Source organism: Salmo salar, chromosome 09, assembly GCF_965601325.2.
Source record: "Salmo salar chromosome 09, fSalSal1, whole genome shotgun sequence".
Taxonomy (NCBI): domain Eukaryota; kingdom Metazoa; phylum Chordata; class Actinopteri; order Salmoniformes; family Salmonidae; genus Salmo; species Salmo salar.
The window spans coordinates 119,353,913-119,498,091 of NC_138299.1; the positions used below are offsets into that span (position 1 = coordinate 119,353,913).

Below are 144,179 nucleotides of genomic sequence, written 5' to 3' on the forward strand. Positions count from 1 at the left end.
AGTGGCAGGGGAGGCTACAGGAATAGTGCTAGAGTTGTAGTGTGGGGGGGTTCTGGGGGGGGGGGTTGCATACGGAGGCTGCCAAGCTGCAAATTTAGCCCAAGCTCACTCGCTCACTCATAATGTGATGATCTCAGTCGTCACAGTTAGGTATTTAAAGATGTGTTTGTGTGTCGGCATGGGACACAGAGTGCATGATTTACCAGACGAGGTGATTGAGACGAAAGCTGTATTTACATTTACAATACGCCTCCTCTCTGTCTATTGTTTCTCATCGCACTGCTGCTATTTATTCGTCAGCCTGTCACCTATATCCTTGGCAGTTTACTATAAATTGTGCTGTAATAGTGACAGGTGTGCCTCAGTCACTGACTACTAATTGAAACAACAATTCATTGTGAAATGTCAAGCAGATATAACATGATCTAACTGTCAAGCATGCGGTCATAGTTGCTTTCACTTGAGTAAAATTTGTGTAAATATTTTGACAGCTAGATTTGAATAAGTAGCTATAGATTCATGTATGAATCTTCTTAGTCAGGATTAGCCACTTTCTTTTGCATCACAAGCCAAATCAATATTAAAACCATACTAAAGTCATATAACTCACTTCACTGGTATATGCAACCCAGTTACAAAGGCATAGTTCACCCAAATTACATTGGTTTCCTTACCCTGTAAGCAGTCTATGGACAAGGTAAGACAGTAATCCATGCTTTGCTTTTTTCAGCCGGCCACTGTCTCCAGGGAGCATTTAGGCCACAAAATATCTCCCTTAAACCTTTGTGGCCCAAAACCAATGCAAGTCAATGTCCTAAATATTAGCATATGAACATCTGTAAGAATCAAAGATAGAGTAGGTGAGAGGGGGAGGAGGAGAGGGGTGCAGTTGTAGGAGTGGGTGACAGGGGTGAGTCGTAAAGGAGGTTAGGTGAATGTTGAGGAGCAGAAGGTAGTGTGTGGGTGAGGAGCACAGGGGAGTGTAGGTGAGAGCGGTGAGGAGGAGAGGGTTACACTATTAGCAAAAAGGGTTCCAAAAGGGTTATTTGGCTTTCCCCATAGGAGAACCCTTTTCAGTTCCAGGTAGAACTATTTTGGGTTCCATGCAGATCCCTCTGTGGAAAGGGTTCTACCTGGAACCAAAAAGGGTTCTTCAAAGGGATCTCCTATGAGGACAGCCGAAGAACCCTTTTAGGTCATTTTTATAAAAGTGTAGGCGCAGAGTTTTAAGAGTGGATAAGAGGGGTGAGTCATAAAGGAGGTTTGGTGAGGAGTATAATGCAAAACCAGTGTGTGGGTAAGGAGCAGAGGGGAGTGTGTGAGTGAGGAGCAGAGGGGAGTGTGTAGGTAAGAGGGGTGAGGAGCAGAGAGGAGTGTGTGGGTAAGAGGGGTGAGGAGGAGAGGGGAGTGTGTGGGTAATAGGGGTGAGGAGGAGAGGGGAGTGTGTGGGTAATAGGGGTGAGGAGCAGAAGGGTGTGATGGGTGAGGAGCAGAAGGAAGTGTGGGTGAGGGGTGAGGAGCAGAGAGGAGTGTGTGGGTAAGAGGGGTGAGGAGTAGAGGGGAGTGTGTGGGTAATATGGGTGAGGAGCAGAGGGGAGTGTGTGTGTGAGGAGCAGAAGGGAGTGTGGGTGAGGGGTGAGGAGCAGAGGGGAGTGTGTGGGTGAGACGGGTGAGGAGCAGAGGGGAGTGTGTGAGGGGTGAGGTGCAGAGGGGAGTGTGTAGGTAAGAGGGGTGAGGAGCAGAGAGGAGTGTGTGGGTAAGAGGGGTGAGGAGGAGAGGGGAGTGTGTGGGTAATAGGGGTGAGGAGCAGAAGGGAGTGTGATGGGTGAGGAGCAGAAGGAAGTGTGGGTGAGGGGTAGAGGGGAGTGTGTGGGTAAGAGGGGTGAGGAGTAGAGGGGAGTGTGTGGGTAATATGGGTGAGGAGCAGAGGGGAGTGTGTGGGTAATAGGGGTGAGGAGTAGAGGGGAGTGTGTGGGTAATATGGGTGAGGAGCAGAGGGGAGTGTGTGTGTGAGGAGCAGAAGGGAGTGTGGGTGAGGAGCAGAGGGGAGTGTGTGGGTGAGACGGGTGAGGAGCAGAGGGGAGTGTGTGAGGGGTGAGGTGCAGAGGGGAGTGTGTAGGTGAGATGGGTGAGGAGCAGAGAGGAGTTCAGGAGGGGTGGGGAGCAGAGGGGAGTGTGTGGGTTGGGATGGGTAATGACACGGAGATGGGGCGAGGGGGATGATGATGGGAGCACATGCAGAACTCTGTCTTCACATATGTCGTGTGACATCATTCCTACCCCTTGCCTCTCTATCTCTTTCTCTTCCATCCAATCTTATTTGATCTCTCTTTCCAATGTATCTCTACATTTGTATTTTATTTTTTCTTCCCCTCTCTCTCCCACTCACTCCCTATCTCCTTCCCTGTAACATGCCTTAAAAAATAGGGCATCCCTTATATAAGAATAGGAGGTAGGGGAATATAGAGGGCAAGAGATAGGTTGAAAAATAGATGGACAAAGAGACACGGTGAGAGAGGAAAGTGAGTGGGGGGAATAATCATGACATTCGACCCTCTCCTCCTCCCTCTGCCTCCCTGTCTAGCAGTTGGCCTGTTGAAAGTAGTCTAGGTTTGACGTGCTGTCTGAGTCACGGAGAGCTGCGGAATACTAAAACCCACTGATTGCATTTAACTTTGGGTACCCAACTCCCATGCAGTGCATGATACAATAGAACAAGCCATGCTAATTTCTGTTGCTCACTGCTGACGGCTAAGGATTCACTCAAACCAAAAAAAAGCAATTGAAAAAGGAACAATTACGCAGTCGACAATCAGAGACACAGGAATGTATTGGCAGGCATCCCATCTATATTTTTGGTGCGTGGTCATACAAAAAAGGGGGGGGGGAGGTTAGAAATTATGCCAACAATTAAATTGAACCTACAATCTATTGTTTTTGTGCATCTCTGAGCGATGTTCTATCAATTCCCGGGGTGATTCTATGCAAAACACGCCGAATAGTGGAGACACACATGAAAACAGGTAATCGATAGAACATTGCTCAGAGAGAAGCACAAAAACAACATAACATTCAAAATAGGTGAATCTTTGCTTTAACACCAGTCTCACTCCAGCCCTGAGTTCATTGTTATCTACCACAAGTAAGTAAGAGTTATTGACCCTGTCTGTCAGTCAGTCAGTCTGTCTGTCTGAACACACTGACCAGAGAGACGCAGGAGGAGCAGTGGAGGGATAGGCCTGGTTAATCCAGTTTTAGAGTCCTAGCCCTTGCAAACCCTGTTTTACACTCCCTGGTCTTTGGTCCAAGTATAACACAACCCAGACAGCTGTAGAATGAGCTGGAGGGGGAGAGAGCGAGCAGGAGGGAGAAGAGCGAGCAGGAGGGAGAAGAGCGGGATGACCTCATTCTGCTCCTAGCCGTTCCAGATGTTTCCAGACACGACTGAATCTTTCACGAGATCACGCAACACAGCGGAGGGGGACAGGGGTTCCCTGTCTCCCTTCCCAAATAAACAGTGTAGAGACATGATACATACTTAACTGTAGTTATGGAAGTGGGGGGTAGAGAGTAGAGACATTACTCTTTCCTGAGCTGAGCAATTTCTTTGCTCAGTACATACCTCAGATAGTTGTAACATTTTAATAATAGGTCTACACTAAACAGTGGGAGTGTTCAACATAGCGGTAATATATTGTTGTTTGGCATATGTATTAAAGCAACTGTAACCAGAAATAGGGGGAAGTTAAGAGGTTTTAACAAACAGAAAAAGGAGAAGTCCACAATTGCAAAGGTTTGAACGTCATTGTGAGCTCAGAGGTTTCGCTCAAGCGGCCAATGTTATTAATTTCAGATCTGCTATAATTCAGTTAATATAACAAATACAAGTCACGTTTGCTTAGACTGAGGCAATGGCCCATCTATGCTGCCAAGAAAGAATTACTGGATTTGACAGACTAGGAATGGGGAGAAGGAGAGGTTATAGGGGCAGACTTTCTCCCTTATATCAGCAAGAGCAGCTGTCATACAGCCCTAAAACTGTGTAGCCAAGAGCTAACTTCATAGCAAGCAATAGCCCTGTAACCTGCCAGCCTCATAGTCTTCAACTATTCTGCTGAACTTTTGTATTTTGTCTCTCAATCTAAGTGAGTAGCTGCAGATGACAGACAGAAGAGGAAACTGTCGAGAGCGCTTTGGAGACAAAGTCAGCTCTATTTCTGTGGTTAACAGGGGGAGGGGTGGGAGGAATTTTGTGGTGTGTTGGGTAGAAACAAATCCAGGTCAAACTTCTCTCAGTGGTGAAAGCCTGTGAGAAGGTTTAGGCAATGCTGTCGGGGTGAGCAGCCAGAAGGGGTGTAAACAACACCATTCTGAAGTGGGACGGGCCTGGTTGTTGCCTGGTAACAAATATTTGGGGCAGAAAGACTGGGCAAACATGCCTCGCCCCCCAAGGAAACAGGGGCAGGCCTCACTAGCAGAGTGCGAGTTAGCAGCTTCCCGGAAATACCAAGGACAAGAAAAACAAAGCACACTCAGGCACGGGACAGATCTACTCGTTCATTCCAAATTCAGTACATCTGTAATGCAAAATGCATGAACTCTCAGACACTGATGGAAAGTGTAAAATTCCAACAGTTATGCAGGTTTATTTAGGACTTCTAATACCACTGTGGTGTATATGGCTACACATTTGGCATTTAGGCTACCTGATATCAATGAGACCAATATACTGTAATATTATAAAGTTAGGAGAATAATAAAAAGTCAAATGCATGGTGGTTCATACTGCTTATAGCCACAGGTCATAGTCTGATCCAAGATGTGTGTGTGCTTTAGCAAACTCCTTAGACTACTGTTGTTGTGGTGCCATAAAAGAACCATACAAGATCATGGGAACAGGCTAAACAGGTCACAAGTTGCAGCCAAACGCAAACAGGTCACACGCTGCAGCTAAATATGGCTTGGGGACCATTATTGGTTTGTTTGCGTATTGTCTACAACACCAGTCACCACATTTCCAGCACCTAAATGAGAGGGGGAAAGTCATGTGATTTCCTGCTTCTGTAGGGTGGCGCACATATGAGAAACAACCAAGCCAAATGAGGGTCTTTTCCTTATCAAATCTATTTGAGATGTGTATTTGATTAAGAACAACAGTTTCCCTGAGTAGCTTACAATACAATTTCAAAACAACATTTAACCTTAGGCATTTGCTTAAGAAAATCATGAATGATAGTCAAATAAATACTATGACCTTGTGGTATTGCAGTATTCATATGGTGGATAATAATATTACCCAAGAACTGGCAGTCAATGTTGTAGGCTCATTCATTTTGCTCCACATAGACTTCTAGATTTATGTTCTGCACTGCTGTATAAACTTCAAAGCCAACACATCTCACATCTTTCTATCAAGCAGCAGGAGAAATGTCAATAACAGAAGTTTTGCATGAAAATGAGCATTAACGAGCATTAACAACTCTTGGATGCAGATGGCAACTGATTGGCTAACTTCCTAGGCGGAACAATACACTATTTTGCGATAATTAATTCCGACCAAACTATTTAGCCACGAGTCGGCAACCAAGTGGAATCTCCTGAAAAGCAAGTTAGGATACAAGTTAGCTTGCTGTAGCTAGGCTACAGGCTGCGCTGCTGTAGCTAGTATCTCCAAACGCTTAGCAAGACTACAAAGTTAGATATATGCATGCAAAATCACACAACGATTAACTTATATTTGAACGGGGATGGCAGGGCTATATCGTCAACTTGAAAATACGCCGTTAAACGAGAAATTCGTGGACTTCTGGAATACATTTCAGTCAGCCATCTTATTCGTGCCTCAACAACAGCTATAGCCCTGCCCTGTCACTCAAGAACTGGTTACTGCGGAAACCGGTTGCCAAGCAACAAAAACAAAAAAAGACTAAATTTGTAGCCACGTTTCTACGTCAGGCGTGTTGGAACGGTATCTCCAAGGCAACACAACGCTGTACTATGTACACATGCAGCAGACTTCATCGTGGTGAGAAAGGGATAGCAAGCACATGGTCGGTCTGTAAAACCTCTCTAGTCTTGTTTTAGCCGTTATATAACCTAAACAAGACTCGTTAGATTGATTATATAGGTATGCATGCTATTAAACATGCTGAACACGCCTTGGTTTTTCTTGTGTGTGTCTAGCAAGCCTCAGCTCGCACTGCAGATATGTTTACTGACAAGTGAATTGCTGTTTGCCTGATGCAGATGTTAACTGTATTCCTTAATTCAACCACCCTTTCCGTTATTAGACAGCTTAATGGTGGTAGTGGTTGTTGTCGTTTTTACAGTCGGTGCAGTTAGAATGTGAAACTTTAGGTAGGCTATTGATCTCAGTAATACATGTGCCCCATTGATGTTGATGCCCTCCAGCCCTATCTTCTTGATAAATTCCCGGATTATGAACCACCATCCCCTAATATTATACAACACTTGCTGCTCTCCTGTGTAGGTAGGTAAATGTATTGTCAAAACTCAGTGGTATTGTTATGACCTCAGAGCTTCCCATGAACCATCTGTCCGGATTACTCATCGCGATTGATCACCGACAAAATACAGAACGTTCCTTGTCGGTGACGTTGTAGTGCTGACTAATTGTTATTATCCCCACTATTCCCTGTCCTTTTACACACCGATGTATGCTGCCATGACATTTTACGACATTGCAAACCTAATTATTTTTCTTTAATATTTTAAGTCGTCGTCGTCCCCCCCTCACACACACCTCCTCCCACCTGCCATAGTCCCATTGGCGTCTGTACGTTGGGAGAAGTCTACAGAAAGTGAATAACTTTCTGTACAATTCGACAGAGGATGTTTGCAGTGACAGCAGTGTATGGCGACGATTTCCGTCACTGCTGCCCACTGTCCGTGTCGGAACACTCTGCCTCTCAATCTGTTGACATATTTTCTGGTAAAACGTTTGGAGGCTGTTGAATAAAGAATAGCCCTCGTTGTTATTCTGGGAACTTGTGTAAAAAAAAATTTGACAACAGAATCATTGATCAGCGACGCCCTCTGCACATTTTACATCCCACACTCATGAATAACACGTCTATCTTGCCTACTTCATACATGTGTGTAGCTACTCACAGTCCATAGATGTATTACCTGAAGATGCTCCACTCATACAAAAACATGTCGAATGGAAGTCCAAAAACGCTTACTCATTGCTTCATATGCTTATGCTCGATCTTCTCCATTTCAGTAAAAAAAAAACAGCTCATAAAGAAATCTTAATGAAATTAATCAGATTTTGTTTATAAAGCCCTTCTTACATCAGCTGATGTCACAAAGTGCTGTACAGAAACCCAGTCTATAACCCCAAACAGCAAGCAATGCATGTGTAGAAGCACGAAATCTGATGATCCGCCACTTTATGCTATGATAAAGAAAAATAACTGAATGTGTTCAAACGTACCAGCGCAAAAACCTGTCGAAATCCCAGCAGCAGAAGACCCCGTTATAGAACGAGGGATTCCACGGCCTCTCCAAGAAAGGGAACTCCCGAGGGCGTGTCAGTGAGAAAGTTCACTCGAGAGGATTTCCTCTCTTTGCCTGGTGGGTTTCCTTCCTCTTGTGAGCGATGTCAAAGCAAGTAATTGCGTAAGAAATCGACAATGGAATGTGCATATGTTTATAATGGACAACCGGTCTAAATAGGCCTACTTAAATAGTGCCAGTACGAAGTAGCCTGTCCCATAGCCTATTTTTCAATGATGTTGCTCAATAGCCTAGAAGTAATTTCAGTAATTTTCCATTTCATTGTCACTAGGTTATAGCCTACAGTATATACTAGGCTATATATTTGCTAGCATACATGCTAGATCTATATTCTTTTATATATTAATTTATCTATTTAGGCCTGTGCAAAGAATAATAATATGTATAGGAGCCAGACAGTATGTACATTAATACCTGTTTTATTATTTAACATATTCATTAGGCAATGGGCTAAACTAGCCCTCAAAGTTTTACTTGAGCTTAACTCTACAATACTTAGGCTGTTTACTGAGTCTACAAAATAATTATTAGGCTACATGAGCTTACACCTCCAAAACACTAAGAACAAGTGCATTTAGATTTTAATTTAATCTACTTTACAATACATACTTTGGTTAGGTGCACACTACAATTGTCATAACTTGTTGTTTCATTAAATGTATTATCAGAAATTGTTTCTTGATTAGAAATATATCGTGGCTGTGATAGTAACATGTTATATTCTCGTCTGCTGTACGGTTTCTGTGGGAGAGGGAATCCCTATCTAAACGTCATTACCAAGGATACCAAACAAAAACATAACCCCATAAATGGGCACGTACGTCAGCGGAACTCCTAGGCGGGACTTCGTATCCTTTACAATGCTTCTCTCGTACTCCATGGATTCATTCATAAGACAAGACTCGCTTCTGTGGACTGTGACTCTATATCGCTGATCAGTTTACACATAGTGGACTTTTACATGGATCTATCATTGCACATTGTAAAAAGGGGACAAAGGACATATTTTAGCGGATTCTGAATCGGATCGATGAGTTTTTTTAAATCCGAAACGTAAGGACTGTTTCCATAGCAGCGAACTGGATTTCCTTCTTCATGCAACTTTTTTGGAAAGATACCAATAGCATCTTACCGGAGCACAATAAGGAACATATTAACGGTAAAATACTTTCTGAACATAAATGTTAGATAATGCAGCAACAACGGTTCTTATTACGTGATTTCATTACATGTTGGCTACACGTAAAGCAAGGTTTCCAGTTATGCATGTTTACTGTTGACCATATCCTAGATACATGAGACTGCATTTCAATGACATCAAACTGACAGCTGTCTCCACTCTCCCCTCTCCCGTTGCCATTGTGTATGCGCTCGAACAGCAGGTGACATCACACTCACTCCGGGAACTGTAGGTTTCTCTCTCGGCTCCGCCCGGGAAATGTTCCAAGGATTCCCCGGTGACTTTGATTCCGTCTCTCGTGGAAGTTCGTCCCCGTCTATTGAGTCTCAGTACTTTTCCTCCGTGGACTCCTTCGGGAGCCCGCCGGCCAGTGCCTCACAGGTAGGTCCAATAAGTCAAGCAATGATGAGTATCGGGGGAGAAATGGAGCTTATGTGTCTTTTTCCCCCAATTTCCGATGTTGATTACTATAATATTGAGGAAACATTTCATTTGACAGATGTTTATATAATAATGCATGAAGTCTGATTTATGTTGTACATGATGATGTGGCCGTGGGCTGTATTCCAGAAATATGGGTTAAGTTTAGAATTCAATGATGCTTTACAGTTCACTAGTATTTGCAAATGCTGGTGCAGTTATACCTTGCCGCGTTAGAGTTCTACCATGCAGAGTTTGGATTTATCAACCTGAGTATCATCATAATTATAAGCGTGTTGTTACATAGTTTCTATGAAAGGGAAAGGCAAAGGCAAGAAGATTTTCCCTTTTACGTCTGATCAACCATGCGTGAAAAAAATGCGCTGCCATTTGCCTTGAAATCTACAGGCACTTGCATTTTATTGTAGTAAAGGCTGGCCTGCCGGCATGTTCTCTGACTCAGGCTGTGCCACCTTTACTAGCAACGTGTACTGTCTTCGGTGGTAGGTTTACAGCACGCAGCGCAACGGATGACAACGCTTTGGCCCTCCTACGTACGCAGAAAAAGCTCCGCCTTTGCTCGCTTCTCTCCACTCTCCCTGTACTCAGGACTCGCTGTGACGTAAATGCGTTCTATTTTGGAGTGTTACGTCGCGTTGCTAAGGGAACACCGAGGGTGTGACGGGGGAGGACGAAGGAGGAGGGGGCACTTATTCGAGCGAGTTGATTGGTTGAGGCGGCCTCTTGAAAGCTGCATGTCGCCTTGCCTTAAACGCTTTCATATGAATATTAATGCAACTCCGAGCTCACTACGGCATCACTGCTCGCCTCAGTTCTAATTAAAGCAGAGAGTCAGTGATAGATTTTGGCACCTAAATCTATTCTTGCAGTGATGTCTTTATAACATCTGTTGTGCAGGAATTTTGGGAGACTCCAACTCTCACTGACATTCTATCATTCTATAAGAGTGACATTTACTGAAACGATGTACTACTTTTTACAAGTTTGTATGAGCCTTTCTGACGTTATTATAAGGGTTATCAATGTGTTATGTCTCTATATATAGCACATTTTCAACGGACAAATTGTTTTTTATTAAGTTAGGATCATAATGAGATCATATAAGACATTATAAGGGGGACATACATGCTTATGACTAGTCTTACAATGCATTTATACCTGTCAGCTTCTTATCCACTTGGTAAATGTTTGCAACGGTGGCAGTTTATTCAATGTTTGTTTATAGATTACTTGTGAATAGAATGGGTGTGTCAAACTGTACCCTGAAAGTTTGTGTCTTATGGACATCAAGGCTATGCAATCTTCTGCTGTGATATCTACCCTCTTATGTTCAAGGGAATCAACATCGAAATAGTTCACAAAGCAATGTTTAAAGAGCAAGTCACTTGTTGTCATTGCATTGTATAGCAGCATCACATTTCTCTGTCTGTGTTCATGCCTAACCCCTCCATCTCTGTGTGCTCCAGGATTGTGTGTCTGCTGGAGGCGGGGTAGGGGTAAGCAGTGGTTCCGGGGGCAGCAGTGGAGGAGTGGATATGCCAGGCTCCTTTGTGCCCACAGTCACAGCCATCACCAGCAGCCAGGACCTGCAGTGGATGGTGCAGCCAACTCTCATCTCGTCCCAGGCCTCTGGGCAGAGTGGGATGGGGACCTCTACTATGACCCAGTCTGTGTCTCTGGTAGACCCTTATGATCTGCCAGGGCCCAGTTATTCCTCTGGCTCAGGTTTTACTCCCGCAGGCTCTGATACCCCGGGGCCAGGCCCAGCCCCGGGCCCCATCCGTCAGTCCAGGACCCGTAGCCGCCGTGTACGAGACGAGTCTGTGAGTGACGATGGAGATGTTGGTGTGTTTGTAAGTGTGTGTGCCCCGTGTGTCAATCTTTATATGTCGAATGGATAGACAGCAAGAATGAACACGTTCGCCGCATTTTTTATGATACTGTATTTGACGATACATCTATATATCTGTTATTCTCAGCTAGCGAGAGCCCATTCAAGTGCATTAGACAGATTCGCGGCAAAGACAAAGTTTGCATTTGTTTTAATCCCTCCTTATTCTTTTCCTCCAGTTGACTCCAGAGGAGCAGGAGAAGAGGCGTGTTCGACGCGAGAGGAACAAGCTGGCAGCCGCCAAATGCCGAAACCGCCGGCGCGAACTCACTGACAGACTGCAGGGGGTGAGCTTGGCTGTGTTTTTACTGTCAAAATGACTTCCTGTGATAATTATATGCAGTCTGTTATGCTACATAACTAGGCTCATGATAATGACTGTGTATGTGAGTAATCGTAACACATTATGTTATTTAAGGGGCTGGTTATTAAGAGACGGGGGTTATTAGTTGAAGAGAGCGAAGATGATTATAGTGCTTGTGACAGTCTATTGTGCCTACAGTTGGTATAGTCTAATTTACCAGTCCTAGCATGGGCTAAAGTATCTATTTCAAGGGGGAAACATGTAGACCTATCTATATCTAAAAACATAGCCGTGCATCCACCTCCACAGACGTAGAATAAGAACACATGTGTTGTCTAACCCTCTACCCCCTCTCACTCTCTCACTCTCTCCCTCCCTCCCTCCCTCCCTCCCTCCCTCCCTCCCTCCCTCCCTCCCTCCCTCCCTCCCTCCCTCCCTCCCTCCCTCCCTCCCTCCCTCCCTCCCTCCCTCCCTCTACAGGAGACTGACATCCTGGAGGAGGAGAAGTCTGAGCTGGAGGCTGAGATCTCTGAGCTGCAGAAGGAGAAGGAGCGCCTGGAGTTTGTCCTTGTGGCTCACCAGCCCAGCTGCAAGATCCCCTACCAGGAGCAGCAGGCCTCTGGCTCCACACAGCTCCAGCATCAGCCCCTACTGCCCCAACAGGCTCCCGTCTCCATCGTGGGCTTGACTGTGGAGGACACTTTCTACCTGCCTCCCGCCTACACCTCGCAGCCCTCCACTTCACAGCAGCAGCAGCAGCAGCAGCAGCAGCAGCAGCAGCAGCAACAACAACAGCAGCAACAACAGGTTCAACAGCAGCCGGGGATGATGCAGGAGGTAGCGTTTTCTAGTTCTTTCTATGGCTCAAGCGAGCCTGCGCCGGGTGGGCCGTGCCTGGTGGCCGACGGTGGGGGTGGTGGTCACAATGATGGCGCGGCCGCTGGCAGCTACAACCCTTCATACACATCTTCATTTGTGTTCAGCTACCCAGAGGGAGCCTGCGGGGTCAGCGCTAACCAGAGAAACAGCAGCAGCGAGCAGTCCTCTGATTCCCTGAACTCGCCCTCGCTGCTCGCTCTCTGACTGACCGACAGACACACACACCACACGCACGCACACACACCCCCCTGTGTCAATCACTTACATACGGCAGAAACCAGTTGCTCATGATAGACGAAGTCAACAACATGGATAACATACATTATATGATGATCCATACAAACTCACACACATTCAGACCTGAAAAAACATGAAATCAAACCAAGTTTGACCACATAGCATTTGGTGCATATAAGCCACTGTTGTCCTTATGAGAAAACTAAACGTACCTAACCAAGTATTTAAAGTGAATTCAAATTGAGTCTAAAACTCTGGGCTCTGAGTTGTCAGTCGATCTCTGAAAGATCCTCTGACATCATACCCAGCTTAATTCACAATGAATCTTTCAACGTCTTGTGACGTGCACGTGCAGTGCATACAGTAAATAGCAACATGCTCACCTGCGATCCCACAAGCACACTTATCCTCCCCTTTGTTCCCTCTGTCGGTCATCCCTCTCTCACTGCTCCTGCTCTCATCTTTTTCATCCCTCTCTTCATGCTGAATGTATTTGTGCAAGCAGAAATAGGGAAGAAGGACTAAGGTTTGGGTCTTTTTTTGTGAGGCCAGACTGCTGAGCTCTTGCTCTCCCCTCCCGCCTTCCTCATCCTCTCGGTTCCTCTTGCTTCTTCGTCATTAGTTGTGACTTGGGAAGGGAAGGGCGTCACAGCCTCCAGCTATCTGGCTCTTTCTCTTTTTATCCTGCCGTCTACTCTTCGTCCATCTCTCCATCTTTGTTTCTCTCCTCTGTGTGTCTCTCTCTGTCTCTTTGAAGTCTTCGAACCCTGAGAGCACGCCGAGCCCTTCCAGCCCCTGGGACCTAGACTGAGCGCCGGCCCACCTCACACGTCCCACACGGACGCGGACGCACCCCCAACTGAGGAGCCCTGGAGTATTTCGCTCAAAGCAGACAAAAGCAAAAACAAAAACACACACACACACTGAAAATACACCAAATTTGATGGACACAAATGTAAAAGAGTTGTCACTCTTTTCTTTCTTCTCCTGAGCCATTGTTGGATGTTGAAACGATGGAGATGAAATGAGACTTGTGTTGTGACTGTGAGATAAAGATGGCGGGAGAATGAAAGGAGAGGCTTTAGCCGAGGTAGAGGTCTAGAGGGAGAGCTGAAACTTTGGCAGAGAGAGAGGATGAGCCCCCTGTACTCGTAAGCCTGAATTGAATTGAAACAATCCCAAAAAATCCTGCTTTTGCCAATTGTATGGATGGGTTACCTCTTACCTGCAGAGTACCACCGCCATACTTCAAGCATCTGGATTGTCCTCCATTTGTTACTGATACTATTTTGTATAATGTTCTTCACCCTCCTTTATCACCAAGTATTTTCTGTGGTTGTTTTTAAGTCTTACCTTTGACAGAGAAAATATCATGGTGAGAAAAAAAACATTGAGAGAGGAATGTACTTTTGGTAAAGAGCTTTTGTCAGAGATGAGTCTGTTGGTAACCAATATGTTTTAAAAAATATGACTTTTAAGGAATATTCAACCAACCTCTGAACATTGGGATGAGTGGCCTCTGTGCCTCTCCTAGTGGGAGGTGCATTTATTGTGAGTGTATCTCACTCTGAGCCACTTGGCCCGTTTATTTATTTCTTGATTGAGGTTGACACGATGAGAGAGCACAATACGGAGCCGGACACACAGAGGAGACAAGAGGAGGGGGTGTTTTATGAGTATGTGTTCTACATTTGTCTGTGAATTTGTTCCTTTTATTTCCAGTGACATTTTTTTATGTTTTATGTTTGAGTTTTTTGTTGTTGCTTTGTCCTCTGCTCTTACCTGTGTTGTCGCTGCCAGAGGCCCTTGTTCTTTTCCCCTTAATGTTACATTTACTATTGCATTGTAACTATTATTGTGTTGTAATTTTATTTTTTATCTTAGGTTTGGCAACTTCAGAGGCATGATGTGCACTATAAAAACATTTTCTATGTGTCAAAAGTATACTTAAAAGCATATGCATATAGATGCAAAACAATGTGTATATTTAAGTGTATGTACAATTATTGTGAAGTATGAATGTTTGAAAATATAAATGGGATATTTTTGTCAATGAAGAAACAGAGGTGCAGTTGTTGAGGCTGGTTTTAAAATTGATATTTTTCTAAAAGAACAAAGATTTATAAAAAAACTATAATACTTAACCATTCCCTCAATATGACGCACATTATCACTGCCTGTGCTCATATGTTTTACATATAAAGCACATTATTCAGGATAACTATATCTAACATGTGATGCTGCATGTATTGCAGTTTGTCAATATGATGAGATTATTGAGGTGGTGCTATTGCCTTTTGCTTTTACATTTGCCTGTTTGTTTGTTTTTCTCTGAGGTCAGTCCCAATGCCTATGCCGCCAAAGCTTAATGTCACCACTTAGTCCCCTACGGACCCAAAATGAGGAAACTAGTATGAATTGAATGTCAAAATACATATTAAAGTATTAATGATGCAAATAATTTTTTATTGAATGTTTTTGTTGAGAACAGTCTGTTAGTCCAGTGTGCATTCCTGTTCAATAAAGTAGTTATCGTGTGATTCAAACAACAGACATTTTTGGAGAGCTTTTTGAGAGTTGCTCTCATAAAAAAAATAAATCACCTCACAGTAGTTATTGTTGCGTAACTTGAAATATCAATGGAGGTGTGATTGTGAAAAAAAAATGGTCTGGCTTATCATTAGATGGGCTAAAGTCTTAGTTGTGAATTGAAAAGAGGGCCTCTCCATTTTTATTGTGAAGCAAAAAATATAACTTAAGTGCCAGGCTTCAAGTGGTAAGACAAGGAACTGGCCTTATATGCCTTTTTTGAGTGACGAACTTCCATGTCTTTTCATTTCCTTCCGTGAACCTACCATGGCATTGTTGATGATGTGTGAAAGGGGTTTACACTGATAGATGGCACGGTCTGGATAAGTATGGCTTGTGTACAGAATGGTTTTGTGGTGCTACTTATAGTATATCAGATGAACTTATCATAGAACATCCTGTTCTGGCAAATTCACTTACAACTTATCAGTGAGGAGGTCTATGGGTCCTGTTCCATCAAAACCGCTCGAATAGTCTCCAGAGTTGGACAAAAATATACCATGGTTCTTCCACTGAATGAGAGCATGTTTGAATATTCATGCCCCCGATATTCTTCTTATTTCACACCCTAAATAGTGTCGCATTGATATCTTGAATTCCAACCATGCATTCTCTTAGAGAATGTTATGTCATTTTTGTCTTACCCTGGAAACCCAGTTACCGGTTTGGAAGAATTCACACCTATGTCAGCACCAGACAGATCAGGAAATGAGGTCTAGTTCACATAAGTCTAGTTTTCTAATCTGTACCATCCAAGAGAGAGAATGAGAGAGACAGAAAGGTAAAGACAGAGAAATCGAGAGAGGAGAATTGAGGCGGCAGAGGGAGAGGGAGAGAACTTCCATTTTGGAACTTCCTTTTCTAACAATTCAAGTTGAGATGGGTCATGGACATATGTAGCAATGATGAAATAAACTCAGTAACTTTGTTGTATCAGTGAACCTGCCTTCATACAAATACCTCCATGCAAGACTGACTGGAACAGACAAGAGGTCTTTTACCATTTGTGTGGTTGACAAATGCCTTATTTTTCCATGAGTTGCAAACTTGCAATGTTATGTTTTGAAATTGAAACTTTGAAATGCAACACTCATATCCTCTAGGATAGACATGTATCAAATCATATGAAAAGCTTCATTTACACAGTGCCAGAAGTCTTCTGGCACTCTTTCTGCTATGCTATGTGTCCAGTGTGATCATGTATTGTTGTGATTTTCCACCCCTATTGTAAACTGTATCGTGATCTTTCATTCACATAGCCCGGTATCTATGTTTGGGCCAAGAGGTCTTGACCTAATTGAGTGGAGGTTGAGGGGCAGACCTTGATTATAAATATATGAATCTTCAAGAAATATTTCAAAACCCTTCATTTTTTGCATTTTCCTTTGATGCCTTGTGACTGATATTTTTGTTATTTCCTTCAATAGAACCTTTGTCTTTTCCTCGAATGCCTTCTCTAGAAAGTTTATTTCTGACTTTATATATAAAAAGATGTTTGTCTTTTTCTGTGAAGCAATGGTTGCATTGTTGTGATCAGCAGTGACTAATGAAAATGGACATAGAAATTTTACGGGAATTTATACTCAAGACATTTTGAGACTATTTGTAACAGCTGAGGCCCAAAACTAAATAGGTTTTAGGCCTACCTGGTTAGATAAAGGTAAAATAAATAAAACATCTCAAGTGATAGATATAATGATGGTGCTTTGATAACTACACATTTGTCCTTGTTCAATGCATAAAATAAGTATAATAATTGATGAAATGTAATGCTCAATAACCTTCTCTTGCATCTGTTTCTGAGGGGATCAATTTAACCTCTGATTATATTATATAGTATTGTCTATCTTTTTCAAATGGACCAGATGTTATGACAGTACACCTGTTCTCTCTCTCTCTCTCTCTCTCACTCTCACTCTGTCTCTCTCTCACTCTGTCTCTCTCACTCTGTCTCTCTCACTCCGTCTCTCTCTCTCTCTCTCACTCACTTTGTCTCTCTCTCTCACTCTGTCTCTCTCTCTCTCACTCTGTCTCTCTCTCACTCTCTCTCACTCTGTCTCTCTCTCTCTCTCTCACTCTGTCTCTCGCTCACTCTGTCTCTCTCACTCTGTCTCTCTCTCTCTCTCTCTCTCTCTCTCTCTCTCTCTCTCTCTCTCTCTCTCTCTCTCTCTCTCACTCTCTCTCTCTCTCTCTACTTGACGGAGGGGAGCTTTACTCATCGTTGTTCTTGATAGACTGTGAAAGCTGAGTGAGCTTTCCCCTCCGTAACTGTTTATATTACCGTCCAAATCTTTATTTTGGAGAAAATAGCATTCAATAAACAGCAACATAGTATCAAGGTGATTTGTTGTGTGTGTGCTGTGGCCCCATACCTCACCTCTATCATAAAATGTCATGTCACTGAAATGTCTCCAAAGGGTCGGGAAATGGAGTCCCTAGAGAAAGAAAGAACAAGATGGCTGTCAGGAGTAGTGCAGTATTATCATAAGGAGACGTATACTTGGAAAACAGAGGAGGAATGGAGGGAAAAAGAGAGGCAGAGGAGGTCTCAGAGAGAGAGGGAGGAAGTCGGTGAGCTTGAGTCAGATAAAAATTGTGAAAAAAAGGGAGATGGTTTGTTAAAGAAGAATGGTAGAAAGTGTAAACAGAGGGAGCTGAAGACAGGAGGAGAAATGGAAGTGAATGAGGGTAAAGTATAGGAGGTGGTAGGTGTGGTGAAGTTATCGGAGACCGAGGTATATACCGAGGATCAGCAAAAGATGAGTCTGTGACAGTACGAGTGAAGTTTATGGAAAAAGTGGACTTTTGCCTTTTGGCCTATCCATTTGTGGTTTCACGGTGGGTGAAAAAGACTTGGAAAATGTGGAATCGGTGAGGGTAACCAGAAGTGGTCTAGTGATAATTGTTTGTGTTTCCATTAGTCAGAGGGAGAAGGCGCTCGGAGTAAAACAAATGGGGGCAAGAAAAGTGAATTTTTTGCTCTCAAGAAAAGGGCACCAATGAAAGGAGTGATAACTGGGGTAGCAGTGAATATAAAAGTTTACCAGCTGAGGGGAAAGATTCCCGGTGTTTGTGATGCTCGTCGTTTGATGCGACGCAGACAGGGTGGCGAGAGTGGTGAAACAGAAGAGTCATTGTCTGTCCTTTTGAGTTTTGAAGTTGAGTCTTTGCCGGACAAAGTGAAGTTAGGATATACAAGTTATCCTGTACGAGTGTATGTGCCGAATACATTATGATGTTACAGGTGTCAAGCTTATGGGCATGTGGCAGCAGTGTGTAGGAGCGAGGGTCCACGATCTGAGAAGTGTGCAGAAGGGCATGAGATAAAGGAATGTGTAGTATTGGGGAAAGTAGTGGAATGTGTTAATTGTAGGGGTGCACATGAAGCTGGGGATCAGAAATATCCCGTGCGAGAGAGGCAGGTTGAGGTTTCCAAGGTTAGAGTAGAGCAGAGGTTGTCATATGCTGAGGCAGTGAAGAAAGTAGAGGAAGATGGGTTAAAGGGGGAGGAGTGGTGAGAGTAGTAGAGACATACCAGTACAGAGGTATAGGCCAAAAAGTGATATAAGTTTCAGTAAGATTGGATTTTTAGCATTTATAGCAATGGCTATCAACTGTACTGCAGGGATGGAACGGAAGTCGCAGAAAATTGAGGTGGTGGTGGCAGCTGCAGTGTCATAGTCCGTGTATGTAGGTGGCAGGGAAGTCAGGCGCAGGAGAAAACAGAGTGGTTAAACATTGAGTATTTATTTCCAAAACCAATGTAGAAAAATAATTAGGGGAAAACCATAACCCGTCGCACACCGATACAGAACCAACACGTACATAACAAACAAACAATCACCGACAGAGAAATGAGGGGAAGCAGAGGGTTAAATACACAACATATAATTACTGGGATATGAAACAGGTGTGTAAAGAGACCAGACAAAACCAATGGAAAATGAAAAACTGATCAATGGTGGCTAGAAGGCCGGTGACGTCGATCGCCGAACACCACCCGAACAAGGAGAGGCATCAACTTCGGTAGAAGTCGTGACATGCAGATAGGTATTTGGGTGTGCGAGACTTGACATCAAGTCACAGGGAGTTACAGGGTGTGTTAAGTGGTGATGTCTCATCCTTGATGGCATGAGGTAGGAAAAAATACATTTAATTAGTGGAGTAGGGTGGTGTTAATTTTATTTTATATAATTTTAAAATTAATGAGTGTAGTGTTAGATGGTAGAGTATTTATTTATTTATTACATTTCTATTTTTCAAGCAAAGTATATGGGAGTTATACTCCAGTCTAGTAGGTGGCAGTAATGCATCAAATTAGAAGCCAACCACCGTTAAACCTCACAGAAGAAGAAGAAGAAGAAGAAGAAGAAGAAGAAGAAATGCAGAATATGGGAAATATTGGGAACTGCTGAAATTTAAAATCCGCTCAGCCTGTATTACTTATGGAAAACGACTTGCTTTAAGAAGGAGCTGTGAGGTAGCTGAACTCTCTAAGACAATTGTGGATATCACAGAGATTGAGCATCTTGATCTTAATGAGAATGCCAAATTGAATGATTTACAGAATCAACTAGATACATTGTATGAGGAAAATGCTAGAGTAGCTTTCATAAGATCCAGAAAACAATGGCTTGAAAAAGGCGAAATGAACAGTAGATACTTTTTTAATATGGAAAAGAGGAGAGGGGAACTCAACACACTTCGGAAATTTAAGATTAATGGGGTTACCACTGAGGATAGAGAGTTGTTATCAGACTTTACCACTAAGTTTTATGAGCATCTTTACTCCTTAGATAACAATTTGAGTGACTCTAAGGATCTCCTTGATTCTATAGAGAATGTTAACACGGTTAGTGAAAAATTCAATCGGTCTTGTTGTCAAGATTTATCCATTATAAATATCCAGTACGGGGTTGCTCAGTTAAAAAATAACAAATCTCCAGGTTGTGATGGATTAACCTCTGAATTTTACAAAACCTTCTCTGAAGAAATAGCACAATTTTTACTTGAAACCTTTAAGGACGCTATAAAGAAGGGAGAACTACCTGCCTTTCTGAAGCAAGGGGTTATTACTCTTATATCTAAACCACACAAGGATCTCTTAAATATTGATAATTTGCATCCAATCACACACCTAAATAACGACTACAAAATTATAGCATTAATCTTTGCAAAAAGGTTAAAGTCTTGCTTGAATGATCTGATTGTTGAATGTCAATCAGGGTTTATGAAAGGGCGCCATATATCTAATAATCTGAGGCTGGTGTTAGACTTGGTTGAGTATTGTGATCTATTGGATGATTTCCCTGTTATGCAATTTTTGGATTTTCAGAAAGCATTTGATACAGTAAGTCACAATTGTATCTTTCATTGTCTTAAGCATTTGAAATGTGGTCGTTTTTTTGTTGATGCTATTAAAACTCTGTATAATGGTGGCAATAGCTGTATCAAACTTTGTCATGGAACATCCTCAAGGTTTAACATTTACAAAGGAATACGACAAGGTTGTCCAATATCTCCTTTTTATTTTTGTTAGTATCTCAAATTTTATGCTCATTAGTTCACAAAAGTCAATTTGAAGGCATTACATTCCAGGCCAGAGAGATCAAGATATGCCAACAGGCGGATGACACCTCACTTTTTTTGAAAAATGTGTCACAAGCTAGATTAGAATTGGATATCGTGAAGCAGTTCTCCAAAATCTCAGGTTTGGCATTAAATCTTTCCAAATGTGAGATGCTTGTTTTGAAAGGAGCTGTCAATCCGGCAGATTGTAACATCTCTGAAAAATATACTGTAACCTACCTCGGTGTAAAGATCACCAAAAATCTGAAAGGCTGTGAATGATCTTAATTTGAACCCTGTAACTTTATCCTCATGGTTAAGTAGGGATTTAAGTCTTCAAGGAAGGGTGCTTTTTTCCGAAGCTGAGGGACTATCTCGTGCATTCTATATTTTTTCATCTATTGACATTCCCAAATCCACTTGCTGTACCTTAGATAGGCTTTTGTACAACTTCATATGGAAAAACAAGCCACATAAGATAAAAAGAGATGTTATCACCAACAGGGTTTGTGATGGCGGTCTAAATGTCTTAGACTCCACTCTCTTCAATCAGATATCAAAGGTCAACTGGATTAAAAGGTACATAAAAAAATCCTCATAGTTTCTGGAATATTGTACCTCATTTTGTTTTTCAGAAGTTTGGAGGGCTTCATTTTTTTACTACAATGTCCATATATTGTGGGTAAACTTCCTGTGAAACTAGCGTCTTTTCACAAGCAGGCTTTAATGTGCTGGGCTTTGTAGTATAAACACAACTTTTCACCTCATAAATGTTTTATATGTAACAATGGGTCGATATTACATAGAAACAAGATATTATTTAACCATAAATGGTTCTCGAAAAACCTTGTCCTTGTCAGCCAATTAGTTCATATTAATGGGAATCTATTTACACGGAGAGAATTTATGGAAAGATACAACTTTGAGGTTTCAAGCAAGGAATATGACACTGTTATTAAAGCTATACCTAGTGGGATAAAAACTTTACTTCAGAATAATGCATATTTTGGAATATCTCTGATTGTAAGCGATATCCAGGTGAATGGCATTGGTCTACTAGATAAGAAATTCAACAATCGTTTATTAAGGGAAATTTTCTACAGGAAGTCTATTCCCTCTGCGATATTTTGTTGGGATTCATCGTTTGATGTAAACTGGCGCCGTGCTTGGCTCACTCCACACAAATTTATGGTGACCAATAAAGTAAAAGAGATCTCCTTTAAGATTATCCATAGATTCTATCTGTGTAATAGATTGATTTCTAAATATAAACCTGATGTTACCAGTGAATGCAGTTTTTGTGATCTAGAAACTGAATCTACTGAACACTTATTCTGTCATTGTTTATATAGTGAAGTGTTCTGGGCTGATGTAAAACTAGATCTTGGTCTCAAATTGCATACAACCATTGACATTTCTACGTTTGACATATTGTTTTACTACACTGATTCCTCAATTGAATGTATGTCATAAATCTCTTTATTTTATTAGGAAAATGTTTCATACACAAATCAAAATTGATGAAGAAAAAGCCCCTTTTCTTAATTTTTTTAATCTGATTTGGAAAACTATTTAGTCTTTAAAACATATACAAAACAAAATGTAAAAAAAAGGTAAAAGCGTAGTCTGTATTTGAATTGATATAATGTGGATTAGTTGTATTAAAAAATATATATCTAATTTCTTTGTGGAATCCCTCTGGCTGTTATGTTTATGTTTTGCATGTTACTGTTAATAAAAAAAGAAAAAAGAAAAAAAGAAATGTCTCCAAAAAAGAACAATTTATGGCAGTAGACTGAAGGGTTACACTGCACTCATGTGGTGAAAATATGTTACTTCAAAAAAATGCAACGGAATTTACGTCACGAACGGAGCCGTCTCCTGTAAACATGGCGTCCGTAACCACAGGTGAGTGACATAAAAGGGCCCAGATGACGTGGAAGATCGCTTAAAAAGACTCAAAAACATATTCCCCCTCCCCCCAATTATTATTAGGATACTGAGTAAAGATGTCAATTTTATTTTGTTTGGAATGTAGGGATACCGTTTTCTGTATGTCTACCTAGCTGACATGGTGTGTACGGATACAAGTCAAGTGCAGACTAGAATGTAGCTAACGTTAGCCGGTTAGCTATTCAAAATTGCTCGTGCATCATTATTGTTTGTAGTTACATTTTTTACCACGAACATACGTGGGATTGGTTACTAGCTTATCATTGGCGCCACCGTGTTGACTGATAGGTACGAAGTTGTAGCTAATCTTAACGTGAACCAACATTTTCATTCACATTAACTAGCTAAATTGGCTAGCAAGTCAACTAGTAGCTAGTTTGCTAGCCCACAGCCACACACTAAACATTTAACGTTAGCTTGCTAACGTTAGCGTGCTGCAGGGGAGGGTAGGTCGCTAGTACAACTACCGAAAGTTCGCCTTGTGAAAATTGTCATACGTTTCGTAGAGGCCATCGTGACATTAAACCTAGACTGAGAACGGTTGGTTAACTAGTTTAGTTAGCAAGTTATTGTATGTGTTCGAGACAAGTGGCCCACACACTGCAACCAGGGCCCTTTAGCTAATGTTGGGACTGACTTTAGCTGCCTGTTGTCTCCCTCTATTTAGCTAAACAGAGACCCTCAGTTTAATTAAAAAAAAAAACATTTTATTGTGCCTGATACTGTAAAATGAAGTCCTTTACACCTCACTGACTTGCTTTTGACGGCAAAAGTATTGTTCTGGGGGAAACACTGGCAATATCAAATGTGTCTATGAACCCCAGTGGAATTTCGCTCACCACAAGAATCTCCACCATGGTTTTATAAATAACACCCAGCTGGGCAGTCAGCAAGCCTGTCCAGTCAGCAAGCCTGTCCAGGGTTTCCATTTGGTATTTTCCATTGGATCTCACTTTGAGTTTTAACTTTGAAGGTCAATAAATTTGATGGCTTTTAGTATTGCCATTGAAAACTACGTTTTAAGATAATCATTTTTGTAATATAGCTCTTAAAATTTAAGACATAGTACATGTAAACACGTGTTTGTTTTCATCAGCTACTTGAACTGTTTTTGGACACCCCTCTCTCTTGTCTTTTCAGCCACCTCGGAGTGGATCCAGTTCTTCAAGGATGCTGGGATCCCTGCTGGTCTGGCTGTCAACTATGCTGTGTCTTTTGTGGACAACAGGTAATAAAGGCCATCTTAACTCCTTGGCCTGGAACAGTTCACCGCAAAATGAATGATTGTCTGACCTTTTCATTTGATTATTGGTATCTAAGAGAAGTGTTTTTCAGTTTTGTTTTTGGTGAAGACATTCATGAGTTTACTAGCAATTATAAATATTTGGGTATTTTTCTTGATGAACATATTACTGTTCTATTCGGGAACATCTGCCCTGGCCAACTCAGCAAGTAGAGGTCTTGGAGGAGTTATAGGGAAAACAATAACACTCCAAGATATTGGTTTTGCTACATATTCCAAACTGTATCAGACATGCGTTTGTCCTGTTCTGGACTATTCAGCCGGAGTTTGCACCTATACTTGCAATAACTGGGGATATGGGCTGGGAACCCTGTGAGGTGAGATGGAAGGCGTGTATGGTGACACTTTGGAATAGACTGTTGGAAATGACAACTGCCAGAATAGCTAGTAAAGTCGTTCCATGGGATCTATCCATAGGGGGAGCCTGGGCAACTGAAATGTCCAACTTTTTTTCAAGAGTCTGACTGTGAACGTCTGCACGAAAACCAAATGAAGGCAGACATAGATATGATTTAAAAAAAACTTGATGCAATATGAAAAACAAATGGCTGGAGGAGATGAATCATAAACCCAAATTGAGAACCTTTTGTTTTTATAAGGGTGAATTTGTGTGTGAGATATATTATGTATAGCCTACCTAAAAGCAAGATCGCTATGTGCACAGGTAAGATCAGGGATATTGCCCCTGCGTATTGAAACAGGTCGGTTTTGTGGTGAAATGGAAAAAGAGAGACTATGTAACTATTGTGACCTCGAAGAAATAGAGAATGAAACTCATTTTATCCTCTATTGCCCTTTCTACCACGATATACGCTCGCTTTTATTCCAGAAAGCCCACCAGATATACCAAGGAATTATGTGGCTGAGTGATGAGGGGAAATTGAAATTGTTTTTTGTCCATTGTGTATTTCCTTTTGCGGAATATTTAAATAAAGTTTGGAATAAAAGAAAAAGGGCTACCTATAATTAAATTGTAAAAAAAAATATTTAGCTTCTATGTGGTTAATGGTGTGTGTATATAGATTGTGTATAGGCATGTCTTCCATATGAATCTTCTATGTGGTTAATGGTGTGTGTATATAGATTGTGTATAGGCATGTCTTCCATATGAATCTTCTATGTGGTTAATGGTGTGTGTATATAGATTGTGTATAGGCATGTCTTCCATATGAATCTTCTATGTGGTTAATGGTGTGTGTATATAGATTGTGTATAGGCATGTCTTCCATATGAATCTTCTATGTGGTTAATGGTGTGTGTATATAGATTGTGTATAGGCATGTCTTCCATATGAATCTTCTATGTGGTTAATGGTGTGTGTATATAGATTGTGTATAGGCATGTCTTCCATATGAATCTTCTATGTGGTTAATGGTGTGTGTATATAGATTGTGTATAGGCATGTCTTCCATATGAATCTTCTATGTGGTTAATGGTGTGTGTATATAGATTGTGTATAGGCTTGTCTTCCATATGAATCTTCTATGTGGTTAATGGTGTGTGTATATAGATTGTGTATAGGCATGTCTTCCATATGAATCTTCTATGTGGTTAATGGTGTGTGTATATAGATTGTGTATAGGCATGTCTTCCATATGAATCTTCTATGTGGTTAATGGTGTGTGTATATAGATTGTGTATAGGCATGTCTTCCATATGAATCTTCTATGTGGTTAATGGTGTGTGTGTATATAGATTGTGTATAGGCATGTCTTCCATATGAATCTTCTATGTGGTTAATGGTGTGTGTGTATATAGATTGTGTATAGGCATGTCTTCCATATGAATCTTCTATGTGGTTAATGGTGTGTGTGTATATAGATTGTGTATAGGCATGTCTTCCATATGAATCTTCTATGTGGTTAATGGTGTGTGTGTATATAGATTGTGTATAGGCATGTCTTCCATATGAATCTTCTATGTGGTTAATGGGTGTGTGTATATAGATTGTGTATAGGCATGTCTTCCATATGAATCTTCTATGTGGTTAATGGTGTGTGTATATAGATTGTGTATAGGCATGTCTTCCATATGAATCTTCTATGTGGTTAATGGTGTGTGTATATAGATTGTGTATAGGCATGTCTTCCATATGAATCTTCTATGTGGTTAATGGTGTGTGTATATAGATTGTGTATAGGCATGTCTTCCATATGAATCTTCTATGTGGTTAATGGTGTGTGTATATAGATTGTGTATAGGCTTGTCTTCCATATGAATCTTCTATGTGGTTAATGGTGTGTGTGTATATAGATTGTGTATAGGCATGTCTTCCATATGAATCTTCTATGTGGTTAATGGTGTGTGTATATAGATTGTGTATAGGCTTGTCTTCCATATGAATCTTCTATGTGGTTAATGGTGTGTGTATATAGATTGTGTATAGGCATGTCTTCCATATGAATCTTCTATGTGGTTAATGGTGTGTGTATATAGATTGTGTATAGGCATGTCTTCCATATGAATCTTCTCATTGTGCCAGACGGGGTTCATTTGACTTCTGTTTCTTTCCCCCCCCCCTTTTTTCTGTGTTTATTTATCTGTATATGTTATGTATGTATGTATGTATATTTTACTGCTCTAGGGATGTAATTTACTATCATGTATTGATTTGTACCGTTTCTTCTCTTTATGCGATGCGCAATGCAGAGAACACCGGAAGAATGATCATTTAATTACCATAGTGAATTATTGTAATGTTTGTTTGTGTCAATCACATAAGGGATGGGTTGGCAATTGGCAATTTGACACGAAAATAAAATGTCATTAATTCGGTAATCAGTCATGAATAATTTCCATTCGTTTCGAGAGAAGAAAATCTCATCCATTCTTTTATTAGTACGATTTAAATATTTATCTCACTCTTCCCCCCTCTCGCTCTCTCTCTGCAGGATCCAGAAGACCATGCTGATGGACCTCAGTAAGGAGATCATGATGGACCTGGGCATCACTGTCATCGGTGACATTATTGCCATCCTCAAACACGCCAAACAGGTCTACCGACAGGTAAGGAGAAGGCTTGTGTAAAGCATGCTCTTATTCAGAGCCACTGGGAATGCCTTGAAGAGAAATGATGGGCTGAAAGACACAATCACTTCCTGTTGCATCATTCATTTTAAGGAGCTTTCGGTACATCCTGGGAGCACTTCCTCCAATGCAGCACTACAGCTCATGTGACAGAGATGGTGCTTTGCCAAAATACTTGCTGTTTTTAATGCAGTTTTGACAGTAGTTACTCCAGTGCTACCTCTCTCCCACCTCCTCTTCCCCTCTCCAGGACATGTGCAAAATGGCCACACAGGCCATAACCTCAGGACAGTCCAGCGTTCAGACCGAACTCAGAAGAACTGCCCACACCCGTGAGTGTTTTTAATTCAAATCAATGAACCGTTATGAATGTCATACCGGTGATTTGCCTTTTATGTAGAGCTTTTCTCAAAGGATTTAACACTGTATAATGATAAGTCACCCCTTCCACTACCAATGAGTAATAGCACCCATTTGGGTAATGGCGGGAGTCATTCTGTGCCAGAATTCTCACCATATGTTTATAATCCTCTGCAGCCGCCACACGTATGATTGCCAACGCCTTGAGCCACGACTCACCGCCAACCACACCAGCCCATCACACTGACAACCGGGCAATCTCTGTGACCGTGTCGAACAAACAGGCCAAGAGTGGCAAAGCAGGTAGCTACCCCCTGTTCCACTCTCTGTGTGGACTGGCCTTCTCTCTCTCCATCTGCTGTATCACGAGGCGAAAGCTCCCTACCGTAGATGTGTCACACTGACTCTCTCCGTCTCCCTTTTTCTTCTCTACCTCATTTCACCCCCCCATCCTTTCTCTCTTTTTCCCAGTGCTGAGCCGGCCTGCTGACGAGGGGAACGGTCTGCCGGCGAAGCGTCGCCGTGTGACTGCAGAGATGGAAGGCAAGTACATCATCAACATGCCCAAAGGCACCACGGCACGCACCGCCCGAATCCTGGCCCAGCAGGCCAAGAAAGGTAGGGCCTCACCTACTGGCCAGGGTGAACCAAGGATACTAATCATTCAACCTCCTTTAATTATCATCCCACTAATATTATGGACTGCCGCATCTAAAGGAAATTGGTCTTGGAATGTCTTTATCTCTTACCATGATAAAGATGACCCCTATCCCTAACTAGAACCCACCATCCCACTCTTTCTGTGTGTGTTTCTTAAAATGTCTGTGTGTGACAGTATATTTCTCTTTTTAACTCTCTCTTACCCATAAAAAGGGAACAAGCGGATGTCTGTGTTTGAGCGACTGGGAGCCGAGTCCAAGGCAGATACCACCACGGGCAGCAGCAAGGTGAGCCCTCTCTTTTGACACGCTACATGTGTGTCTATGTGAGTGACATTGAGTGTTAGTCAGGGCATGGCCTCTCTGCTCTCATGGCCCGTCTCTCTCCAGGCCACGGGTGTGTTCAGTCGACTGGGCCGAGCAGACGGCGCGGAGGAGGAGCAGGGAACAGCAGGAAGGGTTGATGTAGACGGAGCAGAGGAGGAGGAGGAGGAGGATGATGATAGTGATGGAGAGGGTTCGGTCCTACAGTACGCTGGCGTCCTAAAGCGACTCCCTCCCTCCCAGAAGAAAGAACCTGTGGCCCCCAAGCTGGCCCCCACCACCCTCCGCCGCCTAGGAGTGAAGTTCAAACTCCCCCCTACTGACTCTCCCTCCTCCTCTTCCTCACCCGATGGCCTCCCCCCTGCCAAGCTCAGTGTGCTTCAGAGACTGGGTAAACCAAATGCCTCCCCACCGCCCGCCGACACCCAGGACAGCCGGGTGACCAGCACCAGAAATAAGGCCAGGCCAGGCCTGGCCCTGGCCAGCCCTAAGGTCAGCAGCAGCACTAGGGCTGGAGGAGGGGAGAGTTTTGGGGCTCAGATGGACGTAGGGTCAGTCAATGTCTTTAAGAGACTGGGCAGCAAGAGGACCTAACGCATATCAGGCCATGTCTAGAACAATACCTTTTCATTATTTTGATTTTATTTGCATCCATCCGGAAGGCTAGTTATTGTGACATGTTGGTAACATCACATAGACAGCTAGCCTGGGTACCAGTCTGTTTGTGCTAACATTCCCCTCCCTGTCATGGTATGTTTATTATATGATACGGAGTACAAGGGTGGAATGTTAGCACAAAACAGGTCTGTATTTTAGGCTTACGGAGAGCTGCTTCTAGGAGGAGTTGGCTCAGTGATAAAAAGGGATTGTGGGAATGCAGGATGTAATGTTCACCGTATCACCTCAGCGCTCACCTCCACCGGGCTGTGACTGCCGGGTACAAGAGAAGTACAGTCCACTTAAGACGTTCGTGCTGTAACTCTAGTCCTAGAATGGACAACAGCAACAGGCAAACAACACATAAAGCAACCTCAACCCACAAGCAAGAGCATCTCATCGGCCTCATTTTTATATGAACTGTATTTGTAGAAAAGTGTAGACTCATATTGCTGTGAAGGCTCCACCACCACATTGAACCTCTGGTTGTGTACCACGATCTGCTTGAAAGCCAAGATATTCAGAGTTGTCTGTTCACAGAATAGGAAGTTACCCACCATTGATTGACCTGTATGTAGATGTTATTGTGAGTTTTTTTCCAGGGCTTATTCAGTACATTGCAGATAGAAATGTACCGTATAGAGCTGACATGATGGTTTTATTGACATAACAAAGAATCATGTTAAGTTCTGCACCATACATTTCTATCTATACTGAACAAAAATATATACGCAACATGCAACAATTTCAGTGATTTTACTCAGTTATAGTTCATATAAGGAAATCAGTCAATTTATATAAATTCATTAGTCCCTAATCTATGGATTTCACATGACTGGGCAGGGGCGCAGCCATGGGTGGGCCTGGGAGGGCATATGCTGACCCACTGGGTTGCCAGGCATAGCCAATTGCACGCTCTCTAAAAACTTGAGACATTTGTGGCATTGTGTTGTGTGACAAGCTGCACATTTTAGTGGCCTTTTATTGTCCCCAGCACAAGGTACACCTGTGTAATGATCATGCTGTTTAATCAGCTTTTTGATATGCCACACCTGTCAGATGGATGGATGATCTTTGCAAAGGAGAAATGCTCACTAACAGGGATGTAAACAAATTTGTGCACAACATTTTAGAGAAATAATATTTTTGTGAGTATGGAACATTTCTGAAACATGGGACCAACACAAGTTCTGTTTATATTTTTGCTCAGTATAAATGTTGTGTAATGTTGTGCTGACCTGAATAACACCCTGGTTTGCCATTATTCCACATGGTACAGGAACTGATATGTAAATGTCCCCTTGATATTGATACAATACTTAGAAATTTGGGTGAACACCTGCTATCTTTTTTTTTTATTATTGAACTTCACCAGAACTTTGCTACACTGTATATAGATTTAGAAAATCATGACAAGAAAACAACAACATCCAAGGTTTTAAGATGTAATGGAACAAGGCACCATGCCTTGAGAAAGTGATCTTGAATATAAACAAGAAAATGGTGGAAAAAGTCTTGCCTGATTTATTTTCCCTCCCTCTTTGAGCTAGCTACTTCAAGCAGCTGTCCCGTCCTCCAGGATTTCAGTCCTACAGTGTGCTCTTGTACTTTGACCATGCTCTTTTAATGAGAGACCGTGTCATTGAAATTGCAAATGAGAAACCACAGTCAATATTTGGCTTCTCGGGGGAATAGACATTGAGCTGATCATTTATCTATTGATGAGTTCAATAATATGTTGCCTGAAGGAGTGGTGTATGTTTGTCTGGGAGTGGTGTGTGTGTGTGTGTTAGGGGGGTGAGTCAGTGAGCTCTCCATGTCAGTATTACTGCCCTGGGGATGGGTGTCTTAGCCCCCAACCTCCTCCTCACACAGAAACGAGCTGCATTGACAAAATCAGGCAGGAGCACAGCTGGTACCACTAACCAGGCTTTGATAGTGACGGACAGACAGGAGGGATGGTGCGAGTGTGACAGCCTGTCCACTCTTCTCCCACTCACTGTTTCAGACAGACAATACATGGAAGAGAGAGAATTCTCATAGACCTTCACTTCGTGTGGCGGTGTCTTGTTAGGCTTCAGTGTAGCTTTTGACATTATCGATCATAGTCTGCTGCTGGGAATACGTATGTGTTATGGCTTTACACCCCCTGCTATAATGTGGATGAAGAGTTACTTGTCTAACAGAACACAGAGGGTGTTCTTTAATGGAAGCCTTTCAAACATAATCCAGGTAGAAGCAGGAATTCCCCAGCGTAGTTGTTTAGGCCCCTTTCTTTTTTCAATCTTTACTAACGACATGCCACTGGCTTTGAGTAAGGCCAGTGTGTCTACAGTGCCTTACGAAAGTATTCACCCCCCCTTGACATTTTTCCTATTTTGTTGCCTTACAACCTGGAAATAAAATATGTTGTTTTTTTTGGGGGGGGGGGATCATTTGATTTACACAACATGCCTACAACTTTGAAGATGCAAAATATTTTTTCTTGTGAAACAAGAATAATAAAACTTCAGTGTGCGTAACTATTCACCCCCCAAAAGTCAATACTTTGTAGAACCACCTTTTGCAGCAATTACAGCTGCAAGTGTCTTGGGGTATGTCTCTATAAGCTTGGCACATCTAGCCACTGAGAATTTTGCCCATTCAAGGCAAATCTGCTCCAGCTCCTTCAAGTTGGATGGGTTCTGCTGGTGTACAGAAATATTTAAGTCATACCACAGATTCTCAATTGGATGGAGGTCTGGGCTTTGACTAGGCCATTCCAAGACATTTAAATGTTTCCCCTTAAACCACTCAAGTGTTGCTTTAGCAGTATGCTTAGGGTCATTGTCCTGCTGGAAGGTGAACCTCCATCCCAGTCTCAAATCTCTGGAAGACTGAAACAGGTTTCCCTCAAGAATTTCCCTGTATTTAGCGCCATCCAACATTCCTTCAGTTCTGACCAGGTTCCCAGTCCCTGCCGATGAAAAACATCACCACAGCATGATGCTGCCACCACCATGCTTCACTGTGGGGATGTTTTTCTTGGGGTGATGGGAGGTGTTGGGTTTGCGCCAGACATAGTGTTTTCCTTGATGGCCAAAAGCTCCATTTTTAGTCTCATCTGACCAGAGTACCTTCTTCCATATGTTTGGGGAGTCTCCCACATGTCTTTTGACAAGCACCAAACATGTTTGCTTATATTTTTGGGGGGGCCACTCTTCCGTAAAGCCCAGCTCTGTGGCGTGTACGGCTTAAAGTGGTCCTATGGACAGATACTCCAATCTCCGCTGTGGAGCTTTGCAGCTCCTTCAGGGTTATCTTTGGTCTGTTTGTTGCCTTTGATGAATGCCCTCCTTGCCTGGTCTGTGAGTTTTGGTGGGTGGCCCTCTCGTGGCAGGTTTGTTGTGGTGCCATATTCTTTCCATTTTAAATAATGGATTTAATGGTGCTCCGTGGGATGTGCAAAGTTTCTGATATTTTTTTTTATAACCCAACCCTGACCTGTTTGGAGAGCTCCTTGGTCTTCATAGTACTGCTTCCTTGGTGGTGCCCCTTGCTTGGTGGTGCCCCTTGCTTAGTGGTGTTGCAGACTCTGGGGCCTTTCAGAACAGGTGTATATATACAGTGAGGGGGAAAAGTATTTGATCCCCTGCTGATTTTGTGCGTTTGCCCACTGACAAAGAAATAATCAGTCTATCATTTTAATGGTAGGTTTATTTGAACAGTGAGAGACAGAATAACAACAACAAAAATCCAGAAAAAAGCATGTCAAAAAAGTTAAAATGATTTGCATTTTAATGAGGGAAATAAGTATTTGACCCCTCTGCAAAACATTACTTAGTACTTGGTGGCAAAACCCTTGTTGGCAATCACAGAGGTCAGACGTTTCTTGTAGTTGGCCACCAGGTTTGCACACATCTCAGGAGGGATTTTGTCCCACTCCTCTTTGCAGATCTTCTCCAAGTCATTAAGGTTTCGAGACTGACATTTGGCAACTCGAACCTTAAGCTCCCTCCACAGATTTTCTATGGGATTAAGGTCTGGAGACTGGCTAGGCCACTCCAGGACCTTAATGTGGTTCTTTTGAGCCACTCCTTTGTTACCTTGGTCGTGTGTTTTGGGTCATTGTCATGCTGGAATACCCATCCACGACCCATTTTCAATGCCCTGGCTGAGGGAACGAGGTTCTCACCCAAGATTTGACAGTACATGGCCCCGTCCATCGTCCCTTTGATGCGGTGAAGTTGTCCAGTCCCCTTAGCAGAAAAACACCCCCAAAGCATGTTTCCACCTCCATGTTTGACGGTGGGAATGGTGCTCTTGCGGTCATAGGCAGCATTCCTCCTCCTCCAAACACGGCGAGTTGAGTTGATTCCAAAGAGCTCCATTTTGGTCTCATCTGACCACAACACTTTCACCCAGTTGTCCTCTGAATCATTCAGATGTTCATTGGCAAATTTCAGACAGGCATGTATATGTGCTTTCTTGAGCAGGGGGACCTTGCGGGCGCTGCAGGACTTCAGTCCTTCACGGCGTAGTGTGTTACCAATTGTTTTCTTGGTAACTATGGTCCCAGCTGCCTTGAGATAATTGACAAGATCCTCCCGTGTAGTTCTGGGCTGATTCCTCACCATTCTCATGATCATTGCAACTCCACGAGGTGAGATCTTGCATGGAGCCCCAGGCCGAGGGAGATTGACAGTTCTTTTCTGTTTCTTCCATTTGCGAATAATCGCACCAACTGTTGTCACCTTCTCACCAAGCTGCTTGGTGATGGTCTTGTAGCCCATTCCAGCCTTGTGTAGGTCTACAATCTTGTCCCTGACATCCTTGGAGAGCTCTTTGGTCTTGGCCATGGTGGAGAGTTTGGAATCTGATTGATTGATTGCTTCTGTGGACAGGTGTCTTTTATACAGGTAACAAACTGAGATTAGGAGCACTCACTTTAAGAGTGTGTGCTCCTAATCTCAGTTTGTTACCTGTATAAAAGACACCTGGGAGCCAGAAATCTTTCTGATTGAGAGGTCAAATACTTATTTCCATCATTAAAATGCAAATCAATTTATAACATTTTTTACATGCGTTTTTCTTGTTATTCTGCCTCTCACTGTTCAAATAAACCAACCAGACTGATCAGTTCTTTGTCAGTGGGCAAATGTACAAAATCAGCAGGGGATCAAATACTTTTTTTCCCTCACTGTATGCCGAGATCATGTGACACTTAGATTGCACACAGGTGGACTTTAACTAATAATGTGACTTCTGAAGGTAATTGTTTGCACCAGATCTTATCTAGGGTCTTCATAGCAAAGGGGGTGAATACATATGCACACACCAGTTCTTTTTTCATTTCACTTCACCAATTTTTGACTTTTGTGTATGTCCATTACATGAAATCCAAATACAGCCAATGAAATTACAGGTTGTAATGCATCAAAATTCTTCACCTTCTCCGCTATGCAATCTGGTTTCAGAGCTGGTCATGGGTGCACGCTCAAGGTCCTAAACGATATCGTAACCGCCATTGATAAGAAACAATACTGTGCTACCGTATTCATTGACCTGGCCAAGGCTTTCGACTCTGTCAATCACCACATCCTCATTGGCAGACTCAATAGCCTTGGTTTCTCAAATGATTGCCTCGCCTGGTTCACCAACTACTTCTCTGATAGAGTTCAATGTGTCAAATCGGATGGCCTGTTGTCCGGGCCTCTGGTAGTCTCTATGGGGGTGCCACAGGGTTCAATTCTTGGGCCAACTCTTTTCTCTGTATACATTAATGATGTCGCTCTTGCTGCTGGTGAGTCTCTGAGCCACCTCTACGCAGACGACACCATTCTGTATACTTCTGGCCCTTCTTTGGACACTGTGTTAACAACCCTCCAGACGAGCTTCAATGCCATACAACTCTCCTTCCGTGGCCTCCAACTGCTCTTAAATACTAGTAAAACTAAATGCATGCTCTTCAACCGATCGCTGCCCGTACCTGCCCGCCCGTCCAGCATCACTACTCTGGACGGTTCTTACTTAGAATATGTGGACAACTACAAATACCTAGGTGTCTGGTTAGACTGTAAACTCTCCTTCCAGACTCACATTAAACATCTCCAATCCAAAGTTAATCTAGAATTGGCTTCCTATTTCGCAACAAAGCATCCTTCACTCATGCTGCCAAACATACCCTCGTAAAACTGACCATCCTACTGATCCTCGACTTCGGCGATGTCATTTACAAAATAGCCTCCAATACCCTACACAATAAACTGGATGCAGTCTATCACAGTGCAATCCGTTTTGTCACCAAAGCCCCATATACTACCCACCACTGCGACCTGTACGCTCTCGTTGGCTGGCCCTCGCTTCATACTCGTCGCCAAACCCACTGGCTCCAGGTCATCTACAAGACCCTACTAGGTAAAGTCCCCCCTTATCTCAGCTCACTGGTCACCATAGCAGCACCCACCTGTAGCACGCGCTCCAGCAGGTATAGCTCTCTGGTCACCCCCAAAGCCAATTCCTCCTTTGGCCGTCTCTCCTTCCAGTTCTCTGCTGCCAATGACTGGAACGAACTACAAAAATCTCTGAAACTGGAAACACTTATCTCCCTCACTAGCTTTAAGCACCAGCTGTCAGAGCAGCTCACAGATCACTGCACCTGTACATAGCCCATCTATAATTTAGCCCAAACAACTACCTCTTCCCCTACTGTATTTATTTATTTATTTATTTTTGCTCCTTTGCACCCCATTATTTCTACTTTGTACTTTCTTCCACTACAAATCTACCATTCCAGTGTTTTACTTGCTATATTGTATTTACTTTGCCACCATGGCCTTTTTTGCCTTTACCTCCCTTTATCTCACCTCATTTGCTCACATTGTATATAGACTTATTTTTCTACTGTATTATTGACTGTATGTTTGTTTTACTCCATGTGTAACTCTGTTGTTGTATGTGTCGAACTGCTTTGCTTTATCTTGGCCAGGTCGCAATTGTAAATGAGAACTTGTTCTCAACTTGCCTACCTGGTTAAATAAAGGTAAAATAAAATTTTAAAAATAAAAATAGGAGAAACGCCAAGGGGGTGAATACTTTTGCAAGGCACAGCATGTATGCGGATGACTCAACACTACACGTAACTGAAATTAATGAAACACTGAACAAAGAGCTGCAGTTAGTTTCGGAATGCGTAGCAAGGAATAAGTTAAGTTATTTCCAAAACTAAAAGCATTATATTTGGAACAAATCATTCACTTAACCTCAACTACATCTCGTAATGAATAATGTGGAAATTGAGCAAGTTGAGGTGACTAACTGCTTGGAGTAACCCTGGATTGTAAACTGTCATGGTCAAACATATTGATACAACAGTAGCTAAGATGGGGAGAAGTCTGTCCATAATAAAGTGCTACTTTGCTGCCTTAACAACACTATCAACAAGGCAGGTCCTACAGGCCCTGGTTTTGTCGCACCTGGTCCACTGTTCAGTCGTGTGGTCAGGTGCCACAAAGAGGGACTTGGGAAAATTGCAGTTGGCTCAGAACAGGGCAGCACGGCTGGCACTTAAAGGTACACGGAGAGCTAACATTAATGACATGCATGTCAATCTCTCATGGCTAAAATTGGAAGAGAGATTGACTTATTACTTGTTTTTGTAAGAGGTGTTGACAAGCTGAAGGGACCGAGCTGTCTGCTTTAAAATACTAGCACACAGCTCAGACACCCATGCATACTCAACAAGACATGCCACCAGGGGTCTCTTCACAATCCCCAAGTCCAGAACAGTCTATGGGAGGCACACAGTACTACATAGAGCAATGACTACATGGAACTCTATTCCACATCAGGTAACTGATGCAAGCAGTAGAATCAGATTTAAAAAGCAGGTAAAAATACACCTTATGGAACAGCGGGGACTGTGAAGTAACACAAACACAGACACATGCATACAAACGCATGATAACACGCACTATACACACACGTACAGATGGATTTTGTGTTGTCGAAATGTGGTAGTGGAGTATTGGCCTGAGGGTACACACTTAGTGTGTTGTAAGTTCTGTAATGAATGTATTGTAATGTTTTTAAAATTGTATAGCTGCCTTAATTTTGCCGGACCCCAGGAAGAGCTAATGGGGGTCCATAATAAATACAAAAGTCACTACTTTCACCTCTGATTTGTAGCACCCACCTAGCCTGAAATACAGAACCTATTTTGCTAACATTCCGCTCCTTGTACTCCATGTCATATTTAGCATGACAAGGAGTGGAACGATAACTCAAACTGACTGGTACCCAGGCTAGCGAAAAACCTTTTTGCTCCGGAGTCCTCACCACTCATCAGCTCTCACTGTAGAGAAGGGAGAAGTGATTGTTTGTAATTGCGTGCCAGTGATCTTCCGGGACTATAGGGGACACAGCTGCTTTGCCAGAGGGGAAGTCCTCTGGGTCACTGCTGCTTAGTAACCAGCACAGTCCCACAGCAGGTGATGCTGGTCATTAACGTGAACATGGGCACAGTACATTCATAATAGATGAGTGTGGCCGAACAACAACTATGGATTCTATACCAGTATAGGATAGATAGTCTCCTGTGGAATTAATGTAGGCTAGGCTATACAAAAGAGCACAACACTGGTATTTTTGTGGTTCCAATGGAATCGGGTCACAAATCATTGACATTGACTCAATTTCACCTTGATGCCGCTCTCATCCTGCTACCTATCACACTCTTCAGGAGAAAAATAACAGAAGAGTGGCATGGTGCCACTAAGTTAGCCTAGGTAGGTACACTACATGACCAAAAGTATGTGGACACCTGCTCGTCGAACATCTCATTCCAAAATCATGGGTATTAATATGGAGTTGGTCCCCCCTTTGCTGCTATAACTGCCTCCACTCTTCTGGGAAGGGTTTCCACTTGATGTTGGAACATTGCTGCGCGGACTTGCTTCTATTCAGCCACAAGAACATTAGTGACGTCGGGCACTGATGTTGAGTGATTAGGCCTGGCTAATCGGCGTTCCAATTCATCCCAAAGGTGTTCGATGGGGTTGAGTTTAGGGCTCTGTGCAGAACAGACAAGTTCTTCCACAGCCATCTCAACAAAACCTTTTCTGTATGAACCTCGCTTTGTGCATGGGGGCATTGTCATGCTGAAACAGGAAAGGGCCTTCCCCAAACTGTTGCCACAAAGATGGAAGCACCAAATCATATAGAATGTCATTGTATGCTGTAGCGTTAAGATTTTTCTTCCCTGGAACTAAGGGGTCTAGCCTGAACCATAAAAAACAGCCCCAGACCATTATTCCTCCTCCACCAAGCTTTACAGTTGCCTCTATGCATTCGGGCAGGTAGCGTTCTCCTGGTATCCACCAAACATAGATTCGTCTTTCGGTCTGCCAGATGGTGATCCCGTGATTCATCACTCCAGAGAACATGTTTTCGCTGCTCCAGAGTCCAATGGCGGCGAGCTTTACAGCACTTCAGCCGACGCTTGGCATTGTGCATGTTGATCTTAGACTTGTTTGCGGCTGCTCAGCCATGGAAAGCAATTCATGAAGCTCCCGATGAACAGTTCTCATGCTGACATTGCTTCTTCCAGAGGCAGTTTGGGACTCGGTAGTGAGTGTTGCAACCGAGAACAGACGATTTTTACTCACCAAACGCTTCAGCACTCAACGGTTCCGTTCTATGAGCTTGTGTGGCCTACCACTTTGCAGTTGAGCCGTTGTTGCTCCTAGAAGTTTCCATTTCAAAATAACAGCATTTACAGTTAACCGGGGCAGCTTGTTGGAAAGGTGGCATCTTATGACGGTGCCCCATTGAAAGTCCCTGAGCTCTTCAGTAAGGTCATTCTACTGACAATGTTGTCATGGAGATTGCATGGCTGTGTGCTAGATTTTATACACCTGTCAGCAAGGGGTGTGGCCGAAATAGACAAATCCACTAATTTGAAGGGGTGTCCACATACTTTTGTATGTATAGTGTATATGGAATAGTCTTGTCTTCATTGATTTCATTTGCGCAATTGACATATCTTGCCATTTGGATCAGAGCCAGAGGGCATAGGCCTACTACAATCATGTTGTTGATTACAGGTTTTAAAACAATAGATATGTAGATTAGATTTAGCCTCTACCCGTGACATATTCATACATAGTCATTTCAACTCCTGGTTATAAATGTTGGTGTGCTTTTTTCGTTTTTATTTTCAGTTTTATTTTCAGTTTCTTTACACAAATATATCGTGACTCTTGAGTGATCGAGGATTGCTTACAGATTGAACTGCGCTCGTGGTGCAGGAAAACTGCACGACTCCTCTCTTTCCCACAATTCACCACGCGCCAGCCTGCTGTCTGTGGTGCTGAAGCGGCGCGTGCTGGGGACTGGAGCACCAACACACAATCGAGGCATCCTCTCGCGGGATGGTCAGAGGAGCAACGAAGTAGATAGAAGAAGAGTGTTTGCAATTCAGGAATCCAGGCCAATTATTTGTGATTTAAAAAAATATATAAAATACAATTTACAGTAGTCTGAATTTGTGTAAGCTGTTTTGATAGCATATAGCCTATTTGCGCTGTACATGTTAGGTTTTTACACAGCCCTCTCTCTAAATTATTTCGCTCTCATCCTTATTGTTGTTGCCTGCCCGTCTCGGGCATTCTTTATGCACAGCAAACTGATCCAGTTCTCTCCGAGAAAATAGACCTTCGCGTCGGAACAGCATGGCCCGGTCCAGTCGCACCAACTGAGAGAGATGGAAGCCAAGCAGCACTCCATAAAGAGCCTGAAGAGCTACCCAGAGGCGGGGGGCCGGAGCCTGGCGGCGGCCGCGGGAGACGTCGGTGGTGGAGGAGGGTGTCGTGCCGGCTCGGCACAGATGGAGATGGAGGCAAACATACAGAAAGCCATTGACTTCAAGGTGGAGGGCCACCGTTGCTACAAGGAGAAGAAATTCCGGGAAGCGATAGGGAAGTACCACCGGGCTCTGCTGCAGCTGAAAGGGGTACATTTAGTGGATGGAACCACGGGCTCCGAGGTCAACCTCCTGAGCCAAGCCGCGGTCAAACTGACGGAGGAGCAGCGGAGAACTGTGGAGATCACGGAGATCGAGTGCTACGACAGCCTGACAGGTGAGTAGCTAGCCTAATCGGTGTTTTTGCTCGGCATCGCGCGGCCACGTAACCGAGGAGACCCCGGCTCTTGAGGGGCTTGAGCCTGGAAAGCTCATGTTCTGAGATTGAACCACGGCTGCCATTGTTCGTTTCGGTTCACGGGGTTAGAAAGGAACGAGTTTAGACAATTAGCCAGTGTCAAGCATAATTTCCGCTGCTGTGAGGCCTGTATGGGCATAAATTAATAAGATTTGGCTTAATAATACATTAATAGCTTGCGCTTTTCACAATGGACAGCGCCAAATCTCGATTAAAGGTCCAATGCAGCCATTTTTATCTCAATATCAAATAATTTCTGGGAAATAATAAAGTACCTTACCTTGATTGTTTTCAATAACAATTGTCAAAAAGAAACAAAAACAGCTTCATAGCATAGAGCAATTTCTAAAGCTATAATTTTGCTAGGACTGTCTGGGAGTGATCTGAGTGGGGCTGAAAGAACGGAAAACTAAGCTGTTATTGGTAGAGAGGTTTGGAATTATCTTTCTTATTGGTCTATTAACTCATTTACCACCTGGTGATGTCACTAGGCAGGTCAAAACTCCATCCCACCAAAACAGGCTGAAAATTCAGTCAGTCTTTTCGAACAGCTCTTATACTAAAAGGTCATTTTAATTTTCACAATTTCACCGTATTATTCCAACATAGTGTGGAAATATATGTATATGAAACACAGGAAAATCACATTTTTTTACTGCACTGGGCCTTAATGATTCCTTTATTAGTAACTGCCACAGGGGTTAATTATAATATCTTATCATTTGTGTGCTAGACACGTTTTTGCCTCAAGCCATGTCTTCCTCCTGTGATTGGTATCACTGTCTGTCTCTCTTTGTTGTGCTCCATTAAAGTTTATTTTTGCTTCTCTGGATTCAAAACCTTCTCCCCCAGTTAATTCCTTTGATAGCCACGGGGGAAACCAGCGATTTGATGTTGATCAACTGTTAATGTAGTCAGTGGAATGGCTATATTAGCAGGAGTGTACATCCTGTGGAAAAGGAACACAGATACACACAGTGGGAGCCTGGGGTTATATGGTGCCATATCATCCAACACATGATGTCTCTCCCACAGTGCCGCTGTGTTGTTACAAAAACAGTTCACATGCTCGGAGGTGGAAAAACATGGTGTGGACAATCCCAGTTTACAGGTGAAATCTGTCTACATGGATCCTTGAATGACTGCACAAATACAAGTAATACGCCACTATGGCTGCGTTTACACAGGCAGCCCAATTCTGATATTTTACCCAATTATTGACAAAAGACCTGATCTGATTCGTCAAAAGACCAATTAGTGAAAAAATATCGGAATTGGGCTGCCTGTGTAAACGCAGCCAATGAATTGCAACCTACAACAATTTCTATAGTTAGAATACTTGACAATATTAGGACTCTTTTCTGGTCAGCATCGTCATGTCTGGTCATCAAGGTTAATCTGTCTATCAAACCAAGCACAAGTGTCAGTTAAATAGGCTATGTATGTGTAATGTAATTAGAAAAGATTAACTTAATATCTCTAACAAGGAGATTTGAGTAAAGCTGAGCTTACAGGTATTTGTTTTTGGTAATTCTTTGAGTAAGAAATAGGATCATCTATTGAACAGATGTGAGTGTAAGAGATTGTCTACTGGCAGATAATCTATGAAACAGACGAGATTTGATTCTAACAGATACAGTAGTCTGTCTGGCAGATGTGAGTTGGCCTATAGGGGATTAGATGTGTCTGTGGGTCTAATGACGACCGTATGAAATATTGTTTACCACCTGTGACAGTAGTCTGTCTACATGAGAGTATGGCTAAGATGTTACGTAATGCATTGTGAAATCTATTTGGTGAGTGATATGCTATGATATATTTTATGGTGCCTGTCTTATTCATTTTGTTGACAATGTCTATGAAGATTCAGCCCCCCTATTATTCAGAGGAATCTCTGATTCAGCGGTGCCATTTTCAGTACAAGATATTCTAACAAACGGTTAACATGAAAACATAGAATGGTTAAAGGCAGGCTGGGTTGCTGTGGTGCTGGCTGTGTCTCTCTGTCCTGGCTCCGCTGGGTCCTGGCTCAACTGGTGTGACAGGCTGAAGGTCGACTCTCTCTGCCCCGTCTTATGGCCCTCTGTCTGGGTCCTGTCGGGAAGATACCCTGGCGTGAAGGAGAAATGGAGACGGAGGTAGGGGGATGGAAAGAGAGGCTAAAAGAAAGAGGGGGAGTAAAAGAGCGAAGAAGAGAGGAAGAAAGAGAAAAGGAAGAGGGAAAGCGAGGCAGACACTGGGCCCTTTCCTGTTGTTATTCTCGTGTCCATCACCTCATTCTGCTCTCAATTCTCACAATAACAAAGACCCTTTCACAGTAATAGCAGTGATAATGCGTATTGTTCATAGCCCACATCCTCTCAGTGGTGTGCGTTTTTCAGATAATGTATTTCTGATTATTTCTATTTTATTTTAGAATGAATAAAAATACATGTACATTGCGTACATATTTCATAAGACTGGAGACCTCTCCACCCTACCAACAGTCTGGTTACCCAGAGTCCTGCTGGACAGAAGGTGGCCCCTGTGGTGTTGAGTGAGGCAGTGTTTTGATTGGCCAGCTGTCTTAGTCTCTGACGCATGATACAGGTGCAACAGAGCGAACAGCCTCACCTCCAGCTCGTCTGTGTGTGTGTGTGTGCGCGTGCCTGCGTGATTGTGTTTGTCTCAGCAATCGCAGCTCTGAAAAACAGCAGCTAACCAAGGGGGTATCTGATATGGAGGAAGGTGGGGGTACACAGATTGCTTCTCACCCTGCCATTCTCACAGTGCCCATACTGACATTGCTGTGTGTGGTGTCTGTTTTTTGTGTAGGGATGTGCGAGCTTATGGCGTGCGCGTGTGTGCGGGCGTGTGCGTGCTTGACTTTGTCGTGACAAGGACAGGCTTTTCCTTCCTATTGTGTGTCTCGTCACGGTACCTTTTGAAATGACATGGCTACCTGACAAATGCGGGCCAGAAATTTTCACTACATGCAGCGATTTTGCCGTCAGCATGCTGCAGACAGGGATTGTGTTTGGAGACTGAGATTCAAGACAAGAGATAGGAGAGAAGCCGACATCAAAGGAGACAAGTAATGATAGAAAGAGACAGAGGAGGAAACTGTGAGCGAATGACACAAGTAATAAAGACCTGCATTTGGCTGTGATGGTGGTTTGGAAGAAGGAAAAAAAAAACACCAAAGAAGAGAGGTAGAGAGAGAGAGAGAGAATAGAGAGGGAGGGAGGGAGAGAAACAGGAAGATGTTTGTGCCTACAGTGTTGTTACCAGATTCTGTCTGAGAGAGAGCCATTGAGATGAATGGCCTATTTGCCGTTGTCCTAAAAGAGACAGAATTCTGTTTCCCCATGGGGCTGTGGGACTGTATCTAAGTGGGTTACACCAGGCAGTCTGTCTGTAGCCGCTCTGGAAATGGTGCTGCAACATGTTGGCCAGAGGGAGACCGTCAGCCACGCAAGTTGATCGTTTTTGGGATGAATCATGTTCTGCAGGCAGCACACCCACCCACCCAAACCAGATGCTGTGCTCACAGATACATGTGAAAACAGCAAATATACTAACGGTTTTTACAGTCTTCTTTTTATACATGGCACTCAAAGCGCTTCCCAAAATGGAGACCCTATGAGCAAAAGACGTTGAAAAGTCATTGAGAATACGTCTTTTCAACGTCTTGTGCTCACTGGGGAGGAAGAATATAAAAACAGCAGGAAGCAGTTGATGCGTTATTAGAAAATACACCTTTTTTTATTTAACCAGGTAAGTTGACTGAGAACACATTCTCCTTTACACCAACAACCTGGGGAATAGTTACAGGGGAGAGGAGGAATGAGCTAATTATTAAGCTGGGGATGATTAGATGGCCATGATGGTATAAAGACCAGATTGGGAATTTAGCCAGGACACCACCCCTACTCTTACAATAAGTGCCTTGGGATCTTTAGTGACCACAGAGAGTCAGGACACCCGTATTAGGTCCCATCCGACACAGGGAAATGTCCCCAATCACTGCCCTGGGGCATTGGGATAATTTTTTAGACCAGAGGAAAGAGTGCCTCCTACTGGCCCTCCAACACCACTTCCAGCAGCATCTGGTCTCCCATCCAGGGACTGACTAGAACCAATGCTACGTAGCTTCAGAAGCAAGCTAGCAGGATGCAGGGTGGTATGCTGCTGGCATATTCAGATTGCTTATTCAGATGAGGAGAGATCTTCTGTAGAGCATAGACATACATGTAAAACAATTAGTCAGGTCCAAACTCCTTTTGTGAGGGAGATTGAACCATGTTTTCCTTGTCCGGTTTCCTCTGATTCCCTGTGAGTGGCTTAATCGGTGCGTGAGTCATGAGTCACAGCCTTGCGTAGAAGCTGTGGCACAACGTTTTGAGCAGGAATAACGTGTTTCGTAACACCCAACCCCTTTTGTTCACCAATCAGGATGTTTCGTAACACCCAACCCCTTTTGTTCACCAATCAGGATGTTTCGTAACACCCAACACCTTTTGTTCACCAATCAGGATGTTTCGTAACACCCAACACCTTTTGTTCACCAATCAGGATGTTTCGTAACACCCAACACCTTTTGTTCACCAATCAGGATGTTTCGTAACACCCAACACCTTTTGTTCACCAATCAGGATGTTTCGTAACACCCAACCCCTTTTGTTCACCAATCAGGATGTTTCGTAACACCCAACACCTTTTGTTCACCAATCAGGATGTTTCGTAACACCCAACACCTTTTGTTCACCAATCAGGATGTTTCGTAACACCCAACACTTTTTGTTCACCAATCAGGATGTTTCGTAACACCCAACACTTTTTGTTCACCAATCAGGATGTTTCGTAACACCCAACACTTTTTGTTCACCAATCAGGATGTTTCGTAACACCCAACACCTTTTGTTCACCAATCAGGATGTTTCGTAACTGCCAACACTTTTTGTTCACCAATCAGGATGTTTCGTAACACCCAACACCTTTTATACACTGTTCTCAAATGCTCTTCTTACTGCCACGATGATCCAGCAACTTCCACCCACTTGTGTGTGTGCGTGTGTGCGTGTGTGCGTGTGCGCGCGTGCACGTGTGTGTGTGTGTGTGTGTGTGTGTGTGTGTGTGTGTGTGTGTGTGTGTGTGTGTGTGTGTGTGTGTGTGTGTGTGTGTGTGAGCTCTACCACTCAGCAGCAGATCCACCCATAGCCCTTTCAGGAGACTGGCTTTCTTTTAGACACAGTGCATTAAGCCAAAGAGCTGCGATGAGGCCATGATGGACACTTTAGAAGGTTTAGGCTGTGTATTATTTCATCGATGTCCATTAACATTTTGCTGCGGTATGTTTACACTAATCTATCAGGCTCCTAGAATGCTCATGGGATTCATTTACAACCAGCTGAAGGTAGTGGGTGTATCAACATCATTAGCTCCCTCACTGGCCAGTGTGCGTGTGCGGTGCGTGTGTGTGTGTGTGTGTGTGTGTGTGTGTGTGTGTGTGTGTGTGTGTGTGTGTGTGTGTGTGTGTGTGTGTGTGTGTGTGTGTGTGTGTGTGTGTGTGTGTGTACGCATGCTTGTGTGTATCCGTATCTGATGTAAAGAGTCCATATTTCTCACCACATCCATTTCCTCTCAGGGCTATTACATCGAGGCTATCTATGAACTTGTGACCCTTGACTTGCAATTCTAGGCCCCCCATAGTAACGAGACTTCAATGAGCGTCGCATCCGTTTCTCCCCGGACAAGAAATAGACAACCACGAGTCTTAGAATGGAGAACGCTGCCTGGAATGAGATAAAAAAGTATATTTACTGGGAGTTCCATTTGGCTCCCAGTGCCACTACACTTCCCCAACAATCTTGAGATTCATGACATCACTCTCTAATCTTAATCTCATTCCAGAAGGGAACGGGGGTATAATACTGTCAGAGGCTGTGCCCCAATTGGCACCCTATCCCCTATATAGTGCACTACTTTTGACCAGGGCATTCCCTATATAGTGCACTACTTTTGACCAGGCCCTGGTCAAAAGTAGTGCACTATATAGGGAATAGGGTGCCATCTAGGATATAGAATTAGTCCTCAGTGCTATATAATACTGCAGAGGGGGTACTATCTATCACGGGGCCTAGCCTACTATACAGTCCAGTCAGCCCCCTCTTATAAAACCAGAGTGGAGCAGCAAAACTCCTCCCTTTCACCCACTGCCAATAACGTCACTAGAGGAGGAGATGGAGAGGAGGAAGTGTATGGAGGAGGTGTTGAAGGGAGAGAGGAAGAGGAAGAATGAGGGGTATGAGGTGTATGGGAGAAGGAGGAAAAGGAGAAGGGAAAGAAAGGGTGAATTATATGGGGAAGTAAGAGGAGGACAGAGGGGGAGAGAGGAAAGTGAGGGTGAAAAGAAAGAATGGGTTTTTTCCTTGGTTCGTATGTTGGCCGTTCAGGGGTTGTATGAGAGCCATGGACGCATTGTGCCAGGTCTGCAGATGGCATGGCATCACTGTGGGGGCTCGACTGGGCATGCTGTACTCCCCTCTTTACCATTCCATTGCAGCCAAGAGAGAGGGAATGAGAGAGAGACAGAGAGAATGGGGGACGGTCAGGGAGCCAAGAGAAAAGGCGCTGAGCGTGAAGAAGGGGAGGGTGGGGGAAAGAGAGTGAGAGAAACTGGACAGGGTTTTAAAGGAACTGTTAAATATGAAGGGATTAGAAGAGGGATAGAGAGAGAGAGAGAGAGAGAGAGAGGGAGAGAGAGAGAGGGAAGAAAAGAGTTAGGTGACTTTGGTGGACCTTTGTGACCTCTCCATTGCTGCATTTGCGTATCATTTGTCATTGTCGGTATGGTGATGAGCGATCACATCCAAGGCTGATGGTATTATATCATCGCCCTGGCAGTGCTAGAGTGCCCTAGTCATGCCAGTAAATAAGATCCAGTCATCTGCGAAGGAGGGAGATAGAGAGATAGAGGGAAGGAGGGAGAGAGAAAGAGAGGGGGGGGGGGGGGTTTCAGAGTAAGAACATACAGAGTGTTCTTGGTCAACACCTACCGTAATGAGAATTTGTAAGAATCATTTGTAAATATCTTAACACACTGTGCTCCAGTGGACAGGAGAGACAACTTGGTATTTATCGAGAAAGCTGCATATTAATATAGGTGGGGTCCACACTATGATCCCTCAGCCCTATGATCCCTCAGCCCTATGTTCCCTCAGCCCTATTCCCCTCAGCCCTATGTCCCCTCAGCCCTATGTCCCCTTAAACCTATGTTCCCTCAATACCCACTGAACCAATTTCAAATGGCACAAATGATTGTTGTTATCAGGTAGAAAATGCAGATTATTTTAGTATCTACATATGTAAGGGTATACACTGAGTATACAAAACATTAAGAACACCTGCTCTTTCCATGACATAGACTGACCACATGAATCTAGGTGAAAGCTATGATCCTTATTGATGTCACTTGTTAAATCCACTTCAATCAGTGTAAATGAAGGGGAGGAGACAGGCAATGGTGGAAAAAGTACTCAATTGTCATACTTGAGTAAAAGTAAATATACCTTAATAGAAAATGACTCAAGTAAAGTGAACGTCACCAAGTAATATACTACTTGAGTAAAAGTCAAAAAGTATTTGGTTTTATGTCAGTAACTGCTAGGAGTGGTGGTAGGAGTCAGGCGCAGAGAGCAGAGGTAAGGAAATTTGTGTTTATTCCAATAAACACAAAAACGGTCGACGCCAACACAACCGGCGTGAAAAATGCAAAGTGCCCAGAACAACAGGTACACAGCATGCATATAAAATAATACTTGTCGATCGCCAGCACATCCAATAACAAAACACACTCTCTACGCAAAATAATCCCGCACAAACCTGGGCGGGCTAAACAGGCTTAAATAACCATAAATCAAGAGAACCAAATGGGGAACAGGTGCAAACAATAAGACATACCAAACGAAAAGGAAAAAGGGATCAGCGGCGGCTAGTAGGCCGGTGACGACGACCGCCGAGCGCCGCCCGAGCAGACAGGGGAGCCACCTTCGGTGGAATTCGTGACAGTACCCCCCCTCCTGACGCGCGGCTCCCGCAGCGCGCCGCCACCGGCCTCGAGGGCGACCCGGAGGACGAGGCGATCCCCATGAAGGCGGTGGAATTCCCTCAGTAGTGGGGGGTCCAAAATGTCCTTCCTAGGTACCCAGCACTTCTCCTCCGCGCCGTACCCCTCCCAGTCGACGAGGTACTGTAGGCCCCCCCCCCCCCCCCCCCGGAAGTCTGGAGTCCAGAATGGCGCCGGGGACCCCCCAATGTCCAGCGGGGGTGGAGGAACCTCCGGCACCTCACCTTCCTGCATGGGACCAGCCACCACCGGCCTGAGGAGAGACACATGAAACGAGGGGTTAATACGGTAGTAAGATGGAAGTTGTAACCGGTAACACACCTCGTTTATCCTCCTCAGGACTTTAAACGGCCCTACACACTGCGGGCCAAGCTTCCGGCAGGGCAAGCGGAGGGGCAGGTTTCTAGCCGAGAGCCAGACTCGATCCCCTGGTGCAAACACAGGGGTCTCACTGCGGTGCTGGTCAGCGCTCTTCTTCTGCCGTCCACTCGCCTTAGTGAGTGCGTCTTTGACAGTTCTCCAAGTGTCCTTCGAGCGCTGCACCCAATCCTCCACCGCAGGAGCCTCGGTCTGGCTCTGGTGCCATGGAGCCAGGACCGGCTGGTAGCCCAACACGCACTGGAACGGTGACATGTTGGTCGATGAGTGAAGTAGGGAATTTTGGGCTATTTCTGCCCATGGGACGTATCTCGCCCATTCCCTGGGCCGGTCCCGGCAATACGTCCTTAGAAACCTACCCACCTCTTGGTTCACTCTCTCCACCTGCCCATTACTTTCGGGGTGGAAACCCGAGGTCAGGCTGACCGAGACCCCCAAATGTTCCATGAACGCCCTCCAAACTCTGGACGTGAACTGGGGACCCCGATCAGAAATGATGTCCTCGGGCACCCCGTAGTGCCGGAAGACATGGGTAAACAGGGCCTCCGCAGTCTGCAGAGCCGTAGGGAGACCGGGCAACGGGATGAGACGGCAGGACTTCGAGAACCGATCCACAACGACCAGGATAGTGGTGTTCCCCTGAGAGACGGGAAGGTCAGTGAGGAAGTCCACTGACAAGTGCGACCACGGCCGCTGTGGAACGGGGAGGGGGTGTAATTTCCCTCTAGGCAGGTGTCGAGGAGCCTTGCTCTGAGCGCACACCGAGCAGGAGGAAACATACAACCGCACGTCCTTGGCCAAGGTGGGCCACCAGTACTTTCCCCTCAGGTTCCGCACTGTCCTCTCGATCCCAGGGTGACCCAAAGAGGGGAGATTATGGGCCCATCGAATCAATCGATCACGGAGACCAAGCGGCACGTACTGAACACCTGCCGGACACTGCGATGGTGCAGGTTCCAACCGTAACGCCCGCTCGATCTCCGCGTCCAACTCCCATACCACCGGAGCTACCAAGCACGACGCTGGAATGATGGGAGCCGGATCGATGGCCCTCTCCTCGGTGTCATATAGGCGGGACAGTGCGTCGGCCTTCGTGTTCTGTGCACCTGGCCGATAAGAGATCGTGAACCGGAAACGGGTAAAGAACATGGCCCACCTGGCCTGACGCGGATTCAGTCTCCTAGCTGCCCGGATGTACCCGAGATTAAGGTGGTCAGTCCAGATGAGGAAAGGGTGCTTAGCCCCCTCAAGCCAATGTCTCCACACCTTCAGAGCCTTGACCACAGCTAACAACTCCCGGTCCCCCACGTCATAGTTCTGCTCCGCCGGCCCGAGCTTCCTGGAAAAGAAAGGGCACGGGCGGAGTTTGGGTGGCGTGCCCGAGCGCTGTGATAGCACGGCCCCCACCCCAGTCTCGGACGCGTCCACCTCCACTATGAATGCCAAAGAGGGGTCCGGATGAGCCAGCACGGGAGCGTCGGTAAACAGCTCCTTCAAGCGACTGAACGCTCTGTTCGCCTCTGCTGACCAGCGCAAGCGCGCCGGACCCCCCTTCAGCAGTGAGGTAATGGGAGCAGCAACTTGACCAAAGCCCCGGATAAACCTCCGGTAGTAATTGGCAAACCCTAAAAACCGCTGCACCTCCTTTACCGTGGTCGGAGTCGGCCAATTACGCACTGCTTTAACGCGGTCATCCTCCATCACCACCCCCGAGGTGGAAATGCGATACCCCAGGAAGGAAACGGCTCGTTTGAAAAACTCACATTTCTCAGCCTTAACGTACAGGTCATTCTCCAGCAGTCGCCCAAGCACCTTGCGCACCAGGGAGACATGCGCGGCGCGGGTGGCGGAATAGATCAGGATGTCATCAATATACACCACCACCCCCTGCCCGTGCAGGTCCCTGAGAATCTCGTCAACAAAGGATTGAAAGACGGCTGGAGCATTCTTTAACCCATACGGCATGACGAGGTACTCATAGTGGCCCGATGTGGTACTGAATGCATATTTCCACTCGTCTCCTCCCCGGATACGCACCAGATTGTATGCGCTCCTGAGGTCCAGTTTCGTGAAAAAACGCACACAGTGAAATGATTCCACCGCCGTAGCGATGAGAGGTAGCGGGTAACTAAACCCTACTGTGATAGAATTTAGACCTCGATAATCAATGCACGGACGCAGCCCTCCATCCTTTTTCTTCACGAAAAAGAAACTCGAGGAGACGGGTGACATGGAGGGCCGAATGTACCCCTGTCTCAGAGATTCCGTGACATGTCTCCATAGCCAACGTTTCCTCCTGTGACAATGGGTACACGTGACTCCTGGGAAGTGTAGAGTTTACCTGGAGGTTTATCACGCAATCCCCTCGTCGATGAGGTGGTAATCGGGTCGCCCTCTTTTTTACAGAAGGCGATAGCCAAATCGGCATATTCTGAGGGAATGCGCACAGTGGAAACCTGGTCTGGACTCTCCACCGTCGTCGCACCGATGGAAACTCCCTTACACCTGCCTGAGCACTCCTCTGACCACCCTCTAAGAGCCCCCTGTCTCCACAAAATATTAGGATTGTGATTGGCCAGCCAGGGAATCCCCAGCACCACCAGAAACGCAGGCGAATCAATGAGGAAGAGACTAATCCGTTCCCCATGATCCCCCTGCGTTACCATGTCGAGTGGCACCGTGGCCTCCCTGACCAGTCCTGACCCTAATGGTCGGCTATCTAAGGAGTGCACGGGGAAAGGTTGGTCCAACGACACCAGGGGAATCCCTAGCCTTAACGCGAGCCCACGATCCATAAAGTTTCCAGCTGCGCCTGAATCGACTAGCGCCTTATGCTGGAAAGAGGGAGAAAACAAGGGGAAAGTTACTAAAACGAACATATGACCAACAGGGAGCTCTGGGTGAGGTTGGTGCTTACTCACCTGAGGTGAACGAGGAGTGCTCCGCCTGCCATCCCGATTCCCAGAGGAGCAAGGCCATTGGACTGACTAAAAATGTCTAAAGAATATGTCCTTGGCAGAAGGTTAAGGTCACACTGACCAGAAATGTATATTCAAAATAATGACCAAGATTTACGGCCTTTTCTCAGGTTAAGCCTAACATTTCACAAAGCTATACACAGTGTCGCAATGCTGCAATTTTTTGACTGCTGGCTGGTGGCAATAATGTAATTACTTTCTCAGTAATTAAAGTTGGAAATTCAAACATTTCAGATTGTCAAATGAATTTTAGATACAACAGAATACTAATCAGCTAACAATGTATTTATTTTATATAGAATATACAGCTGTCCTGTATAGGCTACCTAAACCTGCGTAACGTGAGCCGTGCCGTTGTGGATAGAAAGTTGTTGTGCGTAAAACCAGTCTATTCATGCCAAATACACTGAACAAAAATATAAACGCAACATGCCACAATTTCAACGATTTTACTGAGTTACAGTTCATATAAGGACATCAGTCAATTGAAATACATTCATTATGCCCTAATCTATTCACATGACTGGGAATACAGATATGCTTCTGTTGGTCACAGATACCTTAAAAAAAAGCTAGAAAACCAGTCAGTATCTGGTGTGACCACTATTTGCCACATGCAGCACGACACTTCTCCTTCACATAGAGTTGATCAGGCTGTTGATTGTGGAATGTTGTCCCACTCCTGTTCAATGGCTGTGCGACGTTGCTGGATATTGGCGGGAACTGGAACACGATATTGTACACGTCGGTCCAGAGCATCCCGAACATGCTCAATAATTGACATGGCTGGTGAGTATGCAGGCCATGGAAGAACTGGGACATTTTCAGCTTCCAGGAAATCTGTAAAGATCCTTGCGACATGGGGCTGTGCATTATCATGCTGAAACATGAGGTGATGACGGCAGATGACACGACAATGGGCCTCAGGATTCTGTCACGGTATCTCTGTGCATTCAAATTGCCATCGATAAAATGCAATTGTGTTCGTTGTCCATAGCTTACGCCTGCCTGTACCATAACCCCACCGCCACCATGGGGCACTCTGTTCACAACGTTGACATCAGCAAACCGCTCGCCCACACGACGCCATACACACTGTCTACCATCTGCCCAGTACAGTTGAAACCAGGATTCAACCGTGAAGAGCACACTTCTCCAGCATGCCAGTGGCCATCGAAGGTGAGCATTTGCCCACTGAAGTCGGTTATGACGTCGAACTGCAGTCAGGTCAAGACCTTGGTGAGGATGAAGAGCACGCAGATGAGCTTCCCTGGGACAGTTTCTGACAGTTTGTGCAGAAATTCTTTGGTTGTGCAAACCCACAGTTTCATCAGCTGTCCAGGTGGTTGGTCTTAGACGATCCCGCAGGTGAAGAAGTCTTGGCAAGGGAGAAATGCTCACTAACAGGGATGTAAACAAATTTGTGCACAACATTTTAGAGTAATTAGGTTTTTGTGCATATGGAACATTTCTGGGATCTTTTATTTCAGCTCATGAAATATGGGACCAGCACTTTACATATTGCGTTTATATTTTTGTTCAGTGTACATTAGACTCTCGGTCTGATATGAACTTTTGAACACCTGAGTAAGTTCCACTCGTTGAACTGGCGCCGTCCTAGCCTTGACCACGGCACGTGTTCAAATCAAACAAAAAAATGGTCACATACACATGGTTAGCAGATGTTAATGCGAGTGTAGCGAAATAGAAGCTGTTTTTCAGTCTCTCGGTCCCCGCTTTGATGCACCTGTACTGACCTCGCCTTCTGGATGATAGCGGGGTGAACAGGCAGTGGCTCGGGTGGTTGTTGTCCTTGATGATCTTTTTGGCCTTCCTGTGACATCGGTTGGTGTAGGTGTCCTGGAGGGCAGGTAGTTTGCCCCCGGTGATGCGTTGTGCAGACCTCACTACCCTCTGGAGAGCCTTGCGGTTATGGGCGGAGCAGTTGCCGTACCAGGCGGTGATACAGCCCGACAGGATGCTCTCGATTGTGCATCTGTAAAAGTTTGTGAGTGTTTTTATTGACAAGCCGAATTTCTTCAGCCTCCTGAGGTTGAAGAGGCACTGCTGCACCTTCTTCACCACGCTGTCTGTGTGGGTGGACCATTTCAGTTTGTCCGTGATGTGTACGCCGAGGAACTTAACACTTTCCACCCTCTCCACTACTGTCCCGTCAATGTGGATAGGGGGCTGCTCCCTCTGCTGTTTCCTGAAGTCCACGATCATCTCCTTTGTTTTGTTGACATTGAGTGTGAGGTTATTTTCCTGACACCACACTCCGAGGGCCTTCACCTCCTCCCTGTAGGCCGTCTCATCGTTGTTGGTAATCATGCCTACCACTGTAGTGTCGTCTGCAAACTTGATGATTGAGTTGGAGGCGTGGGTGAACAGGGAGTACAGGAGAGGGCTGAGAACGCACCCTTGTGAGGCCCCAGTGAGGATCAGCGGGGTGGAGATGTTGTTACCTACCCTCAGCACCTGGGGGCGGCCCGTCAGGAAGTCCAGGACCCAGTTGCACAGTGTGGGGTCGAGAACCAGGGTCTCAAGCTTAATGATGAGTTTGGAGGGTACTGTGGTGTTAAATGCTGAGCTGTAATCGATGAACAGCATTCTTAAATAGGTATTCCTCTTGTCCAGATGGGTTAGGGCAGTGTGCAGTGTGATTGCGATTGCGTCGTCTGTGGACCTATTGGGGCGGTAAGCAAATTGGAGTGGGTCTAGGGTGTCAGGTAGGGTGGAGGTGATATGATCCTTGACTAGTCTCTCAAAGCACTTCATGATGACGGAAGTCAGTGCTACGGGGCGGTAGTCATTTAGCTCAGTTACCTTAGCTTTCTTGGGAACTGGAACAATGGTGGCCCTCTTGAAGCATGTGGGAACAGCAGACTGGGATAAGGATTGATTGAATATGTCCGTAAACACACCAGCCAGCTGGTCTGCGCATGCTCTGAGGACGCGGCCGGGGATGCCGTCTGGGCCTGCAGCCTTGCGAGGGTTAACACGTTTAAATGTTTTACTCACATTGACTACAGTGAAGGAGAGCCCACAGGTTTTGGTAGCGGGCTGTGTCAGTGGCACTGTATTGTCCTCAAAGCGAGAAAAGAAGTTGTTTCGTCTGTCTGGGAGCAAGACATCGTGGTCCGCAACGGGGCTGGTTTTTCTTTTGTAGTCCGTGATTGACTGTAGACCCTGCCACATACCTCTCGTGTCTGAGCCGTTGAATTGCGACTCCACTTTGTCTCTATACTGACGCTTATCTTGTTTGATTGCCTTGCGGAGGGAATAGCTACACTGTTTGTATTCGGTCATGTTTCCGGTCACCATGCCCTGATTAAAAGCAGTGGTTCGCGCTTTCAGTTTTGCGCGAATGCTGCCATCAATCCACGGTTTCTGGTTGGGGAATGTTTTAATTGACACTGTGGGTACAACATCACCGATGTACTTGCTAATAAACCCGTTCACCGAATCAGCGTATTCATCAATGTTGTTGTTCGACGTTATGCGGAACATATCCCAGTCCACGTGATCGAAGCAATCTTGAAGCGTGGAATCCGATTGGTCGGATCAGCGTTGAACAGACCTGAGCGCGGGTACTTCCTGTTTTACTTTCTGTCTATAGGCTGGGAGCAACAAAATGGAGTCGTGGTCAGCTTTTCCGAAAGGAGGGCGGGGGAGTGCCTTATATGCGTCGCGGAAGTTAGAATAACAGTGGTCTAGGGTTTTGCCAGCCCGGGTTGCGCAATCGATGTGCTGATAGAATTTAGGAAGCCTTATTTTCAGATTAGCCTTGTTAAAATCCCCAGCTACAATAAATGCAGCCTCAGGATATGTGGTTTCCAGTTTACATAGAGTTGAATGAAGTTCTTTCAGGGCCGTCAATGTGTCTGCTTGGGGGGGAATATACACGACTGTGATTATGATCGAAGAGAATTCTCTTGGTAGATAATGCGGTCGGCATTTGATTGTGAGGAATTCTAAGTCAGGTGAACAAAAGGACTTGAGTTCCTGTATGTTGTTATGATCACACCACGTCTCATTAATCATAAGGCATACACCCCCGCCCTTCTTCTTACCAGAGAGATGCTTGTTTCTGTCGGCGCGATGCGTGAAGAAACCAGGTGGCTGTACCGACTCCGATAGCGTGTCTCGAGTAAGCCATGTTTCCGTGAAACAAAGAACGTTACAGTCTCTGAAGGCAACTCTTGCTCGGATTTCGTCTACCTTGTTGTCAAGAGACTGGACATTGGCGAGTAGTATGCTCGGGAGCGGTGCGCGATGTGCACGTCTACGGAGCCTGACCAGAAGACCGCTCAGTCTGCCCCTTCTACGGCGCTGTTGTTTTGGGTCGCCGGCTGGGATTCAATCCATTGTCCTGGGTGGTAGGCCAAACAGAGGACCCGCTTCGGGAAAGTCGTATTCCTGGTCGTAATGTTGGTGAGTTGATGTTGCTCTTATATCCAATAGTTCCTCTCGACTGTATGCAATAAAACCTAAGATTTCCTGGGGTAACAATGTAAGAAATAACACATAAAAAAACGAAATACTGCCTAGTTTCCTTGGAACGTGAAGCGAGGCGGCCATCTCTGTCGGCGCCGGAAGTCTCACCGATATCCCCCTTGATTTTTTCTTTTTAAAGTACTAGGGCCCTTTTTCAGTCACATTCCAGGAGCCCATGAAACAAACACTTAGCTTCCATGTACATTTGGAAATTAAAACGGTTTATGAATTAATGACCTTTTGGAGGGTTACTGTCAAAATGATTTATTACACTGAAGAATATTATCAAGGCACAAGGCGAAACCCAGATGCAGACACAGGAGGCTGATGGTTGGAGTCTTACCATCTGCCTCCAGCACAAAAACATCCTGTGGCGTTCTGCATTAGCATCGAATAGCCCCCGTGATATGCAACTTTTCAGGGAAGTTAGGAACCAATATACACAGGCAGTTAGGAAAGCTAAGGCTAGCTTTTTTAAACAGAAATTTGCATCCTGCAGTACAAACTCAAAAAGGTTCTGGGACACTGTAAAGTCCATGGAGAATAAGAGCACATCCTCCCAGCTACCCACTGCTCTGAGGCTAGGAAACACTGTTACAACCGATAAATCCACTATAATTGAGAATTTCAATAAGCATTTCTCTACGGCTGGCCATGCTTTCCACCTGGCTACCCCTACCCCGGTCAACTGCCCGGCACCCTCCACAGCAACCCGCCCAAGCCCCCACCATTTCTCCTTCACCCATATCCAGATAGCTGATGTTCTGAAAGAGCGGCAAAATCTGGACCCCTACAAATCAGCCGGGCTAGACAATCTGGACCCTCTCTTTCTAAAATTATCTGCCAAAATTGTTGCAACCCCTATTACTAGCCTGTTCAACCTCTCTTTCGTATCGTCTGAGATTCCCAAAGATTGGAAAGCTACCGCGGTCATCCCCCTCTTCAAAGGGGGAGACACTCTAGACCCAAACTGCTACAGACCTATATCTATCCTACCCTGCATCTCTAAGGTCTTCGAAAGCCAAGTTTACAAACAGATTACCGACCATTTTGAATCACACCGTACCTTCTCCGCAATGCAATCTGGTTTCAGAGCGGTCATGGGTGCACCTCAGCCACGCTCAAGGTCCTTAACGATATCATAACCGCCATTGATAAGAGACATTACTGTGCAGCTGTATTCATCGACCTGGCCAAGGCTTTCGACTCTGTCAATCACCACATTCTTATTGGCAGACTCAACAGCCTTGGTTTCTCAAATGATTGCCTCGCCTGGTTCACCAACTACTTCTCTCATAGAGTTCAGTGTGTCAAATCGGAGGGCCTGTTGTCCGGACCTCTGGCAGTCTCTATGGGGGTGCCACAGGGTTCAATTCTTCGGCTGACTCTCTTCTCTGTATACATCAATGATGTCGCTCTTGCTGCTGGTGAATCTCTGATCCACCTCTACGCAGATGACACCATTCTGTACACTTCTGGCCCTTCTTTGGACACTGTGTTAACGAACCTCCAGATGAGCTTCAATGCCATACAACTCTCCTTCCGTGGCCTCCAACTGCTCTTAAATGCAAATAAAACTAAATGCATGCTATTCAACCGATCATTGCCCGCACCTACCTGCCCATCCAGCATCCCTACTCTGGACGGCTCTGACGTAGAATACGTGGATAACTACAAATACCTGGGTGTCTGGCTAGACTGTAAACTCTCCTTCCAGACTCATATTAAGCATCTCCAATCCAAAATTAAATCTAGAATCGGCTTTCTATTTCACAACGAAGTATCCTTCACTCATGCTGCCAAACATACCCTCGTAAAACTGACCATCCTACCGATCCTCGACTTCGGCGATGTCATCTATAAAATAGCCTCCAACACTCTACTCAACAAACTGGATGCAGTCTATCACAGTGCCATCCGTTTTGTCACCAAAGCCCCACACACTACCCACCATTGCGACCTATATGCTCTCGTTGGCTGGACCTCACTTCATACTCGTCGCCAAACCCACTGGCTACAGGTTATCTACAAGTCTCTGCTAGGTAAAGCCCCGCCTTATCTCAGCTCGCTGTCACCATAGCAGCACCCACTCGTAGCACGCGCTCCAACAGGTATATCTCACTGGTCACCCCCAAAGCCAATTCCTCCTTTGGTCGCCTTTCCTTACAGTTCTCTGCTGCCAATGACTGGAACGAACTGCAAAAATCTCTGAAGCTGGAGACTCCCACCTCCCTCACTAGCTTTAAGCATCCAGCTGTCAGAGCAGCTCACAGATCACTGCACCTGTTCATAGCCCATCTGTATACAGCCCATCTATCTACCTCATACCCATACTGTATTTATTTATTTATTCTGCTCCTTTTGTACCCCAGTATCTCTACTTGTACATTCATCTTTTGCACATCTACCATTCCAGTGTTTAATTGCCATATTGTAATTACTTTGCCACCATGGCCTATTTATTGCCTTAATTCCCTTATCTTACCTAATTTGCACACACTGTATATAGACTTCTTGTTTTCTTTTTTTCTACTGTATTATTGACTGTATGTTTTGTTCATTCCATGTGTAACTGTGTTGTATGTGTCTAACTGCTATGTTTTATCTTGGCCAGGTCGCAGTTGCAAATGAGAACTTGTTCTCAACTAGCCTACCTGGTTAAATAAAGGTAAAATAAAATTAATAAATAAAATTAATCCAAAAGGGGTAGGTAAGAGAATGGTTGTGGACAGGCAAAAAGGTCAAAACCAGATCAGAATCCAGGAGGTACAGAGTGGCGGACAGGCTCATGGTCAAGGCAGGCAGAATGGTCAGGCAGGCAGGTACAAAGTCCAGAAACAGGCAAGGGTCAAAACCGGGAGGACTAGAAAAAGAGAATAGCAAAAGGAGTACAGGAAAAACACACTGGTTGACTTGACTAAACATACAAGACAAACTGGCACAGGGAGACAGGAAACACATGGATAAATACACTGGGGAAAACACCTGGAGGGGGTGGAGACAATTACAGGAACAGGTGAAACAGATCAGGGCGTGACAAATATAGACATGGATGACAGGCGCATGGGCCCCCAGAGCTGATCTGTTATTGAAGGTCCATATTTATTTATGTATTTATTCATACAACAGTGGATCAACTCACCAAAAGACCAATGTACATCGAGGGTGTGAAAAATCTGCACTACATCAAATATTTGTTATCGCATAACATCACTTTTTTGTCTATAACATGAGGCTAAGGGAACATGGGACTGAGAGATCATAGGGCTAAGGGAACATGGGACTGAGAGATCATAGGGCTAAGGGAACATGGGACTGAGAGATCATAGGGCTAAGGGAACATGGGACTGAGAGAACATAGGGCTAAGGGAACATGGGACTGAGAGATCATAGGGCTAAGGGAACATGGGACTGAGAGATCATAGGGCTAAGGGAACGTGGGACTGAGAGAACATGGGACTGAGAGATCATAGGGCTTAGGGAACATGGGACTGAGAGATCATAGGGCTAAGGGAACATGGGACTGAGAGAACATGGGACTGAGAGATCATAGGGCTAAGGGAACATGGGACTGAGAGATCATAGGGCTAAGGGAACATGGGACTGAGAGATCATAGGGCTAAGGGAACATGGGACTGAGAGATCATAGGGCTAAGGGAACATGGGACTGAGAGATCATAGGGCTAAGGGAACATGGGACTGAGAGATCATAGGGCTAAGGGAACATGGGACTGAGAGATCATAGGGCTAAGGGAACGTGGGACTGAGAGAACATGGGACTGAGAGATCATAGGGCTTAGGGAACATGGGACTGAGAGATCATAGGGCTAAGGGAACATGGGACTGAGAGAACATGGGACTGAGAGATCATAGGGCTAAGGGAACATGGGACTGAGAGATCATAGGGCTAAGGGAACATGGGACTGAGAGATCATAGGGCTAAGGGAACATGGGACTGAGAGATCATAGGGCTAAGGGAACATGGGACTGAGAGATCATAGGGCTAAGGGAACATGGGACTGAGAGATCATAGGGCTAAGGGAACATGGGACTGAGAGATCATAGGGCTAAGGGAACATGGGACTGAGAGATCATAGGGCTAAGGGAACATGGGACTGAGAGATCATAGGGCTAAGGGAACATGGGACTGAGAGATCATAGGGCTAAGGGAACATGGGACTGAGAGATCATAGGGCTAAGGGAACATGGGACTGAGAGATCATAGGGCAAAGGGAACATGGGACTGAGAGATCATAGGGCTAAGGGAACATGGGACTGAGAGATCATAGGGCTAAGGGAACGTGGGACTGAGAGATCATAGGGCTAAGGGAACATGGGACTGAGAGATCATAGGGCTAAGGGAACATGGGACTGAGAGATCATAGGGCTAAGGGAACATGGGACTGAGAGATCATAGGGCAAAGGGAACATGGGACTGAGAGATCATAGGGCTAAGGGAACGTGGGACTGAGAGATCATAGGGCTAAGGGAACATGGGACTGAGAGATCATAGGGCTAAGGGAACATGGGACTGAGAGATCATAGGGCTAAGGGAACATGGGACTGAGAGATCATAGGGCTAAGGGAACATGGGACTGAGAGATCATAGGGCTAAGGGAACATGGGACTGAGAGATCATAGGGCTAAGGGAACGTACACATGGTCCCATATAGGCTGAGTCATGTAGTGGCCTCTTTGCGCGCCGTGTGTGTGTGCGTGTGTGTGTGTGGGTGGTCTGGGCCTCAGAGTCCTGCTCTGCTCTGTTCTCCTCTACTCTCCTCCTCTGGCCTGGCTCTATCCTCACTGGCCTCTTTACCGCCACATGTTTGTCCTGCTGTGTTCAAATAACTTAAACTTTCCAGTAGTTGCTCCAAATGTTTGATTGTAAAATCCTGGCCTCTTCAAGTCTTGTAGCTGTAACAAGGCCTTGTGACTGCTGGCATGGAATAATACAAAAGGCATCACCATATTCATGAGTTTTGGGTTGCATGGTGGTATTGTAGTTCGGTGTGAGTGTAAGCTACTCCATTGTCATTGTCAAGCCAAACAAGGAGTGGCAAGGAGTGTCTGTTAGCACAAACAGACTGGTACTCAAGCTAAGTGTAACTGGCCATGGATCAAACCACAGTCATTAGTGAGATACAGGCGCCGTGGTGGCCAACAAGGAAGACAGACAGACAGCGTCAACCTGCTGCTCTAAAGGCAAAAGATAACATCTGTCTGTCCTCAGTGACATTATCCACCTAGCCAGGCCAGCCTTCTCTCTCTCTCTCTCTCTCTCTCTCTCTCTCTCTCTCTCTCTGCTGCACACTGATGTCCAGTTAATTAGCTTGCTGAAGGCCACAACAACATCACAGTACCACACCAGGGACCCAGACAAATATAGTCCCCTCTGCCTGGACAACCTGGACAACCTGGACAACCTGGACAACACTTCGACACACACACACACACACACACACACACACACACACACACACACACACACACACACACCACACACACACACACACACACACACACACACACACACACACACACACACACATTGCCTGTAACCACATGCAAATGGGGAAATGGGCAATGGGCATGGCACAGTAAAATCATATGAGTAGGGCTGTTGCTGTGACTCTATTACCGCCACACTGGCAGTCATGCGGGGGTAAGGGAGGAAGGAAGAGGTGCAGGGTTGTAGGGAGTTTAGGGGGGGTTTCTTGTCTCTGGAAACCAGGCGCAGAGGGAGCCACTGCGTCTGATTTAGGCTAAGCCCATCTCTCTCTCTCTCGGTGAGGGATCTGACAGAATAATCTGGCTACTTATATTTCCCTTTTCACTCCCAGGATTGCTGTTGCACTGTGGGTAATCCATGCAAATATGTTTGATGTAGCAGCGGTTTCCAAGGACGATGGGCTGCGGGGATGTAATAAGGGAACCAATGTGCAATAGTTTATTTTTTTTACGGGTGGGGGGGGGAGAGAAGCGCTCTGGCGCCTTCCGGGGATGGCAATTAGAGAAGCATGGAGGAAAACACCTGTTTCTCTGCTTGTTTGGCAGTCTTCAGCACTGCATAGACGCTGAAGCCACGCTGTGGATGTCACTGAGGCGTACACGTACACAGCGGCTCACATCGAAACACTCAGACAAGAGCAACAAGAGGGTCTAATGATATGTGATGATGTGTGCGTGCGTGTGTGTGTGTCTAATGGCGATATGGGTCTGCATTAGTCTCACTACTGCAGTCACACAGCAACCCAGGAAGCTCATTGATGTAACTGGAACAAGTGATGTAAATGATTCACATCGGTCCTCTACTTTGCTTCGAAGGTCTTTGTTCTCAGAGAGCTATCAATCAATGAGCATTCAGGACTTTAATGAATGAATCCACATGTTTTATGTTGAAATTCTTCCTGATTCCCTGACAGGGATGTTGGGGCTTACATCTGATCGGGGTTTCAATTACGCTTAGAAGTGTAGAAATAGCGACGTGATCAACTTCATAGATAATATACTGTATCAGTGGAGGCTCCTCGGAGAAGGAAGGGGAGGACCAGTGAATGGTAAACATTGTAAAACATAAAAAAAGTTATCCTTTTTTAGATAAAACTATACTAAATATAATCACGTGTCACCAAATAATTTATTAAAACACATCATTTGGAAAGGTCTACAGTAGACTCAACAGCTAGCTTCCTCTGGGTACATTTTCCAACAAGATAGAACTGCCAAAGGGGGTGGAGTTAGCCTGCAGAGTTCTGTCATACTATCCAGGTCTGTGCCCAAACAATTCGAGCTTCTACTTCTAAAAATCCACCTTTCCAGAAACAAGCCTCTCACCGTTGCCGCTTGTTATAGACCACCTTCAGCCCCCAGCTGTGCCCTGGACACCATATGTGAATTGATTGCCCCCCATCTATCTTCAGAGCTCGTACTGTTAGGTGACCTGAACTGGGACATGCTTAGCACCCCGGCCATCTTACAATCTAAGCTAGATGCCCTCAATCTCACACAAATTATCAATGAACCTACCAGGTACAACCCCAAATCCGTAAACACGGGCACCCTCATAGATATCATCCTGACCAAACTGTCCTCTAAATACACCTCTGCTGTCTTCAACCAGGATCTCAGCGATCACTGCCTCATTGCCTGCGTCCATAATGGGTCTGCGGTCAAACGACCACCCCTCATCACTGACAAACGCTCCCTAAAGCACTTCAGCGAGCAGGCCTTTCTAATTGACCTGGCCCGGGTATCCTGGAAGGATATTGACCTCATCCCTTCAGTAGAGGATGCCTGGTTATTCTTTAAAAGTGCTTTCCTCACCATCTTAAATAAGCATGCCCCATTCAAAAATGTAGAACTAGGAACAAATATAGCCCTTGGTTCACTCCAGACCTGACTGCCCTTGACCAGCACAAAAACATCCTGTGGCGTACCGCATTAGAATCGAATAGCCCCCGCGATATGCAACTTTTCAGGTAAATTAGGAACCAATATACACAGGCAGTTAGAAAAGCCAAGGCTAGCTATTTCAAGCAGAAATTTACATCCTGTAGCACAAACTCCAAAAAGTTTTGGGACACTGTAAAGTCCATGGAGAATAAGAACACATCCTCCCAGCTGCCCACTGCACTGAGGCTAGGAAACACTGTCACCACCAATAAATCCACAATAATCCGCCGCAATTGTTGCAACCCCTATTACTAGCCTGTTCAACCTCTCTTTCGTATCGCCTGAGATCCCCAAAGTTTGGAAAGCTGCCGCTGTCATCCCCCTCTTCAAAGGGGGAGACACTCTAGACCCAAACCGTTACAGACCTATATCTATCTTACCCTGCCTTTCTAAGGTCTTCGAAAGCCAAGTTTACAAACAAATCACCGACCATTTTGAATCCCACCGTACCTTCTCCGCTATGCAATCTGGTTTCCGAGCTGGTCATGGGTGAACCTCAGCCACGCTCAAGGTCCTAAAAGATATCACAACCGCCATCGATAAAAGACAATTGTGTGCAGCCGTATTCATCAACCTGGCCAAGGCTTTCGACTCTGTCAATCACCACATTCTTATCGGCAGACTCAACAGCCTTGTATTCTCAAATGACTGCCTCGCCTGGTTCACCAACTACTTCTCAGACAGAGTTCAGTGTGTCAAATCGGAGGGCCTGTTGTCTGGACATCTGGCAGTCTCTATGGGGGTGCCACAGGGTTCAATTCTTGGGCCGACTCTTTCTTTGGACACTGTGTTAACTAACCTCCAGACGAGCTTCAATGCCATACAACTCTCCTTCAGTGACCTCCAACTGCTCTTCAACCGATCGCTGCCCACACCTACCCACCCGTCCAGCATCACTACTCTGGATGGTTCTGACTTAGAATATGTGGACAATTACAAATACCTAGGTGTCTGGTTAGACTGTTAACTCTCCTTCCAGACTCACATTAAGCATCTCCAATACAAAATTAAATCTAGAATTGGCTTCCTATTTCATAACAAAGCTGTAACGGTCGTCTGTGGAAGAAGGAGTAGACCAAAGCGCAGCGTGGTACGTGTTCATGATGTTTATTATACTTTGAACACTGAAACAAAAAAACAAAGTGGAACAAAACGTAACAGCTCTGTCAGGTGAACACACCAAACAGAAAACAACTACCCACACCAACCCTGTGGGAAAAGGCTACCTAAGTATGGTTCCCAATCAGAGACAACGATAGACAGCTGTCCCTGATTGAGAATCATACCCGGCCAAAACAAAGAAATACCAAAACATAGAAAAAGGAACATGGAATGCCCACCTTAGTCACACCCTGGCCTAACCAAAATAGAGAATAAAACCCTCTCTATGGCCAGGGCGTGACAAAAGCATCCTTCACTCATGCTGCCAAACATCCCCTCGTAAAACTGACTATCCTACCGATCCTTGACTTCGGCAATGTAATTTACAAAATAGCCTCCAACACTCTACTCAGCTAATTGGATGCAGTCTATCACAGTGCCATCCGTTTTGTCACCAAAGCCCCATATACTGGCCCTCGTTCATATTCGTCGCCAAACCCACTGGCTACAGGTCATCTATAAGTCTTTGCTAGGTAAAGCCCCCACCTGTTGCACGCACTCCAGCAGGTATATTTCACTGGTCACCCCCGAAGCCAATTCCTCCTTTGGCCGCCTTTCCTTCCAGTTCTCAGCTGCCAATGACTGGAACGAATTGCAAAAATCACTGTAGCTGGAGACTCATATCTCCCTCACTAATTTTAAGCATCAGCTGTCAGAGCAGCTCACAGATCATTGCACCTGTGCATAGCCCATCTGTAAATAGCCCATCCAACTACCACATCCCCATATCACTCCAGTGTTAATTGCTAAATTGTAATTACTTCGCCACTACGGCCTATTTATTGCCTTACCTCCTAAGGTGAGAGGATGAGAGCGCATAGATGTGAGAAGGAATACAACGTGGCTGCTATGAATCAGGGGTGATCAGGGGTGTATTCATTATGCTGATTCTGTTGAAAAACGTTTCTTAAACAGAAGCAAATGGAACAAAACGGGGATACACATACCTGAATTTGTCCTATAGAAACTCTTGTTTGCAACTGTTGGACAAGTGAGTACACCCTATATAAGATAGATGCAGGCAAGAGTGTGCGCAATTGTCAGGAGAATTTTCAATCCCAGTGATAATAATTAACAATCAATAAGCTTTGACTAATCCCCAAGGTTTGTAAGACACTGGGTTAATAATAATTAGGCAAAGACTCAGCTTATGCAAAAGGTCCGTACAGTTTATTCAGAGAACGTTCTGAAGTCCATAATACAGAGACATTCATTTTATAACTTGCTTCTTCCTTACGCACATACATACACACAAACAGTAGGTGGGATGTATCCCTCCCCAGAGTTCTCACCACTGTTTATCATTACCCAGCGCTCTCCGTTCCATTCCCCCGAGATTAGAGGAACTGACCGCCACTGTACTGTATATATATTTATGTTGGTCCAGCCAACTATTTTCCACCTCCACGAAGCAATGTCAAATACAAACCCTGCATCTGATGTCATCTTGGTTTTCAGATAGGGGAATTGTAATGCCCTGGCCATAGAGAGGGGTTTTTGTTCTCTATTTTGGTTAGGCCAGGGTGTTACATGGGTGGGCGTTCTATGTTTATTTTTCTATGTTGGTTTGTTTCTTTGGTTGGCCGTGTGTGGCTCCCAATCAGGAACAGCTGTAGTTCGTTGTTGCTGATTGGGAGTCACACATAAGTAGCCTGTTTTTCCTTTGGGTTTTGTGGGTGATTGTATTCTGTTAGTGTGTTTTCCTGACAGGACTGTTTTGCTGTCGTCTTTGGTTTATTTTTGTAAAGTGTTCTCTTTTTTCAATTAAATTGCTAAGATGAACACATCCTCCGCTGCACCTTGGTCTAATTCTGATGACGGCCGTTACAGGAATGAAACACACTGAATGGAGAATGGAAAAAGACACAAAGACACTGGGTGAGAAGAGGACAGAGATAGAGAGAGGTCGGCAAATGCAAAAGGGAGAGGAGGAGAAAGAAAGAAAGAGCGAGAAGAAAGGGAGGGGGAAAAAAGCGAGAGAAGGATGGAGAGGATGATAATGCTGTGTCATGTCGGTGGAGCCAGTCTGGTACTCAAGGCAGCAGCAGCTCCGGACCTGCCCTGTCCTTCTGAATGACAGAGACACACATTCGCAGTAGGCTGGTGCTTAGGGAGCTATTCTTAGCGGGCCTGGAGAGAATCTGCATATGCAGAGAGTAGCCGTGTTGATTTGTGATAGCATAGTAGGCATTATATTCACTCGTAGGCAAGTGTCTGTGTGTGTGTGTCTGTCTGTTTGTGTGTGTGTGTGTGTGTGTGTTGATTGGGCTGGTAGGACTTTGAGGGGTGGAGGGGAGTACACCCAGATACCAGATATCCAGATATCCAAACTATTGAACACGGAGTCTCAGCTAGGTCCTAGATCCTCATGTCTCCCAACATTCTACATTTTCTGACATGCGCAAACCAGATACCCCAGTACATCAGCATGTTCATGTGGAATTAAAGTTGGGTTGTGTCATGGTTTCGCGGGCAGTTACGTAGCGCTGGGCGGCAGGTAACCAAGCAGTTAGAGTGGTGGGCCGTTAACCGAAGGTTTGGATCCCTGAGCCGACAAGGTGAAACATCTTTCGATGTGCCCTTGAGCAAGGCACTGAGCCCTAATTAGCTCCAGGATTGCTATTGATAATGGCTGACCCCCCACCGGGCACAGACGTCAATTCATTGTCTCAGGGAGAGACACCCTCCCTGAGACACCCAACACATTTTGAGAGAGAGAGAGAGTGTCAAGACAGTGTTTCGGTGATGAGCTGAGAGTGATTCAGGGAAGGCAGCAGTCACGACGACACGGTAGAGCAGAGGTGGCAGAATGACAAATAGATGGAGCCAGAGGTCGATGGAGGTAAGGTAGTGTAAAAAAGAAATGGACGTGTGAGCGAGGAGCTAATTATAGAGGGATGGACAGCAAACTAATCACCACCATCAATGGCCTTAAATTAGCCAGCTCATGATGCCGCTGGCCCTGACAGAGAGACAGACAGATGGGGGAGAGAGACAGACAGAGAGTGTGAGGGGAGGGAGGAAAAGAGAGAGAGGCCTCTTCATCAGACAGTGGGAACACAGGAAGAGTGATCGCTGGCAATCGATCGATGCTGAGTTTTCGCTCGCTTTGCACTTCTTCATTTGTTTGGCATGTCTGTCGATCATTTCTTTCTCCACTCCTCCTCCTCACTCCGTCATTTATGCTACAGTATGTCTCCCTATCACTATTAACCCTCAACATATTTATTCCTCTCGTCGCTTGTTTTTCTCTCTCTCTTCTCATACACTCTAAATACTTCTCTCTCTTTCTCTTTCTCTCGTGGTCTGATCTTTCTATTTCTATCAGGCTCCTTTGTCCTCTCTCTTTAATCTCTTCCCTCTCTTTCTGACATCTATTCCCCCCCATCTTTGACTCCCCCGCTCTGAGATAAAAGGCAGTCTTCTGTTTTTCAGACAAAATGCTCCAGGCACAGCAGGGGGTGGATCCTGAGCATGTGTTAAACCACTCACTGCACCTCCCTCTCTCTCTCTCTCTCTCTCGCTCTCTCTCTCTCTCTCTCTCTCTCTCTCTCTCTCTCTCTCTCTCTCGTCTCTCTCTCGCTCTCTCTCTCTCTGTCTCTCTCTCTCTGTCTCTCTCTCTCTCTCTCTCTCTCTCTCTCTCTCTCACTCTGTCTCTCTCTCTCTCTCTCTCTCTCTCAACACACACACACACACACACACACACACACACACACACACACACACACACACACACACACACACACACACACACACACACACACACACACACACACACACACTCACCCACACACACAGACACTCACTTTCACTCAGCAGCTGTCATTGCACCTGTTAGGTTTGTCCTGAAAGAGATTTAAGAACCTGGTAAATTCCAGAATTTTCCCAAGTATGTCGTACTATCATCCTCCTGCCTTCTTCTCCTCCTCCTTTTCCTCCTCTTCCTCCTGCTTTGAGTCTGCTCAGCATCCCGGTGCGATGTGGTGCTTAGGGACATCGAAGAGAGAATCCTTAGAGGGGGAGTGTTCTCAGATCACCGACGCTGACACTAGCTCAATGTGCACCAGGCCATCACCACACCACTTAAATACTCTTTCCTGGCTCCTCTCTAGCTGGCCTCTCTCTCCCCCTTTCATGTGTCTGGCTTCTAGGTCTCTTCCTCTCTGTTCTCTGTGATGAGAGTCTGGGAGAGTGGACGGACAATGATAACAATGGATGGAAGTGAAGAGTTTATTTTGGGTCGTGTTACTGTGGACGGGGATAGGCTGGGGATGAGGAAAGAGGAGAGGAGGGTAGAAGGAAAAGGCCAGTCATGGTGTAATGTGAAGGAGCCTTTTAGCCATCCATTATCACACCGTGTCTGGATACCGCCCTCAGTGCGTTTACCCTGACAACCCATCCATCTGTCTAATGGCTCAGTGGGGGTGCGGTTAGGGTGTGTGTGTGGGTGTGTGTGTGTGTGTGTGTGTGTGTGTGTGTGTGTGTGTGTGTGTGTGTGTGTGTGTGTGTGTGTCTGTGTGTGTCTATTTCTACCTGTGTTTGTTCAGGCCCGTTATTTTACACTCTATGTTTAATTCTATTAATGTGGATACATATTTGTGTGTGCGTGTGCACTCGCGTGCATGCGTTTGTGGTGTGTGTGTCTTGTGTATTTGTGAGGGAATACAACACTCTTAACAGCGTCAGCCGTTACAAAAGGCCATTATGTGCTGTAACTGAATCCGCTGAAAGCTCTCCCGTACTTTACTGGCTCCCTTACCCCTGGAGGATGATGGAAGACAGGGAAAATGTCCGTCATTTTTTTAAAGTTGGCTGGATGGGAAAAGGAATATGGTTCATATCTAAAGTACATAGAGGGAATCTGATGTGGCTACCTGGCAGGCAGACTGTATAGAATAAGGAAATGATTTGACCTTTGGCCCCTCGGTTGTGATCTTGAAGCTGCGGACTCATATCCACTTATCAAACCCGAGCGTTCTCCATCCCCTAGCTTTCTATTTTAGCTCCCTAGTGGCTCTAATAACTTGAACTTGCTTGAACTATGTGTGTGTGTGTGTGTGTGTGTGTGTGTGTGTGCCAACCCGTCTGTTCCCCCATCTCGTCTCTCCCAACCCCCCCTTCTCGTTGCATGCGTAGGAACAAGGTCTAGTGTCTGGAGGTGTTGAGGGTTTAACAGGGTAGACAAACAGCAGAGGGAAGGAGGGATAATGGGAGGGAAGGAGGGATAATGGGAGGGAAGGAGGGATAATGGGAGGGAAGGAGGGATAATGGGAGGGAAGGAGGGATAATGGGAGGGAAGGAGGGATAAAGGGAGGGAAGGAGGGATAATGGGAGGGAAGGAGGGATAATGGGAGGGAAGGAGGGATAATGGGAGGGAAGGAGGGATAATGGGAGGGAAGGAGGGATAATGGGAGGGAAGGAGGGATAATGGGAGGGAAGGAGGGATAAAGGGAGGAAACATTTGAGGAGACGATGGGAGGAAAGGGGTAGAGAGGTGTCAGCAGAACAGTGGCAGTAGGGTCGTTCCATGACTAGTGGAGCTGAACTTTCGTTTTAATATGATGAAACTTGCATTCAATTGCCACTCCCTGTTGCACAGAACATGCTTTCCTTCCCCCTGTCACGAGGGGATTGATGGCTATTTAAGATGAAAACCTCAACCCTGATACGATCAACCCTGTTACTTTAATAGCATTTCATTGGCACTTACTATATTCATCTTTTTAATTTAACCCCTTGAGATGGGAAAACATTTTTTTTTAGGAAGTTGAAATGTGCTCTTTATGACAGAATGTTCAAATTTGGTGAAATGAATAGTTATTTTTACCAAGTTACACTACCCAAAATGTACTACATTCGTGGAATGACCCAGGAATGAAATGAACTGTGTAGCAGGTCTCTACCTACAATCTTTAGTCAGTCTCAGAACACAAACAGGGATAGATCTATTGGATGAGATGTTACGTAACTTAGAGTGATGCGTTAGTGATGCAGTCAGACGCCCAAAGCTGGATGTAATCAACATGACTCCATTACCTTATCCTATCTTGGTGTCCATTGGCTTATTGGCAGAACACAAACACGCTCGCACGCACACACACACACACACACACTATCCCAGAGATCTCTGGGAGTTACAGGAAGTTGACAAGCGCTGGAACAGATCCCCCCCCCCCCCTCCTTGCGTAACCCTCCCCTATCATTTCCCCCTGTCCCCCACCCCTCCCTCCTCCCACTGCGGCCCTGTCTCCCTCTCTCTCTCTCCCTCCCTGTCTCTCACTCCTGACTCACCCTGGCTCCCAGCTAATAGACCCTGAGTTATGCTGTTCACAGAGCTGTCTGTGTGTCAAGGGCAGGGAGGGAGGGAGGGAGGGATGTAAATAGAAAGGTACCGATGGAAAGAGGATATAATCAAAATACTGAGATGTTCTTGTACTGATACAGGCTTCAGTATGAATGACGGGGAGGTATAAGTATGAAGGGAGGAGAGGAGGAGAGGAGGAGGACTGAGTGATCAGAAAGCCTTGAGATGACCCATCGTCAAATACCTAAAAGCTTCACTGGACTAAAAGCTGCAATAAAGTGTGTGCCTGTGTGTTTCTCTGCCTGTATGTGTGTCTCTCTCTCTTTGTGTGTGTGTGTGTGTGTGTGTGTGTGTGTGTGTGTGTGTGTGCGTGCGTGCGTGCGTGCGTGCGTGCGTGCGCGCGTGTGTGAAAAGTGCTGCTGTAAGGCACACCCATACGATTAATGACCTCAATGAAACACAGTGTCTCCAAAGTGCTATTCTCTAAACTCTACCCTTCCCTGTCTCAGTAGTGGCATCACTATCTCCTGCCACGTATCACCTGTCTCTTTATTCTGTCTCAGTAGTGGCATCACTATCTCCTGCCACGTATCACCTGTCTCTTTATTCTGTCTCAGTAGTGGCATCACTATCTCCTGCCACGTATCACCTGTCTCTTTATTCTGTCTCAGTAGTGGCATCACTATCTCCTGCCACGTATCACCTGTCTCTTTATTCTGTCTCAGTAGTGGCATCACTATCTCCTGCCACGTATCACCTGTCTCTTTATTCTGTCTCAGTAGTGGCATCACTATCTCCTGCCACGTATCACCTGTCTCTTTATTCTGTCTCAGTAGTGGCATCACTATCTCCTGCCACGTATCACCTGTCTCTTTATTCTGTCTCAGTAGTGGCATCACTATCTCCTGCCACGTATCACCTGTCTCTTTATTCTGTCTCAGTAGTGGCATCACTATCTCCTGCCACGTATCACCTGTCTCTTTATTCTGTCTCAGTAGTGGCATCACTATCTCCTGCCACGTATCACCTGTCTCTTTATTCTGTCTCAGTAGTGGCATCACTATCTCCTGCCACGTATCACCTGTCTCTTTATTCTGTCTCAGTAGTGGCATCACTATCTCCTGCCACGTATCACCTGTCTCTTTATTCTGTCTCAGTAGTGGCATCACTATCTCCTGCCACGTATCACCTGTCTCTTTATTCTGTCTCAGTAGTGGCATCACTATCTCCTGCCACGTATCACCTGTCTCTTTATTCTGTTGGTTCCCTTCGGACATTCACTGTATGGCTATCTCTTGTCTACCGCCCCTTCTCTCTCCCCCCTCTCTCTCCCCCCTCTCTCTACCTCTCTATTCAATTCAAGGGCTTATTTGGCATGGGAAACATATGTTAACATTGCTAAAGCAAGTGAAGTTGATAATAAACAAAAGTGAAGTAAACAATAAAAAGTGAACAGTAAACATTACTCTCATAGAAGTTTCAAAAGAATAAAGACATTTCAAATGTCATATTATGTATATATACAGTGTTTTAACGATGTGCAAATAGATTAAGTACAAACGAGAAAATAAATAAACATAAATATGGGTTGTATTTACAATATTGTTTGTTCTTCACTGGTTGCCCTTTTCTTGTGGCAACAGGTCACAAATCCTGCTGCTGTGATGGCACACTGGTATTTCACCCAATAGATATGGGAGTTTATCAAAATTGGGTTTGTTTTCGAATTCTTTGTGGATCTGTGTAATCTGAGGGAAATATGTGTCTAATATGGTCATACATTTGGCAGGAGGTTAGGAAGTGCAGCTCAGTTTTTACCTCATTTTGTGGGCAGTGTGCACATAGCCTGTCTTCTCTTGAGAGCCAGGTCTGCCTACGGCAGCCTTTATTAATAGCAAGGCTATGCTCACTGAGTCTGTACATAGTCAAAGCTTTCCTTAAGTTTGGGTCAGTCACAGTGGTCAGGTATTCTGCCACTGTGTACTCTCTGTTTAGGGCCAAATAGCATTCTAGTTTGTTCATTTTTTTATTTTTTTATTCTTTCCAATGTGTCAAGTAATTATCTTTTTGTTTTCTCATGATTTGGTTGGGTCTAATTGTGTTGCTGCCCCCCCCCCCCCCTCTCTTTCTTATCTCATGCCCCTCTCCCCACTTCATGTCGCCACGTCAGGAAAATAAAGCTTTACAGTAATAATCCTTCACTCTAAAGGTGTGCTAAGTTAGCTAGATTCCTCCCTCGTTTTCCGGGGCAACTTCAACAGCAGTTCTCTCTTTTTGAATTTACTGAACAGCATAAGCTAAATCCTCTATTTGAATGTGTAGTACATTGACCAGATATTTTGTTGCAGCGTCCTAGCTTCTAGTTATTTATATCTCCCTCTCATCCTGAAGAAGTAGTGCTATAGCTGAGTTCTGCTCTGTTTAATAAAAGGCGTGGCACGTCAGCGCTCTCTCTTTCGCTCTCTCGCTCACTCTCTCGCTCCAAGCTGTCCAAACTCGTTTTTTCCTACCCCTTCACCACCACCTCTCTCTCAATTCAGCTCGAATACCGACAAGCTATACTGGCACGAAAAGAGCCAATCGAACAACATTTTCAAAGCAATACACAATAGTACAGAAATGACTGCCATGACTTTCTCACTCCCCCTCCATCCCTCTCTCTGTGCAGCGTGCCTGTTGCAGTCAGAGCTGGTGAACTACGAGCGTGTGAAGGAGTACTGCCTGAAGGTGCTGGGCCACCAGAGGGACCACTTCAAGGCCATGTACCGCGCTGGCATCGCCTGCTACCACCTGGGCGACTACGAATGTGCCCTGCGCTACCTGCGTGACGCTAAGAACCGCGAGCCCTCAGGTAGGCTGAGAGAGTACTGCCAGTCAGTGTTTTTCAATGTCTGCCAATAAGTCGAGAATCTGGTTTACTCATGTAATCTTACCAGGACATGTCACCTAATGCCAGCTACAACACTAACAATAATCTCCCCCTATCCTTATTTCTCGCTCTCTCTCGCTCTCCTTCTCCCTTTCTCGCTCCCCTCTCTCTCTCTCTCTCGCTCTCCCTCTCTGTGACACAGACACAAACGTGCTGCGGTACATCCAGTTGACGGAGATGAAGATGAGTAGGGAGGGCCAGCGGGAGCGAGAGAGCGGCAAAGAGGCCCTGGGCTAACCTTTGACCTTTTGGCCTCTGTCACTATGGCCTACTCTATGACCCATCCTACATCTCCTCTCTGACCTCCTCTCCTCCTTTATCGAGCCTAGTCTTGTTGATGACTAGCCCCAGCGATGCGCTGCAACCATGTAAAAGAACAGGGCAGAAAAAGCCCTGTCTCTCCCCCTCTCTTCTCCTCCTTGTCTCTCTTCTTCCCCCCAGGTGCTGTTGTTCTGTACCCAAGATGCCGACTGCCAAGCCAACAAAGAAAAAACAAAGCAAAGGGAAATGCTGTACTGTACTCATACAAAACAGTCATGGCTGTCTGAATGAAAAAAAGCATAAAAAAAGATATGAACAAAGAACATTGCGTGATTTAGTAGAAGTGTAATTTAAACAGAAAAATAAAGTAGAATTTCTTATTTTCTTTTTCGTTGTGAGGACTGAGGAGAGGTCCAGGGTTGGGAAAGGTACCAGGGGAGGGCAATGGAAGGAGTTTGGGAGAAAGGAAGAGGCGTGACACATATCAAGACGTTAGGCCAATTCAACTGTACACCCTGACCTCGCCCTATTACAATGGAGGTCTGAAAGCCACTGACCCAGACTGTCCCCCCAGCCTCAGCCCGGCTAGAGTACAGATCAGGCTAGCTAGCACGCTACGTCTCTGTCTTTTTCATTATGGAATAGTCTTCAGACAAGCCTGCCTTTGCGCTCATATTCAATCTTCTTTTTTGTTTTCAGCTTTTAGTGTCTCGTCTGAGTTTCTGGACTGTTTTGAATTCAAGGGCTAATTCAAGTGTTTGTAATTTGTCCTTTGATCGTTTTTTATTTTGCTGTTGATATTACATTGTACTTACTACTATCAGTTGTTATAAAGCAAAATGTGTGACCTTTCTCTCTCTAAAGAACAAAACAAACTAACTCCCCAACAGGCTCGCTGTTCTGCTGTTAACTGGTGTGTTTATGTGAACTGGTGTCTTGAATCTGTCGTCCATTCCCACCTGGAATGTGTTGTGTTGTCAGACTGTTACCCCCCTGCTTTCTAGCTAATGATGTCACTATGGAAAATAGCCAGTGGGATTGAGGTTCCAACAAGCACCCTTGGCTGCACAGAGTTCTCTTCTGCTTTCTACTCTGAATTTCTACTTCCAGGCCCTTTATCGCTAATGCTCACTCCTCCCAGACATCAGTGACATCACGAGACACTCTGGCCAGCGTTAGTGCAGGGAATCCGATCACAGATACTGTATCCTTCTGAAGTGTCTCAACCATCAACAAGGAGTGTGCCATTTGAGATTCCCATTTAATTGTGTATATTTTGATAGATATCAGTGTTGCAACAACAAAAAAATGTATGAAAAAAAAACCATTTCAAAATGGGCTGTCTCTGTAGGCAGATTACACAATACTAGTGCTAGGCCAAGACAAGTGAGGATTGTGGTTGGGGCAAGACCAGCTAATGACATATTACACATACAGACCCATCATGCCATTGCATACTTTCTCAAGACAAATCCCATTGAGGTTGATAAAGCCTATAGGCTTGCTAGGATTTCTAGAAATACTTAGAAGTACCTGCCCTGTTCTAAGGAGAGGTTTGAGTTGACCAATGTTAAAGCATGAGCTTCATTTCTCCATCTAATACCATGGAACCCAGTTTCCTTCACCCTATGTGCAAGCCAAGCCCCTGCATGGTAATGTGTGGCTCAAGTGGAAGCCATTTTGAATCCAGATGCCAGGGATCATGTCTGGTTTGTTGCTTTCTTTAACATTGCATGCTCCCTAAAAACGTGGAATTGGTTAATGGAGAGTCAGCAGTAAAGCCTGAAAAGGTATCTTGTATCTTGAATAGGTTGATTTTACGAGACTTATATGGTCCCATACAGAAAGGAATTAGGGTCAGCAGCAGGCATCTGCCTTGGCCATGGTGAGCCATGAGAAGAAGAATTCCCAAAAACGTCAAAGGAGTGGATAATACAATATCAAAACGATAACAGTTCTCCTCATTTGCCTGTGACCCAATTGCCTATGAGGGAAATTGGGCCCAAAGTGTGTCAATGAGACTCGGGAGAGGCAGCAGCACGATGCCTGGAGCAAACTTGTATGAGCCAGAGGCTCCACTGGAGAGGGAAATGGGCCAGCAGCACCACTAACGCAGCAGGAATGCCATGTCGCTCTGAAACTGTAGAGATGGGATTATGTTAAAGCAGCGTTGTGAAGAGGTTGTGGGGAGGTTATCACCTTGGTAGCAGGGTAACAGCAACATGGTGTGGAACCACCAAGAACTCTCTTTCTCTCGCTCTCGCTCTCTCTCTCTCTGATTATCATTCTCTCCACCTCTTGCCCCCGTCTCTCTCTCTCTCTCTCTCTCTCTCTCTCTCTCTCTCTTTCTCTCTCATCTCTCTCCCTACTTCTATCTCAGTTCAATTAAATTTGAATTGCTTTATTGGCCCAATGTAACAATGTCCATATTGCCAAAGCCTATTTTGGAAATGGATATGCTTAAAAATTTTAACATAATACAAAAATGTATAATAATAATCGGGATTGTCAATGAAACAACAATCAGTAACAACAATAAGGGTGGGGGGGTGAGTATACCAAACATTAAGAACACCGTTCCAGGCATACCGAGTGGCTAAGTCTAAGGAACTGCATCGCAGTGCTAGAGGCGTCACTACAGATCCGGGTTCAATCCCGGGCTGTGTCGCAGCCGGCCGTGACCGGGAGACCCATGAGGTGGCGTACAATTGGCCCAGTGTCGTCTGGGTTAGGGGAGGGTTTGGCCGGCTGGGATGTCCTTGTCCCATCGCGCTCTAGCGACTCCTTGTGGCGGCCGGGCACATGCACGCTGACTTCGGTCGCCAGCTGTACGGTGTTTCCCCCGACACATTGGTGCGACTGGTTTCCAGGTTAAGCAAGCAATGTGTCAGGAAGCAGTGCGGCTTGGCGGGGTTGTGTTTCGGAGGACGCACGGCTCTCGAACTTCGCCTCTCCCGAGTCCGTACGGGAGTTGCAGCGATGGGACAAGACTTTAACTACCAATTAGATATCATGGAATTGGGGAGAAAACGCGGTAAAATAACATAAATAAACACCGTTTTCAATTGAGTTCCAACTGTAGATACAAAAATATGTGGCCACCCCTTTAAATTAGCCGATTTGGCTATTTCAGCCACACCCGTTGCTGACAGCCATGCAATCTCAATAGACAAACATTGGTAGTAGAATGGCCTTTCTGAAGAGCTCAGTGACTTTCAATGTGGCACCGTCAGAGGATGCCACCTTTCCAACAAGTCAGTTTTATGCCCTGCTAGAGCTGCCCCAGTCAACTGTAAATGTTGTTATTGTGAAGTGGAAACGGCTAGGAGTAACAACAGCTCAGGCGTGAAGTGGTAGGCAACACAAGCTCACAGAACTGGAATGCCGAATGCTGAAGCACGTAGCTCGTAAAAATCGTCTGGTTGAAAGACTCACTACGGAGTTCCAAACTGCCTCTGGAAGCAACGTCAGCACAATAACTGTTCATCTGGAGCTTCATGAAATGGGTTTCATAGCCGAGCAGCCTAAGATCACCATGCGCAATTCCAAGCGTTGGCTGGAGTGGTGTAAAGCTCGCCGCTATTGGACTCTGGAGCAGTGGAAACGCGCTCTCTGGTGTGATGAATCACGCTTCACCATCTGGCAGTCCGACGGACAAATATGGGTTTGGCAGATGCCAGGAGAACGCTACCTGCCCCAATGCATAGTGGCAACTGTAAAGTTTGGTGGAGGAGGAATAATGGTATGGGGCTGTTTTTATGGTTTGAGCTAGGCCCCTTAGTTCCAGTGAAGGGAAATCTTAACGCTACAGCATACATTCTAGACAATTCTGTGCTTCCAACTTTGTGGCAACAATTTGGGAAGGCCCTTTCCTGTTTCAGCATGAAAATGCCCCCATGCACAAAGCAAGGTCCATACAGAAATGGTTTGTTGAGATCGGTGTGGAAGAACTTGACTGGTCTGCACAGAGCCCTGACCTCAACCCCATCGAACACCTTTGGGATGAATTGGAATGCCGACTGTGAATCAGGCTTAACCGCTCAACATCAGTGCCTCCCTAATGTTCTTGTGGCTGAATGGAAGCAAGTCCCCGCAGCAACGTTCCAACATCTAGTGGGAAGCCTTCCCAGAAGAGTGTAGGCTGTTATAGCAGCAAAGGGGAAGCCAACTCCATATTAATGCCCATGATTTTTGAAGGAGATGTTCGACGAGCAGGTGTCCACATACGTTTGGTCATGTAGTGTACCTCTCTGTCTCTTACTCTCTCAACTTCACCACTGTCGCTCCAAAACAGAACAGGAAAGCAGTAGTGTTGTATTAGTCCCTATGGCTGGCTAAGCTGGCCCTACTCACGCGTGGCCCTCTTGGGAATAGGTTTTCTCCTCATGGTCCTATCACCAATGCATCCGTCCACCATCCTGTTGTTGTCCCAATGTGCATTCTCGCTCCATGTCTACGGTTACTGTCTACACATAAAAACAGGTCAGGGCTAAGTTCTTCCCACCCCTGCCCTAACATGACCCATTATGAGATAAACAATGGAATGACCCTGGACCAGTTATTGTGGGCAGAATGTTACACCACGCTGTCTGTACAAATACAGATAGAGAGAGAGACATCCTCTCTATAGCAGTTTAGTTCTGAAAACATACAGCAAAAGCACAAACTGAAAAGAGGACTGGGAAAGTAAACACTGGTTCTGTTTTTTTAATCTCTTTCCTTTGATGTCATTTGAGGTACATGTTTGTCAAATGTCAAAGTCGTTTTTGTGGTTAAGAAACAATTGTGGGGAAAAAATACGTAACTGAAAAGAAAAACAAAAGGCTGTTAAAAGCTTTACTTTATTGAGTTATTTCATCAACTGATGAGAGAGCAAGTTAAGGGGAAAGTGAGTTTGGTATAAAGGCACCACAGGCTCTCTGTCACTGTGTCTGTCTGTGTAGATGTTTCAGTAAGATTTGTTGTCCCCTGTTTTGGGAAGGTCCATACACCTACTCCAGGAGTCTGTGAAACCCCCACAAAGTGACCGTGGATCTCGTTGAAGGAAGTGGGCGTTGGAGAACCGAACCAGTTAAACAGTAGACTTTTTTTGGAGCTACGGCAACGAAGAACACATCTGTTTCCTTTCTTCTTCTTTTTCTCGTTTGCTTGTACCAGAGAGTAGGACTTGAAGATGAGTACATCATGGTTAGAAGTACATTTTCCCATTGGACCATGTGAGGAAACGTCCATTCAATATTCCAAATCCTAACATTGCAGGACATGATAACTGGTTACATTGAACTGCTAGCCCGGGAATGCACTATTGATTGGTAAATGAGGACTATAAATAAAGTTTAAAAGGAGAAATAATTGTGCAGCGTGATTGTCTTCAGGGTTGTCTGAGTGCATGGTGATACCTCACTGTAGGTGGTACACAACAACACACAGCCAGACACACACACTTCTCTCTGCCCACCCCTCTCCCTCCCCCCGCTCCTCATCTCTTCTCCCTCCAAAGGTAATAATCTGTCTATTACTACTGACTGCCCAGCTTAATGGCTCCCTGAGCTCCAGAGAGGGGGGGGGGGGGGGGGGGGCGAGAGAGATGCTGAGAAACGCGTTGGAGGAAAGATGGAGGGGGGAGAGAAAGATGGATGGTGCGAAGAGATATCCAACTGGGCACACACTGGTTGAAACAACGTTGGAATAGACGTTGAATGGACGTCTGTGCCCAGTGGGATAGACCTGCTGAGAGGTGCCAGGGGAAAGATGGAGGGAGAAAAGAGGAGGAGGAAAGGAGGAGAGACATGCTGAGATATGCACAGCGAGAAAAGAGCAAGAAATGGAGGTTGTAAGAAAGCACAAAGGAGGCAAAAAGACAACAGGAGAACAGGAATAGGAACAAACATATAAATGCAATGGGTGTGTGAGTGCGAACGTGCATGTGTGCGTGTGTCTCACAGGTGTTGTGCCTCTAGGTTTCAGACGGGGGACAGAGAAGCATTGTGATGCAGCTACCTCAGCGCTGGTGAAACCCGAAGGTGAATTGAGGATATACATGAGACCTTTCTAAACAAATCCTTATCGAGTCAAAATTTCCTCCATCGTCCCATATCCTCTTTTCTTTGTTGTTGCTTTTAATAGCATTGCCATGGATGTGAAGAGTGGTTGCTAGGCAACTGGCTGGCGTCTGGAACGGTGTTTGATCGGCGGCTCGCACTGACAGACAGTGAAATGGATCAGGACTGTGTGTGTGTGTGTGTGTGTGTGTGTGTGTGTACGTATGCGTAAGTTGACTGACATTCCGTCTTGCATCGTTATTTGTGCCTTCTAAGAAAACCTCTCATTTCGTTTTTCAGTTTCGATTAATATATTCATGAGTTCCATGTTTTTATTAACTCATGTCACAGATTAGCTGAACGAACAGCTGATGATGTTCTTTCATACTCCACACTGCTCGTTGCCATGAGCCCCGTTTATACCTGGTGCTAACATGCGGCCCATGTCCTGATCTTGTCCACATTTTGATTGTCCCCACATTTTTAGACAGGTGCAGACAATTAAAATACTTATTGTGGTCTGATTGGGATCAAGTCTTTCGGACCACCCCCTGAGGTAGTCAGAGATGCATTGTGTCTGGATATCTTACAAGTGTAGATGGACCGTGCTTCTACATCTGCGTTTGGGGGTTTAGGCTGGGTTTCTGTGTAGCACGTTGTGACATCTGCTGATGTAAAAAGGGCTTTATAAATCGATTTGATTTGATTCGATCTGGACAGTGAAACTATTTCGATCATCAATATCCATCCCTCTAAAACCATTGACTTATGGCATCAGTGTTTAAAAAAATAAATGAATAGATGTTATTTTGAAACAATATATGTTAAATGATTTGCTTACAGGGAAATCTGGTGACAATGCAGAGACAGTGGATAGGTAAGAGACACATTTTAATGCCATGTGTAGCTGCAATGGCTAATATGTGGTCCCAATCAGAACGTTGACAAGATCAGGACCAATGACGCCCGTTAGCACCAGGTACAAACTGGGCTGTGAATGCATCTCTATCAGCCTGTTAGATTAAGTCAGGTGTCTGAGCTATTGAGACGTAAAGTAAATATATCAGGTATGTTTCATTGTTGACACGATGCTGGAATCACACATTAGACAACATTCCTACAGGTCACCTTCCCAATTCCGTCACAAAGGCAAAATAAATCCTGCAGAGATCCTGTAGGACGTTTTTAGTCAGGGTGGTCTCATGCTCAAGGGGGGCACCATCTCGTAATACTCATAACAAGACAGAGGATAATGTCAGAGGATACAATGCCGGCAGAAGAAAACCTGAAAGATACCTGTGAACAACTAAATGATTATCAAAAAGCACAACCTGTACCATACTTGTCCTAGTAAGTGTGCTTGGCAAAGTAAAGGACAAAAGTGAACGGCTTCGATGACATCCAGAGGAGGTTCACTGTTATTACAGGCAGGCCTTTGTCCTGGTCACAGAGATCCAGTATAATGTGTGGTACTTGAAAATAAGTGCTGTAAATGTTAAACTATTACAAAGCCTAGAGCTTATGGTAGAATAGAATGTATAATATAATGTAAAGAGAGTCAACCTTATGAATATAACTCCAGAGAGAGAGAGAGGAACAGCAGAGACAAAGCAAGCACCTCTCTTCCTCTTTTATTTTGTCATTCATTAAATCACTCATCATCACACCTCAACAGTCAACAACACGTCCCTCTCTCGTCCAGGTATCCCAGAACGTCACAGAGTGAGACAGATGGAAGACATCCGCCCGTCCACACTGTCCACGAACGTCAGTCTGTAGGTTGCTCGGTTTTTCTTGGTTGGTCTGTGTTATATTAACAAATATATATATATACAGATATTCCGTAAAGAGAATCATAATAACAATAATTAATCATTATTTCAATTATAACAATAATTTTAATAAATACTCTGAGCGTTCTTAACCACACAAGGAGAATAAGGATGAGTTTGGCTCACCCCTCTACCTATGGGATTGACATCATCCCATACAAATAATAACACTAAACACACACACACACGCGCACACACGCATACACACACATACATACAAACACTCCCGCACACAGTCAAGTAAATACTTGTATGTAGCCTTGACCAACTGTGCCATTAAAAAGTGGTATTCTTCATCTTCTTTCAGCAACCAGACAGTATGGTGCTCTCATGGGCCTGCGAGAGAATCCAGAGTTCTCTCGATTCGCCGTCCACATCCCAAGCACCTTGTGTCAAGTCCTTCACAGTCTGTACTCTTGTGACACGGACATATCAATGTCAATATCATGGCTCTTTAACCAAGGATTGTGCCCTTTTTCCCTTCAATGATGCTGTATCACTATCCAGTAGGTAGGAAAAGGAAGTCAGGGGTACGGAATGTGGGAATTCGTTTTTTTGTAGAAAACAGGTAGTATTCATTAACCATTTATTGCAAGTGGATTTACCCTAATTTCCCATGGTTCTCCTCTCCTCTCAGAGGACCTGCTGTTGTAGTAAACTATCTATATAACAGAGTGTATAAGGGGCTCTATACAGACCAGTGATGATGGTGAGAGAGAGGACGTTTGCTGAGAAACTCCAGGTTATGAGGACATAGAGTTTCCCATTTATAGCAACTTTCCCCAAATTCCTTAGTTTTCCAGAAATCCTGGTTTGAGGATTCTCGTATTTCCTGCTTATTCCAGGAATCTTTCAACCAGGGTTTCTGGTAAACCAGGGAATTTTGGAAAAGTTACCGGGCATTTTGCAACCCTATGAGGACCTAAGGTAAAGAATGAGGGGGAGAAAAGCATCCCGTTTCGACTCTCTTACTACAGATTTGCTAGTTCTACAGTACATCCTTCACACTAAAATAACATGCAGTAACAAAACACAAGCACCCACACAGAGTATACCCATACAGACCCACAATTTGCCAAACCAATAGAAAATGCTGTGCTAAACAGGTTATGGCTGGAATGGTTCAAGCGTTGAGAAGAATCAAACTCATTCGCCTATACAGAGCTGAGGAAGCAAAGTCCTGTCCATTGTGCTGTGGAGCTTAAAATGGCTTCCCTGTTCCTGTCACGGCCTTTGGGGAGAGGGTGCAGGACAGTGACCATCCCTATACAGGAAGATGCTATGTGGAGGTGAGGGAGGTAGACATTAGTTCTATAGAAGGGGACGCTCAATAAGAGGGCAAACTTACGCACTGATTTGGAAGTCGCTCAGGATTTGAGCGTCTACCTACCATGACTACATGTAAATATGAAGGTGGGGCAGCAGGGTTCACATGGCACCCAGAGGTGCTCTCGTAAAACAAATCAGGGCACCCCCACAAAACAACTATTAACATGGACACTTCAAGGGCACTCCCAAGAGTCAGCGTACAATGATTCCAACCCTGATGAGAGGCGTGAAGTGTCTACAGCTGGCAAAGCTTCAGCCCTAGTCTTTGGGGAAGGAGAGAGCAGAGCCAGACATGACACCTGTGTAGAGAGAGGCAGAGAGTCCACGGAGTGGTTGAGCAGAACAGGTCCTACTATTGGAAATGATGGATAGGGATGAGCACTTAGAAGTGTCTGCCTGGGAAGTGTAATGGCTTATATGTTCCTTTTAGAGAACGGGTAATATATACGGAAGGTTAGGAGGGCACACTGGTCACTAGGGCACTAAAGGTTTGGACTCTAGAGGCTGCGGAGTGGTCACTTAGAGGAATGTTGTCCCACACTGGGCGGCTTTGGAAGGGACACTAAGACAAGTGCTGTCCCGGATGCTTGGATGTGTACTAGGGGGCACAAGGCTTAGGAGTGACCACCAGGAGAGAGGTACAGCACGCACAAGTGGGCTTCAGAGTGGACACTAGGAGAAGTACTGTTCGCAAAAGGATTGGCTACCAGGAATAAAGTGGGCATACTAAGGAGTCTTTGAAGTGTGCACTAGGAGTAGTGTTGCCCATATACAGTAATGTTGCAGAGTGTGGCTTAGCCGTAGTTCTGTCCACAGAGCTGTGCAGCCTGGTGCTGTTCACACAGGGGCACGGTGCCGTCCAGATCCTGTCCATCCACATCCATGTCCATGAGGTTGGGCCTGACCGCGCTGGTGCTGGCACTGCTGTCCCCAGAGCCCAGGGGACTGTCACAGCTGCTGCCCGGGGATGAGCTCAGGGTCCTGGACAGGGAGCCCAGCTTCCAGGGGTCCGGTCGCACCCTGGCTGGGGTGGGCCGAGGCCGGGGCGCGAACTCCAGGGTCTTGGGCCTCTCCAAGGGGCTGATGATGGTCAGGGGCTCCAGGACCGGGACAGGCGGAGCGGGGGCCTTGCGGCGGAGGACCCTTGGGAAGAGGCTGGAGGGGTCAGAGAGTCGGGGGATGTCCAGGGTCTCCCTGTAACCTGAGAGAAGAGAGAGAAATACAGATACCAGAGGACGAGAATAGATGGAGAGAACAGGGGAGAACAATACGAACACTTTTAACAGGGAACGGCTATGACAGGCCATGTCTTATTTTAGGTTCAATTGAAACCCCCTTCCCCCCAGTTGGGTCAAGTTGACTGGATGTCCTTTGGGAGGGTGGACCATTCTTGATACACACGTGAAACTGTTGAGTGTAACGGTCGTCGTATGGAGTAGACCAAGGCGCAGCGGCTTGAGTGCTCATAGTTAACTTTTATTTGAGACACATAACAAAACAAAACAAGAAAACGAATGAACGCACAGTATTTCAGGCTACACACACAGCTATGCAAAAACAACTTCCCACAAAAGACAGGTGGAAAAATGGCTACCTAAGTATGGCTCCCAATCAGCGACAACGAAGTACAGCTGTCCCTGATTGAGAGCCATACCAGGCCAAAACACAGAAATACAAAACAAGGATAGGGAACATAGAATGAACATAGAAATATAAAATATAGAACATACATCAAAACCCCAAAACACACAAAACAAACACCCCCTGCCACACCCTGACCAAACTACTATAACAAATAACCCCTTTTACTGGTCAGGACGTGACATTGAGCGTGAAAACCCCGCAGCGTTGCAGTTCTTGATACAAACTGGTGCGCCTGGCACCTACTACCATACCCCGTTCAAAGGCACTTAAATATTTTGTCTTGCCCATTCACCCTCTGAATGGCACACATACTGTACACAATCCATGTCTCAATTGTACCAAGGCTTAAAAATCCTTCTTTAACCTGTCTCCTCCCCTTCATCTACACTGATTTGAAGTGGATTTAACAAGTGGCATCAATAAGGGATCATAGCTTTCATCTGGATTCACCTGGTCAGTCTATGTCATGGAAAGAGCAGGTGTTCTTAATGTTTTGTACACAGTGTATTGCTTCCTGTTCTTCAATTAAAAGCTCATAGTGACATCATGCTTTCCCAACACACTCACCTGCATGTAGGGGGAGGGTGGGTGGCCCTGGCGGGGGCGGCATGGGCATGCTGCCGTCCGAGGGGGTCCTGCGGTGCCCTAGGGTTTGGGCGCGGGGGCGTAACGCCCCATCAGAGGGGGTGCGTCTGTGCCCCCTGTTCATGGTTGCAGACACGTGGGTGGGCGTGAGGGACTGGTTGGGCTCCCTCTTGAAGCTCTCTGCCCTCAGATCCAGGAGGGGGTTAACGGAGGGGACGGGGGGCACCGCGGGGAGGGAGACGCCCACTCCGGGGGTCAATGCCAAGTCCTCAAGGTCCGAGGGAAGGAGGGATTTGGTGGAGTTGCAGTCTGAGAGGGAGGAGAGGGAGAGGAGGGTGACGGAGGGAGAGGGGTCCGTGCAGGGGAGAGTAGAGTCATGGTGGCGGGACAGAGAGAGGGACAGGGCGCGGCTCGGGGGAGAGGTGCTACGGCGGAAGCGACCCGTTCGCTGGAAAAGGCTGTCCTTTTTCTTGCGCTGCTCCTCTTTAAGGTCCTGCTCGTCCTGTTGGACCTAGACACACACACGGAAACGGGTCAGTTCTTACTGGCATCTACTGTACAATCTACGGTTGCATCTGGCCAACTGACACACACACTAGACCTTGTCAACTCCCAGGTGTAGAGTATAAACCATTATTCAATGTATAAAGATAATCTCTACAGCAGGTGGCAGGATTGAGGATCTCTTCCCATTGTTTGGGTCATTTTATCCTTCTGGGTGTGTTACAGACCCTTTTCCCTCCCTACAGTACCTGTAGTCTCCCCAGCTGTAGCAGGTCCAGCCCCAGACCTACAGAGGCCAGTAGGGAGGCACAGCCCAGCAGCAGCAGGTCGCTCTTCTTCCTCTGGCTGCAGCGCCGCAGAGAGTCCTGGTAACCCACCCCGCTCGCAATCCCGGGCCCCACCCCACCCAACGAGGGGCCTCCCTCCTCCACAGACCCGTTACTGCTGGGCTCTGGGAGCATCAGAGACCCGGGCGACTCCTCCAGCTCACAGTGCTCCTCTGTCAGAGAGAGAGAGACAGAAAGATAGAGAAAGAGAGAGTGTGAGAGGGAGAACAAAGCATTTCAATCAGTTACGAATCCGACAGATTCTGTATCCATAGTACGTTTCACAATCTCTTTTCTGTTGCAGAAATGGTGATAAATGAAGAGACCCACCCATTTCATTGAGGCTAGAGAAGCCGGCGGTCATGGGGGCGTGTTTGGGAGATTTGCCCAGATTCGGGGCACTAGAGGACCACACCTTGCATCCGTCGCCCAGCGACTTCAACCTGCAAGACGAAGAAAACTGGGTCAATACTATTAACTGGTACTATACACCAAACACTCACCAGAATAATGTTCAGAGATGATTCTGATATGCAAATGGCAAGATCTGAAAGGGTAGCAGGCAGGTAGGGGAATGGGCTATCAAGGGGTTGTTTTTGGACCATGACTTACCTATCCTCTCCGCCCAGTCTCTCTCTCTGGAGGGTGGAGCTGGGGCCCCAGGTGCGTCCCTTCTTTTTGCTAGCTGCCAGGTCCTCCTTCTTACACACGGCACTGCGGCCCCATGTCTTACTGCCGTCGCTGGGCGTCACTGAGGGGCTCAATAACACAGTTATTGTCATTACAACACATCATCAACAAATTCCTGTTGTGCCATGAACATAACAAAATGTAGTCCTATTCACCTGAATACAAGATCTAGGGAGGGAATCCACAATATTGGTTCGGATTATATTGACACAATAGCATCCCCCCACAATTGAATGACTGGTATTAACTTTTGGTGTGTCTTCGGTCCTCCAGTCCCCCTCTCCCCTGTTTCTGTCTCCCCCACAGATCAACTCACGTCGTATGGCCCTGAGGCGGGGTATGACCCCTGGGCTGGCTGGAGGTGTGGTGCTCTCACTGCCCTGGGGTTTCCTCTTATCCACGCTCGGAGATGCCTGCACTGTGATCTTATGCTCAAAACCTGTGTACATACAAAACAGGGAGGGATTACAGTCAAATGATTGGCAGCAAGAATTCCGGTAACTTTCCCCAAATTGCTTGGTTTCACAGAAATCCTGGTTGGAAGAGTTCCCGGAATCCGTGAACCCTCCAACCGGTCTTTCTTAAAAACCTGTGAATTTGGGGAAAGTTACTGGAATTTTGCAATCCTAATAAGGATAGAAAGAAAAAATAATTATGCCCTATTCAAGTAATAGGATAAATGCTTGGGTGCAATACCCTCCATCACACACCAGAGGGCAGACTGATGCTGTTGCTATCTCTGCCCAGCTTGAGCAGTCTGCTCTTCTTAAAGTGGCCCTTGCGCTTCTTGACCCTGGGCTTCTCCTGGTACATCTGGTGGATGATGATGTTGAGTTCACGCTCCACGATATCGATCTCTCTCTCAGCCAGCTCCTGCTCTCTCCTCTTCAGCTGCTCCTCCTGCTCCCTCTGCTCCTCGGCCGCACGAGCCAAAGCCTCCTCCCAGGAACGCAACTCCTACAGGAGAGGAGAGGGGCATATAGAACAAAAATGTAGATGTAGTGTTACAGCAACATAACACCCTATCGAGGATCTTCACGTTGCCAAGGCAACAGCACTTTCCCACTTGCACTTTGTGGGGGATGTTGACAACATTCCCACATGACCGTGGGGGCTCTTCTCACCTTCTCCTTGGCCCTGAGCTCATCAAACATCTGCTGAATCTCCAGTCTCCAGTCCTCTTGCAGAGAGTGGAAGGACTCCAGGGGCATCTGAAACATGGCCGACTGTTCGATGGCCAACAGTCGCATCAGGATACTAGTGAAGGATGGGCGACTGTGGGGGTTAGGGCTCCAGCACTCTGGGGATGGGGAGAGGAGGCTGAGTCAATATGACTTAAATGTACACTACTGTTCAAAAGTTTGGGGTCACTTAGAAATGACCCCAAAAACACCAGTCTCAACATCAACAGTGAAGAGGCGACTCCGGGATGCTGGCCTTCTAGGCAGAGTTGCAAAGAAAAAGCCATATCTCAGACTGGCCAATAAAAATAAAAAATTAAGATGGCAAAAGAGCACAGACACTGGACAGAGGAACTCTGCCTAGAAGGCCAGCATCCCAGAGTCGCCTCTTCGCTGTTGACGTTGAGACTGGTTGAGACTGCGGGTACTATTTAATGAAGCTGCCAGTTGAGGACTTGTGAGGCGTCTGTTTCTCAAACTAGACACTCTAATGAACCTGTCCTCTTGCTCAGTTGTGCACCGGGGCCTCCCACTCCTCTTTCTACTCTGGTTAAAGCCAGTTTGCGCTGTTCTGTGAAGGGAGTAGTACACAGCGTTGTACGAGATCTTCAGTTTCTTGGCAATTTCTCGCATGGAATAGCCTTCATTTCTCAGAACAAGAATAGACTGACGAGTTTCAGAAGAAAGGTCTTTGTTTCTGTCCATTTTGAGCCTGTAATCGAACCCACAAATGCTGTTGCTCCAGATACTCAACTAGTCTAAAGAATGCCAGTTTTATTGCTTCTTTAATCAGAACTTCAGTTTTCAGCTGTGCTAACATAATTGCAAAAGGGTTTTCTAATGATCAATTAGCCTTTTAAAATGATAAACTTGGATTAGCTAACACAACGTGACATTGGAACACAGAAGTGATGGTTGCTGATAATGGGCCTCTGTACGCCTATGTAGATATTCCATAAAAATGTCCAGCTACAATAGTCATTTACAACATTAACAATGTCTACACTGTATTTCTGATCAATTTGATGTTATTTTAATGGACAAATAATGTGCTTGTCTTTCAAAACCAAGAACATTTCTAAGTGACACCATACTTTTGAACGGTAGTGTAAATTCTCAAATAACAAAGTACAGTGGTTGTCTTTGAGATGTACAGATCTCCCCACCACCTACACCACTGAACAGACCGCATTGCTCTGTAGCACCAATTGCCCTCAGATCCCAAACAATTGTTTATAGACAGACAGATAATATTTCAAGTCCAAGGATGGGCAGAAGAAACAGAAAGAGGAGATGAAAGAGGGGAGAGAGAGGAGTAACAGAGAGCGGACACAGTAGAGGGGTGACAAAGGAGAGATTAAAGGATGAACAGGGATAAGACAAAGGAGAAGGAGAGAGGGATGAAGTGAGAAAGAGCATTAGGAATGCATGGAAATAGTGGAGAGAGAAGTGGAACAAGAGCCTATGAAATCACCAGTTAGCTGACTAGGAGGGGAACCTACAGTACTCTCACTCTGACCACCAACAATAATAGACAGGCTGACAGGAAGCCATCTTGGTTCTAATTAATAAGTGAAACTGGCCTGACAGGCAACTATCTTGGCTCTACTCAATAGGTGAAATTGGGTTGACAGGCAACCATCTTGGTTCTTACCCGCCAGCAGGAGTGCGAAGGGCTCGGGACAGGTGGACGGGACGGGCAGGGTCAGTTTGTTCATGGCCACTCCGTACGCCACGGCCAGCGCATCTATCTCACGGTACGGAACCTCTCCCGTTAGCAGCTCCCATAGCAGCACCCCGAAACTGAGGAGAGAGAGGGGGAGATATATCTTAAAATCACTGGCACTGATCATGATTGTACAGGCTATTAATATATTAACTTAACACAACCTTTATGCTACCTACCTACTAAACTCAGACCCTGTCTTTCAAAGATAATTCGTAAAAATCCCAATAACTTCACAGATCTTCATTGTAAAGGGTTTAACTGTTTCCCATGCTTGTTCAATGAACCATAAACAATTAATGAACATGCACCTGTGGAACGGTCGTTAAGACACTAACAGATGCTGCAAGGAGGAATGAGGACTGCAGATGTGGCCAGGGCAATAAATTGCAATGTCCGTACTGTGAGACGCCTAAGACAGCGCTACAGGGAGACAGGATGGACAGCTGATCGTCCTCGCAGTGGCAGACCACGTGTAACAACACCTGCACAGGATCGGTACATCCGAACATCACACCTGCGGGACAGGTACAGGATGGCAACAACAACTGCCCGAGTTACACCAGGAACGCACAATCCCTCCATCAGTGCTCAGACTGTTCGCAATAGGCTGAGAGAGGCTGGACTGAGGGCTTGTAGGCCTGTTGTAAGGCAGGTCCTCACCAGACAACACTGGCAACAACGTCGCCTATGGGCACAAACCCACTGTCGCTGGACCAGACAGGACTGGCAAAAAGTGCTCTTCACTGACAAGTCGTGCGGTTTTGTCTCACCAGGGGTGATGGTCGGATTTGCGTTTATCGTCGAAGGAATGAACGTTACACCGAGGCCTGTACTCTGGAGAGGGATCGATTTGGAGGTGGAGGGTCTGTCATGGTCTGGGGCGGTGTGTCACAGCATCATCAGACTGAGCTTGTTGTCATTGGTAGGTAATCTCAACGCTGTGCGTTACAGGGAAGACATCCTCCTCCCTCATGTGGTACCCTTCCTGCAGGCTCATCCTGACACGACCCTCCAGCATGACAATGCCACCAGCCATACTGCTCGTTCTGTCCGTGATTTCCTGCAAGACAGGAATGTCAGTGTTGGGCAGCGAAGAGCCATGGGCAGCGAAGAGCCCGGATCTCAATCCCATTGAGCACATCTGGGACCTGTTGGGTGAAGGCTAGGACCATTACCCCCAGAAATGTCCGGGAACTTGCAGGTGCCTTGGTGGAAGAATGGGGTAACATCTCACAGTAAGAACCGGCAAATCTGGTGCAGTCCATGAGGAGGAGATGCACTGCGGTACTTAATGCAGCCAGTGGCCACACCAGATACTGACTGTTACTTTTGATTTTGACCCCCCCTTTGTTCAGGGACACATTATTCCATTTCTGTTAGTCACATGTCTGTGGAACTTGTTCAGTTTTATGTCTCAGTTGTTGAATCTTGTTCATGTTCATACAAATATTTACATGTTAAGTTTGCTGAAAATAAACGCAGTTGACAGTGAGAGGACGTTTCTTTTTTTGTTGAGTTTATATATTGAGGATGTAAATTGCCCCTGAGGGTATGAATAGTTGAGTTATTGAAAGAACTGTAAATTGCCCCTGAGGGTATGAATAGTTGAGTTATTGAAAGAACAAGGACACTAGCTACTGACTGTGGGTGTTGCACGTGCACCATACTGTGTGTACTACATGTCCCACAGTAAAAAAAATAAAAAAACGGTACAGTTACATGACAGAGTGTTGTACCTCCAGACGTCGCTGCTCTTGGAGAACAGGGAGAGTTTGATGACCTCGGGGGCCATCCAGGCATAGGTGCCCGCCGCGCTCATCTTGGTAGTCTGGTGCCACTCCCGTGCCAGGCCAAAATCTGTGATCTTCAGGGTCCTACCACCCAGATCTTCCCTCTCAATGGGCTCCAGGATCAAGACTGAGGAGAAGAGGAAAGAAGATGGCGAGAGAAGGGTGAGGGGGAAGGGGTTGACGGTGTGAGGGGAAAGAGCGACGGAGAGAAGGGAGAGAGAAACAGAAAGGGAGAGATGGGTTGAGTTTGACTGGATGAGTAAAGGTACAGTGTAGGTCATGCATACCACTAGCTGTACTACAACCTGTCCTTCAACAGAGGCCCTTCTCCAAAGCACATTACACATCACACCCTACCATCACATACATAGATAGAAGGTGTGGTTATTAACAAAAGCAATTCAGGTTAAGTGTGTGATTCAAGGGCAGTGCAACCTGGGAATTATCAGCCAGTATCTGACCCTAGTCACCTGGCCATATTCCTCTAATAGGCTATAGGCCATATCTGTCATGAACCTGTATTTTCCTCTGGTCTACACTCAATATATAGCACTATTGGCTAAAGGTATGGTCATATGTTCAGGTCTCTGCCTCACCGACATTATGCACTGTACCCAGCACGTCCGTTTTGAGAATTTCCATACAATGAAGCAATCATTCCAAAGTCTCTAGGTGACTTGGCTGAGTCGTTCTTTCCTGTTGGACTCCCAGCGTTGGCCTTTCAACACTCTCCTCAACACTCTCCTGTCCTCTCTTCTCCCTGCACTTCCTCCTCCATTTCCGCATGAGGGCTGGTTATGGAAATATCTGGAGTGTACACTGTCCACAGTGCTGGGAGGGAGGGAGTTTGTACTTGCTTATCTACAGGCGTATGCAAAGGGAGGCGGAGAGAGGCACAGCACACAGCGAAGTCTTTGTTTAGACACACGCACACACACACACACACACAGAGAGAGAGACCTGGCTCACGTGACACAGGTGTGCCTCTAAGATTCATTATTATGCTGACAGGCAGCTAGTGTCCAAACACACACAACTAAAAGGTCATGTCAAGTACAGTACATACAGTATATACTGAGTCTTCAACTCTTCAAGATTTGACTACATAATGTGCTTTTGTTAATCTCCCGATGTCTCCACTCTACATCAAATACCGTTCTCACATTTTATTTCAGGTCAGTCAACAATGTTCTGGGTTCAATGGCATGATAACATACTGTATATGTCACAAGAGCACTTAGGCAATATTGCCTGTCTGTCGGTCAACATGCACATTGGTGGTTGTGTGTTTGTGCGAGTGTGTGTGTGTGTATGTGTGTGCATGTGTTCTTCATGTGCTTGTTATGTTTCACGTGTGTGTGTGTATAGCCTCCACCCAAGTCTCATCTGAGGGACGGGGAATAGGGGACGGCTGCTGACATTGATAATAAGCCATTGTCATCCCCCAGCTCTATTTTTCTATTTCAATACCAACTGTCTCTCTCCCTGTGAGGGACAGCTGTCTTCCCATTGCTGGATGGGCCCTGTGTGTTAGTGTGTGTGTGGTGTGTGTGTGTGTGTGTGTGTGTGTGTGTGTGTGTGTGTGTGTGTGTGTGTGTGTGTGTGTGTGTGTGTGTGTGTGTGTGTGTGTGTGTGCCTATGAAAGATGGAGAGGGAGTAAGAGAGAAAGAGAGAAAGAGTGAATGAGTTAGAGAGAGAAAGAGAGAGAGAGAGAGACAGAGAGGCATGAATGTGTGTCTGTTTGCATGTGAAACTGAGGGTGTGTCTGTGTCTGTCAGAGTCCATAAATGTGTGTGTTTGACTTAATACAGCGTTGCTTTTGGTGTTTGACTACAGTGTGTGCGCTGTACGTAGCAGTGTGCGTACAGGTGGGGCGTGCTAGTGTTTGTGTCTGTGTATCTCAGTGAGCTTGAGAGAGAGAGAGACAGAGAGAGAGAGAAAGATAGATCATGTTTACAGATATTTGTGATCAAAGCAGAGGCACCTGCTCTCCACTAGCTCTCATGTTGTCCCCATGTCTTCAGCTCCAGCACAACACTTCACAGCATAAGCATACTGATAGCTTATACAAATACTGAAATATTTACATTTCTACTATAGCGAAACTTGAAAAGCAACACAGCGCCGTTCCTGTTCATACATATTATTCACAAAGTGGTAAAGTATTCTTGTCCTGCGTGGCAATAATGTTGAAATCAGTTACTGGCACCCAGAAAAAGACTAAGTGCCATTGACATTTTTCTAGTGCCCATTACCTTCCTCCGCCACAGCCCAGACCTGAACCACCCCTTTGTTCTTTCCCTTGATCCCTCCTTCCCTCCACCCCCCATCCCCAGCCACTGGACCCTGACCCTCATCGGAGAGCAGAGGAATGTTGTGAGTCAATCTTTACACAGAGGCCTGATAAAGGCTAACCATGGAAACTTAACCTTAGTGATCAGCCTTTTAAAGGGGCAATCTGCAATTTCTACATGGAGGGTCATTCTTTGTATCCATAGCTCTGTCTATGAATTTGAGAGTGGTTACATTTCTCCAGCCCCATCCCTCAGCTGTTTACCGAAACAGAGCGAGTGCTTTGTTAAGGTTAGTCATGACAACAGGTTATGTTAAGTACAGGCGGCTGATACACATTGGAGGTGGAGGAGAGTTTGAGAAAAGTCAAAACGTTTAACACTGTACTATTATTATGCAGCGGTGTACTTGGTACTGTCTGTTATATTACATTTATATACAGTTGAAGTCGGAAGTTTACGTACACTTAGGTTGGAGTCATTCAAACTTGTTTTTCAACCACTCCACAAATTTCTTGTTAACAAACTATATTTTTTGCAAGTCGGTTAGGACTTACAACTTTGTACATGACACAAGTCATTTTTCCAACAATTGTTTACAGACAGATTATTTCACTTATAATTCACTGTATCATAATTCCACTGGGTTAGAAGTTTACATACACTAAGTTGACTGTGCCTTTTTAAACAGCTTGGAAAATTCCAGAAAATGATGCCATGGTTTGAGAAGCTTCTGATAGGCTAATTGACATCATTTGAATCAATTGGAGGTGTAGCTGTGGATGTATTTCAAGACCTACCATCAAACTCAGTGCCTCTTTGCTTGACATCATTGTCAAATCAAAAGAAATCAGCCAAGACCTCAGAAAAAAAAATGTAGACCTCCACAAGTCTGGTTCATCCTTGGGAGCAATTTCCAAACGCCTGAAGGTACCACGTTCATCTGTACAAACAATAGTACGCAAGTATAAACACCATGAGACCACGCAGCTGTCATACTGCTCAGGAAGGAGATGCGTTCTGTCTCCTAGAGATGAACGTACTTTGGTGCGAAAAGTGCAAAACAATCCCAGAACTACAGCAAAGGACCTTGTGAAGATGCTGGAAGAAACAGGTACAAAAGTATCTATATCCACAGTCAAACGAGTCCTATATCGACATAACCTGAAAGGCCGCTCAGCAAGGAAGAAGTCACTGCTCCAAAACCACCATAAAAAAGCCAGACTACGGTTTGCAACTGCACATGGGGACAAAGATTGTACTTTTTGGAGAAATGTCCACTGGTCTGATGAAACAAAAATAGAACTGTTTGGCCATATTGACCATCGTTATGTTATGAGGAAAAAGGGGGAGGCTTGCAAGCCAAAGAACACCATCCCAACAGTGAAGCACGGGGGTGGCAGCATCATGTTGTGGGGGTGCTTTGCTGCAGGAGGGACTGGTGCACTTCACAAAATAGATGGCATCATGAGGGAGGAAAATTATGTGGATATATTGAAGCAACGTCTCAAGACATCAGTCAAGAAGTTAAAGCTTGGTTGCAAATGGGTCTTCCAAATGGACAATGACCCCAAGCATACTTCCAAAGAAAATTTGTGGGCAGAACTGAAAAAGCATGTGCGAGCAAGGAGACCTACAAACCTGACTCAGTTACACCAGCTCTGTCATGGAGGAATGGGCCAAAATTCACCCAACTTATTGTGGGAAGCTTGTGGAAGGCTACCCAAAATGTTTGACTCAAGTTAAACAATTTAAAGGCAATGCTACCAAATACTAATTGAGTGTATGTAAACTTCTGACCCACTGGGAATGTGATGAAAGAAATAAAAGTTGAAATATATCATTCTCTCTACTATTATTCTGACATTTCATATTCTTAAAATAAAGTGGTGATCCTAACTGACCTAAAACAGGGAATTTTTACTAGGATTAAATGTCAGGAATTGTGAAAAACTGAGTTTAAATGTATTTGGCTAAGGTGTATGTAAACTTCCGACTTCAACTGTATGAGTAACTATTAAATGGGATTGACAGTGGTGAGTGCTACACAGCTTAACCAGTTAGTCTACTTGACTTTAGTGTGGAGTGACTTTAATGTGCAGTGTCATCAACCTCAGTTGTTATGGTAACCAGGGCAGAGTTCGTGCTCTGTCAGACAGGAAGCTAAGGAGCTGAGACTGAGACAGAGAGGTGAGCCTGGGAGAACTAGGCAGAGTTGACAACACAGTTAGCAAACAAGCATAGTGGCCTCACTGACCTGGACACCCCTATGCTCCTCTTCCCTCTCTTACTCTGTCATCATCCCTCCGTTACTCTCTTTCTATCTTTCCCTACCCTCACATTCTTTTCCTCCAACCTCTCGTTCACGTCTACCTCCGTCCCCATCCCTTCCTGTCCTTGTTACTGACAAGGAGCGTATGGCTGAGCTCTTTGAACCACCACTTCATTAAGTCAGGATTCCTATTTAAGTCAGCCATGTCTCCTTTTGATTTATTTTTGTAAATAGTAGATCAGCTTTAATATTGCAGATAGATTATGGCTTCTATCAATGTAATTGTCTTCATCATTTCACTCTTTTCCCCCTGCCCTGCTACACAGCTTCTCCCTGCAGGCGGTCACGGAGTCTGAGGTGCTAAAGGAGCTCCTTAAACTTTGACCCCCAGAAAAACATCTGGGTCAGATGGTTTAGATCCTTTCTTCTTTAAGGTTGCTGCCTCTATCATCGCTGAGCCTATCTCTGACCTTTTAACCCTGTCTCTCCTCTCTGGGGGAGGTTCCCAGGAATTGGAAGGCAGCCACGTTGCATCCTTTGTTTAAAGGGGGAGTTCAAGCTGATCCTAACTGTTATAGGCCAATTCCTATCTTGCCCTGTTTATCAAAAGTGTTGGAAAAATGTGTAAATAATCAACTGACTGGCTTTCTTGATGTCTATAGTATTCCCTCAGGTATGCAATCTGGTTTCCGCTCAGATTATGGATGTATCACTGAAACCTTAAAGGTCCTAAATGATGTCACCATTGCCCTCGATTCTAAGCAATGTTGTGCTGCTATTTTTATTTACTTAGGCAAATCTTTTAATACGATAGAACATTCCATTCTTGTGGGTTGGCAAAGGAGTATTGGTGTCTCTGAGGGGTCTTTGGCCTGGCAGTGTGTAAAATCAGAACATCTGTTGTCTCAGCCACTGCCTGTCACCAAGGGAGTACCCCTAGGCTCGATCCAAGACCCCACACTCTTCTCAATTTACATCACCAACATACACTACATGACCAAAAGTATCTGGACACCTGCTCATAGAAAATCATAAAAATAAAGAAAGACCCTTGAATGAGTGGGTGTGTCCAAACTTTTGACTGGTACTGTACATGTACACTACCGGTTAAACGTTTTAGAACACCTACTCATTCAAGGCTTTTTCTTTATTTGTACTATTTTCTACATTGTAGAATAATAGTGAAGACATCAAAACTATGAAATAACACATATGGAATCATGTAGTAACCAAAAAAGTGTTAAACAAATCAAAATATATTTGATATTTGAGATTCATCAAATAGCCACCCTTTGCCTTGATGACAGTTTTTGGTATTCTCTCAATCAGCTTCACCTGGAATGCTTTTCCAATGGTCTTGAAGGAGTTCCCACATATGCTGAGCATTTGTTGGCTGCTTTTCCTTCACTCTGCAGTCTGACTTATCCCAAACCATCTCAATTTGGTTGAGGTCGGGGGATTGTGGAGGCCAGGTCATCTGAGGCACCACTCCATCACTCTCCTTATTGGTAAAATAGCCCTTACAAAGCTTGGAGGTGTGTTGGGTCATTGTCCTGTTGAAAAACAAATGATATTCTCACTTAGCCCAAACCAAATGGGTGGTGTATCGCTGTAGAATGCTGTGGTAGCCATGCTGGTTAAGTATGCCTTGAATTCTAAATAAATCACAGACAGTGTCACCAGCAAAGCACCCCCACACCATAACCTCCTCCTCCATGCTTTACGGTGGGAAATACACATGCGGAGATCATCCGTTCACCCACATGGCGTCTCAAAGACGCGGCGGTTGGAACCAAAAATCTCCAATTTCAACTCCAGACCAAAGGACACATTTCCACCGTGTTGATGTCCACTGCTCGTGTTTCTTGACCCAAGCAAGTCTCTTCTTATTATTGGTGTCCTTTAGTAGTGGTTTCTTTGCAGCAATTCGACCATGAAGGCCTGATTCACACAGTCTCCTCTGAACAGTTGATGTTGAGATGTGTCTGTTACTTGAACTCTGTGAAGCATTTATTTGGGCTGCAATTTCTGAGGCTGGTAACTCTAATGAACTTATCCTCTGCAGCAGAGGTAACTCTGGGTCTTCCATTCCTGTGGCGGTCCTCATGAGCAAGTTTCATATAGCGCTTGATGGTTTTTACGACTGTACTTAAAGAAACTTTCAAAGTTCTTGAAAAGTTCCATATTGACTGACCTTCATGTCTTAAAGTAATGATGGACTGTCATTTCTCTTTGCTTATTTGAGCTGTTCCTGCCATAATATTGACTTTGTCTTTTACTAAATAGGGCTATTGTCTATATACCCCCCCCCCCCCCCCCCCCCCCAACTTGTCACAATACACAACTGATTGGCTCAAACGCATTAAGAAGGAAAGAAATTCCACAAATTAACTTTTAAGAAGGCACACCTGTTAATTGAAATGCATTCCAGGTGTCTACCTTATGAAGCTGGTTGACAGAATGCCAAGAGTGTGCAAAGATGTCATCAAGGCAAAGGGTGGCTATTTGAAGAACCTCAAATATAAAATAGATTTTGATTTGTTTAACACTTTTTAGTTTACTACATGATTCCATATGTGTTATTTCATAGTTTTGATGTCTTCACTATTATTCTACAATGTAGAAACTTTGGCAATAGTCCTGATAGCCATTTAATTAACTGTTCAGCGGTCTTATGGCTTGGCGGTAGAAGCTGTTATGGAGTCTTTTGGACCTAGACTTGGTGCTCCGGTATCGCGTGCCATGCGGTAGCAGAGAGAACAGTCTATGACTAGGGTGGCTGGAGGTTTTGACAATTTATAGGGCCTTCCTCTTTCAATTCCTCCCAAAGTTGTTCGATGGGGTTGAAGTCAGGGCTCTGTACAGGCCAGTCAAGTTCTTCCACACTGATCTCGACAAACCATTTCTGTATGGACCTCACTTTGTGCACGTGGGCATTGTCATGCTGAAACAGTAAAGGGCCTTCCCCAAACTGTTGCCACAAGTTGGAAGCCCAGAATCGTCTAGAATGTAGTATATATGTAGTATGTTGTAGCGTTAAGATTTCCCTTCACTAGAACTAACGGCCTAGCCCAAACCATGAAAAACAGCCCCAGACCATTATTGCTCCACCAAATTTTACAGTTGGTACTATTCATTGGGGCAGGTAGAGTTCTCCTGGCATCCGCCAAACCCAGATTCGTCCGTCGGACTGCCAGATGGTGAAGCATGATTCATCCCTCCAGAAAATTTCCACTGCTCCAGAGTCCAATGGCGGTGAGCTTTACAGCACTCCAGCCGACACTTGGCATTGTGCGTGGTTATCTTAGGCCTGTGTGCGGCTGCTCGGCCATGGAAACTAATTTCATGAAGCTCCCGACGAACAGTTATTGTGCTGACGTTGCTTCCAGAGGCAGTTTGGAACTTGGTAATGAGTGTTGCAACCGAGAACAGATTATTTTTACGTGCTACGTGTTTCAGCACTTGGTGGTCCTGTTCTGTGAGCTTGTGTGGCCTACCACTTCAAGGATGAGCCGTTGTTGCTCCTAGACATTTCCACTTCTGTAACGCCCTGGCCATAGAGAGGTTTTTTTTGTTCTTTATTTTGGTTAGGCCAGGGTGTTACATTGGGTGGGCGTTCTATGTTCATTTTCTATGTTGTCTGTTTCATTGATTTTGGCCATGTGGCTTCCAATTGTTGTTGGTTGTTGCTGATTGGGAGTCACACATAAGTGCCTGTTTTTCCGTTGGGGTTTTGTGGGTAATTGTTTCTGTTAGATTGTTTCCTAACAGGACTGTTTTGCTGTCGTGTTTTTGTTCAGTTTTGTATAGTGTTCTTACGTTAATTAAAATGATGATGAACACTAACTCCGCTGCGCCTTGGTCTACTCTCGCTACCGACAGCCGTTACAACTTCACAATAACAGCACTTACAGTTGACCGGGGCAGCTCTTGCAGGGCAGAAATTTGACTAACTGATTTGTTGGAAAGTCACTGAGCTGTTCAGTAAGGCCATTCTACTGCCAATGTTTGTCTATGGAGATTGCATGGCGGTGTGTTCGATTTTATACACCTGTCAGCAATGGTTGTGGCCGAATCCACTAATTTGAAGAGGTGTCCACATACTTTTGTATATATAGTGTAGCTCAGGCAGTAAGAAGCTCTCCCATCCATTTATATGCAGATGATTTTGTCTTAAATGCTCTACAACAAAGCTTTCTTAGTGTCCAACAAGCTTTCTCTGTCCTTAACTTTGTTCTGAAAAAACAAAGGTCATGTTTGAGATACCTACTGCAACTCTCATCCTCCACATACGACACTCATTCTGCCAGTCACATTCTGTTAAAGGTCCCCAAAGCACACACATTCCTGGGTCTCTCTTCTTTTCAGTTCGCTGCAGCTAGCGACTGGAACGAACTGCAAAGAAACACTCAAACTGGACAGTTTTATGTAGTGTTGTGGTGTCTCTCTTGTGGTGATGTGTTTTTTGTCCTACAGTTTTATTTTAATGGTAGGCCGTCATTGTAAATAAGAATTTGTTCTTAATTGACTTCCCTAGTTAAATAAAGGTTAAATAAAAAGTCTCTCCCTCTCCTTCTCTTAGTTAATCTCTCCACCCCCTCTTTCCCTTTCCCTTTCTCTCAGCCTTCCCCCTCTCTCTCTCCCTCCCTCCCTCCCCTCTCTCTCTACCCCTCCCACCTGCAGCCTGCAGGGTGGAACAGCTGTTGCCTCCAACTAATCAACCCCCCCCCCCCCCCCAGAGTAACCACTATACAGCCCCCCACGGCCCACTGCTCCCCGGCATCCCTCCCAGCTCTCCACACTGATACCTGCTGGTTCTACAAGTCTAACAGTGCAGAACACTGGAGCGTATTTTACCTGCGATTGTCCACCTCAGTTGAATTTCCAGATCGAAAAACATCCTTCAAGAAATAGGGTGCCAGATTTTCTCTGTTGGAATTTCTGTATGGTGGGAAGGGGGATTTCTGAGACGAGGGTTTTGGGCTGGCTAAAAGTGTAGGTGACAGACGGGCTGTGAGCCAACCAGGTAGAATGACTGGCATGGCTGTGAGCCAATGTGAGAGTGCGAAGGGTTCTATTATCCTTGTACTCCAATAGAGGTCTTTGATACAGTCACTGCCCCGCCACTCAGGGCCAGTCTGTGGGACTCCGTTTCCACTTCACCGCAGATCACAGCACTGCTGACAAAGCCCCCCACCCCATGTAACCACCCAGCCATCCCCTAGTCACCCCCTTATCTCCACCCCTCACCCCTCGCTCCCGCCTGCCCCTCCCATGTCTGTCTGCCATTCCAGCTGTCGCCGCCTAGGATCAACTCAGACTACCCACACTGGGGAGGTTTGATGGAGAGAAAGAAAGAGAGGGAGTGAGAGCACGAGAAAGAGTGAGAGAGGGATGGGTATGGGTATGGGAGGGAGAATAAAGCCATCCACATGCCTCCCATCTGAAACAGTTTGTGCATATATCATGAAGACATTTTGCGATGTTTTTGTTCGTTTTGGTCTATGGCAAGGCTTTTTTCGGCTGTTCGTGCACATAAAAGCCGGTATACACTTCCTCAGAATAGTCAGAATTCATCTAAGATAACTCAAGAAATCTGTAATTAATTTAGATGTTTTTGCAGAGGATGTATTAGTTGCTCAAAATCTATCGAAGCTTTTTGGTGCAGTATTTCTCAAGTCAAAAACGTTGCATGAAAACAAATTGTCTCTCGTTGAATGACAACAAACACTTAATTGAAGAATTCCTACTGTTGACCAATCGCTGACGAAGGGGCATAGACTTCGGTTACCGAGCTTCGGCTTGCCTTGGGAAAAAAAGTGTGTGCACGAACAGCCCAAAGAAATCTTGCCTAAGACCAAAACGTCAATTTTTTGGGTCATAATTTAGGCACACACTGTTTCGGATGGGAAGCATACGGACGCCTTTAAGGGAGAGGGACAGAAGAAAGGGACAGATAGTCTGAGGAGATGTGGGGGAGGGGATGGAGATAAGAGGGAAGGAAGGAGGCAAGAAAGAGAGAAAATGACAAGAGCGAGACAGGAATGAGGGCAAGGGCAGAGGGATGGGAATAAACTGGCAGACAGGATAGTGGGGAAAAGAGGGTTGAGAAAGCGAGGGCAATAAAAGGGGAAGATGGCGAGGAAAATGGAGTGAGACGGGCAGAGGATTAATGGCGTGAGAAAGAGAGAAGTAGAGTCGACGAAAAGGGTGAAGGAGTGAAAGAGATGACTGGGAGAAGCTTTTTTTTATCTTGCTGGTAGGATATTCTTCATGTCTTGATGTCCCTCATAGGTCTTTCTTTCTGTCACATATTCCTGTTCTGACACTCTAAAGAGAAACCATACATCAGTCAAGAACACGAACCCATCTCACAAAACACTACACTGGGATACAAGTACAGTATTCAGCACTGCTCTTAATTGTGTACGGTACCATAGTCGGCAGGTCCATTAGGCTAGGGGAAGCTTTCCCTAAAGTAAATTGAATTAAGTTGCCAAAATTATATCGTCTAATTAGCCTACTACTGTCTATACAGAAATACATTTAAGGATTCAAAATAGGCTTCTAAAGCATGATTTGGCAACAGAGACTCATTAGCTTCTTTAAAAAAAGTGGATTGTTTTCTATCGCATTGCCTACAGTCGGAAGGAAAGACAGCGTGCACGTTTTGGGCAGCGTGCGAGGCAGATACCAAGTATACGATTAACGAGTTACGACAGTCAGTGAAAAGTACATAGGCCCAGCCAGTCATATCGCAATATTTCAAAATACAATCGCAGGAAACGATAGTTTGGAATGCAAATGGCTATTGCTGTAAAGAGACGCCAATGGAAAGACTCTAATCTGTGTTTTAGTTGATCAAAATGATCAACCTAATACAGCCTGTCATTGGCACCAGAGGAGAGCATCGGTCATATCCCCGGTGAGTACACTGCTCACTTCCATATCCACTCTTATCATTGTTGGGTCAGTGCCACTTCAACATTTTTTTGAGGACAATAATTTCCTCCTGTAGTTTAGTTGGACTTCATATTCTAATTGCGTCTGCCCTTCTCGTAGGCCTATTATATAGATCAGACAACGTTGTTTTTATTGCTCTGTCTGTCAGCAGAGTAGTGTACTGTAGGCTACCATGTCATTTGTAGTATTTAAAAAAGGTTCCAGTTTCATAAAGTGTAGTAGAATTGCATGAAATGTGTTTATAAAAAGACACAATTTTACCTGTGCAAAGAAAGGAGAAATGTATCTGATATACCCTATAGCCTAGCCTCTATGGTTATACGCGCTCAGCCACGCATCTGAGTTATATTATTAGCCTAAATTATGATTACAGAATCTACTCATCACATTACATAAGTCTTCAAATGCGTTGATGCATGGTACACTTTATTATAAAGGTGCATTTTTTGGGGGGTGAAACTTGAAACTCCCCAAACTTGAAACTCACCCGCTGCCTATGTATGGTAATTTACAGAATGCCAGTAACAACATCAGCAAAATGGATGCTGCACCCACAGTATCGCAGCCAGACTTGCTGCACTTTGCCTGCTTGGATATGGAGGTTGTACCTAGTCTGCTCCCATGTCATTGATACCCCTGGTTGGCTCCATTCGTATAACCAGAGGCCATTTGGGCTCTAATCCTGAGCCATGCAGTGGCACAGTTTCACCCTGGAGGCATTCACTTTATCTCCACACAAATGCAACTGCCAAATTCGTTTGACCAGGCAGACTGGCTCTCATAAAGGATTGAGGTATTGAGACTGCTTTCCCCCAAGTATGTGGAGTAGGACTGCATCAATATTTGTACAATTGGGTTTAGAATTCAAGTCATATTTCACTCACCACCTCAAACATATAGGAGTGAAATTGACGTGGTTTAGCCAAAGAAAAGACATCTCTTAGCATTTGGGGCGATCCATTTGAACCTTCCTGTACCGTCTATTTGAGATACAAACCAGCGACACCAGGAAATCCATATACATTTGCCTGGACTGAGAGGCTAGTCTTAGATCCACCAAGCTCTGTAACGGACCAGGGTCAACACACAAACACGCTGACATACAAACACAGTCCAATGTTCATTTCACACAGTTATATTAGCCTTTATTTCTATAACAGCCTGTCTTTTTATACCTTTTTGTAGGTCGACACGTAGTTCGAGTGGTTGGTCCCGTGTGGCTCGGCTGGTAGAGAATGGTGTTAGCAATGCCAGGGTTGTGGGTTTGATTCCCACAGGGGACCGGTACAGAAAAAAGTACGAAAATGTATGCACTCACTACTGTAAGTCGCTTTGGATATGAGCGTCTGCTAAATGACTAAAATGTAGTTGTATATTGTATTGTAGTTTATCCCTGTGAGGCCTACTCTAACTGCAGTAGCTGTCCCCTGCTTATGACCTTTCCATGGGGCCCAGAGTTGCTTTGCTTGTCAGTCGATATTCATGTACACCCTCTCAGCCTAGCTAGGCCACTGTCTCACGGGACACACAGGCAAAAACATGAACAGGAAAACGTTTCTGACCAGCGAATTCATAACACATAGGATGATAACATTCTCCTTTGTTTTCAAAGAGTACACACAGTATAGCACACTCAGTGTGTCCTCTACTGTACTATGGTTGGTCAAGAACTCTGGCTCAGGGGACACACAGTGCAAGGCCCCCTGTGTTTGGCCAGCCCCCCCCCCCCCCCCCCCCCCCCCCCCATGGAGCCCTAGGCCCAGTGCTAGCCTGGCCAGCAACAATGCCCTTCTAACAGCAGTCGCCACACAGCCTGGCCAATGTGCATTGTGCCAGCTTTCTGGCATGAGCGTACGAGCGTCTGTATGTGTGCATGCATTTGTACGTGCATGCGTCTGTGTGCAGCGTGCGCTCTCTGTTGTTGCTCTGTTGTCGCGTGAGGCTGGCAGAGGGAGGCTGGGTGCCATGGTTGCCCTGTTAACTGGGTACTGTACAGTATGTATGTTGGCATTCTGGGAATGTTATGAATGCAGGGAAATGAGCAACTAGGATGTACCTGAATATATGCCAAATTCCTCAAATCATTGAATGAGCGGAAACTCTAGAGAAGGCCATGGGGTTGGGAAGCTGTGTAGTGTGACCTGTGTCCTCACTAGTTTACTGGTAGCCATTGGCCTCATCTCTTATCTGTTTATTGACCTGTGTAGACAGTACCAGTGTGTGTGTGTGGTGTGTGTGTGTGTGTGTGGGGGTGTGTGTGTGTGTGTGTGTGTGTGTGGGTGTGTGTGTGTGTGTGTGTGTGTTGCAATCTGACTGACCATTGATCAGTGTCATTTCAGACACACTGAGCTATTCTACTTTCCCCTGCTATCCCTCTTCCTCTCTCTATCCTGCTTCCCTTCTCTATCCCTCTCCCACTCTCTAACCCTCTATCCCTCTCCCACTCACTATCCCTCTATCCCTCTCCCACTCTCTATCCCTCTATCCCTCTCCCACTCTCTATCCCTCTATCCCTCTCCCACTCTCTATCCCTCTCCCACTCTCTATCCCTCTATCCCTCTCCCACTCTCTAACCCTCTATCCCTCTCCCACTCACTATCCCTCTATCCCTCTCCCACTCTCTATCCCTCTATCCCTCTCCCACTCTCTAACCCTCTATCCCTCTCCCACTCTCTATCCCTCTATCCCTCTCCCACTCACTATCCCTCTATCCCTCTCCCACTCTCTATCCCTCTACCCCTCTCCCACTCTCTATCCCTCTCCCACTCTCTAACCCTCTATCCCTCTCCCACTCTCTAACCCTCTCCCACTCTCTAACCCTCTATCCCTCTCCCACTCACTATCCCTCTATCCCTCTCCCACTCTCTATCCCTCTACCCCTCTCCCACTCTCTATCCCTCTCCCACTCTCTAACCCTCTATCCCTCTCCCACTCACTATCCCTCTATCCCTCTCCCACTCTCTAACCCTCTCCCACTCTCTAACCCTCTATCCCTCTCCCACTCACTATCCCTCTATCCCTCTCCCACTCACTATCCCTCTCCCACTCTCTAACCCTCTATCCCTCTCCCACTCTCTAACCCTCTCCCACTCTCTAACCCTCTATCCCTCTCCCACTCACTATCCCTCTATCCCTCTCCCACTCTCTATCCCTCTACCCCTCTCCCACTCACTATCCCTCTCCCACTCTCTAACCCTCTATCCCTCTCCCACTCACTATCCCTCTATCCCTCTCCCACTCTCTATCCCTCTCCCACTCTCTAACCCTCTATCCCTCTCCCACTCACTATCCCTCTATCCCTCTCCCACTCTCTATCCCTCTCCCACTCTCTATCCCTCTCCCACTCTCTAACCCTCTATCCCTCTCCCACTCTCTATCCCTCTCCCACTCTCTAACCCTCTATCCCTCTCCCACTCACTATCCCTCTATCCCTCTCCCACTCTCTATCCCTCTCCCACTCTCTAACCCTCTATCCCTCTCCCACTCTCTATCCCTCTATCCCTCTCCCACTCTCTATCCCTCTCCCACTCTCTATCCCTCTATCCCTCTCCCACTCTCTATCCCTCTCCCACTCTCTATCCCTCTCCCACTCTCTATCCCTCTATCCCTCTCCCACTCTCTATCCCTCTCCCACTCTCTATCCCTCTATCCCTCTCCCACTCTCTATCCCTCTCCCACTCTCTATCCCTCTATCCCTCTCCCACTCTCTATCCCTCTCCCACTCTCTATCCCTCTCCCACTCTCTATCCCTCTCCCACTCTCTATCCCTCTACCCCTCTCCCATGTTCTCTCTGTGTGGCGCTTTCATCATGTTTATCAACTCAAGGGGTCTAACTGAGCTTAACAAAGAGGGAATACAAACATTTGTTTGCAGTGTGCCCATGTTCTCACGGTGCCTGTGCTGAGTCCAAGGCCTTACTCAGAGCCAAAACAGTAGTAAGACAGAACATACTGACACTACTACTCACAGGACAGGCCTCATTTGACCTTATTCATTCGTCTGTCAGCTACTTCTCTTTACAACCATTTACTATGTTCAACTAATTAGTCCACCACCATTGGTTGATTGGTGAGGTGTTTTGGTTGGGAACATACAGATGTGTGGAGTAGAAAGAGCGGCACTAGAGGAACTGTACGACGTTGATTCTGTAGAACACTCTGACCGCATCGGCAACTGACCCCATCCCCACCACTTTCTCCATCCCTGTATCCCTGCATCCCTCCCTCCATCCCTCCCTCCATCCCTCCCCCAACCTAGCCCGCAGGGCCTACTCTACAGCAAGCACATTCCTCCTCCTTTTCTCAACCATCCGTCCCTCCGTCCTGTCATTCAAGGTCTACGGTCGACCTCACTCCCTCCGTCTCTGCGTCGTCCGTCCTCCGCACCCCCTTCCCCTCAGTGACTCCTGTCATTGTGAGCCCAGCTCTGTCTTGGCTTGTTGTGTGAGAATGGGGTCATTGTTGCTGCACTCCCAGTGAGTGTTCCCTGCCCTAGCTAGCGAGCACCACCGTGTCCCTCTGTCCCACCTCCAGACACACACACACACACACACACACACACACACACACACACACACACACACACACACACACACACACACACACACACACACACACACACACACACACACACACACACACGCATGTAACACATGTACATACAAAGACATGCGTGCGCAAACACACTACTCCCAGTGATACATTCAGTGAGGAATGCATTTCGAAAGCATTCAGACAGGGCCCTTGATTGATTCATTCAATTGATTGAATCAGGTGTTCTGGTGCTGGACAATACTTTCCTACTCCTGCCATGATGATGAATCAAGTCAATCTGTGATGGCTCTTCAAGCAGCAACATCCCTCTTTCTGTGTGTGGGAGAAGCCAGAAAGACAGGCTACTCAGAGAGTCCAGCCCAGTTATCTACCGACCGTCAGCTAGGCTAGTCTATCTCTGATAGGGATTAGCCGCTACTGCTAGCCATAATGCTAATCCTTTTCTAAACAAACACACATTCAAACACAAACACACGCTTTTCAGTGGCACGCCATGCACTAATCCGATAAGTAGCAATTATGGAACATGTATTCATATCATAACTGAAGGATCCCTAAATGTAAGATGATGATACTCAACATTTTGGTCCAACGCCATCTAACCGAGTAATATCCAAGTTACTAGTTCCTGTAATAAATGCTGAATTATCCAGTGGAGGGGAATTAACGATTAAAGACTGGACATGCCAGCTTGCAGACACAAGGCCCCACTATTCAGGTGACTGTTGAATGTGTAAACTTGCTTTCCATTTGAAGTGACAGCACTCAAAACAGCAGCAGGTAACGTCAACCACCCACCCCATCTTTATGATGCCTATATACAGTATTATATATACAGTATAACAGCCTCTTGTTCAGTATCTTCATTCTCAAACAGCTGTCACAAAAACTCCCAACAGAGGCTACAAACATGGGTTTTTAATGGCATTTCCTTGGTTCCTTTCCTTCTTATCAACTCATCTATAAAAGGACTTGATAGGTGAATCCTCAGAGATGGGTATCTATCCAGTCCTTCCACCTATCAGTGGTTGCGCAGGAAACTGGGTCATGGGACAGAAGCAACCATACAGGTGGAGTCAGAAGTTTATATACACCTTAGCCAAATACATTTAAACTCAGTTTTTCACAATTCCTGACATTTAATCCTAGTAAAAATTCCCTGTCTTAGGTCAGTTAGGATCACCACTTTATTTTAAGAATGTGAAATGTCAGAGTAATAGTAGAGAATGATTTATTTCAGCTTTTATTTCTTTCATCACATTCCCAGTGGGTCAGAAGTTTACATACACTCAATTAGTATTTGGTAGCATTGCCTTTAAATTGTTTAACTTGGGTCCAACGTTTCGGGTAGCCTTCCACAAGCTTCCCACAATAAGTTGGGTGAATTTTGTCCCATTCCTCCTGACAGAGCTGGTACAACTGAGTCAGGTTTGTAGGCCTCCTTGCTCGCACACGCTTTTTCAGTTCTGCCCACAAATTTTCTATAGGATTGAGGTCAGGGCTTTGTGATGGCCACTACAATTCATTGATTTTGTTGTCCTTAAGCCATTTTGCCACAACTTTGGAAGTATGCTTGGGGTCATTGTCCATTTGGAAGACCCATTTGCGACCAAGCTTTAACTTCCTGACTGATGTCTTGAGATGTTGCTTCAATATATCCACATCATTTTCCTCCCTCATGATGCCATCTATTTTGTGAAGTGCACCATTCCCTCCTGCAGCAAAGCACCCCCACAACATGATGCTGCAGACATAAAGATGGTTAATATAGCCAAACAGTTCTATTTTTGTTTCATCAGACCAGAGGACATTTCTCCAAAGACTACGATCTTTGTCCCCATGTGCAGTTGCAAACCGTAGTCTGGCTTTTTTATGGCGGTTTTGGAGCAGTGGCTTCTTTCTTGCTGAGCGGCCTTTCAGGTTATGTCGATATAGGACTCGTTTGGCTGTGGATATAGATACTTTTGTACCTGTTTCCTCCAGCATCTTCACAAGGTCCTTTGCTGTTGTTCTGGGATTGATTTGCACTTTTCACACCAAAGTACGTTCATCTCTAGGAGACAGAACACGTCTCCTTCCTGAGCGGTATGATGGCTGTGTGTTCCCATGGTGTTTATACTTGCGTACTATTGTTTGTACAGATGAAAGTGGTGCCTTCAGGCGTTTGGAAATTGCTCCCAAGGATGAACCAGACTTGTGGAGGTCAACAAAAAAGATTCGGAGGTTTTGGCTGATTCTTTTAGATTTTCCCATGATGTCAAGCAAAGAGGCAATGAGTTTGAAGGTAGGCCTTGAAATACATCCACAGGTACACCTCCAATTGACTCAAATGATGTCAATTAGCCTATCAGAAGCTTCTAAAGCCATGACATCATTTTCTGGAATTTTCCAAGCTTTTTAAAGGCACAGTCAACTTAGTGTATGTACACTCGCTGCTAGTCCACCCATTATAGCATCATTGACTTGAATGGGGAGGTCTGTTCTATAGATTGTATTTCTATGTGTGTTACAGTAGCCAGGTGATCAGTGGTACAGTATTTTGTTACCTGATGCTGAGTCATGCCCATATACTGTACAACTCAATGCAGTGGCAGCAGACACGTTAGCCATCACAGGGTAGAGTTACCAAGACCTCTTTCTGAAGACCCATTATCTAGGGCAGGTTGGATTTCAACTTGGTCAAATCACCTGATCAATAATGTTTTTAATTGAATGGCTATCAACTAGGGCCCTGTTTTTGAGAAATGTGTTGTTAATGACGTGATTGGTCACATGACCATATTCTTAGGGCTTCTCTGAGTCAGCCTACTATATGTGCTTATAAACTGTTATAACAGTTATATTCATATTTATTTAGATTTTGCTGCTGGCATGAGAGCCAGCACACTCTTGCCCTGAATCATATGACCCAAGGAGGATTGTGCACCACTGAGAGAGTGGGCTGATTGTGGATCAGTGTGACAGGTACGGCTAAAGGGACCACGGGACAGCGACCTGCCAACCCACAAACACCGCTGTCACATCACTCTAAGGAGGTCACCGTAATCAGATTATCCCAGTTAGACAGTCAGGCTCACTACTCTAGCCTCAGCCTTGCAAACAACAACACAGAGAGAAAGGCAGAAACACACACACTACAAATACAGTGAGTGTGAAGAGGAGAGGTTTGAGGGCCAGCCAGATTGGTGGGGAAGAAACAGAGGAGAAGCTGCGGGGCCTAAAGCTTCTCTGTAACCGCAGTGATGCCAAATGGGCGGCGGTTTGAAGCGGATATCTGAGACCTGTACACCTGGACAATGAGCTGAGGTGTAACCCTAAACTAAGATGAACCACTATTTATCCCCCTCTCTCTCTATCCCTCTCCTTCTACCTCCCCAATCTCTCTCACCTTCTATTTCTCTATCTTTCTTCTCCCTTTCTGTCCCCCTCTTTCCTCCCTTATCTTTGTAGCCTCTCCTCTCTCACCATCTCTTTCGCTTCCTTCCTTCCTTCCCTCTCTCTCTCTCTCTCTCTCTCTCTCTTCCTTTCCTTTCTCCTCTCTCTTCATCTCTCCCTCCCTCCGGGCTTCACCGAGGTAATGTAAACAGTCATCTTTACGTCATCGTCTGATCACATACTTGAATACTTTATTTTTTTTTTTTACGGGACGCAGAGAAATGAGACGGCTTGGCAGATTGAGACACTCCTTTGAAATCATCTCTTCACACGGAATAATTCCAAGTGAAGGAATTGACATTTGCACAGAGATGCTGACAGCGGGATGACTCAACACAACCCAGTGTCGTGAAGGCAGCTCTGTGTTGTTGCCAAGGCTTCGCCATCCAATACCCATCTGATCCCTATCGTTACAGCTACTGAAGGAACGGCAGCTTTTCATATGGCGGCTCCCTCTACATCACAGCTTCACAAACCAGGGAGAGATTAGGAACATTATGGAAGATCTGTGAGCCGGGTGTTTTTCAGCCACAGACACTCCAGATCGTCTCTCTCCTTCAAAAACCTCTGGACTCAGCATCCTGTAGCCTCAACTCGCATCTCTACACCCCATCCCCCATACTCACGTCACACACACAGACAGGCCCACGTACACACACACACACTAACACACACAAACACACAGTGTATTCCCCCCCCCAATACACCAACAACTGTGACTTTAAACAGCAAGTAGCACAAAGGACCAAAAATAGCTTGGTGAGCTGCAGAGCAGAACTGCTCTCCTTGAGGAGGGATGATAGAAAGAGGAGGATGAGAGGAGAGGATCGGAGGAGGAGGGAATAAATGACAGGGGAAAGATGGCAGAGAGAGCCAGCTCTCCAGGTCTGATCTTACCCTGTCAATCGCTACTCAACTGTCTGTGTGTCAAACAGAAAACCTCTCTATTTCATTTCATCCACACAATACTTAAATGAACCCACCAACATAAGGATTAACAGTATGTATTGTACTGTACATTCTGTAAGTGTCCACTCATCCATCCTCTGTTAAATTAATTTCATATACTATACTGCCCTTAACTGGAGACTGGGACTAAAATAGGCAATAATACAGTCTGTCTATGGCCTATGAGGCAATCAACTGTGTATGCATGGCTGATTCAACATGCAAAACAATACCAACGGAAAGAATTAACACATTCCCATTATGAGTGTGATTTGCCCCCAAATGTTTTATATTTTACATGAAATATGAAAGGACTCATTTGGAGCGAATGGGTCAGAAACGATATCTTTGAGATAGAAGACTGGAGTGGGAGGCGTTTGTTGGTATACTCACTGTTGCTAGACTTGAGGTCTCTGTGTATAACCGGTACAAAGGTCTGATTGTGCAGGTAGTCCATCCCTGTGGCGATCTGCACGGCCCAGTTCACCAGCACCCTGGGGGGTACCTTCTTCCCAGCTAGGGCTCTGTTCAGGGCCCCCCCACGGGCGTACTCCATCACCAGGCAGAGGTTGGGCTCTCGCAGGCACACCCCTATCAGGTTGATGATGTTGGGGTGTCTGAGCATCCAGAAAAGCCTGGCCTCTTGTCGTACGCTTTCAGCTGTGGCGCTAATGTCCTCGTCAGGGTCCTGCCTGGCAGCTTTAACTGCCACCTCCTCCCCTTGCCACATCCCCCTGTACACCTTCCCAAACCCCCCCGCCCCGATCACCTCCTCCAGCACCAGCTCCGTGAAGTCGATCTCCAGGGGGCACCCCTCAGGCACCCCACCCGCCACCAGCCCTCCTGGGGTTAGCTGCGGGTAGCTGCCGGCGTCCCTCCGAGTAACGTAGTTGCATGGGAAGATGCCCACCTTGTCTTGGATCTTGCCCGTCCACCAGCCCTCGTCCCCAGAGACTTTGGAGTCCTTGGAGAGGACCTCCAGGAGGTCCCCACGCCGCAGGGTCAGCTCCTCGTCTGCCGTGGCCTCGTAGTCAAACACGGCCGTCCAGTAGGGGTTGGAGGTGGTAGAGCCGCCCTGGTGGCCAGGGTGGGAGTCTGAAGAACCAGAGGAGGAGTTCCAGCTGCTGCCATTCTCAGACTGGACAGCTGTAGCAGCACACACCGGGGGAGCGGGGGTCATGTGCGGGGGCATGGAGGAGAGAGGGGGGCCATAAGGGGGGCCAAGGGGACCAGCGAGCACGAGGCCAGGGGGAGGAGGGTCGCAGCATCCCCCACAGTTGGTGCAGGGCAGGGGGGCTGCTGTGCTGCTCGCTCTGGCATACGGGTCCATGGCTGCCCGGCTGCTGGTCAGCGGTGTGGGCCTGCCCTCTGTCAACTCACACACAAAATCCATGCAGGGCCCATCAGCTGAATCCAGGCCTCCTTAACCAGAGGAGTGACAGATCAGTGGACAGGCAGGCCAAAGCTCCACTGTCCCATCACTGTCCCCGTTTACTGGGGTAGTTCCAGTTCCTGTCACCAATCATGTGTGTGTAGCAGCCTGTATTACCATGTATAATGCAGTGTGTATTTAACATGTATACCTACGAGTTCACTTTGGGGTGACCCATGGTTATCCCCGAGAGAGGCTACTGATTATTCTCCCATGTATGTTCTAGAAAGCTACCAGAGAGTCAAGGCTGGCCTGGGAAAATCCCAAAGTAGACCATGTGTTCCCTCTTCAGTGCTGTGAGATGAGGTTCTTGTGGATGGGATAGCTTTGCGCTGCTCAGGATCTGAACATGGGTCTCTGTAACATCCCACACTGCTTTTACGACGACTGTAGGGGGGCTGTGGAGGGCTTATGATCCTCAAAGCATCTATTGCTATTTCATATTAGACTACAGATTTTGTTTACTGTATCCCTCTCAAGACTCAGCAAGAGCTGGATGGTCTGAGTTGACCACAAAAGTTTATTCTGGTGTCTTACCATTTTTATTTCCTTGAATTTTTGCCCTGATGAATAATTCATGGTAAAGCTGCACTTCATTTCGCCTCATTGAGAACAGATCCTGACAGATTTAAAGAGGCAAACTCCTCTCCCTGAAGATTATGAGAGGCCAAAGACAGTGGGGAAGCTACACGACAGTTAAAGGAGATCACACATCTAAATCGGCTATTTATAAATCAATTGCACCACATGTAACAAAACATTTGTATTCAAAATAGTTGAATCTGTATAGTTTAATATCCTCTGAGCAAGGATCGTTGTTATTTCCAATCAAGCACAGCGCAGAAGAATATCGCTTGTCTGACATCTCGTTATTACAGCGTCATTGGCTTTTTGACAGCGATGAAAGACACTTGTCTTGACGTCGTATTTCGTTGAAATATCGATTGAAATATTTCCCTACTTTGCTGCTGCCTCGTCTAAATCCTGCACGTCTAAATCGATAAACGTATACGCCCGTTGAATGTTCTTAAAAAGACTACTCCTCCATTTTTAGATGGGGAATGACGGCGGACAGTATTCAGGCAAACATCATTGAGTGACTGTACATTTTGCACCTTTGTAGTCAGCGAACATCAATGATTGATCGTTCGTCTTGTTACATTGTCCGGCCTAAGTTCTGCGCACAGTAATGTTTCAATAAACACCATACAGTGAGCGTTCACGAATGCGCGAGTTCTCGCGACAGAAACATTTACATACAACGTGTACAGAACAGTCTGTTATAATTATCTCGCGTTAATTTTGTCGGCTATAAGACGGTGCTCATTCATAACATTGGATACATTTGTAATCATAAGCAATAGCCTTGTCTAGTTATATGGACCCAATGTTGCACATTTCAGTTATTTGTGATCAAAGGTCCCGCACCTGCTGGCTCTTAACGAATATATTTCAGTGCTTTTCTACACCTTCACACGCTATGTTAGAGAACGAAATAGCCTACAATAATAATACATTATGTGTTTTGTGAAAGCATTTGACTGTAATTCCAATTGCAAATATTTGTGTATCTCTGATCCGAGTTGTCGTGATAAAAATAAGGCGATTAATCCTCTACGGTAACGTGTTTTCTTTGGCTTTGATAGACAGATGCACCATCCTCGAGGCAATAATAATAACAACAATAATAATAATGTAACAGGTCTAATAAAAGCCTAATCCTTCCTTTTAGTGCAAAAGTCAATTAGAATCCTGTCTTTATGTGTATATTGCGTCTTGTCTTCTGGCTCAAATAAACCAAATATGAAATATTCAAATATTTACGGAAAAAAAGCCTGGCCACTGTTCATCACAATATCCATTGACATTGTCGCATGGGCGTGTGATCGCATCCAAATATCCACCATCAGATTCCATAATCCAATTCCACAAAATGAATAGTCTTGGAGTCCTTACTCATCTGGGTCAGTCGGTTGGCCACTTGTCCTTCACAATCAAATCGCTTTTTTCTCCAAAAGACGTGCAATTTCTAGACGGAGCTGTCAGTCTCTAGGCTGACTTTGTATCCAAATACACCGGCTGGACTGGGGGTGGAATATGCTGTTGTATTCTGGGTAGTGTAGTTTCTTGAGTAGCCTACATCCACATATGCCTTTATATCGCATAATTTGGACATAGCTCGGACGACCAAATTAACTTTTGCTTCATTTTGATTAAAACAAATCAGGGTTTAAAATAGTCTATCTGTAAGACTTATTTTTATGAGTAACCTTTAAAGTTAAGGCATTGCTTGACTGTACAACAACAGCCTATACTGGTCATTGTCAATTAACCTAGGTCATTAGGCTGATGCTTTGTGGATCAGTGGGTTGAAATAGGTTTTCATGGTGTGTGTATAACACACACCATAGCCTGTGTGTGCCATGTGCGCTTGTGTGAGAGAGCATGCATGTGTGTGTCTCCAATTATTACACAGCATACTCTCTAAGAATGTATACAGCTATATTTTATTGCAACTTACAACAACAAGCTTAATGCATTACAATTCCATCACAATTTGGTAGATGTTTATCACGCAGATATCCAGAGACAATACAACATAACACTGCCTAAATGGAACCTTGGCCCCACACTGCCCCCTGGTGATTAGGATGGATGACACCTAGACCTTATCGGGGCAGCTTCACTTCCTGCACCTTCCCTCTCTGGGGCTCCATTGGCTCCCTCACCCATTCCACCTCCAGCCTCCCATACATGCTCTCCAGAGGGGTCCATGATGTGGCTGTTGAGCTGCCAGGGCAGGGGCAGCCCATGGTGGAACTGGGAGGGGGGCCTTTCCAATGATGATCTTCCGCACCACCCTCTGGCCCAGGGACACCTTGCTGGCCTTCGTAATCTGAAGAGGGGACAGGGTGCAGTGGTAGCGCTGGGCAGCCCCTGGGACATCCAGAGGGCCAAGAGCGGACAGTCTGGCCCTTGTGGAGCGGCTGCCATATTGGGATACAAGCTTGTACAGGCTCTCCCTCCAGTTGGAGTCCCTCTTACCCTTGATGGGCTCCAGTGTGAAGTGTTGTGGGCTGTCTGGAAGCTGCACCAGACTAGCCTCCTTGCTCATCCCCATGGAGCTCACCCAGAGTCACTGGGGGCCTTGATGGTGGGGAGCTGGCTGTACAACTGCTTACGGGCTTGGATTACTTGTAGAGGTCTATGAGGGTGGGGTCATAGACTTGTACATGTACTTTCTCAGGGACCTCCACAATGCTCTCCCACTTGGCTGTGGACTGAGAGAATTTGCTGCATTTCTTTGGTGAGCGGTGTGGGCGCTTGAAGTCGTCGCTTAGCAGGCTGAGGCCTGGCTCCTCTTTCGGGGGAGAAGATTCATGGGTAAGCCCAAGGGACCTCATAAGAGGGAGGTCAGGAGTCCACATGTGATCTGTTTACAGAGAGTGAGAGACAGAAATAGACAGTAAAATAGAAAAAAGAGAGGAGAACAAAAGGGATGGGAGAAATAGGGGTGAGACTGATAATGATTAAGCTAAAAATAATAGATTAAATAAATATACAAAAATAAACTATTACTTGATGAATCGTGTCTTGCCACACCATCACCCAGCACATCTAAAGACTTCCAGGGTTTCTCTCCATGAAACACGAAGATTAGTAATTAGGGCAGAAAATCAGCATTTGCTTCCCCCTGATTAAAATCAGAATTTTTCCATCGGCAGACGCTGCCTGTTTAGTTAGCACCAGCAGCACTGCCCTGGAAAGCAGAGGCCTGATTGGGTACTGAGGGATGAGAGTGGTAGCTAAGCGCCCTGGGTACAAGATGAGAACCAGTCAGCTTGGGAACCATTCAGTCACTGTGTTCACTTTCATAGCATATTGAGGAACTAGTTTGAAAATAATATTATAGGTTTGTAATACAGTAAAAAGCCGTCATGTAAATGATGAACATTGCCATTGTGCACTGGAAGTAACGTGTTGACAATAATATATAAGCAATTAAACAAATGCACTGGTTATGACAGTCATATTGGGCCTCATAGATCCACAAACTATACCTTACTCTGGGCTTGGAGTGCCTGTGTCCTTTGCTGTGAACTCCAAGAAGGGCCCTGAGGAGACAGAAGAAAGGGAGGGGGGGGGCTTGGACAGCCTTCTGCCGATGGATTTGGTGGGAGCATCTGTAGATCCTTTGTGCTCCAGATCATCAAAACAGTTTTCGATCCAGCTGTTTATGGAGCCTGTGGTTGTGAGAAGGGGTTGGGAGGGGAAATACACAAACAAATCATAAATAGGATTCTTGCTAACAAAACTGTTTGATTTGTGAAATGTCAATCAGTCGTTCCTTAGATTAGCTCTTGGGTACGTCTTCATTGGCCTGCATTATATTCAGCAATGTCACGACCGTTGGATGAAGTAGACCAAGGTGCAGCGTGGTGAGCGTACATTTTCCTCTTCATTGAATGTCGCCAGCAAAACCAATAAACAATACAAAAACGACCGTGAAGCTTACAGGGCAAAGTGCCACAAACAAAGTTTACTGCCCACAAGGACAGGTGGGAAAAAGGGCTGCCTAAGTATGGTTCCCAATCAGAGACAACGATAGACAGCTGTCCCTGATTGAGAACCATACCCGGCCAAAACAAAGAAATACAAAACATAGAAAATAGAACATAGAATGCCCACCCAAATCACACCCTGACTAAACCTAAATAGAGACATAAAAAGGCTCTCTCAGGTCAGGGCGTGACAAGCAAGCTGGTCTTGTTCTCAGTGCTGTAGACCCGGCTCAGGATGTACTTGGCCATCTCCCGCAGGTCCACCGCTGGGTCTAGGAGAACCTTCACCAGCAAGTACAGGTGTTTGTCCTGGAAGTGATCTACCTGATCCAGTTTCTTCATGGACCCCCCCAGGCATTTCCAGTGGGGGTTCCCCTTCTGGATATGTTTCAGGAGGCAGAAGGTGAGGTTCTTTATGATCTCTGGAGGGATGCCGTAGGTCTGGAACATGCTGAGCAGGGCCTATGTTCAGTTCGCAAAGACATCACTGTCCATATCCTCCATGGTCAACATCAGGTCAACGTCATAGGCTCTCAGAGATATTCTTCAGAAGCTCATTTCCGTCACCAGTGTCATCTTTCTCGACTTCGGGTGGGGATTCATACTCGGTTGGGGTGTCAAGCAGTTTAGGCATGCGGATTGGTTTGTTGAGTCTTGCTTCTTTGGCCTTAGCGAGGATGACTGTGACTACTGGTGAGTGCTCTGGTTCCTCCTCTGACTGCAAGAAGGTTATCCGAAGGGCTTTGGCCTCCTTTGGCAACAGGGCCTTGGGTGGCTCCTGCTTCGGCTACCAGTTACGCAGCACTGAGTTGGGGAGGAAGCCGTGTGGGGCCACGGTCCAGTCTAGAAGAAGTGTGTCTGGTGGGAGTCTTGAATGGTGTTTGAGACTTGTCCCATTCTCGTGGCCCTTCTATTAGCTCGTTCTCCAGATTCACTTACTTATCTACAGTTTTAACCAATTGGAGAACACAAGACCAGGAACCTGTGAGAGGGGAAATGTTTGCTTTAACTACCATTTATAAACAGGTAAACTTGACTTTGTTATAAAACATTTCATACACCCTAATAATTTAAGTGTGGTCGCTTTGCTTAACATAACAAGTGAGGCTGATCCACTCACCTGGCTGACCCTCTTTTACAATCGGTGGAGTTGGTACCCGAATCAGCAGAGACTACTTCTTCCTGTCCCTATTCAGCACGTCCAGTACATTCTTACTTCCTGAGCTTTCTGGCCTCACAACATCAAGTACCGCTGGGGTCTCATTCAGCTCTGGTGTGGCCTGCCCAGGCTTCAGGAACAGCCGTGGCACCGAATAAATATCATAGCAGCTCTGGGAGCGAGGTAGAAATGGGATGGGATCATCTAGGATGTCATCCACGGAGGTCAGGTCCAGTACCTGCTTCAGCAGCCTGGCAGCCAGGTAGCTCAGGCCAGAAATGATGCAGATGGTGCCTCCAAAGCAGGCTAGAACGTTGTGTAAAGCACACCTAGCTAACCGGCGTACCCAGGCGTATCTTGGCCAACTGCACACCCCGAGTGACCCACACTTCCAAAGTGCTGACAGGTCCCAACACCATCACCAACTCTATGGCAGCACAGTCGATTAGGGGAGAGCAGCTGGAGCTTCCTTTTGCGGTACCCGCTGAACACCAGGCAGGGGAGGGGGCTGACCCCGGCCCACTCCACGCCACCCACCATCACCGCCTCCAGGCACATCACGCTGTCATCCAGGTCCTCGTCCCTGGAGGTCTGGATGATCCACTTAGCTGTGCAAGGGCACAAAGCCATGTCTAGCACCAGGACCTCTGGACTACCACTGGCCACCAACAGTTCCTTCCGACCAGGGTTGTAGGAAAACCCCCGCCCTGGTCCAGGAGGAGGAAGGGCCAGGAGAGAAGTAGCAACTCCCCGCTGGCGGGAGAGATCAGTCTGGGGATACTATCCTGCAACACAGCCATGAACTGTGCCCTGACCTGACTGATCTCGACCCGCCTCAGGAGCTGCATCCAACAGCCTGGGTCATTAAACAAACTGTACAGGTTCTGGAGCCTTCAGACAGAGAATGATGAAGAGGAGCGGCACAGGATGCTGTGCTCGCCCAGAGCCCACAGGTTGCATACCCCTCCAGGGCCATCCAGGAAGAGCTTGAGGAGGAGGTCCCCACTGCAGCTCCACTCCTTCACCCAGCCATCCAGGGAGGAGATGAGCAGCTTGTGGGTGCTAGGCCTCATGACGACCGTGGAAACTCCTGCAGCAGACTCCTAGTATCCCAGCTCCACACCTGAAGGGAGAGGAGATTCATGACACACATCCAAGCATCTCAGTTTATTTAAGTCATATCAGCCTTGCTGATTGAGCAATACAACTTTCAGAACGTTTACTCTTTAGGAACATACAGTATATAATTGTGTGGGTATCCTTTCTGCATAAGACACTGTTTAATTTTTTTCATCTCCTCTTTATTCTCTTCCCTTCATACCTGCACAAATCCAGTTATGTCGCCCATATAGAGGTACAGTTGAAGTCGGACGTTTACATACACCTTAGCCAAATACATTTAAACTCAGTTTTTCACAATATCTGACATTTAATCCTAGTAAAGATTCCCTGTCTTAGGTCAGTTAGGATCACCACTTTATTTTAATAATGTGAAATGTCAGAATAATAGAGAGAATTATTTATTTCAGCTTTTATTTCTTTCATCACATTCCCAGTGGGTCAGAAGTTCACATACACTAAATGAGTATTTGGTAGCATTGCCTTTAATTTTTTACCATGGGTCAAACATTTCGGGTAGCCTTCCACAAGCTTCCCACAATAAGTTGGGTGAATTTGACAGAGCTGGTGTGACTGAGTCAGGTTTGTAGGCCTCCTTGCTCGCACACACTTTTTCAGTTTTGCCCACACATTTTCTATAGGATTGAGGTCAGGGCTTTGTGATGGCCACTCCAATACCTTGACTTTGTTGTCCTTAAGCCATTTTGCCACAACTTTGGAAGTATGCTTGGGGTCATTGTCCATTAGGAAGACCCATTTGTGATCAAGCTTGAACTTCCTGACTGATGTCTTGAGATGTTGCATCAGTATATCCACATAATTGTCCTTCCTCGTGATGCCATCTATTTTGTGAAGTGCACCAGTCCCTCCTGCAGCAAAGCACCCCCACAACATGATGCTGCCACCCCCTGTGCTTCACGGTTGGGATGGTGTTCTTCAGCTTGCAAGCCTCCCCCTTTTTCCTCCAAACACAACAATGGTCATTATGACCAAACAGTTCTATTTTTGTTTCATCAGACTAGAGGACATTTCTCCAAAAAGTACGATCTTTGTCCCCATGTGCAGTTGCAAACCGTAGTCTAGCTTTTTTAAGGTGGTTTTGGAGCAGTGGCTTCTTCCTTGCTGAGCGGCCTTTCAGGTTATGTCGATATAGGACTCGTTTTACTGTGGATATCAATCTTTTGTACCTTCAAGCGTTTGAAAATTGCTCCCAAGGATGAACCAGAAGGTAGGCCTTGAAATACATCCACTGGTACACCTCTAATTGACTCAAATGATGTCAATTAGCCTATCAGAAGTTTCTAAAGCCATGACATTTTCTGGAATTTTCCAAGCTGTTCAAAGGCACAGCCAACTTAGTGTATGTAAACTTCTGACCCAGTGGAATTGTGATACAGTGAATTATAAGTGAAATAATCTGTCTGTAAGCAATTGTTAAAAAAATGACTTGTGTCATGCACAAAGTAGATGTCCTAACCGACTTGCCAAAACTATAGCTTGTTAACAAGAAATTTGTAGAGTGGTTGGAAAACGAGTTTTAATGACTCCAACCTAAGCGTATGTAAACTTCCGATTTCAACTATATCTATAGTATGACAGCCAGTGGTGTAAAGTACTTAAGTAAAACTACTTTTACTTCACCACATTCCTAAAGAAAATATTATACTTTTTACTCCATACATTTTCCCTGACACCCAAAACTACTCGTTACATTTTTAATGCTTAACAGGACAGGAAAATGGTCAAATTCGAACACGTGGTTATCCCTATAGCCTCTGGCCTGGTGGACTCAATATACACATGCGTCTTTTGTAAATATGTGTTGGAGTGTGCCCCTGGCTATCCATATGTTTTAAAAACAAGAAACAATACATTTGTGGAGTGGTTGAAAAATGAGTTTTAATGACTCCAACCTAAGTGTATGTAAACTTCCGACTTCAACTGTACATCTGCACCCAGTCGGGTGACACACATCGCAGAGTACCCTGACCATGGCCCCTGAGAGCCCTGTACTCTTTCTTCCTCACAACGTCAAAGCTCTTGATCCCGCGGTTGCAGAGCGTGTAAAATGTGGACACCTGTCTCTCCGTCACCAGGCCACTAATGATAGTGTCCCTCTTGAAGGAGCTGCAGTGCCAATCCAGCACCTTAACAATCCCCAGGTGGGTCTGCACAGAGGTCAGATGTCAGGGAAAACAATATGGTCGCTACTTATCAGTCCAACCAAGGTGCGGGAATTGAGTAAAAAACAGGATGTGTCAGAGAAGTTGAAGAGAAAATTATGTTTATCTTAAAAAACAAGAACTGTAGTGCTTCCTAACAAGAATGTTTTAACATCCCACCCACCTGCAGATTAGTCCAGAGCCCCAGAAGGTGATGATGCCCATGCTGCCAGTCAGCAGCTTCCCAGTCTCTTTGCAGTAGTGCATACAGAGCACAGAGCCCAAGCAATTGGCCCGGTACAGGACCACCATGCCCTGAGTTGGGTCAGAGAACACATGCAGAGAGAGGTCATCGCAGGCCCCAACGAAGACCCGCTGGCTAGGCACAGAGACCAGGTGCTCCACCCGGTAGCCGCTTTCTAGGGGCTGGCTCAGGTTGTGCCTCAGAACACCTAGCAGGTTCTATGTCCACACTGACAGAGGGAGGTAAGAGTTCATGGTTTTGCAGTTTTGAGGTTTGTGCTAATTCTATTTGAGCATCATGCAATGGCATACCGCCCTGGAACTAATTGCCCTGGCCTAATAGGATCAATAAAATGTTATTGCATGGCACTGCTTTTTATTATACACAGTATTATCTTTTAATTTACATTGGTAAATCCCCATTTAATGCCCCCTTCTCACCCGATGTGACGTCATGGAAGCCCACCACCACAGTGCCACTGAGGCTTGAGTTGGTAGTGAGGCACTGTATTTAGTTCTGTGCACATGAGTATCGGAACTGCATGGCGGGAGTGCCATCCAGATATAGGGCTATCTCTTCCTCCACCTCATCTTCATCAGGACCACACACTTCCTATAAATATGAATGGGAAATGGTCAAGTTCTTGTAATGACGACGATGATAATGAGATCATGATCATAAATTAGATTTGAATGAAGATCATGAAGAACAATGGGAGTTCCAATTAGTTTGTTATGGAAAATTAAAACAATTCCTATGACGTCAGAACTAGTCAGGTATGATAAAAAGTCAAAATGTCACATCAAGAGCGAGTTAGACAATACCTTTATAGTTTGTTTCAGCTGCAGAAGAAAATATTTCCATTCTGGAACAATCCTTCTCATTGAAGTCATGCTGCACCTTATCCCTTTTTCACTTAGACTACATTACCCCTGTAATTGAGTATGATTTCCACTCAGTTTGCGATTCACCTGTGTCAATTGAAGAAATTGGAGAGGCTCTGAATTCAATGAAAAATGGGATAGACATTCTATAGACAGTTTTGGTAGTTACTAGAAGACCCTATTTTTAATATGTTTCAAGATTGCATTGAAAATGGGGAAATGGTCTCCACTTATTTCACTGATTCTGAAGCCTGATAAAGACCCTTCTCTCATTGACAATTGGAGACCAATTACTTTATTAAATATTGATTACAAATTGATTGCTCTGGTTTATGCCAAAAGATTAAGGAAAGAAATAGATACCATTATAAATTAGACTCAAACAGGATTTATGAAGGGCTGTCACATAAGCTCCAACATTCGTTTAGTCTTGGACCTTCTAGATTATTCAGATGCAATTGACTCAGATGCTGTTGTCTTATTTTTGGACTTCTGTAAAGCCTTTGACACAATTGAACATTAATTTCTCTTTCGGTCTCTTAAACTTTTTGGTTTTGGTGAACATTTTATCAAAGTAATTCGCATGTTTTACAAAGATGTAGTTTTGTGTTACTAAACCTTAATACAGCCAAAATATTCTGTATCAACAGAAGTGTATGACAGGGATGCCCAATTTCACCCTTTTTATTCATTTTGGTTGTGGAACTTCTATCTCTAGATATTCTGAATAATGCAAATCAATGGCTTAAATCATTTAAAACAAAGAAATCATAGTTTCCCAACTGGCTGATGATACTACTTTTTTTTTTTTAAAGACAAAGACCAAGTCGCCCATGGCCTTAATGCTATCACTGCACTCTCTATTAAAACTGATGTGAAATGTGAAATCTTATGTTTATATGACTCTGATGATAAAGAAATATAAAATATTCCTGTAAAGGACTGTGTTAAATATTTAGGAATACATCTGTCAAAAACCCCCACTTAAGTCAGACAACATATGAATTTCTCTCCAAACATAAAGAAAACCATACTTGGGAGAGTGATTCTGTCCAAGGCAGAGGGACTGTCTCGCTTTGTGTACCCCTCATTATCTTTGTTTGTAAATCCCTCAACCTGTAAAGAGATCAACAAGACCTTTCTTGACTTCAAAAACAAGTCAGTCCTCTCTAATAAAAGAGGTGAAGGCGGTCTGGAAGTGTTGGATTTTGTTGACATAAATAACACTTTCAAGATCAATTGGTTGAAAAGACATTTGGTCAGTACTGAATCAATTTGGTATTTCATTCCAAACAATGTGTTTAATAAGTTGAGATGTCTTCCATTTTTACTGAAATGTAATTATATTCCTGAAAGATAAACCCACTAAATTGGCTAGGTTTCACCGACAAGCTTTAATGGCCTGGAAAATATGTTTCCTGCACAATTTCTCCCCACATAAAGCTCTTTTGTGAAATAATTCAGACATAACTGTAAGGAATAAATCATTGTTCTACCCTAGCTGGCATGAGAGGAATATTGACTTTGTTGTAGATGTTTTTGAGAACAGGGGTAATATTCTTGCATATGAACAATTTATAACATTGGATGAGTTTCCAATACCTTTCAGAGAGTTTATTTCTGTGATCAAAGCCATTCCCAGTGGTCTAACTACACTAATGAAAACTCATCTTAGCTTGGTGATGATCACAGAGCCTATCCAGAACTCAGTTTGGAAGGTGTGGGCTTACTTGAGAAATCATTTTGTAATAAATACATAAGACACATTTTCCATTCACGGAAGCAACTTACGCCTAGAGGAAAAAAATTATGGAACATGCTTATTCCTGACATTGTCTTGGTTGATGCCTTACAAATATTGTATACCAAACAAATTTAAGGAAGTGCACTTTACATAAGATATCCATATCCATGTAAATCTATGTTGTCCAAATTTGTGGCTATTGATGATATCTGCGTTTTCTGTGAAAAAGACGGGAAAAATCTGACTCACTTGTTCTATGAATGTAAATCTGTGATAGAATTTTGGGAAAACCTCGCAGAATATTATTTACCATTTTGAACACTACCCATGTTTTTGACATGAAGGATATAATATTGCAATAACAAGACCATTGAAATGATTTATTTAAATTTTTTATACTTCATACTAAATACATTATACACAAACAAAAATTCCAGAATTCTATACCAAAATTACTAATATTTTGGATTGAATTGAATCATCTTGTTAAGACATTATTCCTAGTGAATAACAAAACCAATAACATCTTCCTGAATCATTATGAGATTCTGAGTGAATACAATTGCACTATAATTGTTTTATTTTTTGTATGTATTTTATTTTTTGTATGTATTTAGTATTTTTGTATGTATTTACTATTTTTTTGTATGTATTTTTGTACGTATTTAGTATTTTCTTGTTTATACCTGTGTTTTGTTTTGTTAGACATGTTTGATGTAGCGATGTAAGTTGTTGATAATTTTGTATTATGAATTTAAAAAAAATATGGCGATAAAGTATATAAATATAAGAAAAAGTATATAAATAAAAAAATATATAAAAACAGACTACATTATTATATTTCCTTGAAAAATTGGCGTATTATGACGTAGAAATAATGTAATGCAGCTTAATAGTAAAACGACACCTTTGCGCCATAGTGGTTGGCAAGCATATAAAGTGGAGATGATGGGATTTATGTTTTCAGGTCATGTCCAAAATAAAATAGTCAAACGCTCGCTGTATGCCACTATTTGTGTTTACGTGTAAAAATGCTTTGATTATAACTGACTGCCACAAGGTTGTGCTATTTACTAATAAGTAGGCTCCAACTCTATAACAACAACCCCAAATAGACAATTAACGTGATGCAAAAATGATTTACAGGCAAATATAGCTAGGAACTCTTATACCAGAAAAATATAACTGCGTATTTCTGAATAGCGCTGTTGTTGTTTTTTCTCGAAACATTATTGCAACAGCACTCACTGCATTTTTGCAATGAACATACTAACACGTCTATGTATGGTTGTAGAATACCGCCCTTCATATGTTACTATCGGTACTACAACAACCATGCTCGCACAGGCGCATTGCGGCGTGAGATCGTTTGCTAGCGCAGCGCGGTGGTTTCGCCTGGCTTCTGTGATCCGACTCCGAGAGAGCATTCCTGGCAACGTTTGCGAGCGAGATTGAACAATATAGCGGACTGCTTGTTTCTATCAATGTTTCTCCTAGGATTGGGGATTTCTAAAGGGATATAAGTTCGTCGAAAGTGCGAGAACGTCGATAGGTAAGAAACACTCCCAAGTCGTATTTCAAAAGTAGTTTGTGTAATTAGTTAGGGCTCCTCAACAACATTGAAAAGTGGCGAGTCAGCTAGCGAGGTAACGTTCGCTACCATTACTCACTACTTGCAACTGGCCAGCGAGAGCTATAACTTCATTCCTGCTATGCAGCCAACAACTTGCATACTACGGGTTATTTTTCAATCGTTGTTGCACCTATCTAAACACGCAGTGAATATACGTCTCACCTAGACCCATATTATTCCGTTAACTAGTTAAAAACATAGTATATCGGTCTCAGAAATAATGTTTTGTTAACTAAAAAATGCCCGATCCTTCCTGGTCCGCCGTCTATACATACGCATGCGCATAGTATTTAGCATACTCCGGGTTTGTACTTTCTACTTGATTTAATCATACTTGTAAAGGCCAAGCTGCAGTGGTAAAATGACAAGTTCCAGACAATGGAACAATTGTCTCGTTAAGTGAAACGCAACAACATTTGGCAATGTTACTAAGTCAGCTAGCTTGAACGAGTTTCCCTGTAGCTCAGTTGGTAGAGCATGGTGTTTGCAACGCCAGGGTTGTGGGTTCGATTCCCACGGGGGGCCAGCACAGAAAAAAAAATAAAAAATAAATAAATAAATAATGTATGAAATGTATCCATTCACTACTGTAAGTCGCTCTGGATAAGAGCGTCTGCTAAATGACTAAAATGTAAATGTAAAATGAGTTTAGAATTTTGAAAAGTGCTGCAGTAGGAAGTTGCTAATGTGGGTTTATTTAGTTTTGACTGAATTGCCCATAAAAAGGTTTCCATGTAAACACACTGTTTTCTGTAGGGGATTTGTGTTGGGGGATACGTGTTTAGGGGATACGTTTCGTGTTTGGCAGCCTACGACAATGTTTTGGTGTTGTGTGATTCATGGGTAAAATCTTACGAACTAGCTAGTTAACTAACTAGGTCACTGAAAATGGTTGTTCCTAGTATGGGTGACTCTGGCTAGCATGCTAACTAGCTAGTTAGCTAGATCATTTTATTAACTAAAGCCCTCATAAGTGGTCTTGCTGATTTTAATTCAATCAATCATCTTTCATTCAATCATAGAAACTTAAACCTCAAAAGTTCTCCAATATTTGTTTGTCATTGAACAGAATGCTAGTTAAGCAAGCCATGCTGACCTGTTTGTACACATTAGTGTCAACGCTGATAAGCTGTCATTGTGACATGTTAAGGTCAGTTGTTTCTGCCACCTGACCAATCGTATCTGTTAGGCAGTTGTAGTTTACCCATAACTCTGGAATGGAGTTTGTGTGATGTTAAAATATCCTCTTGATTCAAAGTTATCTACTTTGTTCAAAGTCATCTGGTGGGTGTGCGTGCAGTGCAGTGGGAAAGGGGGGTGAAGCGTCTACATGTCGTATATTAGTCCAAATGCCTGTGCACTGAATGCCGCAGGAAATAACACATCAAATATCAGGATAGACCTTTCATGCAGGGGGCAGCATAGATATGACGGCGCTTAACAATTTATTTTGGTTGCTTTCTCTCCGTGACTAATATAATGACGATAATGCCAGTACTGGCGACAAAAGGTCAAGTCCACTAACTTCCCTGCTTCTGAGAACAGAGGGTTTCAGATCAGCTCATTAATGTTACACTAATCACGTCTGCATTTTCCTCAGGGGCCTATTCACTTAATTTGAAGGAAATTACATTAGAAAGGCAATGCGTGCTTGTGAAGTTCTGAATACCACAGTTAATGTTGAATAACCACGACCAGGTGCCTCTAATTCCAACTTCAGATCCCCTCATTCATCCCTGCTGCTTTCAACTTTACAGGTGCCTATCACTGAAAGATAGAAGTGTTTAATTCAAACACTTAGGTGTGGATAATTTCCATCAGGGAATTTCTATCAATGTCTCATGTTTGATCAAAATATTTGACAAAAGTTCTTGAATCAAAACCTAAACTAAGAGGAGTTATGTTTGGTTAACAGAGAATCAAAGTCTTGAAACAGTTGGGCAGGCTATGACCTGGTTGATACTGCTTCATGGAATTCTCATGTGGTTGGTGACCTGCTGGAGGGTTGATCATGCTTAGGTCATAGCCTTGGCTACTGTTTGGGTCCAACAAGTGAAGTTATGCATTGCAGTCAAATGCACTGAGGGTTTTACTCCCAAAAATGTAATATTATGCCATTTACATGTTTTGGGATATTTATTTAGATGACTAGTTATTGTTGCCAGTTGCTGAATTGCTAAATTTGATCGTTTTATTTTGGTTTATTTAGCCTTTATTGCCTTTCAAAGTTATCATTTCTGTACGGCTTTAAAATAATTAGTGACTTAAATCACCTCTGGGGAGAAAAGCTTGCCTTTTTAAAAATAATGTAAAAGCAGCATGTTTTTAAATCCTCAGCATGTTTTAATCCTCTGTGGTGACTTGGGATCCCGTAGTAGTGCTTCCCAATGTAATTCCATAAGGAAAAGTTCAAAATGATCTCGATGAATATGCCGTAGTTTCTTGCTGTCTCTATGATTAGGCTTACATTATAAATAAAGTACAAAGTAGAGGTCGACCAATTATGATTTTTCAACACCAATACCGATTATTGGAGGACCAAAAACGTCTGTACCGATTAATCTGACGATTTTTTAAATTTTTTATTTGTAATAATGACAGTTACAACAAAACTGAATGACCACTTATTTTAACTTAATATAATACATCAATAAAATCAATTTAGCCTCAAATAAATAATGAAACATGTTCAATTTGGTTTAAATAATGCAGCAAAAAAAGTGTTGGAGAAGTAAAAGTGCAATATGTGCCGTGTAAGAAAGCTAACGTTTAAGTTCCTTGCTCAGAACATGAGAACATATGATAGTTGGTGGTTCCTTTTAACATGAGTCTTCAATATTCCCAGGTAAGACGTTTTAGGTTGTAGTTATTATAGGAATTATAAGACTATTTCTGTCTCTACGATTTGTATTTCATATACCTTTGACTATTGGATGTTCTTATAGGCACTTTAGTATTGTCAGTGTAACAGTATAGCTTCCGTCCCTCTCCTCGCTCCTACCTGGGCTCGAACCAGGAACACATCGACAACAGCCACCCTCGAAGCAGCGTTACCCATGCAGAGCATGGGGAACAACTACTCCAAGTATCAGAGTGAGTGACGTTTGAAACGCTATTAGTGCGCACCCCGCTAACTAGCTAGCCATTTCACATCGGTTACACCAGCCTAATCTCGGGAGTTGATGGGCTTGAAGTCATAAACAGCACAATGCTTGAAGCATTGCGAAGAGCTGCTGGCAAACGCACGAAAGTGCTGTTTGAATGAATGCTTACAAGCCTGCTGGTGCCTACCATCGCTCAGTCAGACTGCTCTATCAAATCATAGACTTAATTATAACTTAATAACACACAGAAATACGAGCCTTTGGTCATTAAAATGGTCGAATCCGGAAACTATAATTTCGAAAACAAAAGGTTTGTTAAATCATTAAATCATCACCCGTTTGTTGAAGTAGGCTGTGATTCAATGAGAAATTAACAGGCACCGCATCGATTATATGCAACGCATGACACGGTAGATAACTACACATGGTTGATGATATTACTAGTTTAACTAGTGATTATGTTAAGATTGATTGTTTGTTTTTTTAGAAGATAAGTTTAATGCTAGCAACTTACCTTGGCTTTTTGCTGCCCTTGCGTAACAGGTAGTCAGCCTGCCATGCAGGCTCCTCGTGGAGTGCAATGTGAGGCAGGTGGTTAGAGCGTTGGACTAGTAACTGGAAGGTTGCAAAAACGAATCCCCGGTTCTGCCCCTGAACAAGGCAGTTAACCCACCGCTCCTAGGCCGTCATTGAAAATAAGAATGTGTTCTTAACCGACTTGCCTAGTTAAATAAAGGTGTACATGTCTTTTTTAAATATATATAAAAAAATTACATTAAAAAAAATCAGCTAATCGGTGTCCAAAAATACCGATTGTTATGAAAACTTGAAATCGACCCTAATTAATCGGCCATTCCGATTAATCGGTCGACCTCTAGCACAAAGACTTTGAAATACAAAGGGAATTGTATCTGGGTGACCCCAGTTGCATTCTAACCTGTAAACGTAATGATTCACGCCCCTCTCATTGATGACTCATCGAACTCTGTTTGTTTTTAAAGATAAAGACCACTGATTCAACTGGTTCTCAAGGGTACACTCTTACATGTTGACCAAGCCGGCATCGCTCACACGTTGATTTTTGTTCACCCACACCAGAAGCGGTTAGGACACGCAGGTTGAAATATCAAAACAAACTCTGAACCAATTATATTCATTTGAGGACAGGTTTAAGGCAATTTAGCTAGCTTGTTGTTGCTAGCTAATTTGTCCTGGGATATAAACATTGGGTTGTTACTTTGCCTGAAATGCACAAGGTCCTCTACTCCGACAATTCATCCACAGATAAAACTGGAAACCGAATTTGTTTCTCGTCATCTCTCCTCCTTCCTACAGGCTTCTTTTTCTTTTTTGGACTTTTATATGGTTGGTTGGCAACCAACTTTATGGTGCATTACTACAACCGACTGGAGTGTGGATGTCAGTTCATCTTTTAAATTACCCATGTGGGTATATGCTCCTAAAAACCAATGAGGAGGTGGCACGTGGGTATATGCTTTGAAAAACCAATGAGGAGATTTGAGAGGCAGGACTTGAGCGTCAAATAGAACCAACTTCTATTTTAGCGCCTAGCCATGCAGACGCTCGCAGTCGCTGCAATGATTGAATAACATGTATGTGTACATTTATTTTTGCAACACTCGCGCACCCGACGCGAGCGGTGTGGTCAGCATGTTACTCAGCTATTGAGTTAAAACAATTCTCATAAAATGAATCGAACATGGGTTGTGTGTCAGGTGTCTTCTCTAAAAGTAGACTATACAAGCCCTATAGATTTATTTCTTTGTCTTCCACTTAGTATTTTTCAGTTTCAGCTATTCCAACAGCACAGTTTGAGTCTTAACCACCACACGGGTAGTCCTCCCTCTGTTTTGTAATTTTAGATCTATACTGTTTCTTGCCAGGTTTCTCCCTAACCCCTGGGGACTTCCTGGTTAAATAAAGGTTAATAGAAATAAACAATGTACTGCACAGCTTCACATAGGATGCGGCAGACAGACTGATCCATCATGCTCATTAGTGTAGCATCACAGCTCCGAGAGGAGGAAGCAGCCTCAGGCTAGGGATACCATCTGGCCCACATCATGCTGGAGAGAGCATCATACGTTTGTGCATTGTTTTTGATTTGAGCACATATCGCTCACATCCTGAGTAAATAAATAGTGTTTATCTGCTATTGATGTTGTAATCTTACAATATAAGTACATGGCATGCAATCGGCATTAACCCACCTGCACCAGTGTTGCTCACAGAATCTCTTTGAAGTATCGGCCTCCCTTGAAGCCTGTCTGTGACTCAGCATGTATGACAGTTTGAGTTATATAAAAAGGAGCAGGATGTTCGTTAAAATTAGGATCTACTTTATGGCTCCTTTACTGTCATAAAACATCATCCCCTAACCTCACTCCCTCAGGCACGAACCCCCGAGGTGTTTATAGATTCACTTTTCGATAGGGAGGGAGAGCGAGCACTTCTCCCAGACCCAGTGTTTATTCCCCTGCAGGCTTCCCCAGGCCTGTTTGACTGGGGTAAATATAGCCTGTTGGTTTTAGCTGGAGGATAAACACAGATGTTGAGTAGACCTTCCTCGCCACAGAACAGTGTCCTCCCTGCACTGAGAGAGGGAGAAATGGCCCACTGTCCACAAAGCTTTTAAACAGAGTTATAGGACTTATTAAGTTGCTGTTAGGCTATAAGTCTCTACAACAGGGGGTTTTCTGCATGAAAAGGGGTGTGGTAGGGTGTTTGGCAATGGGTGGGCGGCGAGACTGATTTCCTGCAATTCTACAAGTCCATGTAGCAGATAATGGACCCTAACAGATATTTATGTATACTGAACCAAAATATAAATGCACCATGTAATCATTTTAAAGATTTTACTGAATTACAGTTTATATAAGGAAATCAGTCCATTTAAATAAGTTCATTATGCCCTAATCTATGGATTTCACATGACTGGAATTGCAGATATGCATCTGTTGGTCACAGATACCTTCAAAAAAGGTAGGGGCGTGGATCAGAAAACCAGTCAGTATCTGGTGTAACCACCTTTGCCTCATGCAGTGTGACATGCAGTGTGGAATGTTGTCCCACTCCTTTTCAATGACGTTGCTGGATTTTGGCGGGAACTGGGACACGCTGTCGTAGACGTCGATCCAGAGCATCCCAAACATTCTCAATGGGTGACATGTCTGGTGAGTATGCAGGCTATGGAAGAACTGGGACATTTTCAGCATCCAGGAATTGTGTACAGATCCTTGCAACATTGGGCCATGTATTATCATGCTGAAACATGAGGTGATGGCGGTGGATGAATGGCACGACAATGGGCCTCAGGATCTCGTCACGGTATCTCTGTGCATTCAAATAATTAAGCAATAAGGCCCGAGGGAGTGTGGTATATGGCCAATATACCACGGCTAAGGGCTGTTCTTATGCGCAACGCAGAGTGCCTGGACATAGCCCTTAGCTGCGGTATATTGTATATTGCGGTATATAACCTTCGTCGTGGCCAGAACTACTCTTTCCCATAGGCTTGTACAACAGTTGAAGTCGGAAGTTTACATACACCTTAGCCACATTTAAACTCAGGTTTTCACAATTCCTGACATTTAATCCTAGTAAAAATTCCCTGTCTTAGGTCAGTTAGGATGACCACTTTATTTTAAGAATGTGAAATATACTGTGATATACTATCTATATCCACTTTACTATGGATATAGATACTTTTGTACCTGTTTCCTCCAGCATCTTCACAAGGTCCTTTGCTGTAGTTCTGGGATTGATTTGCACTTTTCGCACCAAAATACGTTCATCTCTAGGAGACAGAACGCGTCTCCTTCCTGAGCGGTATGACAGCTGCGTGGTCCAATGGTGTTTATACTTGCGTACTATTGTTTGTACAGATGAACGTGGTACCTTCAGGCGTTTGGAAATTGCTCCCAAGGATGAACCAGACTTGTGGAGGTCTACAATTTTTTTTCTGAGGTCTTGGCTGATTTCTTTTGATTTTCCCATGATGTCAAGCAAAGAGGCACTGAGTTTGAAGGTAGGCCTTGAAATACATCCACAGGTACACCTCCAATTGACTCAAATTATGTCTATTAGCATATCAGAAGCTTCTCAAAGCCATGACATAATTTTCTGGAATTTTCCAAGCTGTTTAAAGGCACAGTCAACTTAGTGCATGTAAACTTCTGACTGAATTGTGATACAGTGAATTATAAGTGAAATAATCTGTCTGTAAACAATTGTTGGAAAAATTACTTGTCATGAATAAAGTAGATGTTCTAACTGACTTACCAAAACTATAGTATAACAAGAAATTTGTGGAGTGGTTGAAAAACAAGTTATAATGACTAATGTGTTATATTTTATATTATTTTGCTTCAATAGAGTGATCAGGGGCATGCAGCTATAGTTTTTCACAGAAAATACACTATATATACATAAGTATGTGGACACCCCTTCAAATGAGTGGCTTTGGCTATTTCAGCCACACCTGTTGCTGACAGATGTATAAAATTGGGCACACAGCCATGCAATCTCCATAGACAAACATTGGCAGTAGAATAGCCCTACTGAAGAGCTCAGTGACTTTCAATGTGGCACCGTCATAGGATGCCACCTTTCCAACAAGTCCGTTTTGTATAATTTCTGCCCTGATAGTGCTGCCCCGGTCAACTGTAAGTGCTGTTATTGTGAAGTGGAAACATCTAGGAGCAACAATGGCTCAGCCGCAAATTGGTAGTCCAGACAAGCTCACAGAACAGGACCGCCGGGTGCTGAAGCACGTAGCGTGTACAAATCGCCTGTCCTCGGTTGCACACTCACTACCGAGTTCCAAACTGCCTCTGGAAGCAACGTCAGCACAATAACTGTTTGTCTGGAGCACACAAGCCTAAGATCACCATGCACAATGCCAAGCGTTGGCTAGAGGGGTGTAAAGCTCGCCGCCATTGGACTCTGGAGCAGTGGAAACACATTCTCTGGGGGCGATGAAATCATGCTTCATCATCTGGCAGTCCGACGGACAAATCTGGGTTTGGCGGATGCCAGGAGTATGCTATCTGCCAGAATACTTACTGCCAACTGTAAAGTTTGGAGGAGGAGTAATGCTCTGGAGCTGTTTTTCATGGTTTGGGCTAGGCCCCTTGGTTCCAGTGGGAAATGTTAATGCTACAGCATACAATGACATTCTAGAGATGATTCTGTGCTTCCAATTTTGTGGCAACAGTTTGGGAAAGGCCTTTTCCTGTTTCAGCATGGCAATGCCCCTGTGAAAAAAGCGAGGCCCATACAGAAATGGTTTGTTGAGATTGGTGTGGAAGAAATTGACTGGCCTGCACAGAGCCCTGACATCATGCCCATAGAACACCTTTGGGATGAACGCAGACTGCGAGCCAGGTCTAATCTTCTAACATCAGTGCCCGACCTCACTAATGCTCTTGTGGCTGAATGGAAGCAAGTCTCCGCGGCAATATTCCAACATCTAGTGGAAAATCTTACCAGAAGAGTGGAGGCTGTTATAGCAGCAAAGGGAGGGCAAACTGTATATTAATCCCCATGATTTTGGAATGAGATGTTCGACGAGCAGATGTCCACATACTCTTGGTCATGTAGTGTATATTAGTGCAACACATTTGGCAGAAAATAGCTTTGTTCATCAGATGACAACAGAAGTGCAGCACTATTTGGCTAGCAGCCACACCAGTAAATTAACTTATGAAAAAGCAAGTAATGTTTTTGCAAGAACGATGCATGAACATCATATTTCTAATGAATGTTTATCATAGAAAGAATGAAGTCAGATACATTTCCTAATGTTTTGCTTCAGAATTGTTCTACTTCATATTCATCATCGCTAGCACCATTCCAACATCAACATATGTGAAAATGGTACATTTCTGTTTTTGTAGTAAAAAAAGATAGAGAAGGGTTTCCAATGACATCATGCGATTGTTGTGATTTTGACCAATTGTGAGTAGGCATTGCCTACTAATTGGTTGATGTCATTGAAAAGATTTATCTTTCTCTACAAAACATAGAATCGTGCCATTTCCACATATGTTGATGTTGGGGTGGTGCTGGAAATGATATGACATTTCCCTTCAATCTTTCATTTTCCCGAGGAAAAATAGGCGACGCAGAGAAAAGTACCGAACTAAAATAACTACACATTAGTCAGAGCGCTGCCTTCTGATCGAATTCCCCTTCGTGAAATCTCAGAGTGCAGAAAGGGCAACTGAAGCACAAAATGAATCTGAGCAGATATTGTAATAAGAAGCGTTTTATAAAACACAGCAAGATATTTCTGCGCGGGGAAAAACTGAATTCTGCATTAACCGAAACCGATGCTGTGCCGAATCAATAGAACAGGTAGATGAACAAATCATGCATGCAGATCTCCAGGCAACGCATTTCCCCAATCCCTTAGGATATGTTGTGCAACTGAGGCCCCTTGCTTTGTTGTTCTTCACTTTCTTATTTTCTTCTGTATTTGCCTCTGCTGTTTCCACTGAGAAGCGCTAGCAAGCCTCGCTGTCTTTATTTCACCCGTTTCTAGTTCTCTCAAACCGTGTTCTTGCACATGGAGCCATAATGGACAGGCAGTGTGAGAGTTAAGATGTGAGGGGACTTCCACAAAGAGCCCTGTCACGCAGAGAGTGAAATGTTCAGTACAGGAGGAATTCCTGGATAAAGGGAAAAGGAAACGGCAGATTCTCTCTCTCTTTTATGTGTTGAGGAGGGGTCAAAATTAGACTTGTACACCCCACACATGGTCGGGATCATCATGCTGTCACTCATTGGTAGAGCTTCGAGAAGTGCAAAGCTGCTTCAACCGGGTTACTTGAGTGAATGACTGACAGCGTATGATGGAGCTGCCCAGGATTGTGTTCAGGAGAGTTGAAGTGACGTGTGTGCGTGTGTGTTTGCATGCGGGTTTGCTCACTTGATGAAGAGAGGGCAACAGGACCTCTGATCTTTGCTTGGTTCCATCTGTTTTTCATTGGGAGAAGAATTGTTTGGCTCTTGCTTGCCCTGGCCCTTCCCATTGCGTGAGTGGAGGTCCGGCTTTAGGACAGGAAGTGAGTGTGCTCAGCAGGAAGTGAGTGAGTGTGTACTGGTCTGTGTGGTCAGGGAGATGACTGTCGCTATGAATCAGACAGTAGGCATGACTAGAATCCACCTGGTCAGGATATAATAAAAGACAGCTTAAACCATAACTGGAAAAGTTGAGGATATGTTTTTAAGTATGCATTGATAACATTTTGGAATGGATGAATGGGTACAACCCAACAGCACCAGGAAAGCTGTGGTCATTTGCTTAATTCCACTTCCCCCGTCTCTGAGGATGTTTCCCTTTGGGAGCTGGCCAGTCACACCCATGTCTGTGTGTCTATCTGCTCATCTTTATTTTTTCCCCCGCTTTCATTCTTCATTTTCACTCTCCATCTCTCTTTTGCTCTGGAATGTGTCTAGAGGCATGTGAAAGTCCCTCCCACCCTGTATGCATTTGTCCAGTCCACCTCCCCACAGCTCAGATTCGGTCTCAACTGTAGAGTCATTGTTTTAATGTGAAGTGGGTGTAGCATGTGGTCATTCCATGAATGCCATTTGGCCAGATTTTATGGTACTGTACCAGTGTGTGCATTTTTCCTCCCCATTTTCGAAATCCGATTTGGTGGGATGGAGCTGCTGCTATAGCTATGTGGTTATACTATAGTATGTTCAGGAGAGAGAAGGGGGTTTCTGAGCGAGACGCAGGCTGTTTGTTGTTTCGGCGGGTGGGGCTGTTGTCTCTCCTAATGATGTGCGTGTCTCTCTGGGCCAGTGGCGCTACTCTAATGATGACAAATGTCTGTGAATATGTGTATGAGAGAAGGAGAGAAATAATTGTGCGCCGTTGACACCTTTTGTTCCTGTCCCCTAGGAGTGGGCCTGAGAGTGATGGAGTGAGGGAAGTTGTGTTTTCTCTCTAGAACAGTAGACCCTGTTATCATCGTGGGAGAGGGAGAGATGGATTGGCTAATAAACCCAGACGGCGAGGTGGCGGGACGGAGAGGAGGGCGGAGGAAAGGATGTGTAAAGGATGTCTGTAGCCAGCCCAGAGGCTAAAGCGGCCCCTACAATAAGGGTGTAACGGTACACGTATTCGTACCGAACGGGGACCTCGGTTCGGGTCCACACTGTGAACCTTAATGAATACACCAATGTAAACAGATACACTAGGCCTATAGGCTATACCTACGCTGCGTTTTATGCCATTGCCTGTTGATTAAATCTGATCTGAAAAAAACACTGTAGGTTATTCCGTTAAAACGACTACAGCCTATGCACATGTTGTAATGAAAATTCTAATCTTAACCGGCACATTTCAAACTATCCTTTCGTGAAGTGCAGCCGGGAACTAGTTTTGTATGATGGCGAGTGGGGTACATTTTGACTTCGTAGTAGATTACAACAACGATGGACAGAGTTGTGGATAAAACATGAGCAGTATGTCGCCGCTGCTCCACGAGGATAGCCTATGCAGAGTGGCGCGTGTAGCTTGTTGTTGTTGGCCAATCAAAGCGGCACTACAGTCATAGTGCCTCCGTGTGTGGCAAAGCAAGTTAGGAGATCATCTAATCAATGGAAGATGTAATTACAAAGTTAAATGAGAAGGACATGCTACAACGACCAAGAGGCAACAGGTAGGCTGCTACTTAATAATCTGAATGGAGTTGTTGTTATTGGTAATTGTAGGACAGGTAGAAAGCGCATGCAGCCTCAAATAGTTTAGCTAACTAGCTTCTCTGTTTTTTTTCTTTTTTTTTCTTCTCCTTTATTTAACTAGGCAAGTCAGTTAAGAACAAATTCTTATTTACAATGACGGTCTAGGAACAGTAGGTTAACTGCCTTGTTCAGGGGCAGAACGACAGATTTTTACCTTGTCAGCTCAGGGATTCAATCTTGCAACCTTAACGGGTACAAATCCAACGCTCTAACCACTAGGCTACCTGCCGCCCCAGGTTTTGATGCAGTCAAGACAGGTACTACACTATTTCTCTGTTTGATGTGGTCAAGACAGGTACTACATTATATATACAAAGTATGTGGACACCCCTTCAAATGGATGGATTCGGTTATTTCAGCCACACCTGTTGCTGACAGATGTATTATAGCACACAGCCATGCAATCTCCATAGATAAACATTGGCAGTAGAATGGCCTTACTGAAGAGCCCAATGACTTTCAACGTGGCACTATCATAGGATGGTCCGTTCGTCAAATTTCTGCCCTGGTAGAGCTGCCCCCGGTCAACTGTAAGTGCTGTTATTGTGAAGTGGAAACATCTAGGAACAACGCCCAGCCGTGAAGTGGTAGGCCACACGAGCTCACAGAACGGGGCCGCTGAGTGCTGAACCGTGTAGTGTGTAAAAATAATCTGCCCTTGGTTGCAACACTCACTCCAGAGTTCCAAACTGCCTCTGGAAGCAACGTTCGTCGTGAATTTCATGAAATGGGTTTCCGTGGCCGAGTAGCCGCCCACAAGCCTAAGATCACCATGCACAATATCAAACGTCGGCTGGAGTGGTGTAAAGCTCACAGCCATTGGACTCTGGAGCAGTGGAAACTCGTTCTCTGGAGTGATGAATCACGCTTCACCATCTGGCCGTCCGATGGACGAATCTGGGTTTGGCGGATGCCAGGAGAACGCTACCTGCCCGAATGCGTAGTGCCAACTGTAAATTTTGGTGGATGATATTCTAGACAATTTGTGCATCCAACTTTATGGCAACAGTTTGGGGAAGGTCATTTTCTGTTTCAGCATGCCCCCATGCACAAAGCGAGGTCCATACAGAAATGGTTTGTCGAGATTGGTGTGGAAGAACTTGACGGAGCCCTGGCCTCAACCCCATCAAACACCTTTGGGGTTGGAACACCGACTGCGATCCTGGCCTAATCGCCCAAAATCAGTGCTTGACCTCACTAATGCTCGTGGCTGAATGGAAGCAAGTTCCAACATCAAGTGGAAAGCCTTCCCAGAAGAGTGGAGGCTGTTATAGCAGAAAAGGGATGTTATGTTTGACGAGCAGGTGTCCACATACTTCTGGTCATGTAGTGTACGTAATCATGTTGGATGATTAACTTCTAGCTTGTTATCGCTAGGTAATTTGTCTATGGTTGGTTGCTGTCTCTGTCTCTCCTCCCTCCTCCTTGCACCCCGTGTCACTCACTCACAGTACACACACCGCAAGGCCACTCCTCTGCCTGTTAGTGTCTCGCCCTCATGATTTATCAGCTCTGGTTAACAAAGAAGCTTACAAATTGACTTCTGCTGCTTCCCTCACTCTGACTTGACCGGATCTGGATCTGACCGGATCTATACGGAACTGGTCTAGTTATCCTCGGGTACGTTCAGAACGGGTCTCTATGTAAAGAAAAACTATTTTATGCATATCGGATCCAGGTGGGAAAGCCCCAGGTCCATTTCGGACTGTGTCCAACTTTTTGGACCTGTGAAGACCTCTACTTGAGAGGTCCAACATAACAATCCCTGTCACAGCAGACAATGCAAGGAACATTGTGAATGCTGTCACAGAAGCTGGACTTGGGCCACAAATGGGGTGCTTTTTAGTTTAGCTTCTTTTGCCAAATAAACAAAGATGAACTATGGTAACTATTGACATGAAAGACATATTGGAAGAGGAGGAGGAGAGAGTGTGAATAAACCCCTAGAGGAAAAAGTGAGCGGCTTGAATGAGTGTGTGAGTAGAGGAAATGTGCTGTTGTCCGTTCCCCGTTTTTCTCCTGAGAGGGAGAGGGTGTGTGCTTGGTTTAGCAGGGCAGTTCAAATCAAATGTATTTATATAGCCCTTCGTACATCAGCTGATATCTCAAAGTGCTGTACAGAAACCCAGCCTAAAACCCCAAACAGCAAGCAATGCATGTGAAAGAAGCACGGTGGCTAGGAAAAACTCCCTAGGAAAAACTCCCTAGAAAGGCCAAAAACATATAAAGGATATTTTCTCCAAACGATTTGAGGGATGCGGCTATTCTGTGTTGAGCGGTTAACAAAGAAATAGGTACTCCTATATGCTTAATTTAGAGTTGTTAATGTAACTTTAGGTGTTCTACAAACATTGGGCTATATGTTTAGATGTTCAATACATTGTAAGGCTGCATGATGAGATTCTAATGATTTAAAAACAGTTGCTTGAAAGGCATGAGCTCTGCTTAGTTTTTTGCGCAGGTTCTACACACTACATCAGTCTCTCATTCACAATTTGACAAGCACTTGATGAGCGTAGAATTTCACAGCGGCATCCCCTTTGTGTGGCCATAATGCACCCTAAAAAAAAAAAAATGTAGTAGGCCTAACCTATAGAAAGCTGATGGGATCCTCTTTTTAGTAGAGGCCATCACTCTGTTTTCTTGCGCAATCGCATAGTCTATAGAAATGTTGCGCAACATGATCTCATGGGCTCTCACGAAGTGTTAGATAAGTTACATTTGCATTGATGTCAGAGAAATGAGCGGGACAATGGAGCCCTGCGTACCAGGCAGTTAGCAAGTTTGGTAGGCTACTAATGACCAGCTGCAGCACCAAGAGCTCGGAGAAGCCTAATTACCGTGACTAAACGGTCACGTGGAATTTGACTACCTTCAACACGTTCACCGCTACAGCCCTACACCCAGCGTCCTCGCCACTCAGGCATGATCCTCTCAGCTTTGCCCTTTCAAAGTTGCATGAATTCACTCTACACAGACACTTAAAACTCGCACACACTTGCGTGCATTCACATTTACTTTCATGCAGTTCTCTCTTTTGCAAACCCTTGGACACATTAACATTTATATACACACACACTCTGTGTTTTTCCAGTGGTTCCCATGTCTGGATTTTACTGGAATGTTGGCATCCCCATGGGGAGCCTCTAGGCAGTATCTTTCTCTTGTTTTCTCTAGACCCCCCCACCCTTCATTCTCTTTTTCTCAGTCATTAGACAAATGGTTTCACTGAGGTCAGGCTACATGCTGTTGTCTGTTCAGTGGGACGTGTACGTGTACGAAGTGTGTGTTGTGTGCTCATAAATGTGGCACCACCACGCCATAGGCTCACACCATATTTTAAACTTAACATGTTCTGTATCTGTATTTGTATTGGGTAACTTTGTGATTGTGGGAGCATACTCTGACAAGTAGTATGGTCCCCCCACTGCATCTGTGTTCTGCCTGCCGGAAAACCCTTGGTTAAAGAAACGGGTTTATTGCGTCAGAGGGACACACCTTTACCGGGCTATTACTGACCGAATTCCATTTCTGAGATGGCTCTGCGGGGGGGGTTTCTAGCAGGAAAGGAACTTCCCTTTGATGCTGCTAGCTTAGAATCAACAAGCAGCCATAAATAATGATGGTTGCTCTGTATTAGAACCACATGCTGCGGAGAGGACCGTTTCATTTTAAAGGGGCATCGACCCTTGGATACTGAAGGGTAGGTGTTGACAGCTCTGGGTGGGAGTTTTGTCTCTACATTAGCCTGCCAGAGAAGGGCTTTGTAAGAGCATACAAAGCTAGAAGTGTACACGCACACACAATGCTGCTCTGCATTGGAAAAAGCCACACCTTGCTCCTCGTATCTTTTTACCAAAGACTGCCTATATAACACTGTCTGAATAGACCTTAGCTCACCACCTGCCTCTGTTCACGTGGCCAGGATAAGGGAGTGGTCTGTGTGTGTGCACTAGGCCTAGTTTGTATATCTGTGTAACTGTGCTAAAGCTGTGCTGTGCCACGGGGAGTGCTTTTTAACGCTGTTTGCTTGGTTTAATGCCCATGCTGCAATCTTCGTATCTCGCTTTAGATTCCGTTTGGAAAGTGTGTCTTTTTTTTTTTGTTCTAGTGATTCCGTTCAGTCTCAATAGTGCTACTGCACTCAGTTTGCCTTGCTTTGGCAGGCCAACCCAGGCTGCTGCGTTGTGCTCAGGGGTTTTGGACATGTAACCAAGGCAGCTGTGAAGCAGTACTACAGTTACAGTATATCCTCATGTTGCCAAGCTGTTTTAGCAACAGCAGGAGAGATGTCTGTGTTGTGTAATAGTCTTTGAAGACAAATGTGTGATGGACTAAGTTGGTGTGTCTGTACAGTGTGTGTGTGTGTGTGTGTGTGTGTGTGTGTGTGTGTGTGTGTTTCGCATTGGGAGCTGCATGGGCACAGAGTGTGTACCCAGTGATGACAACACACAAGTAGAACGGTACACAGTCTGCATAACTCGGGTCCCTGGGACTGGGAACAGGCAGACTGGGAAGGGTGAAGGTCTCCACCGGGCCAGACCTTGCCCAGCTTTCACACATTAGGTTAGGTGTGAGAGAGGAAGAGCAGGCCCTAGTAAAACCCGTAACACTTCAGTGTAAGGCAGTTGTGTGTGTGTGTGTGTGTGTGTGTGTGTGTGTGTGTATCTAGGTGTCTTTACACATAATTAATTGAAACCGGGCCCCCTGTTAGTCACACTGCTTCACTGGACTCTTAGGGTAAGGCCTGGCAGACACAGAGGAGGAGGGCAAGAGCAGAGAGATTATGAAGCGAGGGTCTGATTTAACACTCGGGGGGGGCTCCTGCCAAAACGCCTAGCTTAGTGCTTTTAATCCTCAAGCCAACGGGTTTTTGCTTACCGATGTGCTCTTGTCTAACTTCCTTTTTAGTTAGTTTGTGTGCGTTGTTTGTGAGTGTGTTCGTCGTATGTTATGTGCACAGCTCGTCTGGTTGTTTCCTGGTCGTAAACACACTAGTGAAGAGCCCTGATGTGGTTCGGAGTGAGCCCCCCCGTTGGGTTCTTCTACACAAACAGGCAGGCAG

At 44.9% G+C, this 144,179-nt stretch overlaps 5 protein-coding genes across 8 annotated transcripts in view; 4 read left to right on the plus strand and 1 right to left on the minus strand.

Annotated features, from left to right (window-relative positions):
* Positions 1 to 7,956: 7,956 nt before the first annotated feature.
* On the plus strand, positions 7,957 to 17,401 carry LOC123723718 (protein FosB). Of its 2 annotated transcripts, XM_045724366.2 has the most exons (6): positions 7,957 to 8,701; positions 8,922 to 9,103; positions 10,630 to 11,016; positions 11,234 to 11,341; positions 11,839 to 12,195; positions 13,232 to 17,401. In XM_045724366.2, the coding sequence occupies exons 1-6, from the start codon at positions 8,638 to 8,640 to the stop codon at positions 13,283 to 13,285; spliced, it is 1,152 nt and encodes a 383-aa protein (XP_045580322.1). In that variant the 5' UTR covers positions 7,957 to 8,637; the 3' UTR covers positions 13,286 to 17,401. The 2 variants fall into 2 exon arrangements, with proteins under 2 accessions (XP_045580322.1, XP_045580319.1); XM_045724363.2 differs by having other exon boundaries at positions 7,958 to 8,701; positions 11,839 to 17,401.
* Positions 17,402 to 22,458: 5,057 nt separating this feature from the next.
* Positions 22,459 to 30,426, plus strand: LOC106612491 (chromosome ssa09 C19orf47 homolog). Of its 2 annotated transcripts, none has more exons than XM_014213676.3 (8): positions 22,459 to 22,539; positions 23,725 to 23,812; positions 26,779 to 26,893; positions 27,165 to 27,246; positions 27,452 to 27,577; positions 27,746 to 27,892; positions 28,148 to 28,221; positions 28,324 to 30,426. In XM_014213676.3, exons 1-8 carry the CDS (start codon positions 22,461 to 22,463, stop codon positions 28,849 to 28,851), a joined length of 1,239 nt encoding a protein of 412 aa, XP_014069151.1. In that variant the 5' UTR covers positions 22,459 to 22,460; the 3' UTR covers positions 28,852 to 30,426. The 2 variants fall into 2 exon arrangements, with proteins under 2 accessions (XP_014069151.1, XP_014069152.1); XM_014213677.3 differs by having other exon boundaries at positions 27,746 to 27,817.
* Positions 30,427 to 39,243: 8,817 nt separating this feature from the next.
* On the plus strand, positions 39,244 to 79,531 carry LOC106612492 (tetratricopeptide repeat protein 9B-like). Its single transcript, XM_014213678.3, has 3 exons — positions 39,244 to 40,031; positions 73,658 to 73,840; positions 74,061 to 79,531. Exons 1-3 carry the CDS (start codon positions 39,656 to 39,658, stop codon positions 74,153 to 74,155), a joined length of 654 nt encoding a protein of 217 aa, XP_014069153.1. The 5' UTR covers positions 39,244 to 39,655; the 3' UTR covers positions 74,156 to 79,531.
* Positions 79,532 to 81,835: 2,304 nt separating this feature from the next.
* Positions 81,836 to 115,806, minus strand: LOC106612493 (mitogen-activated protein kinase kinase kinase 10). Its single transcript, XM_014213679.3, has 11 exons — positions 112,687 to 115,806; positions 91,777 to 91,957; positions 89,966 to 90,114; positions 88,255 to 88,430; positions 87,841 to 88,087; positions 87,447 to 87,569; positions 87,053 to 87,191; positions 86,771 to 86,883; positions 86,363 to 86,613; positions 85,593 to 86,121; positions 81,836 to 84,582 (listed from the first exon to the last, which is right to left on the minus strand). The coding sequence occupies exons 1-11, from the start codon at positions 113,684 to 113,686 to the stop codon at positions 84,176 to 84,178; spliced, it is 3,315 nt and encodes a 1,104-aa protein (XP_014069154.2). The 5' UTR covers positions 113,687 to 115,806; the 3' UTR covers positions 81,836 to 84,175.
* Positions 115,807 to 126,949: 11,143 nt separating this feature from the next.
* Positions 126,950 to 144,179, plus strand: part of LOC106612494 (signal-induced proliferation-associated 1 like 3) — a 106,470-nt gene continuing 89,240 nt past the window's right edge. For both annotated transcript variants that reach the window (XM_045724368.2, XM_045724369.2), the window contains exon 1: positions 126,950 to 127,151. The gene's annotated coding sequence lies outside the window, so the exon portion shown is untranslated. The remainder of the gene's footprint in view (positions 127,152 to 144,179) is intronic.

Coding starts and splice junctions, on each gene's coding strand:
- LOC106612492 (XM_014213678.3), top strand. CDS start 39,656: ATGGAAGCCAAGCAGCACTCCATAAAGAGCCTGAAGAGCTACCCAGAG. Junction 40,032..73,657: donor GTGCTACGACAGCCTGACAG/GTGAGTAGCTAG, acceptor CTCTCTGTGCAG/CGTGCCTGTTGCAGTCAGAG. Junction 73,841..74,060: donor TAAGAACCGCGAGCCCTCAG/GTAGGCTGAGAG, acceptor TCTGTGACACAG/ACACAAACGTGCTGCGGTAC.
- LOC123723718 (XM_045724363.2), top strand. CDS start 8,638: ATGCAACTTTTTTGGAAAGATACCAATAGCATCTTACCGGAGCACAAT. Junction 9,104..10,629: donor CGCCGGCCAGTGCCTCACAG/GTAGGTCCAATA, acceptor TGTGTGCTCCAG/GATTGTGTGTCTGCTGGAGG. Junction 11,017..11,233: donor ATGGAGATGTTGGTGTGTTT/GTAAGTGTGTGT, acceptor CTTTTCCTCCAG/TTGACTCCAGAGGAGCAGGA.
- LOC106612493 (XM_014213679.3), bottom strand. CDS start 113,686: ATGGATTTTGTGTGTGAGTTGACAGAGGGCAGGCCCACACCGCTGACC. Junction 91,958..112,686: donor AGACCTCAAGTCTAGCAACA/GTGAGTATACCA, acceptor TCTTCTCCTCAG/TCTTGATCCTGGAGCCCATT. Junction 86,122..86,362: donor TACAGCTGGGGAGACTACAG/GTACTGTAGGGA, acceptor GTGTGTGTCTAG/GTCCAACAGGACGAGCAGGA.
- LOC106612491 (XM_014213676.3), top strand. CDS start 22,461: ATGTTACTTCAAAAAAATGCAACGGAATTTACGTCACGAACGGAGCCG. Junction 27,247..27,451: donor CAGAAGAACTGCCCACACCC/GTGAGTGTTTTT, acceptor AATCCTCTGCAG/CCGCCACACGTATGATTGCC. Junction 27,578..27,745: donor GGCCAAGAGTGGCAAAGCAG/GTAGCTACCCCC, acceptor TCTTTTTCCCAG/TGCTGAGCCGGCCTGCTGAC.